The sequence below is a fragment of the Gossypium hirsutum genome, chromosome D13, assembly GCF_007990345.1.
Source record: "Gossypium hirsutum isolate 1008001.06 chromosome D13, Gossypium_hirsutum_v2.1, whole genome shotgun sequence".
Lineage (NCBI taxonomy): Eukaryota > Viridiplantae > Streptophyta > Magnoliopsida > Malvales > Malvaceae > Gossypium > Gossypium hirsutum.
In genome coordinates, this window is record NC_053449.1 from 20,467,454 (window position 1) to 20,611,632 (window position 144,179).

General features: G+C 33.3%; 1 protein-coding gene, 1 long non-coding RNA gene, 2 other non-coding genes and 3 pseudogenes across 4 annotated transcripts; 4 read left to right on the top strand and 3 right to left on the bottom strand.

The window, feature by feature from the left end:
* Positions 1 to 32,571: 32,571 nt before the first annotated feature.
* LOC121224941 (uncharacterized) lies at positions 32,572 to 33,433 on the bottom strand (annotated as a pseudogene).
* Positions 33,434 to 34,486: 1,053 nt separating this feature from the next.
* On the bottom strand, positions 34,487 to 35,794 carry LOC107919043 (uncharacterized; annotated as a pseudogene).
* Positions 35,795 to 68,340: 32,546 nt separating this feature from the next.
* Positions 68,341 to 79,253, top strand: LOC107918868 (choline/ethanolaminephosphotransferase 1-like; annotated as a pseudogene).
* Positions 79,254 to 80,916: 1,663 nt separating this feature from the next.
* TRNAF-GAA (transfer RNA phenylalanine (anticodon GAA)) lies at positions 80,917 to 80,989 on the top strand. The gene has a single exon. It is a non-coding gene; the product is annotated as a tRNA-Phe (tRNA).
* A 215-nt stretch (positions 80,990 to 81,204) lies between these two features.
* LOC107918807 (uncharacterized) lies at positions 81,205 to 83,573 on the top strand. The gene is made up of 2 exons (XR_001690248.2): positions 81,205 to 81,480; positions 83,070 to 83,573. It is a non-coding gene; the product is annotated as an uncharacterized lncRNA (long non-coding RNA).
* Positions 83,574 to 100,357: 16,784 nt separating this feature from the next.
* TRNAF-GAA (transfer RNA phenylalanine (anticodon GAA)) lies at positions 100,358 to 100,430 on the top strand. The gene has a single exon. It is a non-coding gene; the product is annotated as a tRNA-Phe (tRNA).
* Positions 100,431 to 135,096: 34,666 nt separating this feature from the next.
* Positions 135,097 to 136,904, bottom strand: LOC107920696 (long-chain-fatty-acid--[acyl-carrier-protein] ligase AEE15, chloroplastic). The gene is made up of 4 exons (XM_016850518.2): positions 136,697 to 136,904; positions 135,844 to 136,494; positions 135,475 to 135,593; positions 135,097 to 135,350 (listed from the first exon to the last, which is right to left on the bottom strand). The coding sequence occupies exons 2-4, from the start codon at positions 135,983 to 135,985 to the stop codon at positions 135,192 to 135,194; spliced, it is 420 nt and encodes a 139-aa protein (XP_016706007.1). The 5' UTR covers positions 135,986 to 136,494; positions 136,697 to 136,904; the 3' UTR covers positions 135,097 to 135,191.
* Positions 136,905 to 144,179: the final 7,275 nt, after the last annotated feature.

Consider the following 144,179-nt stretch of genomic DNA (forward strand, 5'->3'; position numbering starts at 1 on the left):
GCAATAGTTGTGAAATTAATAATTGGCAAGTTGTTGGTGAAGAAAACTAAGAGTGAAATGAGTTAACTACATATTCTAATTAAAATTAACTAAGTATGCAAGGTAATTTAAAATGTCAACACATAATGAAAAAGAAGCAAATACTAACACAAGTTTTAATCATAATAGCATGAAGTACTAGAATAATTACTTTCCCTTAAATTAGAATTATTAAAAACAATGCCAAAGAATGTTACGGTGATCCCGTGGCAAATTGGTGATTTACTAACCCAAAATCTACAAGCTTTAGACAGATCGTGAATGTTTAACCTTTTAGTTTCTTTTACGCATGTCTATGTATGATTAACTTTAAGGTAACATATTCAAACATCATACTTGGAGGTTATGCAAGGTAACAACATTTCTCGATATTATTACTAACCTGTATATTAAGAAATCAAGCGTGCACCATTCAAGTATTGTGTCCATTAATTATCATCTTTTCAAATCAACAAATTAATTCATAAACTTACCCATGTTATTTGTAACACCCTATACACAACCCAATCACCAAGTTTGGGTACCAAGAAACGTGAGTTAAAAAAGTTCTACCCGATTACTTATCGCCTTAGTATGTATTAGGTGGTACATCCATTACTACCATCAGCATTTACTTAATTCCAAAGATAACAACAACTTCAAGGTTTAAATCCTAATTATATTTTATCTTATACAAGTTTTCAATCCCTATAAACATCCTACTTCATTTAAATAAGAATAATTATTTATAATAACCTAAAACTTAATATATTAATACAATAAACTCAATTAATCCCCGAGGAATGGCCTTTAAGGACGCCCCTCTATATACATGAAATAGCTACCACACTCGTCACTTGAATCTAGTGGTGTCTGGCTTGATCCTTCCACTCGATCCCCGAGTCTTCAATTACCATGCATACAAGAAGTAAAATTTATAAGTTTGGAAGAAATTACTGAGACCTCCTATACATTGATATTCATAGAAGACTTCTTAAAATATGGGAAAAAGAGATTTTATGTGCAAATGCAAAACTACTTGAATTTCGTAGGAAAATTTGTAAATTTTACTGGTGCAGTCAATGCCTTGTTCTTTCTGAGTTAATTGTCGTTGGTCATAACCACTAGTCATAATTATGTTCTATCAAACAATACTTTCTTATGGGTTTTGACCATTTATCGTTATTTCGGACTTTCCTTATACTCTTCATGATATGTCTCATCACTGATGCCCATATTTGCCAACACAGATTGGTGACATCTATTGGCGTTTTATTCGAGACTTTGCCATAACTGTGAATCCCTTAATCTACACTAAAATCCATATGGATTTTTCGTACTATTTTGGCTAAAACATGTTTCTCAACCTAGCCTATGCTTGGTTCCTTTCCCGAATATGGTCCTTTTCTAATATCCTCTTTTTCGGACTTGGATATGATACTTGGTTGACTGAATCAACACTCATTTTTCTTGGCTAACTCGTACCCGCAATGTAACCCCAAAATACTCTTCACCTTAGTCTGATGCTTTAAGATTCTCCAATTAATAAATAGTTCCTAGCAGACTATCTCCAATTTAGGTATCCCTCGGTGATCTCCAACTTTGGTAGTTGACCGCCTATAAATGTGTTACCATTTATAGTATAAATACCACACCAAAAATATATTAAATTAAATCGGCGATGTCCGCAAGCGTACATGTCAAATTGTAATATAGTAAATTTTACAATGAAACATTGGTAAATATTTTGAGGATCGTACCCATGGGATTGTAGATTGGAGAAACTATTAATAAATTAATTACAGAAAATAATTAGTAATCTAGTCGAGTCACAAATTAGTAGTGTTAATCCAAATTAAACTATTAATTAAACTAATTAAATTATTAAACCTAAACTAACCTAAAGGACTTTCCTATTCTTAGTGTCGACAATGAGAGTCTCTAGCCTCTGATTGATTAAATCCCTAATTATACAATTAAATAATTAATTATCCTAAATTGAGTTCTTTATTACCTTTAGCTATGACTACCCTCTCGATTCATCTTCACTAAGGATTACCTCCCAAGTCACTCTTCCTAGGCATACGGATACCCTTTCGGTCTCACCGTTTGGCACAAGTTATACACAACAAGATACCCTTCTGGTCTCACCTGTCACAATATTCTATCAAGGCGTCACTCCCTAATATACTAAGTACACTTGAATAAACAATCAATTTTGGATAAATAATTACTTAACAAATAAATTAGTTTAGTAATCGGGACATGCAAGATATAAAATAAGCACAAGAAGTTATTCAATTATTCATAGAAATGCTAATTGATCAGAAAAATGAAAATATAAATAAAAGAATATGAGATAGGAGAAAGCTCATAAACATATTGAAGTGTAGTGCCTTAGCAATCTCTGCTCGCAATTGTCTTCACATCGAAATGGAAAAGTTTTGACTACACGAACATAAAAAGAAAATAAAATTGAATAGGAAAATTGTTTGCCGAAAACTACTTCCAGTTTCGGTGACCGTAAGGTTGCTTATATAAGCACCGACCTACTTAGTGACTGTCACACCCTGAAATTATGTCTAGAACTTTTGAGGGTAAATTAGAAATTTTGGCTTGAAATGGGTTCAAAAATTTTGAATTATGGTAACCCGAAATTATTTTCGACTATAGCTTTTTAAAAATCAAATCAATTTTTTAAAATAAGGTAGGAAAGAACTTCAATTTTGAAAAGAGAACTGTTTTGTAAAAAGGGTTAAATTAAGAGTAGTTTCAAAGAAAATAAACCAAGTTTTAAAGTCAAACCATTTCCCCCTTTTAAACTTACTTTTGACATGAATGAAAAAAAAAGAAAGACAGAAACCCCTTCATCTTTTTTCTTTGTTCCGTCCATTAGAGAAGAAAACCCAAAAATTTTATCCTTCATTTTTTTTGTGTCTATTACTTGAACCTCTTGTTTTCTATTATCCTTCAAGCGTAAAAAATCCTTTGAATTCAAAGAAAGACACCAACAACACCATTAAATCCATTGATTTTTCTTCAAGTGAATTTTTTCGTATTTTTAATCAAATGCTCGTTTTAGCTCAACCAAAGGTAATGTTTCATTTTCCTATTAGTTTTTAATGATATCTAGCCTTTTAGGTTGTGTTTTTATCAATTGAACTAAAAGTTTTGAATAAATGCCAAAATTTAGGTCATTAATGGTGAAATTCAAGATTTTGTATAAAATCAAAGTTTTTAATGAGTTTTCATGAAAAATGTTTATGTTTTGTCAAAATTTTGGAACCATGAATCTGTGTAGTTTTGTATAGTTTAAAGGTTGAGAATCAGTCAAAGGTGAAAATTTAGATGATTGGAATCCATTATAGGCAATGGGAATGAGTAAAGATTAAGATATTTGAAATTCAAGTTTTGCTAAGATGAAGGTTTCGATTACATGAAAATTTAGCTTAGGCTTGTGTTTTGATTGTTTGAAGTGAGTATTTGGCTAATTTTTTATTATGTTGTGTGATTTACCTTGTTGAAGCTTCAGAATCGTTAGGACCTTCAACAAGTAAAGATAAAGGCAAGGAAAAGCTAATTTAAACTTTCAACGATCAGGCAAAAACGTGAACAGTGAGTGTTTGGAATCGTTACTTGTAGACACGATTCATAATGTTAATTGGGAGCTTAGGAATAACCTAAACCCCTATCCTAAGTTCCGAGTGTAAGCTTTCCATTTCCCTTATTTTATTTTGGCAAATTATGTTATTATGTGAATAATTGTGGTTTGATTATTATGATATGATATTGTGATATGAGACATGTGTGATGACTATTGTGAATTGTGCTGTGTTGTGGGCATGATATCCATGCCAAATGGAAGTGATAATGATATGCTAATAATACAAATATGTAGCAAAAACGAGTAGATTTTTGGTAAGTATATATGTGTTGAATTGTTGAATGTGATATTATTATGATAGGTAATATGTGAGAATACTTGTATGTGATATATGATGTACTTATTTTAAGATGTGAGAATATTTGTATGTGATATATGATGTACTTATTTTAATATGTGAGAATACTTGTATGTGATATATGTGGTTGGTTATGTGATGGCTCAATAAGCATTATTGTGGCACTTAAAGTGCAATTAAATGTGAATCCAATAAGCATGCATTGTAAACAAGTTTGTAATGTAAATTGATGAATATAAAAAGAGATGATGTGCATTAAATTAGTAATTAAAAATGTGTAATTTTGGATATTTTGGCCTTGTGATCTCTTGAAACCGTTAGATATAGTTGGCATGCCATAGGATTGTGAGTACTCACCCTTGTGTTTTGTTATTTTGGGCATTAAGGCCCAGGACAACTTAGAGAGATAAGGGAATGTGAGCTAAGCTCCATTCACCAAGATATGTTGGTGTGTTGGAGAGTGTTAGCTATGTGCTACACTTTTGGGATATGTTCGACTCAAAGAGTCATTTGGTGTGTTGGAGATCCGTGTATCTAATGTATGGTGGTAGAGTCCACTTTTATGTTTCATAGCCTCAAATGCCAAATTATTGTTTAAATGTGATCTCATTTATTGTGATAATATGATGTGAGATGGATGCATAAACATGTAAATAATATGCTAAATGAGTTAATTTAAGTTTCATGAAAATGTTAGTATGTTCTTATGGTAAATTATGTATGTAATTGTGGTTTGGTTCGTTTTCATTTAACTTGTGAATGCATGTGAATATATAACCTTGACTTGTGAGTTATTAAAGCATGTATACGATGTTTAGTTTTGATGAATTATTGTAAAATGAACTATTTCTATACAATTTGAGTGTAGTTTTACATGAGAGTATATACTAGTTTTATGATTTAATGAAGAGTGAATATGTTATCGTGACTTGGTTAGAATATGGTTGTGAACGTGTTGTAGTATGCTCTTGTTTAACCTTTGATATTGTGTATACTTTGTGGTTATTTCAACATTCACTAAGCTTGTTTAAGCTCACCCACTCTTTTTAAACCTTTACAGACAGTTAGCGTTGTGGTGTGAGTAGTGCGAAAATTTCAAAGGGAGTGATCCAAGTAGATTTAAGATTTGAGTAGGTGATTTATAACTACTGTTTAAACTGTGGGAATAAGGCAATGTGGTAGATTCGTTGCATGAATATTGCCTTGATGTTTTGGATTATTACTTGGATTTGTTACTCATAGAATTTGTAGATGTTTGACATTGTTTTATTGGTATTGCTTAGCTTAAAATATTGATGATTTTTTGAGTTGTAATTTCGGATAATTTTGATGTTGAACTTTGAAGTTATGATGCATGTTGAATGGGTATAAGTGTGGTTGTGTTAAATGCCTTGTTTTGGTGTTATTTTTTTTTGTTTTGTGCAGAGGTATCGATATTCGGGTACTAGTATCGATACCATATCTCGAGTATCGATACTCGAGGTAATAATACTAATACTTTTTTATTTGTATCGATAGTTTGCTAGTTTTAAATTTTGCAAGAAAATAAAATACTTATTTAGTATCGATATTCTGAGTGTTAGCGATACCATCTATGAAAAATATTGATACCATTGATTGAGTATTGATACCTATGTGATCTTTTAGACATTTATGTTAAATGGGATTTAAGCATGCATTTAAGTTGTGTTAAGGTCGATTATTGTATGTTTAAGCGAATTCTAACTTCGTCTAGGGGAGATTAGACTTAAATCTCATATAGTTATTCGATTATGATGTTAATCACATGTCAATAAGATGTTTTATGCTTTGTTGATGATGAGACGGTGGTGTGCGTCTTATTACTTGGGCTCGACAACCGGGCTAGGTATAGGATGTTACAGTGACTACTCAATCCAAGATACACTTAGATATCCATGAATAAGATATTCTACTAAAAGTTAAGGTCCAAATAAGGAAATTTCCCAAGTCGTCCAAGGAATCAACCATATTTTGGCCTACCATCATCATGTCGTCGTGACATGGGAATGTTCCTCGTCACGATATCGGCACCAGGCCATTCTTCCCATTTCTTCATCGTATCATTGTGACGAGAGAAAGCTCCTTGTCATGACATCAAGTGCGTTCCTAGCCTTTGACAGCTTTGTTGGCTTATTAAGCTTTCTTATCTCACGGCCTGATCATCCTTCCTTGTACTCTTAGAGCTACATTGGTATCCTACACATTTAATTAGCTCATTCGTCACTTGTGAGGCCCGACTCGACTTTACGGGTCATCAAAATAACATAAAATGCATAAAAACTCTTATTTATTATCTTTTAGTTCCTACCCTACTAATGCTGAATATGCAATACTTAATTATAAAATGCTAAGAAAACAAGCTCGTTAAGTGCGAAAATGCCTAAAATAACTACTACATTTGACGTCAGGTCAATAGTCTTACATTGTCTTCCCCGTGCTATATAGCCCTGATGGACTTCCTATTCTTCTACTAGTTTTCAATGGACTTTCCACCCAAGGTACTCCTCAATGGGCTCCCTCATATGATAGATCCTATGGACTGTCCCGCTCTATATAGTCCTATCTGGACATATTTTTTCTCTATGGCTCTCTGGCAGAAGTTGCAAATTGGACCATTTGGGCAAAGTCTCGCCTTGAAGTGATCCTTGGCAAAATTATTCGTTTCTAACTGTTTCTTTACCCGCAAACCTTTAGGATTAGATTCTAATATTGGTTTTCTCGCCACACAATGGCAAACACATACTAGCTGATACTTAAATACCTTGGAGAAAAGTATCCCTTCCATTACATCTTCCACGTTAAAACTGATTATTCTAATTCTTCTTACTGTCTTAATTTGGCAGATTCTCTTCTTATCCCATTTCCTCACATCCTCATATGCACCACGATCATTCTATCATACTATATGCTGCGCAATTCATTTAGTGAATTTTCGTTCAATGTTCTAAAAACATTCCTAGTTTATTGTCTTGGAAGACATTTATCTATTGTCATAGCTGAGCTATGGTCTTACACCTTGTAACCCCATGTTTAATGTCCTGGCGGACTCTATTGGTTGCCACAGTCGAGCTATGTTCTTACACTTTGTAACCCCGTGTTTAATATCCTGGTAGACTTTATTGGTTGCCATAACCAAGCTATGGTCTTACATGTTGTACCTCATTTGAGATGTCACCCTAAAAGACCTTACCATCGTCATAGTGTCGCTACATAGAGTCAATAGACTGTAGTCACGGTGTTGCTCTAGTGAGCTAGTAAATACCATTTCATGATGCCTCTCAAACTCCCTTGGATCCCCATCAGTCCGCCGAGTCGTTTATTACACCAATTTTTCCTATCTTCAACTAAGCCATCATAGTAACTCCCTCTTTATTCCACATAAAATAAACATGCATATCACTCAAGTTCTTACACTTCTTTCTGTGTCATACAGTACGCCATTGATAACTTAGTCAAATCATATTCATATGATAATCAACATAGGTACTTATGTGCCATGATTCATACTCAGTATGTTCATTTTCCATGTCCATACACAGCAATAGATTTAGACAGACTCAAAACAACTCAAACACAGACCATTCAAATAGTGCAATATCAACAAACACTCAGGGCTAAGCATAGAAACTCACAAGAACTTCTTCATCCTTTTCAACTTAGCCTTTCCAAGTGCCAGAGCTTCCATCGTACTGGAAACTAAGGATGACAACCATATATCAGCTAAACTAAAGGCACTTTAACCTTAAAACCTGAAACCCTTTTATACTGAAACGTGTTAAGAAATCCTTACTGTAATTCATCCTTTAATTCCACGAGTATAGAAGGATAGAAAAACTTATCAGTTCCTTAAATTCTCTACTTCCAAACTTCAAATCTCATGACTACTGCTCCATGATGTGCTCTCCCAAATTTTCCTCTTCTTCGGAACAACCGAAGAAGACAAGTTAGAGGAGAAGAAATTTCCAAACAGAATTGAGAAAAATTCCTTTTTGTAGGAATATCCATTCTCACCCAAATTTATAACTCCTCTAACACGATCTTCATGGCTCAAATAGCCATCCATCGACAATCATTTTGCCTCCCAATATGGAACTAGCTAGTTCCATCTTAACCAAATCACTAATTGCCCAATAGTCACAAATTCTCCAAATTTTCCCAATAGAGCTCGCCAACTTCTATTTTTATTTAATTTTTCCCCGTCTCTTCTTTAAATTCAGGCCCTTAATGAGAACCGGGTGTGACCTTATTGATGCATTAGAAAGTGTGATCATGATAATACTTGAATGAGTAAACAACCAAATACACAAAACATATTCAGCAAAGCATTAATATCTAAAACTTAAGGAATGAGATTATTCTAGCATCAAAAAAATTAAGTCATAATAATTAAACTGAAAGCAAAGAAATAAGTTGCAATCATGTTCTCAACACATAACAAAGTAATAGACAAAAGTCAGGAAAATTGTAAAGTTGCTCCCAAGGTGCTTCACCGTGGCACTACTCTCGTTTTGCCTTCTCTCTTCTCATTTGCGTCACTCTGAACACTAATGCTCTCATTTTTTTTCTAATTTTCTACTCTTAACTCTGAGTATTGCTCTCTAACTTTTTGTGTTGTTTGGTGATACGTTTTCCCTCAAGCATATGACCCATATTATTACTAGTTTGAGCCCCTTTGAATCCTTCTATTTTTTACGTCTCCCCATTGATTTTCTTTCATTTAGGTGGATAGTTTCCTTCATTTGAAGGAAAGTTTACTTGATTTTCTTCATGGTTTTCACACCTGGTTTTTACAAAAAGTCTTAAATTTAAATGAAAGGTGGGAGTTAATTGAACAAAATGGTAAGATGGCAAGCTCTACTAGAAAACTTGGGAAATTTTTGTGACTGATTAGTGAATGGTTGAGTTCCAATCTTGGTTTGGTTAAGTTGTAACTGACTGGTTCCTTAGTGGGAGACAGAATGATTAGCGACGGATGGCTGTTTTGGACCATTGAGACAATGCAAATGGGAATATTTTTATGTAGGAAGGGATATTCCTGCAAAGGAATTCTTTTCAATTCTATTTACAATTTTCATCTCATCTCCATCATCTTCTTCATTTGCTCGGAAGAATAGGAAGTTAAGAAGAGCATTGCATGGAGCTGTGATCATGAGATTTGAATTCTAGAAGTAGAGAATTTTAAGAATTAGTAAGCCTTCCTATCTTTTTATATTAATGGTTTGAGAAAAAGGAGTAAGGACTTCTGAAACTGTCAAAAAAAATTTATAAGATAATTGAATTTTGGGTTTTAAAGTTAAACACTTTGGTTTGACTAGAATATGGGTTGTTGTGCTTAGTTGCTGCCCGGACAAATGAGGCACTGGCATTTGGGCAAGCTAAGTTAACGAGGATCAATGATTTAAGGTGAGTTTCTATACCCTACCTTTGGGTGATTGTTGAGGTTGTACTGCTTGTATAATCTGCATCTGTGGTTGTTCTATGTTTGTTTAAATTCATGGTCGTGTCTGAATTTGATGAATAAGTATGTTGTGAATGCATAACCCTATGTAAGTATGTGTACACTTGTAAGTATGATTACTAGATGTCAAATGGTTATGAATTGATGTATTGATAATTAGTGTATTGTATGTTATGGTATTAAGTACCTTGATTTGCATGAAATTCATGTTTATATTAAATGTGAAGTACGAAGGGAGTTACTTTGACGGGAGAGTGAATATAGGAAATTGGTGTAATGGAGGAATGGGTGGATTAAAAAGGGAATGCAAGGGATTTTGGCAGCATCATGGAATTGAATATCTACTAGTCCTCCAGGGCGACATCGTGACGACTGTTATCTAATGGTCCTTTGGGGTGACACTATGACGACGGTTATCTAATGGTTCTTTAGGGTGATATTGTGACAACAATTATCTACTGGTCTTATAGGGCGACATCGTGTAAACAATATATAGGTACTTCGAGGCAACACCTCGAAAGATGTTTAATGATTCTTGGAATCAAAAGTTCATAGTTAGTAATGGCATGATACAATGGCGAATAGGTACACCTTATGGTGAAATGGAGTCTGCTAGGATCGTAAATGAGGGAGCCTGCCAAGGCATGTAAAGGGAAATCATTGCACAATGCACACGGTGAGAAGTTTGACAGAAGATAATCGTAGCGCGTTTGGGAACGTGGGCAAGCGTGATATTAAGAGGATCTGCCAAAAGAAAAAGGTAAGACGAACATGCATAAGCGAATTAAACCCAGCGTATGTGAAAGGAATGGGTATTTTTCTTCAAAGCATTTAAGTATTCGCTATTATGAGTTCGCCAGTATTTGGCGAGTAAATCAACATTTGGGTGTGACAAAGCGAGACAATTAGGCATATTTTCATCTTATGAATCAATGAGTACAAAGGCTACCTAAAACAGAGAAGTTTTGGCAAGGGCCCTCTTATGGGGGGAGTTCGCAAGGATTATCTATTAGAAAAACGGGTTTGGAAAATGCAGCGGAAAATAATTTTAAGGAAAAAACAAAGTTTTAAATTTTTTTTCCCAAAACTAGAACTTGGTTGTGACTTCTGAAGTAATAAACACTTAATCAAAATTGTATCTGCTCGATTCGTCTAGGATGAACGCTTCAAACGAGTAATCTTCTCTGTTATCCTCAAGCTGACATTTGTCGAGTGTGAGCTCATTTTGAATCAGAAAATTTTCCACAAAATTACCAATGAGATAATTTCGTAATTTTTTTAAACTTTTGGGCCAAGTTGTAAATAAGAAAAATATTTCTAGAAATTTTTTAAAATAATTTCTTTAGAGAATTTTCTCTCTACAACTTTCTCTTAAATTCAAAATTGTAAAATAATGACCCATGACTCTCTTTACATAGGGAGAGTTTAGAAAGTTCAACTGTGATTAAACTTAATCAATTTAATATTAAATTAATATAATACTTATCAAGATAAATATTAGATTAAATTTAATATTAAATCTATTAAATTAATACAATATGTATCTAGAAGATAAATAGTAAATTTAATATTATATTAAGATAATTCAATTTAATATTTTAATATTAAATTAATAAAATACTATTAAGATAAGTATTCGATTTAATTTAATATTAAACCTATTAAACTAATATTATTTTTGGAATAGTTAATCTGAAATCAAATTATCCGGTAAAGTCCTAGTAAAAGTGTGATTCCTCCTCCACTAATCAATCGTTTAAGGACCACCGTAGACCACTAGAATGCCGCCATCGCTGCTGCTAGAAACGCTGTGTTTGGTGGTGCCATCACAAGTGCAACACCCTCACGACACCCCTAGCCAATTCAGCTGTTGCCGGTTCAATTCTAGCCAGTGATGATTTAATCGGTTTAGTTTACCCATCGGTTGGACCATCAGCCTAATTTAACATACCAAGCCAAATTCGACTAGTTTTTGGCTCTCGATCTCATTTTTGGGTTCTCCAAGCCAATTTTCGATCTCAGATCCAATTTTCAAGTTCAATTACTCATTGGGCCTATTTTCAAGTTTAATTTTCACATCAAATATCGATTCAATTAAATTATTTCCAAAGTCATAGAATTTTATTTTGATTCAAATGCAGTCCGATCGAGCTTTTGTTGAGCTAACAGAGGGACCAATCAGACATATACAATTAGGCTTGAGTAATTGCAATTATGTCCAAAAGCATCGTCCCGATAATTCGAAATTTACTTAATTATGGAGTCAATCCACAAGAAGTACCATGATTGAAAACTCATTATTGTATACTCTTTACGAAAGCAATTCATCCAGCTGTTTTGTCCAATGACCTCGTCATATGTGTGTTACTCTCATATGATACCCTTGATTTCTTTGAGTTAAACCTGTTCACTCAATAAAATCCTATTTTATCTCATTCTCATTGTTGTGTCTTCTTAATGATTAATATGATCACTATCAACAAATGACTGTGATAAATTGCTTGTTTGAGAACAAGTAACTTGTGGTAACATTCCATATTTATCAATCCACACAATGTCAATGAGAGGGTATTGTTAAATATTTAATAGACCTATGAATTCCATTGTTTCTAGTAAATTCATGTCATACACAATTCATGTACCCAACATACCAGCTATGGGCTCAATCATCTTTAGAGCATAAGCCTCCACTTATATCAAATCACATGAGTTACATATACATGGTTAATGGATAACTCAAGACTTAGGTAAATCACACCATAAACATCACAAGTGAATTAATTCACAGGCGAATTTGGAATTAATTCATCTTGGGTCCAATTCAATATATCATTTTTCCAATGAATACATCTATGTCTCTACCTATGGAGTCAACTGCTATGGTAGCCAAGACTAGTCATCTCCCCAATTGAAATTGTAGGCAACATAATAATCCTTCGAAGTATTTGAATCAGATGCTCAATTTGATTCTTTTACGGGATTACGAACTCGCTTAGATTATCTACTAAAGTAAGTTATCTTTCTCGCAATGTAAACGTTATTACAATGCTACTTATCGTCAATTTGAACTTAGACAATAAATGAGCTAATATTTTCTTGTCACATTTTCGCTATGTATGCAAAACATGAAAGACAGAATGTAACACCTTATATCGGCCGGTCGTCGAGTTCCAGTAACAGGACGCTACATCACCGTCTCATTATTAACACAGCATAAAACATCTCATTGACATGCAATTAACATCATTATTGAATAACTATATAAGTTTTAAGTCCAATCTCCCCTAGATAAAGTTAGAATTCACTTAAACATACAATATTCAACCTTAACACAAGTTAAAAGCCTGCTTAAAATCCATTTAACATAAATTTCTAAAAGATCACATAGGTATCGATACTCATTCGATGATATCGATGTTTCTCATAGATGGTATCGATACCGTTTAGAAAATCGGTACCATTTTAGAATTTTGTTTTCTTGCAAAAATTAAAACCAACAAACTATTGATACCAATCCAAAAGTATCAGTATTATTACCCTAAGTATCGATACTCGAGAAATGGTATCGATACCAAAATGAACTATTGACTTCCTTCACATTCGAAATATCATAGAGGTATCGATATTAAATACTCGATTATCGATACCTCTGCACAAAACAACAAAAATATCACAAAAATAGAGCATTTAACACAACCATACATATACCAACTCATCATGCATTTAAAACTCAAAATTTAGCATAAAAAATAACTGGAATTACAACTCAAGCATCATCAATAGTTTAAGCTAGGGAATACCAATAAATTAATGTCAAACGTCTATAAATTCTATGAGTAACAAATCTAAGTAATCATCCAAAACTTCTTGGAAATATTCATGCAACAAATATACTTAGATCACTCCCTTGGAAATTTCTGCACCACTTACACCGCAATGCTAATTGACTGCAAGATCAGTGAATGATCAAAATAACCAACAAATAGACATGCATTCACAGGTTAAATGAAAATGATCAAAGCTCAACTACAGACACAATTTATTATGAGAGCATACTAACATATTCATGTAGTATCAATCAACTCATTTAGATTATTATTCACATATTTATGCATACATAACATATCATAATATCACATTCTATAAAATCACAACTAAGCGATAATTTGACACTTGAGGCTATGGAACATAAAAGTTGGCTCTTATCACCATACATTGGATACACAGATCTCCAACACACCATTGACTCAATGAGTCAAACATATCCCAAAAGCATAGCACTCTCGAAGACACCAACATATCCCATTGAATGGAGTCAAGCTCACATTCCCTTATCCCTCCAAATCTGTCCCGGGCCTTAATGCCCCAAAAACACAACACAGGGTTCAGTACTCACAAATCCTATGACATGTCAACTATATCCAATGGTCTCAAAAATCACAAGGCCAAAATATTTGCAATTAATCACACATTTTACCTACCATTAGCATGTACAACATGCCCAAAATTAACACTTTCACAATAGCCATCACAAGCATATTCCACATGTTACAATATCACATCTTAATTCACAGTTCCACAAGCTCGAAAATCAGTCCAAAATTTGAGACAGTTTGAGTAAAAATATTATGACCAGACATAATTTAGGTGAGTTTGAGAAAATATTGAAGCTTATATCCTAGGTCATGCCGACACTAAGCATCGGCCTGACCTGAATGTGACTTGACTCAATTCATGAACATCTCAAAATTTAAAACAAATCATCAAATGAACCTTATCTTTAAAAAAACTATTTTTCAAATTCAATATTTTTTTCCACTAATATATTCTTTAATTGTTTTTATTGATGGCAAAAAATATTGAATCGAAAAAATAAATTTAAAAAAATAAAGTTTATAGGTTGAGACTTTCTTTAAATCGAGAAGTGTTCATGAGTTGAGTTGAGTCAGATTCAAGTCAAGCCTATGTACGATGTCAATATCATATATAGTTGTTCAATTCTAGCCTAACTCGAAATTAAAGCTTCAAATTTTACAAAAATTCACTCATATTTGTAAATTATTAAACCAAGTTCGTTTAGGTTTGTCCATTTTTTTTATTTTTAAGAATGATTAATTTTATTTAATATTAGTTAATTATATTTTACTACTATTATATTTTTTCTTCTATTAAATATCTAAACATAAATATTTTTATATTTAAATTATAATATAATATATTTAAATTTTATATGATATAAGCAAAAGGAAAAATAATACATTATAAACATGAAAATATGTTAGGTCAACTTCGGGTTTTGAATATAAAAACCAAACGGGCCTAATCTTTTTTGTTCAAATATATTTTTCGATCATGACATTTTTGCTCTATCCTCTCAAATTTTGACGAACCTTCGAATTTGGATTAATAAATCAATTCTTGAATAAGTATTTTTAAATGTAAATTTTTTAACCAAATAGATTTAACTCTTTCAGTATTAATCATATTTATTATGTAACTTATATATAAAAAGAATAAATATAAAAACTTAATTTATAAAAAATTAATTTTTTGGTTTAATATTTTAAATTTAATTGAAAAATTAATTTGTCAAAACTCAACTTATTGGTACGAGGCAATCTTCAACTACTTTGATTTTTATTTTGTATAAATTATAAAAAGTATTATGATTTATTTCATTTTCATTTCTAATTTAATATTAAAATTTGAATTCTTTTACCAATTAATATAAAATTTGGAAAATGAATTGACAAAAACAACATTTTTTATAAAACAAAAATACTTTACAACTAAAACAACGTGACATTCATTATTTAAAAAAGGAAAAAATAGAAAAGGGAAAACGTGGCATTATGTTATTTAAGGTGTAAGGATGGGGGCACTCATCGGGGGCAAGGGATTTAGGTTGAACATAAATAATCATTCCCATTTGTTCCTAAGCATGCTTGGAATCATAACTCACTGCCAAACTCCCATTCATTCCTCTTGATACAAACCTCTCCACCAATACATGTAACACCCCATACTCAGTCCAGTCATCGAACTCGAGCTATGGAACGTCAAATTAACCATCTAAATGACTCTTTGTTTAAATCCAACTTAAACTCAATCACACAATAAGTTAAAACATAAAGCATGTTTAGATTTAAGAAATCACAAGCTCGTGAACTCACATCGCTTGCTTCATGGTACGCAAAGCAGTAACATGTGAACCTACATCGCTTGCAAGAACTTAACTACTTTTTCCCTGAAAAACATGTGAACCCAATGTTTTGCAACACAATATACCTCACGGAACACAGCAGTTCAACTATCTGACATTGGGGTTCGCACCCTTGCTTAGCTCACACATTTTAAGTCTTTCATGGGGTAAGTTTACTTAAACAAGGTAGGTCTTCGCGAACGACCCTTATGCTTTTAGATTCTGTGAACATGTCTCGTAAGGTCTCACCTAATTTCATGTATCAAAAATTATTAATGGTTCACAAGTACCACTTTGCCAATTGTTAGGTTTCGTACTTTGCACAGTTCGATAACCTTGTCTCTTCACAACTACTTTGGAAAACTCTATATAAGTTAGTAAGTTTGACTCATTACATGTTTTGCTTATGTGAACATTCTGTTAAAGATTAAATACTTAAGCATGTATTTGTGAATTAATAAAACATTAAGCAAAGCTTTGAACTATATTCGTATACTTAAAAATTCAGGTGTGCATATATAGTTTCATCGGTTCGCAACAGATATTAAAAAAAATATAAAACAAAACTAAGACTTAGAGTAATCAGCAAAGTCTATAGATAGAACGAAATCACTAAACCCAAGCGGATTCCCACACTGCTTTTAAGTCCAGAGTTTATTTGTACCATCTTTTTTGTGTTTTCTGCTTCGCCTGGATCACTCGCTTCGACGTTACCTACCGTGAGATCTACTATGTGCAACGTTTAGAAAGGAGTGTGTGAGCTCTTGCGGACTCAATGAATATACAAGAAAGAAAACCACATAGCACATACAAAACATAAGGTAAACAAAAATTTTCACAAGGTTACTGCTCTTCGAATTGGGTTTGCATATTTACACAAAGCTTGGTTCGCAGTTATTCACTGTCAGTTATCTTAGAACAATAAAACATAAAATATTGGAAAACACAATCTTATTCACATGTTCTTTTCTATTGGATAAGAGAACCTCCTTATAACTTCTCACTTTGACTCGAAGAGTCTTAAAATTTCCTACAAGTGTAGCATTTAGCTAAGCACTCTCCAAACACACCAACATATCCCATTGAATGGAGCTTAGCTCGTTATTCCCTTATTCCTCCTAACATGTCCCAGGGCCTCTCCCCCAAAACACAAAAAATAAATGTGAGTACTCACAATCCTATGGCATGCCATTATATCCAACGGTTTCAGAATATTATAGTGTCAAAACATTTACTTAAACATAGAGTTCGCAAGCCATAAGGAGCTCGCAAAACCTTATATAAGGAGTCATTGTATCCAACGGTTTCAGAATATCATAATTTGCTCACAATATAGAGCTCGCATATCACTATTCATAAAAAGACACATATATAATTTTAGTCACAAAATAGGAATATAGAGAAGACTTACTCCCAAAACTTAGGATAAAACCCTAAGGTCCTGATTAACTTATGGTTCACACATACATATGGCGATCCCTGAACACTTACCAATTTGCTGAAAACTTTAAACAAGCTTCACTTTTTCCTTGTTTTTGCTTGTAGATGGTTCTATCAGGTTCGCAATTTTCACAAACATACACAAGTCACTAACAGACAAAGCATATTAAAATTCATACATAAACAAAAGCGAACCTAGGTTCGCACATACTAGTCTTTTGGCAAACCTAGTTTTCTTTGTTGCGAACTTTTCTTAATTATTTCTAAACATTAATAGAATAGATAAACAGAGTCTTACCTTAAATCCTAAGAGCTAAGTTCTAGGTTCTTATTTTTGTAGAAACTTGACAACAAGATTCGATGAAAGAATTTGAGAGAGTTTTTTCGTTCAAAAGATTACGTAATTTTCAATGAAAAGAGCTTAATTTATAAGCACTAGGTGTTGTGAAGAGGAAAATAAGTTGACTTCCTAATTTTGGTATAATTTCCCTTTTTCTACTCTTAATTTTAATCCTCGACCCAAACCATCGACTGTAGCTCACTAGGCCCTCTGGCAACTACAGCTCACAGGCCCACTGGTGACTACAACTCGCAAGTCCACTAACGACCACAACTCGCCAAGCCCAAACTTCTAAGCCCTATTTCGAGATGTTACAACTCCCCCCTCTTAAGGAATTTCATCCTCGAAATGACCTCTATTAGAACATATGAGGATACTGACGTCTCATTGCTTCTTCGATTTGCCAAGTGGCTTCACTAGTTTTGTGGTTTCGCCACAACACTTTGACTAAAGGTTTTCTTTTGTTCCGCAAGCCATTTTTCTAGCGAGCTATAACTTCAACTGGTTCCTCATCATAAGTTAAATTAGGTTACACCTTAATTTTATCTAGTATTATTACATGGGATAGGTCCGCACGGTATTTCATTAGCATAGACATATGGAAAACATCATGGATTCGCACAAGTTCTGGTGGCAACTTGAGTCAATAGGCCACTGGACCAATCCTTTCAACCACTTCATATGGACCGATAAATCTTGAACTTAATTTCAATTTTCTCTCAAACCTAACTACTTTTTCCATGGCGAGACCTTTAAATACACTTTCTCCCCTACTTAGTACTCCATATCTCAATGTTTTAAATTAGCGCAAGATTTTTTCTATCTGAAGCAGTCTTCAGTCGTTCACATATCATCCTTACCTTTTCCTCTATTTTGTGAACTAGTTCTAGTCCAACTACTCGTCTTTCATCCAATTCTGCCCAACACAAGGGGGTTTTACACTTTTTCTTTCATACAACGCCTTAAAGGGTGTCATTTGGATGCTTACTTGATAATAGTATTGTATGCGAACTCTGCTAAAGGTAGATAACGTTCCCAAATTCCTGTGAACTCTAACACACAACTTCGTAGCATGTCCTCAAGTACTTGTATCACCCTCTCCGATTGACCATATGTTTATGGATGATAATTAGTACTGAAGTTAAGTATCTCAAAGTGAATCAAGGATCTCAATCTGAGGTAATGGAGACTAGGATGCCATGGAGTCGCACTATCTCTACGATATACAATTTTTCCAGTTTTTGCAAAGTATAATTTGTACAAACTGATAAGAAATGTAAGCTCTTTGTAAGGCAATCCATAATCACCTATATCACATCTTTCTTTGTCGAAGTTAGAGGTAAGTTTGAAACAAAGTCCATGGTGATCCTTTCCCACATCCACTCTGTAATTTAGAGTGGTTGTAACAATCCCGAGGGAAATTGATGCTTTTCTTTCACCTTTTGACAGACTAAGCACTTTACCACAAAGGTTGTGACATCTCGCTTCAACCAAAGCCACCAATACAGCTCGCGGAGGTCATGGTACATCTTATTACTTCCTGGGTGCATTGCATAAAGGGTTTTTCTGTGCTTCAATAAGGATCGCATGTCTAAGTTCTTCGTCACAGGGTATGCAGAGTCTCGCTTGGAAACAAAGTATTATTTCTTTATTCAGTACGAAGTCTCCTTGAACCCTCTATTCTATTTGACGAACCCACAACGCCAAGTCCTTATCCATGACTTGCTTCTTCTTTATTTTTAGTGAGAGAGTTGATTTTATTTGCAATTCGGCTAGTAGTCCTCCATCACTCATCACACTAAGTCGTGCAAATAGAGCTCGCAGTTCACTCATCAATTTTTTACTTAAGGCATCCGCAACCATATTTTCCTTTCCAGGGTGATATTTTATCACACAGTCATAGTCCTTCAGCAGTTTTATCCACCTTCTCTATCGTAAGTTCAACTTTTTCCGCGTGAGAAGATAGTTGAGGCTCTTATAGTCTGTATAGATAGTACATCGCTTGTCATATAAGTAGTGTCACTAGATGTTGAGTGTGAACACTACTGCTGCTAACTCCAAATCATGACTTGGGTGGTTTTGCTCATGATGCTTTAGCTATCTCGAGGCATAAGCCACTACCCTTCCTTCTTGCATTAGCACGTAGCCAAATCACATGTGCGAGGCATCACTGTACACTACAAAGTCTTTCTTAGATTTTAGTTGAATTAGTACAGGTGCTTTAGTAGTATCGCTTTAAGTTTTTTAAAGCTTTTATGTCTTTCATCTGTCCATGCGAACTCCACACTCTTTTGGAGCAACTTCGTTAAAGGTGCTGCTATGGTGGCGAACCCTTCAATGAATCTACGATAATATCCTACTAACCCTAAAAAGCTTCGCACTTCAGTAACGTTCTTTGGCTGTCTCCACTCTAAAATTATCTCGATATTTTTTAGGTTTACACGAACTCCCTCCACCAAAACCTCATGACTCAAGAATGCTACCTCCCTTAGCAAAAATTCACACTTGCTAAGTTTCGCAAATAGTTGCTTCTCTTGCAGAATCTATAACACAGTTCACAAGTGAGCATCATGCTCTTCTTCAATTAACGATTACACCAGAATATCATCTATGAAAACCACCACACACTAATCCAAATACTCTTAGAACACTCGATTCATCAAGTCCATGAACGCAACAGGTGCATTAGTTAAATCGAAGGGCATGACCAGAAATTCATAATGTCCATACCTTGTTCTAAATGCTATCTTCAAAACATCTGACTCACTCTCCTAAAGTTGGTAATATCCTTATCGCAAATCTCTTTTTGAGAACACTGTGGCACCTCGCAGTTTGTCGAACAAGTCATCAATTCGTGGCAGTGGGTACTTATTTTTTATGCTAAATTTGTTTAACTGTCTATAGTCAATACACATCTTCAAGCTATCATCCTTCTTCTTCAATAATAGAACTGGCGATCTTCAATATGATACACTTGGTCTAATGTAACCTCTATCAAGTAACTCTTGTAGTTGTATATTCAGTTCTTCAAGCTCCCTTGGTGTCATGTGATAAGGTGTAATAGACAGTGGCGAACTACTATGGTATAATTCAATGTCGAACTCTACCTCACATTTTGGGGTTAAACTAGGTAGCTCGTCTAGAAATATGTCAGACAAATCCTCTACAGTACGAATATCGCGGACCCTTAACTATTTGTCCTACGAAACCATCACATAAGCTAGGTAAACTTCGTAGTCTTTACCTATCATCTTTTCTGCTCTAATTTTCAAGACCATGTTGGATAGAAATTGGGCTCTCTCTCCAACCACAACAATTTCCACCCCTTCACCACTTCGCAAAGTCACTATTTTTAGCTCAAAATATATCTTGGCTTTATGTTTAGTTATTCAGTCGATTCACAAGATTATGTTGAAACCATAAAAGGGTAATTCCATCAAATCAAAAAAGAAATGTCTTTGGACCATCAAGGGACACATACCGTGCACTCTATTTACCAGAACACTCTTACCAAATAAACTAATGACAGTTATACCCTTATCAATGATTCCTAATGGTATACCCAATTCACAGATCAGTTCACTCAAAACGTACGAGTGTGTAGAACCAGAGTCTGTAACACCCCTTACGCGAGACCGTTTTCGGAATCGAGCACGAAGCGTTACCTAACTTAACTTACTAATTCAGAGCATAAAAATTTGCTTTTAAAATTAATTCGCTCACGTTCAATCAATATGTCCTTAAAAAGGATCCTCAAGACCCTAAAACATGCAATGAAAACAGTTCGGGTCCAAACTAGGAACATTAAAAATTTTCCAAATACTTAAACAAATTAAAATAATTTATTTCACTGTTCACAATAAAATAGTCCAACTGCACAATAGTCACTAAATTAATTATAACTCGAGTTACAAAACTTAAAATTTAAATCCGTAAATTTTCTATAAAACTAGACTCACATAATTTCTTACAATAAAAATTTTAGAATTTTTGGTGTAGCCAATTAATACATTTCATTCATTAAATTTTTCCCTATTCCACTGCTTGACAGCTCTGACCTCTCTTCACTAAAAATTAATTATCTCTTTGTACAAAATTCAAATGATGTTCCCGTTTATTTCTATTGAAAATAGACTAATTAAGAAATTTAAACATGTAAATTAAAAACCATAATTATTGTTTTAAAATTTTTAGTGATTTTCCAAATTCAAAACAAGGGATTTCAGAAACCATTCTAATCCTATCACACTCAAATTCAAATATCTCACAATATAAAATTCCTTTGCTTGCACTGTTTCTTTCATATGAAATTAGACTCAATAAGATTTAATTCTATATCACATTCACCCTCTAATTCTATTTCTACTAATTTTGGTGATTTTTCAAAATCACTTTATTGCTGCTGTCCAAAAACTGTACCATTTCAAATTTTTACTCTTTTATTATTTCTTTGTATTAACTATCATTTAGGCATACATAACATCAAACATACTCCTAATTAGCCATTTCAATAGCTAATTGTTATTGAATATGTTCATGTCATTCTTTAGCCATAACATAATGACATACACACAAAATGACTAAGTCCCTATAGATGCCATAACTTAAAACGTTTGTCAATGAAAATACCCAATTGGTAAGTTGATAGTTGATAGTGTGAAGCGATCCCCCCACGACCTCCAACCCGAGCTTGTTTGATAAGACTCTAGAACAAAGGAAATGAAATAGGTAAGCTTATAAAGCTTAGTAAGTACATATGTAAAATAACAATCATTAGTAATGAATTTAAATTATTACTAAGCTTTCATGATTTGCATAAATAACACTAACTTCATACTTTCCCATATTACTAATCGTTAACCTTACCAAAAGCTCAGAATAAAAAAAAAACACCTTACTTAATAGCTTGCTTACGTACCTGCAACATATCATTTAACACATTAATACTCTTTCATAAAATAGGCATATTGCAAATCATGTCATAAAGCGTCATAAGTATAACTGAAAACTTATCACTACTTAATACTTGAATATACTCATTAAAATACTTTTAATATCATCAACTTATAACCTCAATATTATTAAGCCTTATGTACATACCTGTACTTTTTCCTCATGATCTTATCTTATCATCTCTCTGAATTATTCTTTGGATTACTCAAGTACCTTTCCTTTTGAAACTTACCATTGTCATGTCTTGACATTGTCTTACGTGGTATCATTGCCTTATGAACTCACCAATTTCATGCCTTGGAATGGTTTTACATGGGATGTTTCCTGTACTGCCAATGCCATATCCCAGATATGGTCTTACATGGGAGTTCTCATATCGATGCCTATGCCATGTCCAGACATGGTCTGACGGGGGACCTCTCATCTCAGTGCCAACGCCATGTCCCAAACATGGTCTTACATGGGACCTCTCATCTCGGTGCCAACGCCATGTCCCAGACATGGTCTTACATGTGACCTCTCATCATGGTGCCAACGCCATGTCCCAGACATGGTCTTACATGGGACCTCTAATCTCGATGCCAATGCCATGTCCCAGACATGGTCTAACATGGGACCTCTTATCTCGGTGCCAACGCTATGTCCCAGACATGGTCTTACATGGGACCTCTCATCTCGAGTTTACATGGATCAACCATGGTACTTTTTCGCCAATTCTTTCTTAATTGCCATGTTATAAACATGGACTTTTCCATCAATTCTTCCTTAATTGCCATGTTATAAACATGGAACTTGAGATATAAATTCCTTGACAAATCATAACTGAAACATACTTGCTCAAATTCTCAAGGTCAGTCACATAACTCAATAATAATAATAGCAACAATTGCATAATAATAAAATGCTACTCAACTTACATACTTACATTCTCAATCTCATCATATCCTCAATTTATCTTACTCTCATCAAATTATGTTATTTAATACTTTCTTGATCGTATACAAAGCCACATTACAACTATGGTCTTATATGTAAACTTATTTGAATTCTCATTTTTAATGTCAAATCATTATCGAACATTTCTCAACTATTATCATTATATTCAAAAATCAATACTAAAGCATTTATAACTAATATATCAATTTAGCATTCAAACATGCTTAATTAAATGCATATTAAACACATGAACTTACCTTGATACCAAAACGACCATTTGATCAACTTTCCCGATTTTTTATTTTTCTCCCATTCTAGGTCAAAATCTCATTTTCTAGGATCTAAAACATCATATTTCACTTATTTAATCAATTTACTAATCATTTCAGACCTAAAACATATTTTGACAAAATTTACATTTTTGCCCCTAAACTTTTGCATAATTACGATTTTTCCCATGGGCTCGGAAATTAAACTTTATTCCTTTTTCTTATGTTTTATGACATGCTGAACATTTTTCCCTTATATGGAAACATCAAATTCTTGCTCTAACATGCACTTATGAACAATAATAATTTTTACCGATTATGCCGTTTCACTCGTTTTCACTGAAAATTGCTTAGCAAAAATCGTTTAACATAATTCTAAGCTTCATGTTCTATCATGAAACATCAAAATACACACTTTTAATTTATGGGTAATTTTCCAAATATAAACCCTAGCTCGAATTAATGGTAGAATTAACTTAAGCGAGTTACCGGGATTCTAAAAATGTAAAGAACACGAAAAATGGGGCTAGAACGGACTTACTATGAAGCTTGGAAGATGAACAAACCTTAGCCATGGTGTTCCCTTGCTACATTCGACCATGGAGAAAAGAAATAAAGAAGATGATAGCTTATTTCATGTTATTTTGTCTTTATTCATGAACTAAGGCATTTTACCAAAATGCCCTTAAATACCTTACTTACTAACCATGCCTATTTTTGTCCATCAAACTTTAATGATCTAATTACTATTTAAGGACCTCTACCTTAAACCCCCATTTCAATTAAGTACTTTATGAACTAGAACACATATTTTGCAACTTTTGCAAATAAGCCCTAATAGACAAATTAAACATGCAATCTATAAAATTTCTTATCAGTAGTTTAACACATGCATCCAATCAATCGGTAAATCATGATAATTCATCGTAATAAACTTTTCTATCTCAAATTTGTTGTTTCGCAACCACTATTTCATTTAGGAATTATTTCGGGATGGTACAGAGTTAATTAAAGAAAATAATGGAATAGTTCATAGAGTGAAGGTACCTGTGATAACGTTAGCCATTCCCTAGTCCTGTGGTTCCTTAATAGATACACTCGTACAAGCCCTCCCGTATCGATTTGTGTGGAAACAGTGTGTCCTAGGGTTCGCTGCCTAACCTGTCTTGTATCACTGCCTCTACCTCGACCTCAACCGCGAACTCCTGCTCGCACTGGTGTGAGGGTTAAGTTCTGAGTTTGCTATTTCTCTAGTTGTTTTGGGCAGTCCCTTAACATGTGTTCTTTGAACCCACACTTGAAACATCCCTCAATTAATTTTAGGCATTCTCTAGGATGCTTGCGTTTGCAGTGTTCATAGAGCGACCAACTTGAAGATTTGTGCTAACCTCCTTTTTCAACCTAAGTGTTACCCTACTTCCACGGCTGTTCTGATTGGAAGTTGCGTTTTACATTTCTACCAAAGTTATACGATTCGCGATCCCTCTTGGATGTTCGTCCAGACTATCTAGACATTTGTTTCACAGGCCCCGTTATAGTTTGCAGAGCCACTATTCTAAATTCTTCGATAGCCTTCGCTTTATCCACCAACTCATCGAAGTTCATCGTGTCATGTGCTGCCAGATAGAGTTGGATGTCACGATGCAACCCACAGTAAAACCTTTCACAACGATCCCTCTCTAGGGAGACCATCTCAGCTGCGTATTGGCTTAGTCGCACAAAATCTGCCTCGTACTCAGCTATAGACATTTCGCCTTGCACCAGGTTAATAAATTCACACTTGTGAGCTTCCATGTATTGCTTGCCCATGAATTTCTTTTTAAACATTTCTAGCAAGAAGTTCCAAGTTAAGCAGTTCATAGCAATTCCCTGCTCTACATTTTTCCACTAGTAATAGGCTTTGACAGTGAGTAAGGTCACTATACATCCCATCTTTTCTTCCTCGGTACAGGCCATTTGCTCAAGGATCTTTTCAACACCCTCAATCCAATACTCTACCTTAGTAGGATTAGCTCCCCTAACACCACTAAATTCTTTGCCACCTAGTGTAACACCCCTAACCTGTATCCGTCGCCGGAACAGAGTTACGGAGCGTTACCAGACATTTTGGTACAAATGCAAACATTACATAATTATTTAACATTCACATCATGATTTAATCTTATCATCCCTTATTTAATATCCACTTAAATAACAACTTAAACATATTCTTCCTTAATCACAATATAACACACATATATTTATGCATAAAGTAACCAATGTCATCATTAACTTTGTTACAATTATTTTGGAAAATGACATACATGACATCCTAGGTACATGCCATTACCATAAGAAATGTTCATCACCATAATGAGTTCGGGATCACCTTTGGATGTTGATTCAACGATCTGACTTTAACTTAACCTGCGCACGGGAACAAACCATACGCCGAGTATAAACTCAGTGGTATTTCTATAATCCAAATTTTTAAAAATAAAACAATAAAATATGTATAATAAAATTTTAAGCATAATTGAACATTTAAAACCATACGATACTCAATTATCATCACTTGCTATATATAATAGTTTTCCACAATTTGTTCACATATCATTTAAACAATGGCACTATACATTCCACATTCATTTCATGAGTATATAACTCGTATATTCCATGTATTTACAACATAATTCACATTCTATTTTCAATTCACTATTGTTTTTCACATTCTATTTTCAATTCACTATCTCATATTCTTATTCTTATTCTTATTCTTAGCCCAAAGTAGATTTTATAGAACACACCGGATATACGGAATAAATACAGAGGTGCATTATTATGCACTAATGAACAGAGAGCACTGAAGTGCTAAACAGAGAGCACAGATGTGCTAAACAGAGAGCATTGACGTGCTAGTGATGCGGTCATTGAAAGCACCAAAAATATCCTATCCCTAATAAATAATGAAAAAGAATAGTAAAAGGGAAGTAGGGTCAAATCCTCAGGGACTGGATTTACACAATATCTTGTTCCGTGAAATCCCGGCAGAATTTTGCTCAAGAAAACCTGCGTTCCTGGAAAAAAATAAAAATAACAGAATTAAAGATTTGGATCTGGAAATGAAAAATAAAATAAAAACAGAATTATGAATATTGAATCGAAAATTTGAGAAATTAAAAATAGAGTTGAGAGAAAGGAAATTCTTATGAGAGATTCCAGCCTCCAGTTGTCTTGTTCCACCTTGGGTTCAATCTTCGGCTTTTAGATGATCCTTCCCAAACCGAATAAGCCAGTTATAGTGGAAGAGGACGCCTATGACCACCAGCTCCAAGGATTTAGACTTACGATTAGTGGAACCTGACTCTAGCCCACAATCGCTTATGTGGGATCGTCTTATGCTAGATCAACATTTCTCAATGGCGAATCCCACGCCATTTTGTCTCTTGGGCTTGCTAACCTCTGGCGCAGTAAGCTAACGAACCGACTGTGCAACCTTCCCAAAACATACAAAGCGGCCGCCTTTGCATACGTTGAAAAGCTTACTTCTTAAGGGACATGGATAGAAGCATCAGCCCCGTAGTGCAAAGAAACGATGAATACTCAGCGAGGAGGCTAAGTACGGACTCTAAGCCTCAAGAACTCTTTTTGGAGAATATCGACAACTTTCGGCTAGATGGGTTTAGTGGCTCATGGTTGTGGTAGAAAAGAAAATAAATAAAATAAAAATAGAGATTTTATTGAAAGAAAATATGAGAAGAACAAAAGCCTAAACTTTTGGGGAGAGAGTGTTTACAGAAAAAGATTCCTCTCTTTTGAGTCATTTCACCCCCTATTTATAGTGCTAGGGGAGATAGTCTAAACCTACTTAAATTCCTAAAATATAAATACATTTAATTGAAGATAAATAAAGATAAATAAAATAAAATCCTAAAATTAAATAATCCTTAATAATTATCTTAATATTAATTATCCTAATATAATTAAAATAGAGTCTGATAGAATAAAATCTCTTTTTTTTTTTGCATTTCAACCCTTGTGACCTCCATGCTTGCACTTTTGGCACCAACTTTTCCTTGTGTCGCACGTTGGCCCATTTTATCTCTAAATTCACGCTTTTGGCCCTTAATTTTGCTTTTACCTCAAATTTAGTCCCTATGAGATAAAAGATCATAAATAGTTCAAATCAGCAGGATCATACTCAGAATAAATACATAATTAATACATAAAAATACGTTATTCTAGAGTGTTATCAGCTAGTAATCAGAGAACACTGACGTGCTAATAATCAGAGAGCACTGATGTGCTAATAATCAGAGAGCGCTGATGTGCTAAGAATTAGAGAGTGCGCTAAAGTTTCTTAATGGCATGCCACTAATATCCCAGTAGTTCTAAATTCCGTCTACTTGGGCATTAAAACTGAATTTTATACATATAAAAAATAATTCAATTATCATATTTGCACAATTTCACATTTACACATATATATTCATAATATATATTCCAATTTAATTCAACCAATATAATTTCATCACATACCAAAATAATCCATTTCAATTGTAAAACACAATAATTCTCACCTCAATCACTTACCATAACATTTAATCAAAATACAACAATTAATAATTAGATTCGAATTATAGAAATACAAACTAGGAATTCCGAGCTATTCCTCATCAACTATATTTTTCCCCTTTTTAGTTAAGAATTCTGGTACAACGCTAGCTACGAAATTAAAACAATGAAAAATCATCAATACAACACCATTCAATCTCACATTAAATATTTTAATTTTTACTCAATATTTGCCTAAATTCCAATTTAGTCCCTGAATCGAGACTAACTTTTATTCTCAAAACTAATTTCATATTTTCATTCCATTCCCACTTTAAACTAATTTAATTCTCTAATTTCACCATAAATCTCTAATTTTTAAATTCTCTCAATTTAGTCCCTATTAATTCAAAACTTATGTTTTATTTTACAAAGCAACCCTTTACTAACTTCTAACTTGAAATTCAATCAATTTAACCCCTAATTCATCAATTAATTCAACATGAACAACATCTAAAAATTTACTAACTTTCAAAATTTCAACTTAAATAAAGTAGTATTTTGTTCTAGGATTCCAAAAACATCAAAATTAAGAGAAAATGGACTAAATTGACTTACCAATTTAAGCTTGAAGCTCAAAAATCCTATTTTTCCTTTTTCTTTTCTTTTTTCCCCTTTTCCTACTTTGTTTCGAAATGTTCTATGCTTCTCTATTCTTTTTCTATCTTTTATTTCTTTTATTTAATTAATAATAATATAATATATAAATATCTTTTACTTAATTAATAAGTATGTACATATATTAATTACAAATGTATACATATATTTATTACACATGTATTTATAATTACCACACACTTGTCACTTTTTACGATTTAATTATTATTTTAGTCCTTTCACCTTTTTCTATTTTATAATTAACTTTCACACTTAATTCAATTTAGTCCTAATACTCAATTAACTTTAATTTAACTAAATTCACTTAACTAAAATCCAATTGGTTATATAACTAATTCTATAAATAATTTAAATAATTATTTTACAAGTCTGTTTTACCAAAACGGAGACTCGATAATTCACTAATTCAAAAATATTTCTAAAATCACGCTTAACTGATCATTGTTAATTAATAAAATTTTCTAACTTTTTCATCGAATTTAGTGATCTCAAATCACTGTTCTGACACTACTGAAAATTGGGTTGTTACACCTAGAGCTCGCAGACACTCTAATGGCAATCCTCGATTCATTGGAGCAGTATTGGTACTAGTGACACGTTGGAAAGCCCCAATCATGGTTTGTACTAATGGTTCGACACTCTCATCCAGAAAATTTTCCTTGTGAGGTTGCACAGGTGACGTTGAAGTCCTGTCACCCTCTAGAAGGTCCACAGCTCTGTTAACACTGTTCGCGTTCTCATTTACTTTCCTACGAGGTATTTTACTAACTTTAAATGTACATAAGACACAGGTTTGAGCAATAAAAATAAGCATGTTCAATTATGCATCCTAAGCTTGACAAACACATTTACGAACTTAGTTCACCAAAACACATCTGCGAGCATAACTTGTACACCACACCTATAAGCACAGCTTGCCAAGTGTATCTGTTAGCACAACCACTAGTCCTGCAAAAGAAACAGCTGAACTAAGGCAATGCATTTTTCCAAATCATACCCCACCAGCAAACAATCATGTTTGTTTCTTTGAATAATTTACAAACCTTGCGAACCTAACAAATTAACCAACCTGACTCTAATACCACTAAATGTAACACCCCATTCCCAATCTAGTCATCGAACCTGAGCAATGGAACGCCAAATTAACCACGTAAATGACTTTTCATTTAAACCCAACCTATTCCCCAACACACCATAAGTTAAAACATAAAACATGTTTAGATTTAAGAAATCACAAGCCTGCGAACTCACATATCTTGCTTCATGGTACATAGAGCAGTAACATGCGAACCTACATCATTTGCAAGAACTTAACTACTGTTTCCCTGAAGACATAATCATTTGATGAAAGGAATTAAGAACATGCGAACCCAAAGTTTTGCAAAACAATATACCCCGCGGAACACAGTAGTTCAACTATCTGACATTGGGGTTCGCACCCTTGCTTAGCTCACACATTCTAAGTCTTTCACGGGGTAAGTTTCCTTCAAAAGGTTATGTCTTCGCGAATGACCCCTATGTGTTTAGATTCTACGAACACACCTCGTAGGGTTTATCCTAATTTCATGTATCATAATTATTAATGGTTCGTAAGTACCAGTTCACCAATTGTTAGGTTCCGCACTTTGCATAGTTCGATAACCTTATCACTTCGTAGTGACTTTGGCGAACTCAATATAAGTTAATCAGTTTGATTTATTACATGTTTTTTTATGGCAAACACTCTGTTAAAGATTAAATACTTAAGCATGTACTTGGGAATTAAGAAAACATTAAGCAAAGCTTTGAACTATATTCATATACTTAAAAATTCAGGTGCACATATACAGTTTCATCGGTTCGCAAGAGATATTAAATGAAAATATAAAACAAAAACTAAGACTTAGAGCAATCGGCAAAATCTACAGATATAAAGAAATCACTAAGCCCAAGCGGAGTCCCACATTGCCTATTAGTCCAGAGTTCGTTTGTACCACATTTTTTGTGTTTTTATGCTTCTCTTGGATCACTCGCTTCATCGCTACCTATTGTGTGGTCTAACTATCTACAATGTTTAGAAAGGAGTGTAGGAGCTCTTGCGAACTCAGTGAATATAGAGGAAAGAAAAACCACGTAGCAGGCACAAAACACAAGGTAAACAAAAATTTTAACAAGGTTATTACTCTGTGAACTGGGTTTGCCATATTCACGTGAAGCCTGGTTCGCAATTACTCACTGTTAGTTATCTTACAACAGTAAAACATTATATATCAGAAAACACAATCTTATTCAAACGTTCTTTTCTATTGGATAAGCGGATCTCCTTATAACTCCTCACTTTGACTCGAAGAGTCTTAACATGTCTCACAAGTAAAGCATAAAGCTAACACTCTCCAAACACACCAATATATCCCATTGAATAGGGCTCAACTTGACATTCCCTTATTCCCCCTAACCTATCCTAGAGCTTCTCGCCCAAAACACAAAACACAAAGGTGAGTACTTATAATCCAATGGCATGCCATTATATCCAATTGTTTCAAAATATTATAGTGTTAAAATATTTACTTAAACATAAAGCTCGCGGGTCATAAGAAGCTCACAAAACACTGTTCGTAATGCGTTCGCATATCACTATTCATAAAAAAACACATATATAATCACATTCAAAAAATATGAATATAGAGAAGACTTACTCTCATAACTTAGGATAAAACCCTAAGCTCTTGATTAACACTATGGTTCGCATATACATGTGGCGATCCCTGAACACTCACCAATTTGCTAAAAGCTTTAAACAAGATTCGTTTTTCCTTGTCTTTACTTCTGGATTGTTCTGCCAAGTTCACAATTTTCACAAACATACACAAGTCACTAACAGACAAAACACATTAAAACTCATACATAAACAAAGGGAACCTAGGTTCACACATGCTAGTCTTTTGGCGAACCTAGTTTCCTTTGTTGTGAACTTTTTCTTAATTATTTCTAAACATCAACAGAATAGAGAAACAGAATCTTACCTTAAATCCTAAGAGCTAAGTTTTGGGTTCTTGCTTTCATAAGAATATGACAACGAGATACTTGATGAAGGAATTTGAGAGAGTTTTGTCGTTCAAAAGAATATTGAATTTTCAATGAAAAGAGCTTAATTTATAGACACTAGGTGTTTTGATGTTCTTAGGATCCCCTAATCGCAGTAGAAGTAGGAAAGAGTCACGTGCATGAGTGGTGTTATAAAGAGGAAAATAAGTTAACTTCCGAATTTTAGTATAATTGCCCTTTGCCTACTCCTAATTTTAATCCTCGACCCAAACTATCGACCGTACCTCGCCAAGCCTAAACTTTTAGGCCCTATTTTAGGATGTTACAACACATACCACCCAAATCGATTCCACTCACCATTTGTTTTCTTTTTCTCAACCCTTTTAACCCCTTTTTTGCCTTTCCTTCCCACCACTCCACCTAAACCTTTCTTCTTCCCACTTCATTCTCTCAACAATGTCCAAATTTAGCCAAACACTCATTATTCCTTCCCCTCCTCCCTTGCGGAACCACATCACTCTATTGAGCGTTTCCTAATCATCTACCGAAATTGCCTCTGTTTTCCCATTAAGTCTAATCACTTCTCTTTCAACCATCATGTCAACCATAACTACATTGTCTCGTTATAGTTATTGTTATAGGTAAAAACTTGTTCCCATCTTTGCTCAAGTGTCATTTCGTAATACATTGATCTTTTGGTCTACCATCTTTGATGAAAATGAAAGGGCAGTACCATTTTCCAACAATAACAGATTCATAAATCTTGCAAGACAAGGGGAAATCAAATTGTAGGAGCCGGGCTCAGAGGGCATTGTCAAGCCCTAATGCTTCATCTAAGGTGGAACTACGAGGAGCTGAGATCAATGCTTGTCAACCATTTCTTCTTAAGAATTTTGAAGGTACCCCATCTGGGGCCATTAATTTGGCAACAAAGAAACCACCCCGCTTCTTTGGGCATATCTCAAATTGTTGATATATGTCATGGTGATCAGCTAGCTGTGGTTCAATGTCGGGAAAACACTGGCGGAAACAACAAGTGACAACATCTCCCTCTAATGAATTTCTAAATGTTTGACTGCACATCAAATCAAAAACCCAAACAAAAAAAGGAAATAAATTATATCACAAAAAATAAATAGAAACGCTTCTATCACTATTGTCACTTTTGACAATCAATGTCGTGGCTAAAGTTACATGCATATAAGTTATTAGTTTTCGTCACCTATATCGTTAAATAACAAAAATATATCTTCTGTGACATTTGGATAAACGCCACAAATAGTCAAATTTGTACACATACCCTTTATGACGTCCTTGAGCTTTCAAAGCGTAGTACCGATTGGAGGACAATGGCTGACCGAGAACGGGAATGAAAGCGACATATCGGCCTGCATCGTTTCCATATTGAAGCTCGATCTTCTTGTTTTGAGGGAAAGGCGAGCTGTCTAGCTGGTGGCTTTTGCATAATTCGAAACAACAAGTTGGCTCGGCTTCTTCGTCAAGGATTACCAGTATGCCGGAGTTGGGTCCCTAGGGAGGTGGCAACGAAAGTGATGAAGGAGACCGTTAATACATAGAAAAAGGCCTTGTTACATACATCTTTCGAGGTAACTGTGGGTTTGCGGCACTGATATAAACTTTGTTTTATTTGCTATTCGATATCTTTTTATGGAATCTGAATATATGTGATCTCATTCTTGATGATGATTATTTATAAGAGAGATGATACGTTGAATTCAACTAATTAAAATGTATGCTTTGGCATTTAGATAAGAGTCTGGACTTTGAAACATTCTTTTTGACCAACTGATGAGAGCAACACTTTTTCATTTAAAAGGATGATTAAAAGTCAAATGGCATGTTTTTCAATGATTATAATGAATTTTTATATGAAAAACAACAGAAATTTAACTTAGCCAAAACAAAATAAAAGGCAAATGGCGTATGGTATTCAACGGTAATGGGAACGAAATTGAATAATAACCCTCCAACAATCATTCCTGCCTCAAGGTGGATCAGACCGAATGGTAATACGGTGAAGATTAACTGTGATGCGTCATGGAATGAAGGCAGTAATATAGCTGGTATTGCTGTGCTCGCAAGAAACAACCTAGGGGAAGTTTTGGATAGCGAAAATGCTAGAGTATATGCTTCATCATCTCGTGTGGCGGAAGCCCTTGGTGTTCGACTCGATGCTTCTATCATTGCTAAACATCAATGGTTTGGGGCTTCTTTAAAATCTGATTCTTTTTTTCTATTAAATCGGGATGCAACTTCTGGAGGAGCAAAACTGTGGAGATGGATATTTTTAGTGTTGTTGAGTCCCTAATTTTTTCTTTTTGTTTCACTTCTAGAGCTTGTAACAAGGTGGCTGACTGGGTTGCAAAAAGAACTAGGTTATGTTCTTGCCCAGCTGATTGGGCGTTTGCTCCCCCCCTCCTCCCGTGGCCTTGCAAATATTGTAAGCATGATGCTATCCAGAATTAATGAATCCATATTTATCTTTCCACAAAAAAAAAAGTACCTATTTGTTCATTGCATGTTTAATAATAAGACAAATTATTTGATGAAATTTAAAAAAAAAACATTATTAGCATGAAGACTAAAATTATACTTCTCAAAACAAAAATAGAACTAAATACAAAAGAATAGTAAAAGAATCTTCTATAAAAATTCACCCTTTGCAAAAGGATAACATAAATAATCATTCCCATTTGTTTCTAACAAATTGAGTATGCTTGAAATCATATGTCAATGCTAAACTCCCATCCATTCTTCTCAATGCAAACCTCTCCACCAACACATACCACCCAAATCGATTCCACTCACCATTTTTCTCCACCCTTTTAACCCTTTCTTGCCTTTCTTTCCCACCACTCCACCCAAACCTTTCTTCTTCCCACTTCATTCTCTCAACAATGGACAAACTTAGCCCAATACCCAAACCTCCTTTGCGGAACCACATCACTCTGTCGACCGTTTCCTGATCGTCTACCGAAATCTCCGTTGTCCCGTTAACTTTAACCACTTCTTTTTCAACCGTCGTGTCAACAACAACTACATTGTCTTCGTTATAGTCATTGTTGTAGGCAAAAAGTTGTTCCCATCTTTGCTCAAGTGTCATTTCGTAATACATTGATCTAGTCATTTGATCTTTTGGTCTTCCATCTTTGATGAAAATGAAAGGGCAGTACCATTTCCCGACAACAACAGGTTCAGAATTCTTGCAGGACAAGGGGAAATCGAAGTGTGGGAGCCGAGCTCGGAGGGCACTGTCGAGCCCTGGTGCTTCACCCAAGGTGAAACAACGAGGAGTTGAGGTGAACGCCCGCCAACCTTTTCTTCCTAAGAATCCTGGAGGTACCCCATCTGGGGCTACGGATTTGGCAACAAAGCGACCACCCCAGTTCGTTGGGCGGATCTCAAATTGTTGATATATATCATGTTCATCGGCAGGCGGTGGTTCAATGTCGGGAAAACACCGGCAGAAACAGCAAGTGACTGCATCTTCCTCTTATGAATTTGTGAATGCTTCACTGCGCCCCCAAAACAAAGAATCCATCAGGAATCAATCTATGTATACGAACAAAATTGAGTTGAATTTGTGATGATACACATACCCTTTATGGCTTCCTCGAGGTTGTAAAGCGTAGTAGCGATTGGAGGACAATGGCTGACCGAGAACGGGAATGAAGGAGACGTCGTTACAATGAACGTGTCGATTTTCGCCTGAAGTTCCGGTTGTATATTGAAGCTCGATCTTCTTGTTTTGAGGGAAAGGCAAGTCATCTAACTCGTGGCTTTTGCACAATCCGAAACGACAAGTTGGCTCGGCTTCTTCGTCGAGGATTACCAGTATGCCGGAGTCGGGACCCTCGGGAGGTGGTAACGAAAGTGATGAAGGGAACTGTTTATACATAGAAAGAGGCCTGGTTACATACATCTCTCAAAGATTACTGTTTGTATTTGCGGGGACTTGTTGATCTGCTGCTAGGCAATCTGTTTGATGGATTGGGAATTTATAATGTACAAGAGATGTGACATTTTCAATTCAACAAAGCAGTGTTGACATTTGAATAGTTTGAAGTTTGAAGATTCGCTTTGACCAACAACTGGTCGGAGCAACTGACGTATATTAGTAGCTTAAGTGCCTTTAACATTTCGTGGAAGTTAAGGAACGTACTATGTTAATTTTATTCATGTATAACACAAATTCAAAAGCGTGTAAGTATGAAAAACAAAATATTAATAATCAATCAGGATTAGACATGTCATCATTAAAATAAAATATTTTTTATTCAAGTTCTTGCCAGAACGTTTCCAAAATAGGGTTTTTTTTATTAAGTTTGATATTTTTTTTATAGATTTAAGCTGCGATGGATAAAACTTTTAATGTATTTGAAAAAAAAATTAAAACTGAAATTTTTTTAATATATTTGATAACTCATATCAAATATTCAAATTATACTTAATACAATAGAAAATATTAACTTAATTTTTATTTTTCAAAAGTTATATTTAAAATAAATGTTAAACAAATGAGATTGAGTACTCTCATTATTGCAACAACAAATAAAATATAGGTTTGATCATGTTTAAATGTGTTTTCTCTCCAATTTAAAAGTTTGGGGTTATGATTAAAAGTAGTCACTCTATTAAAAAGATTTAATTTGTTATGAATATCTTATTAAGTGGATATCCATCAAGATCAGGATAAGTTTTGATGTACTTTGAATATTAATAGTTATTAGAAGTAGATTTCTACTTCATTTATACTTGTTAGTGATCGACCCGATTAAGCAACAAACAAGTAAAAATAACGGAAGAAATTGAGAAATTGAACACACAAATTTAACGTGGAAAAATCCCTCCAAAGAGGATAAAAAACCACAGGCAAATATAATTTCACTATAATGGCAAAAGAACAAAGAGTACAAAGCTGGAGATAAAAGCTAAACCCCAAAACCCGAAAAACAAAGAACCCTCAAAACGTAAATACAAAAATTCTCCAAAAGTGTTATGAGTTCTAATCTCTAATGGGTATATTTTCTAAGGTTGTAAAAGAGTCTATTTATAGGCCAAATTCATAGGTCAATTAATAATAAAATAATCTTGACTAATCAGAGTTTGATTTAAACAAATAAACAGAGTTTAACTAGAAGATTATTTCTCAAATTTGACTGAAATAGGAGTCATATTTAACAAATCTCCACCTTGACTCATATTTTCACAATGCCATCTTTGCTAAAGCCCGCCACGGGCCTATCTTGAACTATGTAGGAATTAACTGAGTCAAATATGTGCTTAGAAACTGGAAAACTTCTAACCTTCGACTTATACACTGTTAAATCAAAACTAACCCAGGTCTACTTTTCACGAACATAGTGCCCTAACTTTTCAAAACCTACATCCAAAAAAGAACCTCTCTTCAATGAAACAGTCATACATTTTTCCCTCCTATGACCAAGTTGCCTCCGCTCCAAACGAGTTGACTTCAACTCCGTAACGGGCGAAGGACGTTCGATTTCATCGGTCACTGTAAAACCTTTCAGAATATAAAGACCGTCGGTTTTTTACCTTTTAACAAAATGAGATGTGACACCCCTAAAGTGACCCTAGTCGGAAAGTGGTTTCGGGACCACTAAACCGAGTCATAAAGATAATTAACCGTCATAGTTGATGCTCATTATATGTACATATGCATGTGTGAAATTTCATATTTGAATTTTGTTAATAGTAAGTGAATTTTATCAAATAGGACTTATGTGAGAAAATTTTGAAATGTGATAGGTCAAAGCATAAAGATCTATTAGTGCGTGAAATAAAAAGGGGGGACTTGCATGTCAATTTCCCCCCTAATTAGTAGTGGCCGGCCATGACAAGTATGGTAGACCAAGTGTGATGGGCAAGAACATGTCATAAACATGTTAAGTTAGTGTTTCATGGGAAGTATGATAAAATAAGGAGCATGGGATACAAAATATATGCCTTTTATATTAATAAATTAAATGTTAAATGAATAAATAATATGAAATATGAACTTATATTAAAAGAAATGGGTGATAAAAACAAAGTTGGTTCATCTTTTTCTTCCTCCATTGCCGTACCTAAAGAAAGAAAAGAAGAAATTGAAGTTAAGGCATTGGTCACCTTTAAGTGGATTAAGGTATGTTAATGCTCTATCATTGAAAATCTTTGTATATTTGGAGTGGCCATCAAGTATAGAAGCTAGCTCATGGCAAATGCTTTTGTAAAGTTATGAAGATGACATTCGGTCATGGATGTTTGTATTTCTTTGATGTCGTTTTTGATGCTTTAGGGTATTGAGGGTTGATTATAGATGAGTTGAGCTTGGTAAAATTAAATGTTTGTGGCTAAATTGATTAATGACAATCGGCTATGTTGAAATGCTAAATTAGTGCTAAATTGTAAGTATTTAAATGAGTGTTAGCCGAAATTGAGCCTATGATATTAATTAGAATTTGTGAAATTTATGCATTTTGTGGTCCAAGTGTGATAAGAACCATACGGTTATGGCATGTAAGCATGAAGATTTGTGGATGATTTAGAATTGGCCTAAGTGTTTTAGTCATTAATATATATGTATATTGCCGAATGTATGCTTAAGGAATTGGTTAAGTACATTGTTGTTAAATGCTTGTTGTTTTTGTATAATTGTTGCCTAGCTACTAAATGAACTTAGGGTATTATGGATAAGTTTAAGAGTGGCATAATTGAAATGAAGTTTGCTTGGGCCAAATGTGAACCTAAGTTTTGAATTACAATTGATGCTTGTTAGTTAGTTGATGATGTCCTTTGATAGCCCTTTTGATATTCGGCCATTGTTAAGGAATTTTGAATTGGTTATAAATTTCTATGTTTTAATTAGCAAATTGAATTATTGAAGGTTGAGCTAATTATATATGTATACGTTTTATATGTACATTAATTTCTTAGTCTATGTTATTCGGCTATAATCGTCATGGTAGAATTTTTTTAATTTGTAAATTTGTTAATCATTAGCTCAAGAGCATCAAGGACAAAAGTCAGAAAAAGGGACGACAAAACTAAGCGAATAGCCGTAGAATTATAGTCGTCGACAACTTTTAAGGTAAGTTTCTAGCATATAAGTTTAGTTATAATGAAGAATGATATGGAAAACGGCATATATGATATTATGTTTTAAATATGTGAATGAGAACTTTACAGAGTAAATTGTATAAATCTGCAAGGGACAGCAGCAGTAGCGTTTTGGAAAAATTACCATAAATTATGGGAGTTGAGTTAAAGGCTGAATAAAATATGTAATTAAAGCTTAATGAGTCTAGTTTCTTATAAAAGAAACCGTGTAAGCAAAGGAATTTCCGATAATGAGATATTTAAAGTTGTGTGAGACGGTGTCAGAATGACTCCGAAATCCCCTGTTCTGTTTTTAGAAAATCAATATAAATTGTAAAAAAATGGTTATAAGATAAAATTTATATGCTTAGACTCCTTAATGAGTCTAGTTTCAAATGAAATCAAATACAACATATTTTGAATTCTGTAAAATGAGAAATTTGATTCGTAGTGAAGAGTGGTCAGATTAGTCAAACAGTGAAACAGGGGAAACTTTAAGAAAAATCTGGTATTGATTGGCCAAACCTAAAATTCTTGAAATTTTATGGATGGAATATATACGAGTCTATATTCAGGAAAAATTAACGGAAAGTGATTTAGAGTTTTGTAGCTCCAGTTATAAATAATTTAGTGACTATTGCTCAGGAAAAACAGCTTGTGCTGAATTTGAGATTATGTTGTGAACCTTGATAAACTTGTTTTAGTTGCTCATAAGCTATTGATTAAACCCATACTTGAATTCTAAATCGTGATATTGTAAGTTTATGAGTATTCGAATATGAAATGATAGTATGGCGTAATGGCTGATGTGATGAATGTGAACGTGTATATATGTGATAAGGCCTAATAGCCGATGTGATGAATGTGAAAGTGTATATATATGTGATAAGGCCTAATGGCCGATGTGATGAATGTGAAAGTGTATATATATGTGATAAGGCCTAATGGCCGATGTGATGAATGTGAAAGTGTATATATATGTGATAAGGCCTAATGGCCGATGTGATGAATGTGAAAGTGTATATATATGTGATAAGGCCTAATGGCCGATGTGATGAATGTGAAAGTGTATATATGTGATAAGGCCTAATGGCCGATGTGATGAATGTGAAAGTGTATATATATGTGATAAGGCCTAATGGCCGATGTGATGAATGTGAAAGTGTATATATATGTGATAAGGCCTAATGGCCGATGTGATGAATGTGAAAGTGTATATATGTGATAAGGCCTAATGGCCGATGTGATGAATGTGAAAGTGTATATATGTGACAGGGCCGAGTGGCCAACGTGATGGATGTGAAAGTGTATAAATGTGATAAGTCCCGAAGGGCATTTGTGTCAGTACTATATCCGGGTTAAAACCCCGCAGGCTTTATGCGAGAATATTATCACTGATTAATGTCCGTAAGCTTCGTGCTCGTACTATATCCGAGCTCTAAAGACCCGATGACTACGTGTGGGGATTTTGTCCGGGTAAGACTTCGTAATAAGAATTGCTTATAAATATATTCAATGCGAAAGGTTAAACAGGTATGTACTCCAAGTTTATATGTGAGCTTGATTTGCACTAAATCATAAGGTAGTTATGTGATGCATACGAGAGCAATCTATGAGACTATTCCTATGATTATGTGACATCGGATCAGTGTAAGAGGTTATGTGAAATCATACGATATATCTATGTCACATGAGCTCACTTTTATGTGAAAGTTTATCTGCCTATTGTATATGATGAGATGTGCATATTCGATAAAGGGATGGTATGCCTGAAGGAAGAGTGAAATAAAAATACGAACAACTATGTTATAATTTGATTGTTATCTGTTGACACTGCTTAAAACTTACTAAGCATTGTAATGCTTACTCCGTTTACTCTGTTTCCTCTGTTTTATAGATCTCATTGCGAAGCTACAGGCTCGGGGATCGTCAACAACTAGTCACACTATCACTATCCACTGTTTGGTACTGCTATGTTTTGGATTATCTTATGGCATGTATAAAATAGACCAGTGGCGGAAGAATATTTTGGTTAATGTATATAAGCCATGCGAAAATGGCATCTTTTGAATGTTTACTTAGAGAAGTTTAAATTTTATCCCTGGCCGTGCTTAGTACTTATCTAAATGAATGAGCTTTATTTCAAGAAAAAGTTCAAAATTTTACGGTTCTGACATGAGTTACAAGCCCGGTAATGCCCCTTACCTATTCCGGCGACGGTCACGGGATAGGGGTGTTACATGAGAGCTCCACGAGATACTTTAATATTGCTCGACTCAATTTTGATTCTGCATCCTTTCAGGTCTAAAATACTCAAAGAGATGAGATTCTTTCGTAAATCAGGTACATACCTGACATCTGAGAGTAGCCTAATCGTCCTATCGTGTATCCTAATTTTAACAGTACAAATACCAATTACCTTACTGGATGAATCGTTTCCTGTGCGCACAACTCCACCTTCAACCAAACTGTATGTAGAGAATCATTCTCTATTGGGACACATGTGGAAAGAACATCCCGAATCTGGGATCCACTCGGACGTAAGTTTGGAGTTATCACTCGTTGACACTATTAAGAAATCATCATCGCTTTCATCGGCTAAATTAGCACCAACTACATATTCCTCGTTACTCTCAATAGCTCTTTTATTTTGCAGATTATAATAATCTTCTTTGACATGACCTAACTTTTTACAATAGCAACACCTTTTGTCTCGCTTCTTTGAAGCTACCAAAACGGAAGCTTTTCTATCTGTCTTGCTATCTGAACCAAATTCATTGTTGAGTTTGTCTCTGCCATGAATCAAGGTCTCCCTGAAAGACTTGTTTGAAGGGGGTAAATAGCACAATAATAACATAGTCTGATCTTCATCATCAATCTAAACCTCAAGGTTCTTTAAACCATTTAAAAGAGTAATGAATTGACTGACATGACCTCTAAGAAGCTCATCTTCGTTCATGCAAAACGTAAATAGACGTTGTTTCAACACTAAACGGTTAGCCAAAGACTCAGTCGCATAAAGAGTTTCTAACCTTTTTCACAAGGCAGATGAGTTTTCTTCATCAATACCTCTTGTAACATCGTATTCGCGAGGCACAACTAGATTGCAGACAAGGCCTTTTAGAGCTCTTCCCATTCTGTTTGATTTAGATTTTCAAGCTTTTTCCCCGTAACAACCTTTTTCAGGCCGGTTTGAACTAGAATTATCATCATCCGAACTTGTCATAGATTAAAATTCGTGACACCATCGAACATCTCAATTTCAAACCTTATTGCTACCATCTTTGAACAGGCTGATCTATGAAAAATTAAACTAGCTCTGATACCACTTGTTGGTGATCGACCCGATTAAGCAACGAACAAGTAAAAATAGTGAAAGAAATTAAAAAATTTAACACACAAATTTTACGTGAAAAAAACCCTCCAAAGAGGATAAAAAATCACGGGCAAAGACAATTTTACTATAATGGCAAAAGAACAAAGAGTACAAAGATAGAGATAAAAGCTAAATCCCGAAACCCAAAAAATAAAGAACCCTCAAAATGTAAACACAAAAATTATCCAAAAGTGTTATGAATTCTAATCTCTAATGGGTGTATTTTCTAAAGTTGTAAAAGAGCCTATTTATAGGCTAAATTCATAGGTCAAATAAAAAAATAATAATCTTGACTAATCAGAGTTTGATTTAAACAAATAAACAAAGTTTAACTAGAAGATTATTTCTCAAATTTGACTGAAATAAGAGTCATACTTAACAATACTTCTTATGCTTATAAATAGAGATTTTGGAGAAGCTTTGTATATATTCCCATTGATTAGTAAAATACACTATCTCTTTGCTCTCTCATTCTCTTTGTTCTTTATTCTTTATATTTTAATTTTATAACACGTTATCAACACGATTCTTTTTTAATTGTTTTTTCTTCATGAGTCACAAAAATATCCCAAAATTTACTATTGTCGATTGCCTCCTAGAGTTGCTGCTATTTTAATTGAGGCAAGCGCACTATGGTAATCATTAAAGCCTTTAACCACTCAGCCAGGGTAATAACAATGATGTAAAAGATCTTCAGGTATATTTTAATATGATTAATTTATTATATCATGTTTATTATAATAAACTAATCATGATAAACATGAATAGATAGATTTTGATTTGAAATCCACACATGTTTGCAATGGTGATTATGAAATAAAGAAACTATTGGGACATTTATAAGTCTATCTTACTAAATCTGTTGCATTCCCCGAACTGAACGCAAGCATAAAAGAAAATATAAACCAATGTTATTTCAATATTTGACAGTAAAAAATTAGTTGAAAGCTCCATAAGAACTAATATATTAATATATTGTGATGGTTAATCCTTTGGTTTTAAAAGATATTTATAATGGATCTCATATTGAGATTGTGAATGAAGAAAAGATTATATTTCATATGAATCACTATTGCTATAAATATCTATTTTGAAAGGATAAAAAAGTGAGGATTGAGTTGTTGACTACTCTTGTTATTAAATTGAATTGACTGTGACTATCTTTGTGATCTTCTTTTGTCATCATCCCCATTAAGGGATTGAAAGCAAAATATTTGACTATGAAAGATTTACTAATGAGAAATAGAACATGGTAATTCTATCTCAAGTTCGTTATAGTTGGATGCACCTGAAGTTGCAAGTTTTTAAAATTGTGAGTATAACTTTACAGTATTCAAAATAAGTTCTCAATTAAAATTACGTGAAAAAATATTACTGATGAGAACCTTGCAAGAGAGAGCTTATTCAACTTTTCATGATTCAAATGTGCTCCTATGGTAGCAATATCATGAAAAAATTACTTATAATTGAATAAAAAATTTTAACCATGAAACCTAACCATTCCCTGAAAAGAATGTAGCAATATGTAATAAATTCAAAAAAATATAATCTTTGATGTGAATGTAGTAAATTGAACTATAATAATAGTCATGGGGATGGTCGTAATAAATTTTCTCACCACCAGAAGTGGAAAAATGAAGAAAGCAAGAAAAAACCAAGAATTCCCAAGAACTCTTTAAGAAGAGGGACAACTTATGTATGAAAAGTCATTGGTTATATACATGTTGTACACTTGAAAAATAAGATCAACTCTCAAAGTTTTCTATTAATACATTTTGATTGGATTCAAAATCTACTGCTGGAGTTTAATTTGCTTACTTCATAATAAAATCGTCAAGACTTGACACAGAAAAAAAGGTACAACATCTTTAAATATTAAATCAACTTGATATATGGTTTAAATATTTGAGATGGTCTTCTTTTTAAGTTTCCATTACATGTGTTACATATTGTTTTAAGCATCTCATTTGTTCATGAAAATGAATTTTAACTAATTGATTTATGTCGCTATAGTAGGTTTTATAATTAAATAATATATTTTATTAAAACATATCTAGCATGCAAATTTATGTTAATAAAGCAATGAATTTTATGGTTATTCAAATTTTTTTAGCTCAAAGAATTGTTAAAGGTAGTAGTTCATACATTTTATATTATTCCATATGTTAATTATTTAGAGAAATGACATGAGCAATTATAAATGAAAAGTTCTATGAGCTTGAATAGTTGAATTTTGAATTAAATTTCATGCATCTTTATGATAATAGTTATGAAAAAATTGCTAATTTTTCATTATGTTATATTTTTATGTGTGATGTTTATTGATGTATTTAATATAGGCTTGTTTCTATACATGACCTAGGCTTGTTCTCAATGAAAATTGATTGTTAAAAACTCATTAGCTAAAGTTGAGATTTAATGTCTTGCATTTCTGAAATGAATATGGGTCCATTCATTCACCATGTGGATGGTTTTGATATTATATGATTTTGATAGATGCATCTACAAAATAATCACATGTGTTATCAACTTGCAATCTGTCGTTTGCAAGATTGCTTGTTTAAATAATTAATTTTAGATCATGTAATTAAGACAATTCATCTTGCTAATACGGATGAGTTTATATCTCAATCTTTTATTGATTGAGTTTGAAAAACTTTTGTAAAAGTTTGTTATTTATGCGCATAATGGTTTAGAGAAATTATTGATTGAACGCCTCTGATTAATATCTAAATCATTACTTATGAGAACTAAACTTCCTATTTCAACATGAGATTATGTTGATTTACATGTTGTACGCATCAAGCTAATAAGTTATAAATACTCCCTACTACAATTTATTTTTGGTCAAGAGTTAAATATTTCTCATCTTTGAATTTTTGTATGTACGTATATGTTCCAATTGCTCCACTACAACAAAGATGAGTGAATACTCAAAGAAAGTTGAGAATATATATTAATTACGAGTCTCCTTGTATTATTATATTTATTATATTTTTAAATGTATTGGAGATTCAATTATGACATCATTGTTATTACTACTTTGATTTGATAGTTTTCCCGACATAGGGGAAGAGAAATAATAATTTGTAATGAGTTAGGGGGAGAGTAATTTGAACTAGAAGTTCAACAAGGATAACTTATTACAAGTTCCAAATATGAAAATTCTCTTAAAGGAAAATAATAAATCTAGATAGTTATACATTGAAGGCAAGTGCTCTAGAAGAGACCCAAGACATAACTAATAAGTAAAACTCCAGAAAAGATTCAGGTACCTGAAACTGAAGATTAAAATAGTGAAACTAAGATATCTCGATAAATTATGTCAATTTGAGAAAATGTCGAACCAATAATAAAAGTGGTTGACAATGGTTTTGCATGCAATATTATTGTTGAAATAATGAAATAAAAGGAGGATCTTGAATAAATCTATTGACAAATATAGATATGGAATAAATTGGTCAAAATAGAAAGACGGAACTCAAATACAATTAAATTCGTGGAGTTTTTGGACCAGTAGTCCAAATATTTAAAGGTATATAAGGCTAGTAAGGGTACAAATGAAGTAGTTTTGCAAAACAAAATAAAAATATGAAGTTTTTCGCTAATTCCTGTCATTAATTATGAAAAGATATAATATTCTTTTATGGTGGATGCAATAACCTTTAGATATATTATTAAACTGGTAGTTCATAAAAGATTTAACTTGCGTCTAATGGTTGTTGTTACAACCTTCTATGAATCACTATATAGTAAAGTTTATATTAAAATCCTTTAAGGATTTAAAATTCCAGAAGCATATTTAAATTATCAGGAAATTGTTCATTTATATGAATTGAAATAATTAAATATATGTGGTAAATTTGACTTAGTCAATAGTAGTTTAAAGAGGATTATAAAATGATTCAAAATACCTATTTGTATTTTTATAGAGGGATCATGATTAAAGTTCGTTATAATTATTGTTCAAACTCCTGAAGAGACCAAAATATATTTCCTCCAAAATTTTCCCACTCATGACTTTCAAAAGAATGTTGATATAAATGTTCAGCAAATACATTCAAATGGTCATTTTAAAAGCTAGTATTCAAGATTGAATACATAGAATATGAGATATTGTGTGATGTTTTCATGAGGGGGAGCAAATACGCGTTGTACTCTTTTTCCCTTAATCGAGGTTTTGTCCCATTGGGTTTTCCTGGTAAGGTTTTTAATGAGGCAGTATATTATGCGTATTATAGATATTTGTACTCTTTTTCCTTCACTAGGAATTTTTTCCCACAGAGTTTTTGTCTTAGTAAAGCTTTAACGAGACAAATTATCTACCAATGGACATCCAATAGGGAGTGTTATGAATATCTTATTAAGTGGATGTCTATGAAGATTAAGATAAGTTTTGATGTATTTTAAATTCTAATAGTTATTAGAAGTAGATCTCTACTTCATTTATACTTCCTATGCCTAAAAATAGAGACTTTGGAGAAGCTTTGTATATATTCTCATTGATCAATAAAATATGCTCTCTCTTTGCTCTCTCATTCTCTTTGTTCTTTATTCTCTGTCTTTTAATTGTATAACATAATTGATTTTTTCCCTTTTTATTATATTTGTTTATGCCTTCAAAAATATCAGTTAGTTTTAGCCTTGAATAGTTACTTTCAAAAAATGGGAAATTCATTAATTCATTCTATTAATGAGATCATACAATTCGAGTAAAAGAACAAGAAACAAACACTTGTTGTCGGCGGTGAACAACAAGCTCCATCAACATGACAAAAGGTTTCAGCTTCAGCATCAATAGAATATTACAGCACATTGACAATCAGCTTTGTCATGACTCAAGCACGGCATATCTAGAGTGATTACAAGTAACTATCACGATAAGAAAATCAGCCTCAGATGATCCAAAAGCAAAGGGAATGCAAATTCGGCAAAAGAACTAAGCATTCACCAAACTGGAGAAGACAGTGACAAATTCATCCCTAAAGTCACTTGCAAAACAATAATACATGCAAAAATAAGGCCAAAACAACTTATACGAGAGCAAGCAAAAAATACTCATTGTGAAGACTTATTAAGCAATGAAAAACAAAAAAAAAGCATATAAAACTCAAGACAGCACCGGTCCAAATCGACTCGTAAAATTATTTATTATCCTGAAACACTCTAAAATAAACATATTAAGAAAAATATGAAGAGCCACCCACTTTCCGAGAAAAATTGATGATGGTCGGTGGAGTTTTAGCGACGATAGGCACCGTCATTTGTTCATCACAACTTGTGAAGATAACAAAGATACCCACAAAATATATTTACAAACTAAAAAGAGAGAATGCATGTGGAGTGAACAGACGAGAAAAAAGAAAGAGAGGGTCGACAAGAGGAAGAAAAAGCGAGCAGTAGTCAACCCAGAGGCTAACACCATCACTAGGCAAAATAAGAAAGAAGAAGCAACTGACTTAGAGAAAAAAAAATAGGATTTTAAAAAATATATTGAAATCGACTTGAATAGTTACCTTATTCTATGACTTTGTTTGTTTTATATATTAATAACTAGAATTTTTTCATATGCGATGTATGGGTTGAGCGTATGTATTAATTAAATTATATTTAATAAATTTTTTTAACATTTCTTTAATAAAATGGATACAAAATTAAAACATAATAATATATAATTTTAATGTTAAAAATATAATAATTGATACTAGATTGAATTTAAAAATCATTTTTAAAATATAAATAGTATAATAGTAGATTGTGTGTTATTCTATTTTTATATATACTTTCTAACTTATTTTTAAACAGTTTTGAAATTCATTATGGTTTATTATGTACACTGTAAATTGAATTATTGAATATAAACAGATTAAAATAACTTATTATGAAAATATAACTTACACAACACCAATAAAAAAATATAAAAATTATAGAGGGATTTATGTTAGTCCACAAATGCTCCCTTGGCACATGTAAATTTTTAGAGTAAAAACTTACCAATCATAAAAATAACTTTGTAATATAATATATATATATATAAATTATTTATGTTGTATAAATTTGATCAGTTCAAATATTTTTATTATGTTTGAAAATATTTGGCTAAGTTTTAGTAAAAAATAAAATAAAAAATTAATTCAACTTTAATATTCACATAAAAATAGAACTTAAGTTTTACTATTAAGAAATGAGTTTATAATTTTTATTTTATTTTAGATCTTTTAATATTTTTATAATATAAACAACTCCAAGTTGAAATATACATGAAAAATATGTGCATTTTTTTTATGAATTTTACAATTTTTATAAATTATTAATAATTTTTTATTTTTAAAAATTTCATATTTTATTTTAAATTTTTTATAATTTCTAAATAAGTATTAATTATTTTTTATAGTTTTAAACTCATCTATTAGATAATCATTTTTTAAGGTTTATTCCAAATGTAATTTTTATTAATTATTTATAAATTAATTTATAATTTTCTTTAAATTTTCCTGATGTGGCATGTCATGTGTTATCCTTTTGTAGTTATCGTGAGTCATGTCTACATTATTAATAGCCAAATCATTCAACTAAGCATTTTTAATAAAACGGCGTACTTAATTTTTTTTAATCACTTTTTTTATAAAGACTTAATTGATTTTTTTTCAACTTTTACTAAAAGTCTTTTCAACCTTTAGACCGTAATATTTAAATTATTTCTAATAGATTTACCGATTATGAGTTACCTTAAACTACACTTAAAATATACAAAGACCATCTATTTTTAATAAAAATAAATAAAGCAATTATAATTGTCTTAAGCAACTCAGTCATATTTAATGAGCGAAAGTCAAAATGTTTTTGAAACTTTCTAATCTCACCATCTAATTTAATTCTCCTACCAAGTAGTTAAGTAAATAAATCTTGAAATTTATTCAAGTTGTCAACTATAGATGTCTCTTACTTGTAACTCAACACCAACGTTCTCTTAAACATGAACAATTTATTATCATTGGACTTTAAGGCGTACAAGTTTTTTAGTTTGTTCAATAATGTGCTCGCATGTGTCTCTTGATCAATTTGTGTCATTCAACATAATCATCTTAAGTGCTAATTTTCATGATTACCAAACACGAGATCCAAGCTTTAATACAAGTTTGTTGAGACAAAACTAAACCCGACGAAACACCACGGAAGCATAATTGATGCTCTTTCACTCCCACTAAATCAATTCGATAATTATGAGAACTCAATAACTCAATATATCAATAATCAAGACAAATCAACCACAATATCACAAGTAAAAATAATAAAATCGAAGCATACAATTTTTATGTAAAGAACCCTTAAAGCAAAAGGTAAAAATCACGAAACTTGAAAGCCCACCAAAAACTTATCTATAGCAAAAATCTTGCTACAATATCACAATCTAGGCCACAATAAAGATGATACAACTCAAACAAGGCTATCAACAAATAATTTCAAGCAAACTTTAAGAAGAAAGTTGAAAGTTAAATATCCAAACTAAAATACCTTAAACGAAAATTAGATTGTATATTTTAAAGATCTCTGAACCTACTAGCTATTGTAGGAAAAAAAACTCCAACAGACATCGGATCAATTTTCGACCGAAGAAAATACAAAAACTAATATGCTTTTAAAAGTATTGCCCTCTCTCCTTTTCTTTTCTTGTGATTCTTGTCGTCTCTTTCTATAAAAAAAACTGCAGCCCTCTTTTAATATAATAGGGCACGAAGGGCTTGTGGCCTTCCCACACATAGTTAGACACCCTTAGCTCATGCCCAACACAGTTGTACCAAAAAATAAATGAGATCACTTTAAAAGAATCAAAATGAAATCTCAACAATAAATCATAATTATGTCGATTTGATACTAAACCTCAAGTTATAATTTGTCGATTAGGTGTTTATTTATATATAAATAGTTTAAGTTTAAATCATTATTATAAACAAAATAAAACAACCCAAAATAAAAATCCAAAATAAAACAAAAACGTTACAGAGAAAAAAAACATAAAAGGCCCAAAATCGAGCCCAAGTCCAGCTAAAAAATAAAGGGTGCTCTAGGAACTTCCTAGTTTCAACCGAGAAAATCAAAAATCCCAACTCTTGAAAAGCACCAAATACTTGGAAAGCTAACTGGTGTAATGTTTTTCATCATTTCCGATATTTCCACAACCATTCCCTCCTAAGTCCCTTCCTCTCCCAAAACTACACAGCCACCCAGAGAAACTAAAAAAAGCAGACCTCTTTTGCCCCTCTCCATCACTTCTCTTGCAAACTTAGGGACACCATCTCATGAAAGCCACTGTTCTTATTTCATCAAACCCTTAGCATCCAGCAAGTGTGTGACTCTGATCACCGTTCTAGGGTAATATTTGAATATACAAGTATGAAACTGCTTACCCAAACACATCCCATCTCTGATTAAGGCCTCAATTTTTTATTTTTCCTCCCTCTCGTTTAACAAATTCTTTATGATAGAGAGTGCATCTCCTTCAATCTTCGTTTCCATTAATCCCATATCCATTCCCAATTGGATACTTTGAATGCATGCAACCGCTTCTGCCGCAAAGACTAAAGGTACGTTCTCGTTAATGACCACTTTCGAGCATAGTACTTGTCCCTCTAAGTTTTAAATCACAATCCCAGAGCATGATTTTTCCTCTCTCTCTTTTGTAGGCTGCATCAAAGTTAATTTTCACAAACAGGGTGTAACGCCCTTAATTCGTATCTGTCGCCGAATTAGGGTTTCAAAGCATTACTGTACAAACAAAATCTTAAACATACATTTCATACATCATTGAGAACATGTTAAAATACATACATTCACCTATGTATCGCCCCTTAATCGAGCCCTCGAGGCCTTGGAAACACCTTAGAAACAATTAGGGACCAATTGGAAACATTTGGAAAGTTCAAGAAAAAGTTAGAAAAAGTTGACTACAGGGATCACACAACCGTGTGGCCAGGTCATGTGCCTCACACGGCTGAGATACAAGCCCGTGTCTCAGGCCGTGTAACCTTTAAAATAAGGACACACGGCCGTATCCCAGCCCGTGTCCTCACCCGTGTAACTCTCTGAGTAGGGTCACACGGCCGTGTCACATGCCCGTGTAACTCTCGAAATAGCCCCACACGCCCGTGTGCTAGGTCGTGTGCTAAGTCGTGTAACTACCTAACTTGCATGCAATGGAACATACAGGGGACACACGGCCATGTCGCCAGGTCGTATGTCACACACAGCTGAGTCACAAGCGCATGTCTCAGGTCGTGTGGACATGAAGTTGCCCAAAATCAAGTCAATTCCAACACCAAATCATGCATATACCTCGAGGCCTTTTGTACACATAATCAAGACATCAAAACAAGACCAAAACTTACATGTAATGACCAGTTCAATAGCCCAAGATCAATCAACCTATATTCCATACAAGGCACCTCAAATACATTCATCCACAACTTACTTAAACATATATATTACAACATTTCAATCATTAACATCAAGCTCAATACATTTCCGAAACATGCCACATCTTAACCATAATCAAACCAACTTAATACTTACCATTTGAGCCATTCAAACATGCAACAGCTTAGCCACATTGACCTAAACTAGCAAGGCATCAAATGTACTAAACCAAATAGCTTAAACATACCAAAACTTCATCCAAACATTCAACTAAACATCATTATATGTCCACCTATACATGTCATTATAACATTTGTCAAGACATTAAAAAACTACAGATATTTATGCTGGATAGTGTAACTTGAGTGCCAATCCGATCGTCCAACCTTTTGAGTATCTACAAGAACAGTAAATAACACAAGTAAGCTCAATGAAGCTTAGTAAGTTCAACGTATTTAAAATAATAAATCTTACCAAATTAAGTATAACAATTCATCCACAATCTCAACCAATAAATCATAAATGCTCAATTTATTACTCAATATATATGGCAAATCCATCAAATTACTCAACAAGTTACCTTACCGAGATTTTTAACTCAATGAACAACTTATGGAAAAGAGTACATCGACAATCCAACCAAAGCACACCAAATGCTCATAAGAGCTAATCCATCCGGGACATGCCAATGCTCATAAGAGCTAATCCCTTCGAAACATACCAAAGTAGAGAGTATAACATGAGAGTTCCCAACAAATGCTAAACCCTAGTCCACTCGGGAAATAGTCTCCACAACAATCTCCACTCTAAACCCCCATAATACACCATATCTCAATTGTACTATATCTCGCATTCAATCTGATCCAAACATCAAAATTCAATAATTTTTCTCACATAACCTTTCATCAACAACAATTAAATATATCTTTTGTATCATATTAATTATTCAACAATTCATATAGATGTTAAATTTTAAACCGTACAAACTTACCTGGACAGAATTGTAGTAGTTGCAGAAGTTCAAGGACTATTTGGTAATTTTTTTCTTTTCCACGAGTACCTACCGGATCTTGATCTAAGATGTAAAATTCTTAAAGTTTCAACTTACATTTCACCTTCCAATTCACTTTACATTTTATACCCTTTTATTTTTTAAATTTACACGATTACCCTAAACTTTTACACCGAAAATCATCAAATTAATTGTTTTCTCAAGTCAAAATTATAGCCAAATATACTAGGACCTTATACAGTCCCTACCAAACATCAAATTCACTATCAAAGCCTAAAATTTTGATATTTTCACAATTTAATCCTAAAATCAAAATCTAACAAAAATCACTTCACAAAATCATTAAATAACACAATCAAAGCTTCAAATACACAACACAATCAAAAACAATCAAGGTTCATCAATGGAAACTTCTAAAATTTTAAACAGATCCAAAAACGAATGTACGGGCTAGCTGGACCTAGTTGCAACCATCTTAAAAACATAAAAATGACAAGAAATAGGATCGATTATACTCACATGCAAAGGAACAAAGCAAAATCGAAACCTTACTCCCTAGATTTGGTGTTTGATCGATTGAAGAAGAAGAAATGAAGTTAAAATGTTTTAATTTCTCATTAATTTGTTTTAATTTCCATTTAATTACAAAATTGCCATTGAAATTATATTATTTAATTCATTTCAACCATTATGTCGTCCCACCATGATAATTATAGCATAATATCTACTTAAGTCCTTCCTCAACTATTAGCTAAGCAATTTGATCACCTAATTGTAACAATTACTTACTTTTGAACATTTTACAAATTAGTCCTTTTTCTTCAATTAACTATCTAAACGTTAAAATTTCTTAATCAAATTTCAATATGACTCTAATGACTCTATAAATATCCTACAAATCATATTTATGAGTCAATATGATAGAAGTTTATGGTTTTGAAACCACTATCCCGTCACCATTGAAAATCGGGTTGTTATACAAAGGCTTCGACAGTTGCCAACTTTCCAACTCCATCATTCGAACAGGTAAAGGAATTTGTAACCTATCAATCTCTCGAACATAATTTCTTATTGAATCTGCTATAGTATTTCCAGATGTTTTCTGACCTTCATAAAGCCACTTATTGCTTTCTGTCCAAATAGTCCATACAGCACATGAAAACAATCTACACTAGGTAGTGGTCTTTTGTTCAAAGAACTAGGTAATCTTTTCCAGTATCTCCATATTTAATACCATTTCAAGCTAGGTCTAGCCTAAATGATACCATATATCTTTTGTCACAGGGCATTCCCATAGAATGTGGATATTGGTTTCAATTCCACCTGCACATCCCGGACAGAGACTTGAATTAGTAATTCTTTTATAGTGTAGATTACATAGGGTAGGTAGATAATTTTTTGAGATTCGCCAAATTGTAATTTTTAGCTTGGAGGAAAATTTAAGCCCCACAATTTTTTGTAAAAATTCTCATTTTCTGTCTGGTTGTGTAAATGAGTAGCCTCTATATCCTGTTGTAATAGAGCATTGTATACGCTTCGAACTGTAAATTCTCCAGAAGCCTCCCCTCTCCACACCCGGTAATTATCATGTTGGAATTTAGACAGTGGGATATTCAGGATCCTTCAAGCATCAATGTCACTGAAGGTATTCCTTATTAAATCCACTTTTCATTCCCTGCTAACATTATCAATCAGATCCGCTACCAAAAGAGTTTCCTAACATCGTTCAATGTGTTGGATTTTGTAGTATGCAGCTCCTGGTACCCACGATAAATCACGAACTAGAATTTTGGTTTCACTCCCTACTCTCCAACCTAACCCCTCTTGGAGCACTCATTTCACAGCCCAAATACTCTTCCAAGTATAGGAAGGTATATTCCCTAACCTTGCACTCTCAAAATTTGAATCCGGATAATACTTTGCTTTCAAAGTATGCACAATTAATGAATTAGGATAATTAATTAATCGTTAACCATGTTTAGCAAGTAACGAAAGATTAAATTTATCTAATCAGGGAAAACTCAAGCCCCCATTCTCCTTTAGCTCACAAAGCTATCTCTAAGCGCACCAATGAACCCCCCTCTTTTCATGGCTCTTTTACCACCAAAAGGATACGTAAATGTTCTCCATCTCAAAACATAATGATTTTGGCAATAAAAGACAATCTGTATAATATGTTGGAATAGCCTAGAGAACCGATTTTATGAAAATTTCTTTACCTCATTGCGATAGAAATTTAGTGCTCCAATTGGCAATTTTCTATTTCATACAATCTTTTAAACCTCGAAACGCCAACTTTTTCCCCGCCCAATCATATTAGGAAGACACATATATCTTTCTGGATTAAATAAGCTTCGAACATTCAACAATTGCGTAATTGGGCTCCTGATTTGATCAATTGTATTTGTGCTATAGAACATCATAGACTTCTCATAGTTAACACACTAACTTGAAGCCTCTTCATACTCTTGCAAAATCATTTTGAATGTTTGTGGCCCTTGATTTGAAGCCTCCCCAAACAATATACTATCATCCACAAAAAGTAAATGGGAAATCTAAAGGGCCCTTCTACTTACTCTAGCTCCCTTCACAATCCCTTCCCATTCAACTAAGCGCATTAAAGTCGATAACCCCTCAATACACACCAAAAAAAGATAGGGCTCAAAGGATTCCCTTATCTTAGCCTCCTTGTTGGCTTAAGTTTCTCACCTTCACACTCATTCACCATAATCGAATATGAGACTGAGCCAATGCAATGTACAAAATCTACCCATAAACTAGTAAAACTCATCTTTAATAACATTTGACGTAAAAAAGGCCCTTTAGCATGATCATACGCTTTACTCATATCCAATTTTAACGCCAAAAAACCTCTCCTTCGTGTTCTTTTTTGCTTGAACGTATGTAGGACTGCATATGCAAGTAGTACATTATTAGTTGTCAATCTGCCTGGGGAAAAGGCACTTTGAGCCTCATCTATACATCAATCTAAAACTTTTTTGAAGTGATTTGCTACCGTTTTAGAAATTATCTTATAAAGGACCAAGCATAAATTCGTGGGCTGAGCAGTTTTCAAAATGAGAACAATATTAGTAGCATTGCAAGATTCTAGAGACATACCTTCATTCAGAATACTCAGGTAAAAATCGCTCACATCCCATCCAATAATATGCCAAATTTGCTTATAGAAAATCGTCGAGAAACTGTCTCTACTCGCTGCCTTCGTTGGTTTCGTGCTTTTCACAACAGTAAAAATCTCCTCCTTCGTATAAGTTGCCGTTAACATCTGATTCATGTCCTCTATGATTTTTCGCTCCGCTCCGCTTTAAAAAGGATATGTTCCATATTTCTAATTACGAGCAATCGCATCCATATCCTCTTCTTCATGCTAGATCACGCCCAATTCATTCTTCAATCCTCTTATGCAATTAACGTGTCTTTTTTGAGACGTAAACCTGTGAAAAAACAGTGTGTTCTTGTCCCCCATTTTCAACCAGTTTGCTCGGGCCCTCTATTCCCAATATAATTCTTGTTTCTCTATCTCCCAATTTAACTGCAATTTAATATCAATAATTTCTGCAAGCGTTTCATAGTCTCTTTTAGCTTCAGTGAGTAATTCCAATCTATTGTTCAGTTTTTTTACTTCCTCGCCCCGTTTCCTTTTTATATTCCTCTCCCATTTCTATAAGGCTTTTTTGAGAGCATCCGATTTCAAGAAAATATCACCTGATTCAGGCTCCCACACCTTACAAATAATCTCTTTACACAAACCCTCCAAAACCCACCATGCTTCAAATTTGAACTTTTTATGCATTTTTCCATTTTCTCCCTAGTGCGTTCGAACTAGTAGTGGACAATGGTCCAAGAAAGAATGAGGTAAATTATCAATAGAAAAATGAAGGAATAAATTTAAACAATCTATATTCATCACTCATCTATCCAACTGTTCCCTGTTATTTGTTTCTAGTAAATTACCTCTTTCCCAATAGTACCAAGAGCCCGAAAAACCTCTATCAAATAATTGACAATCCTTGAGCACCTTGTGAAAGTTCTCCATGCGCCTTTCTTCCTTTGGGATTCATCCAACCTTCTCATGAGCATATAGAATCTCTTTAAAATCACCATTATTAGCCAAGGTACATCACAATTTTCCCTAAGGCACTGAAGTAGATTCTAGTTCTCTTCTCTATGTCTAATGATTGGGGCTCCATAAAAACCTGTAAATCTCCATTTCAAGATTCCATCTTCCTCTTGAATATTTGCATCAATATGATTTTTTGGAGAAACTCTGAATACTAACCAACACATTTCCATTCCACAAAATACTAAGACCTCCTTTAGAACCTTCCGCTTAAACATCAATCCCATTCTTGAATCCACATCTTCTTCGCACTTTCTCCATTCGCATCCCATCTAACTTCGTCTCCATTAAGAAGAAAGTTTGAGGATTAATAGAATTCAACATAAATCAAATCCTTCGAATAGCCCGTAAACTCCTCAATCTGTGGACATTCCATGATAAAAGCTTCATGGCTTCCGGTCTGCTTGCCCCTTGGCAATCGTCGATATTTGATTATAGTAAGCATTATTTTGCTAAACTAAAGCTCCAAATGAATCAATAAAATTAGAAACATTAGGAACCATTTCTTCAGTTCTTGGTCTTTTCTTCTCATCAACATTCACTAGTGGGTCATCTTTAACATCATGGTTCATATTAATTTGGTCCATTGAACTAGATGAACCACTTTGATTTGAAAAAATCAATATTATGATATCCTTCCAAATTAAACCCTGGAATCGGGTTGATATGATTTCCAAAAACATTCCTCTATTCACCCCTTTGATTACTTCCTGAATCATGCCGTGTCTAATTTCTTTCCTTAAGCACATCATCCCCTTCCTCACGAAGCCAAACACTACTTGTAGTAATGGCCCTTCGTATTACCACCTTCAAAGAAATCTCCATCCAAACTCCATGATTTCCCTTTTAAGATTCAATCTAGCAGGGCAATTATTATTGTGACCTAAACATCCACATAAGAAAGAAAACAGCGTAAGCTTTTCGTACCAAAAATTTGCATAAGTTAATTTTGATAAAGGAAGCATAATTTTATTCTTTCTTTTCAATGGTTTCTTGACATCTGTCTCTACACGAACTCTCAGATAACTCATTAGCCCTCTATTCAATTGCTTCGAGTCAAATTCCAGAAATCTACCCACAAATTTGTCTAATTGCTTAGCAACAGCTTTTGAGAAAAAACCTGGGGGTAAATCATCTTGAACCCAGAAAGCCGAATAAATTAACAGCACCAACTTCGGATCTTCATCGTTTTTCAACCTATGGATAATCAAAAGATATTTATTGAATGTCCAAGTACTTCCACTAACCACTCGATATACATCCAATTCATGGAAAAACTTGAATGGATATCGTCTTCCCTCAAGATCCATAATCTAAACACCCCTGAGAGGATGCCACAGATTTGCCATTGTGGTTTTCATTACAGTGAAATGAACCACACTCGATGTCAAAAAACATCCCACCAAGCAATATTAATACGTCGACTTTTGTAAAACCGGATTAATCGGTAACAGATTTGCCTCCTCCTCCTCTTCCCCATCATCTATATTGAGACCTTCCAACTCCTTTTCCATGGTGAGAAGCACTTTCAAGAGAACAAGTAGTAAAAACCTTTTTAAAAGCAACAATAAAAGAAACTTTTAACAAAGAAAAAAATAATGACAAAAGCGTGCTACAAAGAGCAGACCAAACGTGCTACAAAGAGCAGATGACTTAGTCTTTAATAAAATTAATATTAATATTTTGGTGATGCAATTTTTTTTGGTGTACGAGCTAAAGCAATTAAGTTACAGGAAAGGCAACTTATATGCCATTTGACACCCTACTATGACATGTGGATTTTGACTATATTAAGTAAATAATCAATGTAAAATTTGTACAACCTTTAATATAGCTTTGCCAATTTGCAGAATTTAAGCTGGGAATTACAAAATTATGTTCATAATTTTGATTGTACAGTTGCTGAATCTATATATAATTATTTTATAAAAAAAATCTCATAATACATGTTAATAATGATATTCAATTTATCCAAGAGATACTGATTTCCAAGGTATAATATTAAAATTTTGATATTAATAACAAAATATTTTATTGCCAAAATTGATTTTTACAGTTAGTTTATTTGTGGAAATATATTTTTCAACTCCATCAAAGTAAATGCATTAATATTTAATTTGAGAATCCTTGACCATAAGTCATGAAGCAACTATGGAAGAGTAATCCCAAAAAAAATTAATGTATAAGTTGATATTCAATATTATTAATTTAGAAAATTAAAATATGTTTTTGAAAGACTGAAATTAAGATGAAACCCTATATTTAAGCCTAAAATCAATATAAAAAAATTAGAATGAAAATGACTTTTCTTTTTTTTTTTCCCGTAAAAACCTAATATATAATCCTAAACGCCAAAAATATCAAAACAATTTATTAATATATTTGATTCTATATGCTAATTTTCTTTTCTTTTTTTTATTAATTTTTTATATGCCATCATATCAAAATTTGAAAAAGGTAAATTTTTAGTCACTTATATTTGAAATATTATGTTTTAGTCACTTATATTAACGTATTGTAACATTTTAGTTACTAAGCCGTTAATTGTTATTAACGGTGTACCAGTAAACTGACGTAGCATGTTAAATCATCATTTCAAACAAAAATTTTAAGTTAATTTATACAATTGGTCTCCATTTTTTTTTCATTTTGAGAAATTTAATTTTTTTTCTTTTATGTTCTTTTAACTTTCCTTTTTCTTTTTTTTTTCATTATCTTCTACTTCTTCATCTGTTTTTCTACCTTCTCCATCTCTTTTAATATAGTTTTTCTATGTTTTTCATTTGTTAAAACTAAAAGGGAAGAGAAAAAGGAAAATGAAGAAATAAAAAGAAAAAAATTAAATTGTTCAAAAAAATAAAAGTACAGGGGCTAGTTTTAATAAATGAAAAACATAAAAAAAAAACTAAGTTAAAAGAGATGGAGAAGGGAGGAAAACAAAGGGAGAAGCAGAATAGAATGGAAAATAAAGGGAAAAAAAAGAAATTTAAAAGAACATAAAAGAAAAAAAATTAAATTACTCAAAATGAAAAAAATATGGGGGCCAATTGTATAATTTAACCTAAAATTATACTAAAAATCTTTCCTTTGTTGGGAGGATTACTTTAGCTCAGACTGTTCTGATGTCTATTCCGAGCTATCTTATGCAATCGACTTTGGTTCCTAAGGGAATTTGTGACTCAATCGAAGAGATGGCAAGACAATTTATCTGGGGTGCTTCTAATGGTAAGCAAAAAATGGTATTAGTTGGGTGGGATAATATTTGTCAGTCAAGATCACATTGTAATGGCCTAAATTGAAGGTTATCGGAACAGTGGTTTCGTAACCACAAATATAATTTAAAGAGAAATTTATTTTAATATTTTTGCATGAATATTGATATGATAGGAAAATCGTATGAAAATATCAATAGAAAAATTTTACCGATTTAGTGGTTAGTTAGAAAAAGAAATTATTGAAGAAATTGGGTAAAAATAAGGTATCGAGACCTCAATCTCGTAAAAACAAGTCAGAAATATTTTTATAAACATTTATGAAGTGTTTGTAATATGGTATTAAAATTCCGTTAGAAAATTTCTACGTTTGGGTAGTTAATTAAGTGAAAAGGACTAAATTGAAAAGGGTATAAAAGTTACTAGAAGGATTAAATAGCTTAATTGGTAAATGAAGAGGGACATAAATTGCAAATAAGCCCAAAAGGAGATATTTTGGGCGGCATAAGCTGAGAAAAATTTTACTAACATAAATTGAAAAATCAGGAGAATTGGTGAAATAGGGGTAAAATGGGAAAATAACAAATTTTACTAACATAAAAATATGACCAAATTGGAATATCTAGAATTCTCTTCATATTTTCTTCATCATCATCAGCCAAAAACGTCCTAAGGGTTTATTCGAGCTGGTACTTCATAATTTTTGCACCAAGTGAGTTAATCCTTGCGTTTTTCTTGTAAATTTTGTGTTTCTACGACTTTTACAACTAGGTCCTATTACTAAATTCATTAGTTTTTTATTTCATGGATGAAATTGAAAGTCACTATGGTTGAGTGCTGTAATTTTATGATGAAATAGCATGAAATTTAAGCTTTAATTTGTTTATGAGATGATTTTATTAGGTAATTTCAATAGAAATTGATTTGTAGGACCTAATTGTGAAAAAGTTTGGAATTAAAGTCTAGTGCTAAAATTCTGGTTTCCAAAGGTTATAAAGTGGTTTAAAGTGATAGAATAAAGTTTTAATTGAGAAAAATCAGCTCAATTGAGAGGTTAATTGAGCAGGGATGAAATTATCATTTATTGAAAGATTAGGGGGAAAATGGTAATTAACATCATGCACTAAAACAGTTTTGGACAGTAGCAGTAGTCTAACTTTAAAAAATCACCAAAAATTGTAGATATCAAATTAGAGGATGAATAAAATATGAAATTAAATCTTATTGAGTCTAGTTTCTTATAAAAGAAACGGTGTAAGCAATGAAATTGTAAATCATGAGATATAATGGATTTTGTGAGACAAGGTCAGAATGAATTCGAGTTCCCCTGTTCTGACTTTGGAAAATCATAAAAAATTAGATAAAAATAATTAGGGGCTTAAATTTATATGTTTAAAATACTTAATAAGTCTATTTTCAAAAGAAATAAATTAGAACATCATTTGAATCTTGTACAAGGATATAATTAATTTTTAGCAAAGAAGAGTCGAAACTGTCAGACAGCAGAATAGAGATGACTTTAAAGAATAAACTGTACTTATTGGCTAAACCAAAAATTCTAAAAATTTTATGGTAAGAAGATATGTGAGTCTAGTTTTTGGTAAAATTATTGGATATTAATTTGGAGTTCCTTAGATCAAGATATAAATAATTTAGTGACTATGACTTAGTAAGACAGCTTTGAATGCATTATAAATAATAATGGAATTATAGAGAATGTTACATATGAACATGAAATGTATTAGATTAATGATTAAATTTATTTATCTAGATCCACAAAATTCAAATACGAAGCTAGATCGAGGAAAAAAAAAGTTCGGGATTAGTATATTTTTGTTTACAAACAAGTATCGAGGTAAGTTCGTGTAACTTGAATTATATTTTTAAATGCTTGAAATGTTTGTTATTGATGTGAACATGATTTGAATGTTCATTGTATGAAAATTGATGAAACATTGATATATTTGATAAAAATGGGAAGAAATCCCGGTTGAATAGAAGGAAAATTCGATGGATCTCTGAAAAGGAATTGACGGTAAAAAGGATCTATCCCAGATGGGTGATCCTATTCTGATATAGCCCTCCCGAAGAATATGTGGAAAACGGATTTAGCCCGGACGGGTAATCCGAATTAGGCTCTGAATTTAGCCTGGACTGGTAATTCAGATCCAAGCTCATTAGAGTAATTGTCATTGCAGGGGATTTAGCCTGGACTGGTAATCTCGCTGTAAGGATGAGGTTCACGGGAGTGTGCTCTCTAGAATGGAAATGTGCGTACATGAATATGAATTGACGGACCCAGATTTGTACACTAAAGTGTACCTCTGAAAATCCATCGAAATTCCGAGAAATTCAACGGGATAAATATGGAAAAATAATAAGGGAGTGGAAATCATGGTATTGATGAGCTCATCAATCATGGTATATATATTATTGATATATGAAAATTATTGAACTAACTTGAATGTTGAGTTTTTGCATGTTAAGGGAATAATGCATTGAATGGATGTATGAATGTTTATTGCATTGTATTGAAAATATTAGGTAAGTATAATTCTTGTTACATGAGCTTACTAAGCACAAAGTGCTTACCCTGTTTCTTTTTCCCCTGTTTTGTAGTGTTAAGAGCTCGGAGGTCGGATTCAGTCAGAACGCATCACACTATCAACCTCAAGATCTCGATATATAAAGAAACTTTATTTTGGAAATCAATGACATGTATAAGCTAATAAAGTAAATGTTAATGTGAAATGAATGTAAGGTTAGCCATTCGTATGGCTAACAAATTTTGGTTTTGGTATGTGATGAGGTTATATTATGAATATGTTAAATCTATCTTGAAAATATATTGAAATGGATTGGTTGTGTTGGATTGGTCTCGGTTTAAAATTGCAGGGAAGATTTGATATTTATAAAGGGGTTATATTGAGTTCAAAAAAAAACTTTGGGATTTTGTGAAAAATTTCTTATGGTTTCGATTTAATCCCGGTTTGGTTCCGATGTATGTTTTGGGCTTCAGAGGCCCATCCAAGGGACGTCATGACATGTTACGATAAATGAATATTATTTAACTCGTAATAACGAAAAATTTATTTGGTAAAATCTGGTAATGCCTCGTACTCTATTCCAATGACGAATACGGGTAGGAGGTATTACACACATGGTGGCCTTGGGATTAGGAGATTGGGAGACAAAAATAAAGTCTTTATGATGAAAATTGGATACAGCCTTGTCACTAAGATTGAAGCCCTATGGGTTAAAGTTTTTAAAGCTAAGTATGGTATTCAGGAAAGTATGTGAGATTGCATTCTGAGGAGTAAATGTTCCTTTATGTGGAAGGTTGTTGCGAAGGTTTGAACTTTATTGCATAATAATATGATTTGGTCTATTGGGGATGGGCGGTCTATCCGGTGTTGGGAAGATAACTGGGTTCCTGATGTGGGACCTCTTATTAAGTATATTTCGAGCCATATAAATATTTCTACTGAGTGGAAAGTTCACGAGATAGTTTTGAGGAATGGTGCATGGAATCTTAACCTCTTTCGGGTTTGGTTGCCAGAAGAGGTTGTCCAACGCATCATTAGTGTCCCTCTGCCCTTGGAGTTAGCAGGCCCAGACACTCTCTCTTGGTCTAGGACAACAAACGGTGTTTTCTAAATTAGAAGTGCTTATTAGATGCTTAAGGAGGATTCCTAGAATCCGAAGGATGGCATCTGGAATACAGTTTAGAAAATATCGGGCCCTTAACGAGTTAGGTAGTTCATTTGGTTACTCCTCAAACAGCAACTCTTAACAAATTCTGAAAGGGTTTAGAGGGGTATTATGTAGGATGAGTCTTGCCACCTTTGTGGTTATATTATTGAGGATATTTCATATGTCCTTAGAGATTGCTCCTATGTGAAGGAAATTTGGCATCAAGTCATCCCCCTAGTCATATTGTGTGCTTCTTTGCTGGTAATATATCAGATTGGCTGATTGTGAATTTGCAGGTCTGTACGGCCAATAACTTGAATGATTCAGATTGGGCTTGTTACTTTGGGATAATTTTGTGGCGCATTTGGAAAAATCGCAACTTTTATATCTTTCAAGGAAAAGCTATGAATCCGAAGGAAGTCATCAGAGTTTCGTATTGTTGGGCGAAACATTTCACTTCTATTCACAAAGAAGCTTTAAAGATTAATATGTAATAGAGTCCCATTCATCCAAAGTCAAGTATGTATGTTTACCTTAATACTAATGGTGTTGTTCACTCCGCTTTTGGTTTTTTTGTTACAGGTGGAGTAATTCATGATGAGAAGGGGACTTGGATTTTGGGATACAATCGGTTCTTGGGGAAATGCTCAGTTGCGGTTGCCGAGCTTTGGGGCATATTGGATGGCTTAGTTCTTCTACAGAAACAAGGTTATGATGAGGTCATTATACAATCAAACAATTTCAAGAATGTTATATCTATTAGTGACAAGAAGAATACGAGACAAAAGAACAATCTAATAAGGAGGATCTAACAAATTCTATCCTTTAAAGAAAAATGATTCTTGAGATATGTTCCTAAAGAGGCCAACCACATAACTGATACGTTAACAAAAATGGCTCTTTCAAGTGATGAAGTGTTGCATATGTTTGAGGAACCCTTGTTGGAGATTAAAGAGATCTTGAAACAAGAAAACACTCTTGATAACTCATTTATGAATAGCCCTATGTAATCTTCTATTTTATTTATCAAAAAAAAATTAACCTAAAATTTTTATTTGAAATGATGATTTAACCTACCACGTCAGCTTACTATTACACTGTTAACAGTAATTAACGGTTCAGTGAGTAAAATGTTACAACATGTTAACGTAAGTGACTAAAACGTAACATTTCAAACATAAGTGACTAAAATGTAATTTGAGGTAAACAAAAGTGACTATTTTAATAGTTTACCCATTTTGAAAATAATAAAAATCTTAGACAAAAAGAAGGAAGAAGACATAAAACCTTAAAAAAGCCAAAAAAAAAAAACTAGTGGTTAAGGGTTCGATTATTACTCTGGATATAAAGTAGCTTAATGAAGCTATAAAACGGGAAGTATTAATCATTGGACTTGTTCTAATAGATAATTTTAAAAACCCAAAAAAAATCATTAAAATTGAAAACCATTAAATCTAAATGTGCATTTATATTAATGCATTCCAAAAAATTTAAATGTGATTATAATAAATATATTACCAATTTCTTACAAAATACATTAGACATTATTACATATTGAATGATGATTATTTTGAGTAGCTTAAATGATGAAATTTATAGACATTATTACATTCTTAAGTAATTTTATTTTGAGCATTATTTTTTTTTTAAGAAAATCCAGATATGTAATTGTTGTTTGTTGATTTGCATCATAATATACTTTGTTTAATTTAATAATATTTATTTACAATTATCCATGCCTTGGTAATTATAGATATTAACTATTACTGTTGAAATTACATCTAAAACTATTTATTCATTTTTATTAAAATTTTCTACACATATGTATTTAAAAAATCATTTCAGAGAAAATTTTAATTTCAAAATGATTTATATTAAAAAAATAAAAATTTCCTATTATTATTGTTAATAGATTTTGATTAATATCTTGCATGGCAAAACATATGTTGACTTATGGTTTTATATTTAACAGTGCTTAAAATTTAAATACAAACACATATTTTGTCAATGTTTTATTTATAATAAGAATTAAAAAAACACAATTATATATTTAAATATAAATGTAATATTGTATTACGAATATGATTTGGAAAAAGCCTCTACAAAATTTCAAATACTTGGTACCCACTGCTTTTATCTATCATAATTGGAAATACTCTTGTCACCAGGGGAAAAATTTGGAATTTTGCATAATAAACATCATCACTATTTTTTTTTTTTAAATGGTGTTTTGCCTTTTACAATTACGGTAATAGTCTTTACTATTTAAATCTCTTCAACAATTCAAAAAACAAGACATTGTTACTAATATTAAAATTTTAAACCCTACTTACGCTCAATAGATTTATCAAATGTTGTAAATATTATAACTTAAAAACTTTTTAATTATGTACACTGGAAATTTTGTTTATCAAATAAAAATAACACTTGAATAATACATAAATGTTAAATCTCAATTATTAAGTTGATTGAGTCTTAGTTCGGTTGGTATGAGTATTGTTATCATGAGTTTGAGTATGTTGAAACGCAGTTTTGGATTTTGGTTTCCTCTTTATTACTCCAAATATTATTTGTTTATTTTGACACAAATCTGTTCATTTTATGACAATTGAATAAAATTGTCATCACAAACTGCTATATTAATATTTAAAAAGAATTTTGAAATAAGAAACTCACAATTGTTGAAATATGGTTAATGGGTTGGGATACTCATCCTCACGCAACCCATCAACTCCTCATCTTACCAGTTATAAATGGCATGGCAGCTTCCTGTTGTGGGATGTATGTTGAATTAGTTTTATCCTTGTTTTAACTCTTTTTTTTCGCTTTCTCTTTGTATAAAATTAAGCCATAGAATTAAATAAACAATTTATAATTGACTTTTTTTTAGAGATATAATTGACTTATTAAGTGTTAAATTTTTTGGAATAAAGTAACATTCAGTCCCGATAAAAAAATTTATCTTAGTCCCTAAAATTTTTTCTTATTAATTCTAAAATGTAGTAATTTTTCTCAATTTAATCGTTCAACTTGAATTCCATTAAGTGTGATGATACGAGACTTTGAAATTAAGTCATACTAATCTAAAGATTTTATAAAGTTTTTATATTTTTTAGATTTTATATAAAAAAAATTTTAGAAAAAGGCGATGATGTGACATAGTCTTAAAATGCACTTCATCACACTTAATGAAATTCAAGTTCATGGATCAAATTGGAAAAAACTTCCATGTTTCGAGACTAATGTGCACCAAAAAATGGTTTTAGGGATCAAGTTGAGAAAAAAATCCCAAATTCAAGGACTAAATATTGCTTTATTCCTTTTTCTCTCAATTATATTTCTTTTATGTATAGTGTACTAAAGAGTTAAAAATCAGAATGTCAAATTTTGCTATACAACTTGTGCTATACGTAAGTTGTGGATTTAGTTATTATACTTTAGTTTGATCATTTCTAGTCCCTATGCTTTCCTAATTTTGGAATTTCAATCTTGATTAAATGGTAACTGTTAAATTCATTAAGTTCTACTATTTCCAAAACTGTACGTGGTAAATATATTATCAAATATGTAATGTCATGTTAACCTTCCATTTTCACATATTGCTCACAAAAAAGTCAATTGATGAATTTAATAATTTTCACTTGCGTTAAGATTGAAATTTCAAAAAGTATAGGGACTAATAATGATCAAATTGGAGAAAATTAAATAAATCTACAATTTTACGCATAGTATAAGAATAATAGCAGAATTTTAGCGAAATGAATTTAATTATTATTATTTGGATCATGATTAAAATTTTAAAATTTGTAAAGTGAAGGGAATAAATTAACTAGTCCAAAAAATATAGAGAATAAAATTTACGCATAAAAAATGTTTGTAGGGTTGTTATTCATTTACTCAATCTTACCATTTTTTCATAATCTAATTAGTAATTTTTTTTATATAGGAATCATCAACAAAGCAAAAGAAACATACTGCATGCATTCGAATACGATTCCCGCTCCATTATCGCAGCTTTTATATTATATATTATTCCATCTAACATTAAAAAATGTTATCATTTCCCCTTTTGGGACGCTTTTATTTTATTAATTAATAAATATAAACCCCTTCACAAAATAATTTTAAAAACTTATATTGTTATCAATATAGAAAGACGTGAGCTTAAGTATATTAAAACGCATTATCTTACTATTTTTAGGTTAGAGATGAACTATAAAATTTTAATTATCGTGTAAAAAAGAGTAAATATTATAACCTCTAAAAAATTGAATCAAACTGAATTTCTCACTAATACAAAATAATGGTTATTTTAATATTATTTTCATTAATTTATATATAAATATTTATTTTCGATTTTCTTCAACTCTAATACAAATAAACTTTTATTTATAGGCATCCAATAAATAATAATAATAATAATAGACAATAAAATAAAATTCCCTTTGATTCGCTATTCTGTTTTTGACTTTTATTTTGGCCCCTTTCTCTCTGTTTTTTCCTTTTCATTTGAATTAATATAAATTATTAAAACTGTTTTTTTTTTCTTTTCTCTCTTCTTTACTGCTACGTTCGTTTGAAAGGCGGGAGAGAACCGAAAAGAAAAAGAAGTCCATTGCTTTATTTTGCCTTAATTGATCAGAAGCCACAATCTTTTAAGATTTAATTTTCTCGTTTGATCTCTGTTTCAAATAGGTATACAAAAAACTATCTTTTTTTTTAATACTTTTTCTTTCATTGTTCTGTTTTTATTGTTTCCCTTTTAAGTCGCAGCTCTCTATTTGTTTTTTAATGATTCTGTTCCTTACTTTTCAAACAGAATATGTTTATTTCATGATCGATAGTAACCCATCTTTTCATGCTCTTGTTTTTTTTCAAATGATTTCTTAAGGCTTGTTTTAGCAGAAATTTTAATCTTTTTGCAGTCCAAAAAATAACTACTTGTTAAAGATCAACTTGAAGGTTTGTTTAAAGTCATGTCATTGGAGTTTTTTCGATTGTTTCCCTTGATTTCCTTATTGGGTTTTTATGTTCCTATTGTTTTGAGTTATTTTCATTTACATCCAATTGTTTTCTTACAGAAATCAGATAAATTTTTGTATTCTTCATGTTTAGCAGGTCTTGGAAATTTTGTCAAAAAGGAAGAATGGGGTATATAGGGGCACATGGTATAGCAGCTTTGCATAGATACAAATACAGAGGTGTGGATCACTCTTAGCTTGCTAAATATGTATTGCAACCCTTTTGGAACCGCTTTGTTAACTTCTTCCCTCTTTGGATGCCGTAAGTTCTGCCATGATTTGAATACTCATATTTTGTCACATTTTTTTCCTTGCTATTTCCTTTAAAGAACTGATTCTATCTATACCTGTATGGACTACTTCATGCTTGTACATGCAGTCGGATTATAAGTTTTAATGACTATATTATGCTTGGATTTTAAACATTTGGCACCTTTAGTGATGTTTTTCTGGCACTAATAAATTTATGTTTGTTTATGTGCATGTTTCCGGCTTGGCATTTCCACCAGACCAAACATGGTATGTAATGCTTAAGTACTCTTAAATTGTGATTTTCATTTTTCACTGTACATGCAAGCTTGCAGGTACATGTACGTGTAACAGAGTGCATATTCATGTAGTACCTACCTTATTTTGTTACTAATTTGTTTATGCTTTTCTTCCTTAAGATAACACTTACAGGATTTATGTTCTTGGTTTTGTCTGCACTGCTCGGTTATGTGAGTGGGAATCTCTCTCTCTCTCTCTCTCTCTCTCTCTCTCTCTCTCTCTCTCCTTATTTTCTTCAATGTTATATTTATTTTTATTTCTGTCGCAAGTTAAACATTTTTCTGCAAGTTTTGATATTATACCGATTTTCTGCAAATTATATTTCATTAATCATTTTGGGAAAACACTGACGTTAATCTTTCGTTTCCAATTCATTTTTACCAATGAACATCTCATGTTCAGATCAAAGGAGATGAGAAGTGTGTTCTATATTCTGTACTTTCTAACCATTTCCTTACGTGTGGTTGGTTGAATGTTACTTGAACAGATTGATAAACTGGATTTCTTTACCAAATATGATAGCTTTTGTAATCATGATGTTTTTTTCATTGACATATAATGTATTAGTTAAAAAAAAAAGAGCTGAAAGGCTAGGTGACTTTAAACAATGAGAAAGGTATTTACATGACTTGAGTATGTTGGTCTAACCTTGAAGAACCAGAAATTCTGCATTGTAATTTGTATGTAAATGATTTAAACGATTGAAGGTATAGGTGTCACTTGAGTATGTTGATTTAACCTGCAAGAACCATAAATTCTCCTTCTTTTTCTCATGCATTTGCATTTTATTATAGAATAAATTTTGTTTCTTCATATGTCAGTTTCTGTATTAGATACACAATTAATGTTGCCTTGCTTGTCTGTTTAGTTTGTGTAGTTCTCAGGGATAACCATAAAGTTCAGGAAACATTTTGGTTATGTGTATGATTGTACCTTCGAAGGCTCGGGAGAATGGTACATGTTCTTTTGCTATTATCTTTCCATTCAGTTCTTTTATTTGTATTACTGTTTCAGGTTTATTCCCCTCGCTTGGATTCACCTGGATTCACCTCCACCAAGATGGGTTCATCTTGCACACGGGTTGCTTCTATTTTTGTATCAGGTTTATACCTCCACCTTATTCTTTCTTTATTTCCTTGGTGTGTTGGGGAAGGGGGATGAGCATGAATGTTTTCTCTCTGGCAGTGTATTCAAAGTATGGGATCTTTTTCACATATTAGTAATTGCCTGCTAGACTTTTGATGCTGTTGACGGGAAACAAGCCAGACGAACAAACTCCTCAAGTCCACTTGGAGAACTTTTTGACCATGGTAAGTTCACTTTATAATCTCTTCTTTCCATCCTCTGCTATTTTTATTAGAAAATTTTCTGATGGAGTAATTATTTTTGGTGGTCTTGAAATATTGCAGGGTGTGATGCACTTGCATGTGCGGTATGTATTTAACTTGTTTCATTACATAACAATGTCTAATAAAATTCCGCCATTATACAATATTGATTCTTTTTCAGTTCGAAACCATGGCTTTTGGGAGCACTGCCATGTGCGGAGGGGACAGTTTCTGGTTCTGGGTAATTTCATCTATACCATTTTATGGAGCTACATGGGAACAGTAAGTAATCAAAAGTGCAATTTAGTTTTGTATTTTGTATTCCTTCTAAGAAATCCTGCCATACACTTTGCAGTTCTTCAATTACTTGGTTTATTCTATAGAGGGTTTATAAATTTTGTTTTCAATCTCTTTTTATCAAACTTTATTCAATGTTAGATAATTTTTTGAAAGGATTTTGTGATAATTTCGTGATTTATATTTGAGGTATTCTAAATATTCTGTTTGATATGTATTCCTCTTGAATGTCTCCATCCTTTCTACATAAAATTTTAGAAGGGAGTTTCTAATGTGGTTTTTGTAGCATGCAGTGGAAGGTTCTTTTACCAATGCTGATACTTCTGTTGTGTCATTTTCTGTAGCTATTTCACCAATGCACTTATCCTTCCTGTTGTCAATGGGCCGACTGAGGGCGCTGATATATGGATTGCACTTTATGACAGCAATTGTTGGTATGTTTCTTCACTCGATGTTATGGGGGTGCCTTTGACAGTCTGTACTAAACCTTTATATTACTTGTGTTCCACGTATAAAAAATTTGAAACTTCTTTTGAATTCTTTTCTTCTATTATTATTGTTTTTCACGTTTTATAATTGCTTACCTTTTTCCCCTCAAGGTGCCCAGTGGTGGGCTCAGCCATTTCAGCAATCGATACCCTTCTTGAGTTGGATACCTTATGTTAATGGTAAGTTCTTTGTTTAAGAAAGGGTTAGCACCTTATATTGGATTTCTTGTTGCTTTTGCCATTTTTCTTTGACCATTTTATTACTTATTCACTTTTCTTTTTCCAGAACTTCCAACATATAAAGCTGCTGTGTATTTGTTGACACCAATTGCTATTTTACCTACAGTGGCTTGCAAGTAAGCGGTTATCTGCATCCTAAATGGTCAAATTTTACTTCAGCTTTCATGGCTGAAGCTTCTTATAATTTCTATTTGGCACTCTTGTAGTTTCACGCTAGTGCTTTGAATTACTTATTCTTTGACCTTTTGTGGAAAACTGTCCACTTTAGTAGTCCAATGTGAGAGCTGAAGCTTCTCATGCTTTCATTTTTGCCTTCTTGTTGGCTTGTAGCCTTATACTAGAGCTATGGATTATTAGGCTGAGTTAAATGATAATGCAGAGGCCAAGGTTTCTATGCATGAGACCACCTCGTTTTAGTCCATCCTGCATTTATTTTTTGTTCATAGTACTGCTGTCTTTTAGTGTCCGCATAAGCTTCTCTTATGTACTTGTATGGTTGCTATTGCAGTATAAGCAATGTCCATAAGGTCGTTAAGGCAAGAAAAGGAAGCATGTTACTGGCATTAGCAATGGTAATTCTGTAAATTCTGTGTTTCTTTCTTCCTTCCATGTATGCTTAAATGATTAATCGGTGTTTTTTGTTCTTCCTTGTCAGCTTTATCCTTTTGTTGTACTCATGGGAGGAGTGCTCATTTGGTAATTTGAGTTTGTCCTCTTTTCTTGTAACAACGTTCACCTTCTTTCTTTATTCTATTGTTGCATATTGGCCTTACATGGACTTTATTCCTGTTTTTTTTTGTTGTTGTTCTTGCCATGAAGGGATCATCTGTCGCCCTCTGATGTTATGGGAAATTATCCACATTTAGTTATACTGGGAACAGGACTTGCATTTGGGTTCCTTGTGGTAAGGTTTGCTTGTCTGTTGATGAGAATCTTCTAATACTTTTGAATTCCTAGTTTGTGAAAAAAAAAACAAATTGATATCCAGTGATTTAAATTCTTTAATGTGCCTTGTACTTTTCGTGACTGGAATCAGTATCTTTAAATGAAAATGGTTTTGACAGGGACGGATGATTTTGGCTCACCTGTGTGATGAACCCAAGGGACTGAAAACTAACATGTGCATGGTGTTAACATTATGATTAATGGCAGACAATTTTAATGGAAAACAATCCAAGTGGTGCAAGTTTAGCACCCTAAAGTTGACTTTGAAAAAGTGGCATGGGATAATTTTTTTTTGGTCCTTGAGATAATGGGCTATTTATTGTTTGGTCCTTAAACCTCAACTATAAATAGGCCTTCTCATTTCTCATTTCAATTCATCCCAACCAATCTTTCTCTTTTAGTTTTCTCTCTTCTCCCATTTGAGAATTCTTAAGGAATTCTATTTGTTTGTAATACTTTGGAGATAGTAAAGTTATCATCTGGTGTTAGTGTCCGAGGACGTAGGTATAATTTACCGAACCTCGTTAAATCTCTTGTGTTCTTTCTTGTCCTATTTTTCTTTCAATATTTGAGGGTATAATAGTAGTATTTAATTGTGCTATTAAATTACTCTAGAAGGGATATTCTGTCTAAGGAAAGACTTGGTATTTAAGAGATCCATGTGATCCACCTCTCTTCCCTGGTAATTGAACTTTGTGTGATTTTTTAGTACAATAATTTACACACTTCCGACCCTATTGGAACAACAAGTGGTATCAAGAGCCGAAGGTTAATCGTAGTATGCTTTGTGGTTGCAGTTTGAACTGATCTTCCACATCAGAAAAGATTTCCTTAGGTATATTGAAAGATTATGGAGAAAACGGTCGGTGTAGGAGCTTCAACATCGTCCATGTGGACAAGACCGACAATTGCAAATGCAAGACTAGCCGTGGAGATCTTTGATGGCACGGGCCATTTTGGTATGTGGCAAAGTGAGGTTCTAGATGCCCTTTTTCAGCAGGGTCTAGACATTGCCATTGATGAAGAGAAACCAGATGATGTACAGGAGAAAGATTGGAAGGCGATCAATCGGTTGGCATGTGGCACAATTCGATCATGCCTTTCTCGAGAGCAGAGGTATGCTTTTTCAAAGGAGACTTCTGCAAATAAGTTGTGGGTGGCACTTGAAGAAAAATTTTTGAAGAAAAACAGTCAAAATAAGCTCCACTTGAAGAAAAGACTGTTTCGCTTCACATACGTCTCAAGTACCACAATGAATGATCACATCACCAAATTTAATCAGTTAGTCACCGATTTGCTGAATATGGATGAGACATTCAAAGATGAAGATTTGGCTTTGATGCTGTTGGGGTCACTTCCTGAGGAGTTTGAGTTCCTAGAAACTACTTTACTTCATGGCAGGAGTGATATATCTCTGAGCGAAGTCTGTGCGGCCTTATACAGTTATGAACAGAGAAAGAAGGACAAACAGAAAAACTCAATCAGAGATACAGAAGTTTTAGTAGTCTGAGGTCGTTCATACACTCGGAAGAAAACTCAAAAGGGGAGATCAAAGTCAAAGTCCAGACTCGGGAAAGATGAATGTGCTTTTTGTCATGAGAAATGCCACTGGAAGAAAAATTGTCCAAAGCTGAAGAATAAGGGAAAAGCTGCTGTAGATGCTTGTGTTGCTAAGCATGATACTAGTGACTCTGAACTATCACTGGTTGCATCATCATCGTCGTTCCATTCAGATGAGTGGATATTGGATTCAGGTTGTACCTATCATATGTCCCCTAACCGGGAGTGGTTCTCTGATTTAGTAGAACTAAATGGAGGAGTTGTTTATATGGGCAATGACAATGCCTGTAAAACTGTTGGGATAGGTTCAATCCAATTAAAGAATAAAGATGGATCAACCAGAGTTCTGACTGATGTTCGGTACGTGCCTAGTTTGAAGAAAAATCTCATCTCATTGGGAGCCTTGGAATCCAATGGTTCAGTTGTTACTATGAGAGATGGGGTTTTGAAAGTGACATCTGGCGCACTTGTGATATTGAAGGGCATCAGGAAAAATAACGTGTATTACTACCAAGGTAGTACAGTTATTGGAGCAGTCGCTGCAGCTTCCGGCAACAAAGAATTGGACTCAATACAGTTGTGGCATATGAAGTTGGGACATGCTAGCGAAAAATCCTTGCAAATTCTGGCAAAGCAAGGATTGTTGAAAGGTGCAAAGGCTTGCAAATTAAAATTTTGCGAGCATTGTGTTCTGGGAAAGCAAAAGAGAGTGAAATTCGGTACTGCTATCCATAATACAAAAGGTATTTTGGAATATGTTCACTCAGATGTGTGGGGGCCTTCCAAGACACCTTCATTGGGAGGAAAACACTACTTTGTTACTTTTGTTGATGACTTTTCCAGAAGAGTTTGGGTGTATACCATGAGAACTAAGGATGAAGTGCTTAGAGTTTTTCTTAAATGGAAAACTACGATCGAAAACCAGACTGGCAAGAAAATCAAGCAGCTTAGGACGGACAATGGAGGGGAATATAAAAGTGATCCGTTCTTCGATGTGTGCCAAGAGTATGGTATTGTTCGACACTTCACAGTTAGGGATACACCACAGTAGAATGGATTGGCAGAGCGTATGAATCGAACATTGCTGGAGAAAGTTCGATGTATGTTGTCCAATGCTGGGTTGGGCAAGCAATTTTGGGCTGAGGCTGTGACATACGCTGGCCATCTTGTTAATCGTTTGCCATCATCTGCATTAGAAAGAAAAACTCCTATGGAGGTATGGTCTGGAAAACCGGCTACAGATTATGATTCCTTACATGTGTTTGGATCCACTACATATTACCATGTGAAGGAGTCAAAGTTAGATCCGAGGGCAAAGAAAGCTCTCTTTATGGGAATCACTTCTGGAGTGAAGGGATTTCGTCTTTGGTGCTTAAGCACAAAGAAAATGATCTATAGCAGAGATGTTACCTTTGATGAATCTGCCACATTGAAAAAGGTAGCAGATAAAGATATTCAGACGAGCAATACTCCACAGCAGGTGGAGTGTACTCCAAAACAGGTGGAGTTTGAGCAGATGGGGATTTGCCTAGTTAATAAGTCTAATTCTCCAGCCACAATGGAGGAATTAGAGGTTGAAGAGGTTCTGACCCAAGAACCACTAAGTACACCAGAACCAGTTGCAGTTGCAAGGCCACGGAGAGAAATTCGTAAACCTGCTCGATTTACTGATATGGTGGCCTACGCCCTTCCTGTTGTTGATGATATTCCTATCACTTATCAAGAAGCAATGCAGTCTCTCCGGAAGAACAATACTTGGGAGTTGGCGCAATTACCGAAAGGTAAAAGGGCAATCGGATGCAAGTGGATATTTGCAAAGAAAGATGGATCTTCTAGCAAGAAGGATATTCGCTACAAGGCAAGATTGGTAGCTAAAGGCTACGCTCAGAAGGAGGGAATTGACTACAATGATGTATTTTCCCCTGTTGTGAAGCATTCCTCCATTAGAATTTTGTTGGCCTTGGTAGCACAGTTGAATTTGGAGCTAGCTCAACTTGATGTTAAGACGGCTTTCTTGCATGGTGAGTTAGAAGATGAGATCTATATGACTCAGCCCGAAGGATACACAGATGCTGGTGGTAGAAATTGGGTTTGTAAGCTGAACAAATCGCTATATGGATTGAAGCAATCCCCGAGGCAGTGGTACAAGCGATTTGATAGCTTTATGAGAAGGCAGAAGTACACAAGAAGCAAATATGACAATTGTGTATATTTGCAGAAGCTGCATGACGGATCTTTCATTTATCTACTCTTGTATGTTGATGATATGTTAATTGCTTCGAAGAGCCAAAATGAGATAGATAAGCTGAAGGCTCAGTTGAATCAAGAGTTCGAGATGAAAGATCTAGGTGAGGCCAAGAAGATTCTCGGCATGGAGATAAGTAGAGATAGACCGAGAGGCAAGCTCTGTTTAAATCAGAAGCAATATCTGAAAAAGGTATTACAATGTTTTGGTGTAAATGAAAACACAAAACATGTAAGTATCCCACTTGCTTCTCATTTGAAACTTTGTGCTCAATTATCTCCGAAGACTGAAGATGAAAGAGAATATATGGCAAAAGTCCCATATGCTAATGCAGTTGGGAGTTTGATGTATGCGATGGTGTGTACGAGGCCTGACATTTCACAAGCTGTTGGAGTTGTGAGCAGGTATATGCATGATCCTGGAAAAGGACATTGGCAAGCTGTGAAATGGATTCTACGGTATCTTCGAAAAACCGTAGATGTTGGTTTAATTTTTGAACAGGATGAAGCACTTGGTCAGTTTGTAGTTGGATATGTTGATTCCGACTTTGCTGGTGATTTAGATAAACGTCGTTCAACTACGGGGTATCTGTTTACTCTTGCGAAAGCTCCAGTGAGTTGGAAGTCTACCTTACAGTCTACAGTAGCTGTGTCTACTACAGAGGCAGAATATATGGCAGTTACAGAAGCTGTTAAGGAGGCTATTTGGCTTAATGGATTGTTGAAAGACTTAGGAGTTGTTCAAAGTCATATAAGTTTATATTGTGACAGTCAGAGCGCTATTCATTTAGCGAAAAATCAAGTCTATCATTCAAGAACCAAGCATATCGACGTAAGATATCACTTTGTGCTGGAAGTCTTTGAAAAAGGAAAAATTCTACTTCAGAAGATTCCGACAGCAGATAATCCCGCAGATATGATGACCAAGGTGGTAACAACAATCAAGTTTAATCATTGTTTGAACTTTATTAACATCCTGAGAATTTGAGCACCTTTAGGTGTATGGCGCTCGAGAGCGCATTTGGAGGCACTACAAAAGATAGCTTTATCGAATTTGGGGAGTTGAAGGAAGTGTGTGAAGATGTGATTATCCTAATCAAATATTCAAGGTGGAGATTGTTAACATTATGATTAATGGCAAACAATTTTAATGGAAAACAATCCAAGTGGTGCAAGTTTAGCACCCTAAAGTTGACTTTGAAAAAGTGGCATGGGATAATTTTTTTTTGGTCCTTGAGATAATGGGCTATTTATTGTTTGGTCCTTAAACCTCAACTATAAATAGGCCTTCTCATTTCTCATTTCAATTCATCCCAACCAATCTTTCTCTCTTAGTTTTCTCTCTTCTCCCATTTGAGAATTCTTAAGGAATTCTATTTGTTTGTAATACTTTGGAGATAGTAAAGTTATCATCTGGTGTTAGTGCCCGAGGACGTAGGTATAATTTACCGAACCTCGTTAAATCTCTTGTGTTCTTTCTTGTCCTATTTTTCTTTCAATATTTGAGGGTATAATAGTAGTATTTAATTGTGCTATTAAATTACTATAGAAGGGATATTCTGTCTAAGGAAAGACTTGGTATTTAAGAGATCCATGTGATCCACCTCTCTTCCCTGGGAATTGAACTTTGTGTGATTTTTTAGTACAATAATTTACACGCTTCCGACCCTATTGGAACAACACATGGTAAGTAGCATTGTTATAAAAAAAATAGGAAAAATGAATGTTATTTTTATTTCATCTTTAACTACATTTTTTATGGACCTGATTACATGGTTACAAAATGGTTTACTGTTCTCTATATATTTGCAGTCACTCTTGTATCTTCCATTGGCAATTGCAAATGCTCTTACAGCAAGATTAAATGATGGGTAAGTGTGCTGGATTTCGATTTCTAACCACATAAATTGCAGTTCCAGTTTTAGCCGTTGTTTCTGAAGAACATGAATCTAATCTTATTTTTCTGCAGTGTTCCTTTAGTTGATGAGTTTTTGGTTCTTCTTGGTTACTGTGTATTTACAGGTACGACCACTGTCATTTTAGTTTGGAAGTAAACAAATATTGTACTCTTAAGCGGTTTTGTTCATACATCGATTTAATGTTGAACTGATTTTGGTATCGAGATTGAGATCTTTTCTTTTGATGTTTCTTTAACATATCGATTTGTATGCTGTAACATTTTTTTGCCTAACATTTCTCTCGTGTTTTTTGGTCAAATAGGATCCCTCTACTGTCACTTTTCCACATCAGTTATCCATGAAATCACGACAGCTTTGGGAATTTATTGCTTTAGGTGAGGAATACTTTACTGTCCATCATGGAATGTACTTTGCAGTGATCTAAATGGCCCTCATAAAATAAGGTTTTAAGGCTCGTAAAGTGTAGCAAACATTAGTCGCCTGCTCTCTGCACTTTCTTTTCTTCGGGTCCGTTTCTGCGAAAATTCAGTGTTCTAATCATAGTATTCCTTGCTTAAAATAACAGGATAACTCGGAAAGAAGCTTAAACATCGATGATGCTTATCTGGGGTAATATTATTCTTAACTGTGATTATAAGATCACGATTCGTTGCAGAGTTGAAGTTTCTGACACTTGTTTTTCACAAATGATGTGGTTCATACAGGTGCGGAATCGGAGCACTGGCATAGTGATTCAATATGTTAGCAAATTCATTGTGATGTATACATTGATGATTGATCTTTATATAAATCTAGTTCCAGTTCCAAACCATTGATATAAATGATTAGGGAAATTTTGTTATGTAAAACTCTTTTCATCTATGACTTGAATGTATGAATACAATTGAAGTTTTTGTATCATATACTGCAAAGAAAAAAGAGGGTGCTTGCATTTGCGTATAATGTAGCACCTCGATGGGAACCGTTGCCAAAAATTGTCTTTTTATCAAAATTGTCAATATCATATCAATTTTTATCATTAAATGACAAGTAATTTTTATTTCAACAACATTAAATGACAGTACTTATTTTTTAAAGAATCCTTCTGCTTTTATTGATTTTTTTTTAAAAGTTAGACTGTAATTTTACTTGACACGATTAAATAAAGTTAAAAGGTTAAAAAGTCTCCTAATAAAAAATGGAAAAAAAGTAATCGAGTTGTGAAAAAAGTACACTCAACCTCAAAAATATCAATTGACCCCTTCTATTAATGAAAATCATCAATTGATCGGTTTGACCGTTAACCATGCTGATGTGACTAACAAAAGTCACCATAAATTGCCACGTGTGATAGTATTTTTGATATGGCATGCCACATCGGTAAATAATAAAAAACTTTAAAAAATTAAAAAATAATAAAAATATACATAAATGATTTCCAAAGTCATTCTACTAAAAATTATAAAAATATAAAAAATTATTTAGAATATATGAAAATTTTTAAAGTCGTAAAAACTCAAAAAATTTATCATTTATTCTTAGTGTATACACAGTAATAAATTAAGACTATGTTAGTACTTAGAGATAAAAATATAAAATTTTGAAAGATCATAAATTAAAATTTTAGGCTAAAACAGAAAAAGTTCAAAAAAGTTATACAAAAGTAGGATTCCACGATGAATTGAAATATGGACAAAATATTTTATAATTATAAAAATTCAAATAATGTTTAATAAAATTAAGTTTTTTAAGTTTTTTCATATTTCAATTTCTTAGATAACTTTTACAACTTTTTAGTAATTATTAATATTTTTAATAATTTTTAAACTTTTTTATAGTTTTAAACTCATCTCAAATGAATCTAGACAAATAATTGTCTAAATTTAACTGAATCAGGAGAACATTTTGTCCAAGTGCATTCTAAATACAGTTTTTCATTAGGGTTTTTCTGTTTTCTTTTTCATTCTTTTGAATTTTCCCATACTTGATTTTTAATAATTTTCTAAGAATTATTAATATTTTTATAGTTTCTAAAAGAATTTAGTTTTGCATTCATCTAAAATGAACATGGACAATTAAGTGTCAATCATTTATCCAAATACATTCAACATACACATTATTATTTTTTTAAGATAATTTAAAATTTTTTAAACTATTTACTTTTATTTTTTTCTATGTGACACGTAACATCAATGTACTATCATATCACAGCTTCCGGTGACTTGCATCAACCACATTAATACGATTAATGATCAAATCAATCAATTGAAAGGTCAACTAATATTTTATTAAATTCACTCAAACTCAATTAACTCAATTTTTCATAAAAATTAAGATTGATTTTTTTCACCCAAAATTTTTTTATTCTTACCTTTTAGCCATGGTTATCATCAACAACTCACAGTCATTAATATATATATATATTTAACCGGTTCTTTTATATAATATAAATATATATTAATTTCTTTCGTTACCAAAATTAAATATATCAATTAAGATATATAAATATGTTATATAGGTTGAATAGAGATATTCTTGACAACTTGCGGGGATAGCTCAGTTGGGAGAGCGTCAGACTGAAGATCTGAAGGTCGCGTGTTCGATCCACGCTCACCGCAAAAATTGTTTTGTGTTCTTGGGATTGGGAATCCTCGAAATATGATAAAGAAACATTATTAATATGTTAAAATAAAAACATTCATTAATCTCTTTAGCTACATATATTATTGAGAAATGAAGTTCCAAATGATCAAATCTATAACTTTAAACTTGTTAAAAATTAATTTTAAATAATTAAACCTTAAAAAGAAAAGAAAAAACAACAAAATGGCGTCAACAGTGGACTGATAGTTGGTTCAAAGCTAGAAATGATTGAAGTAAATTTGGGTTTAAAATGGGTCCACTTTGCTGTTCATTCATGTTTTTTTATGTAAAACAAACCTTCAAGAGAATCTCTATTAAGTAGTAATATTCAGCAGACTCTCTGTAAATTTTTATAATTCCCCAACTTTCATACACGAATTCTTCCTTCTTTTTTAGTCCTGTAGGATTTGCTTCATCCCTTGATCATCTCATTTGCTTTGGCTAACCTCCAATTTCCTACTAATCAGTGAGTGTTTCCTTTTTCTTCTCGTAATCTTTAGCTGTCGTTTGCTTTGATCTCTGTTAATTGCTCGAGCACTTGGTATCTTGAAATTTTTGTTCAAAATTTACTGGATTTTTCTAGTACTTAAATCTTATTATCTCTTGATCTAATTGATTCATTTTCTCTTGATTAAGAATTTATGATCTCAGTGATAAAAAGTTATTTATTGCCTTCTTTCACTGGCTTCTATTTGAACTGAAATGAGTATTGGCAATGTATATTTCACTGGAGTATTGTTATGAATATTTGATATATTTATGTTATTTCTATACACAAATTTCTTTCTGCTGTGGAAGCGCTCTGCTTATTGTAAACTAAGGGGTTGAATTTACAATTGAGATGCAATGTCAAGCAGAACTAGTAATTCTGCAAGTTTGAAACTCATAGGATTTGCATTAATGCACTTAAGGCACTTTTAATGCTTTTGCTGCACTAGTTGAACTAAAAATGTATCCACCATTCTTGCTTTGACACCAATTTCAATTCTTGAGTGTCCATTCTTGAGTCTTAACAGAAAGTTTAATAAATACAGACATATATTTTACATGTGGGAAGGCTTAATTTTGGTCCACTTCTTATGTAATATTCGTATGCATGAGAGATCACAATGTGTAGATAACAATAACACAAGTTAAACTACAAACTTGTGTCTGTTTTTTGGGTTAGGAACACAGCTTTTGTCTATTGTTTGCTCTACCACTGAACTTTGTGGTTGTCAGCATCAGGAAAAATGAAAGTGCTGAACTTTGTGGTTGTCGGCATCAGGTGAGTGCTCATTTTGCCTATAGCGTGCCTTGTGCCTAGGGCAATATTGAGCTTTAGATGTTTTCTCATTTTCGAATGATGCATTATTCATCTCTTTAAGTTATTGCTTGCTCTTTATGGTAATGGGAACCAAACGGATCATAAAATTAATTATATTGCCTTTTTTATGCACCTGGGCAGATTGCATTGTATCTAAGTTTGCATTCCATGACAAATAACATCAAAATTTTCATAACAGTAGCCCTCTTGTTTTTACATTTCATGTGTAAGAGCTGTTAGTTTGGTTAATGAGTAGAAAATAAAAAGATTGCTTACATGTTCTTAATAGTGTTTATATTAGATTGCTAATTTGTTTGTACAAAAATGGAACTTTTATTGAAGAATCCATTATGTTCCATTAAAATGTCTCTCTAACGAGGGAGCGGATACCGTTCCCCTATGCTCCTTCCTTTATTACAATCCTAGCAAACCTTAACATTTGTGCACTGAAAACCCTTTGTCCTTTGGAGGTGAGAAAGGGATGTAGAAGAAATAAAAAAGAGATGGAAATTTTCGTTGATGGCTACATTCTTCGGTTTTGATGATTCCTTAATTATGCTTTTTTTTTCTAATGGCGAAGAGAATTCAAAAGTTTGGTGCTTTCGTTTAGTGAAGCAGGATTGGCTATCTGTTTTGTTTATGTTATTTCTAGTGAATACTTGCATAGTAATGATGAAACTTAGTCTTACAAAAATAGAATAATTACTTTTGCCTATTATAAAAAGTTTCATAGTGTTTTTGTATTACAGGTGTCTGACAGGATAGAGGAAAATGGGCGGGACTAGTGATGATAAAATTCCAATACATAAAATTCCAATTGATATGAACTTACTTCTTCGGGGGTTTTTGGATACCAAAGGAACAGGGTTCACAAAGGCATGAAAGAACATCTGGTAGTGGCATACCAGAATCATCACAGGGTCAAACTGAACAAACTAGCATGAGGAATCAATCTAATAGAGAACACACTGCTTTTGGCCTTCCAGCAGCAGTTTCCTTGGGCAATGCTTGATCTAGTAGTAGCTTTCAAAGAACATAGCTGATTGCATGCATATGGTTATGTATTTGTTGAATGCATACATATATACATATTTATGTTTGTAAATGTGTGCATTGGGATAAATTTTATAGGAGTTAGCTTTGTGTTACAATGTAGATTGGTTGGCTAAGGAATTGGTTATACTTGAGAGTGGCTGAAATTTGATAATGATGCTATTTGTGTTGTTTGTAAGACAACAAAAAAATTGCTTTTATGCTGAGCGTAATTTCATCATGAGATCACTACAATTGATTAACTATTAATTAGTAAATTTCGGAAGTAGTTTGCAATGCTTTTATATTTTAATAAATGAATATTATTATATATTTAATTTATTTATTTATTTATAAATAAATCATTGCAATATATGTAAAAATAATTTAAAATATAAAAATTTATTAATATATATTAATATATGTAAAAACAACTTTTTCGGAAAATATTTTCAGAAAATCTACCAAACAAAAGAAAATATTTTACACAGATTCAATCAAACACCAGAAAATATTTTCCAATAATTCATTTTACAGAAAAGTAAAACATTTTCTAGAAATCATTTTACGGAAAACATTTTACTGGCAATCAAACGGACCCTTAGGTTTAGAATTATTGGACTTCATTTAAACAAATTAAACATTATTTTATAGATTTTTGACATTATTTGGTAATGTTTCAAAACCCCTTTTATAAATATATTTTTTAAAAAGTTAATTTTCAAGTAAATAATATAATAATCAATAACCCTTAGTATTTTTAAGTTATTTTCTCTATTTTAAATTTTAAATATTTATTTTTCATTATAAAAAATAAATTAATTATAAATTAAATAAAAATAGAATATGGTTGTATTTGATAATTACAATTTTTAACTTATATTCTATAAACGGCCCAAATATTATAGTTCAGATCGGTTTTTGGTTTTTTTTTTGTTTTGCTTAGCTCAATGCATCACTTAAAAAGACTAGTATTTGTGATTATTTTATTTGGATAAATAATTTTTTTTAGAATAATTTAGGTTAATGTGCTTTCACGAGTCAAGAAAATAATTATAAAAGAAAAATAATAATATTAAAAATAAATAATATAAAAATACGCAATCTGAATATGATTAAATTTATAAAAATATATAAAATTTTAATAATATAAAATATAATAATATGTATTAGGATTAAATAAAAATTATATTTTAAAGTATAAAGGTTTTTTTAAAAAATTTTATAGTGGGGCCATATGTTTTAAGGGTGTATTTGGATAAAAGATATGAATGAAAAATTTTATTTATATCGACATTTTCAAATTTATAAAAATGATTTTTGTTGTTCAATTAAAAATAATGGAAAATTACAAAATTTGTGAGGAATTTCAACATGGTATTCGGGTAGTTCAATCACTTTTTTCAAATTTCACCTGAAGAGGTGTTATTTTTAAATTCTTCATGACTTTATTTCATTTAATGATATTCATATTGAATATTTTATATTATTTATTTTTAATATCATTATTTTTCGTTTATTATTTATAAAATTCTAATAAACTATTTTGTTCCTAAAATAATTATTTATACAAAAAATGCAATTCAAATTGATAGATTTTTTTTAATTAATGATATGTAAAATACTAAAATTTTCAAAGTCTCTAAAATTTTAAAATTCCACATCCAAATGTACTGTAGATGAAATAAGATTGTGACTATTTTCTAAAAAACAAACCATTTCTTTCGGTGGAATTTGAATAGGAACTTTGAGTTAATTAAATCTCCTTTTGAAGTTTATTAGGCATTTTAAATTCTTCATTATTTTTACCAAACAAGTTAATTCATTGAAAAAAAAAACCTTACTAGAAATGAAATTCCTCCATCAAATCTTTCGTCCAAACCCATTCTAAAAGTTTTCTAAAAAACAGAAAAAGACAATAATAAAATGAATACTGTTGAAACCATTTTTATTTTTGGAAGAAAAACAAAAATTAGTTGTCGATGAAATTTGGAGTCGTCACCAATCTTTTATTAAGGTGTGATTGGACCACCTAAAAACGACTTTGGTCTACGAGTTTTAAAAAAAATAGATTCGGGAATCAGTTACGTACGAGGAAGGATTAGCACTCCCGTAACGCCCAAAAATTGGTACCAAGTTGATTAATTAATGTCTTAATGTCGAGAGTTGAAAAATACGATCCTTAATTAAATTAAATTATTTATCAAGACGCCCTCATTTTGAAACAGAAAACATCACACCCAATACGTTAGGGCACAATATTTTATTTTTCCAAGACGAGTTGGTCCAAAAAACTCGTGTAATAAAATTTAAGAAAATATTTAATCGTTTAAAATTTATGAAGAAATCACAACCCAATACGTTAGGGCAGGATTTCTTAAAATCTTAAACATTGAATATTTCCTTTATTTTTAGAAAATCTTTATCTCGGGAAATCGACGCGTCACATCCAATACGTTAGGACACAACACATTGAATTCCCGATGACAAGTTTTTATTTTTATTTTATTAAAAAGCAATCCTCGATTTTTAGATTTCACGAAGAAAATCAGAACTCAATGCGTTAGGGCTCAATTTCCTTGAAAATCCTAAATACAAGTATTACCTATATTTTAAAAATTTTCTATTTTGAAAATCGAGTAAAAAGATGACGTGATGTTAAATTGAATGTATGCATGAATGTCACAATAACGAATACAACAATAAATACATCAATGGTGTAATAACATAGATAGTAAACAAACTAAATTAATACAAAAGCAAAAATAACTAGGGGTGTTCAGTCGGTTAACCGACCCGAAATTCTTGTAACCGAATTAACCGACCTCTCAAATTTTTTAACCGTTAACCGAACCGAATTTTTTTAAAAATAATTAACCGAACCGAATTTTTTTTCGGTTAATAAGGTCGGTTAACCGAAAAATATGTGTTATTCATTTTTGGTTAAAAATTACCCGAATTACCCGAATTACCCGACTTACCCGAATTACCCGACTTACCCGAATTACCCGAATTACCCGAAAATTACCCAAATTACCCGAATTACCCGAAAATTACCCGAAAATTACCCGAATTACCCGAATTAAATCACTACATAATTAAAAACATTACATAAATCTTTGAATCACTACATAATTAAAAATATTACATAAGTCTTTGAATCACTACATAATTAAAAATATTACACAAGTCTTGAATTAAAACATAATTGAAATGTATGTTTTTAACATTCTCCATTTATATCCATTTCATCTTTCCAAAATATATTCATTTCATCTCTCCAAAATATCTCCATTTGCATTAAACCTAAAAAAAACCATGAGCAAAAATTTAGCATATAATAGAAATATACGCATTTAAAAAACTCAAATAATATAAACAAACGAATAGATTATAAATCAACAAGAATAAGATAGTAGTAAGCATACCCTATAACTCACGAAAGCTCATGAATCTAGGGTAGGCTCTAATGCATTCCAAGAAATGTCTAAACATTGAATCAATTAAATAAGTAAGAGTGATATGGTAAAAAAATTGAAACTATTAAAATAAAACAATAAACATACCATTTTCAATCTTGTCAAGCTCTTGGATTTGTTCTTCAATCTTTTTTATGTCTTCTTGTGATGATGATCTTCGAATCCAATCTTGAGTACACACAAGAGCTTGTACAATTTTAGGAGTTAAAGAACTCCTATATTGATCAAGCACACGTCCTCCGGTGCTAAATGCAGACTCTGAAGCAACCGTAGAAACCGGTATAGCTAACACATCTCTGGCAATTTTTGAAAGAGTGGGAAATCTAGGGCTGTTCACTTTCCACCACAATAAAATATCAAAATCTTCAACAAATTCTTCATTAGCCTCAGCTAGATACTTATCCAACTAAGATGTTTTATCCTCACCACAAATTTCCAACTCACGCTTTTTATACAAAGCTTACATTCGCCTTTTCATTTTTTGTTGTGGTTCACCAATAGAAACATGTGTTGACACACTCGATTGGCTACAAGTACTATGGAGTGGAGGCTTATACTCATCAAACAATTCATACAAAGATTCCTTCAACTTTTGCATCATTTCACAAGCTTTTTCAGAACTAGACATTTCACTAAGTGCAAATTCAAGATACTTTAGTTTTTGTCTAGGATCTAAAACACAAGCAACAAACATAAGCAAATTCATCTTATCAATATCACCCCAATACTTATCATACTTCTCTTTCATCTTGATGGCCATAACATTGAAATCAATATTACTATTTAACTGAGCATCACGTAAAAGAATATCAATTTCGGAAAGCTCATCAAAAAATTATTGGACGTGACATATGAAGTGCCAGATATACGCAAAGTGACTTCATAAAAGTGTTCCAAGAAATCCCTCAAGTTTCTAACATTATCCCAATCATCCACACTAGGCCAACCCTCTCCCCTTTCAAGTTCAGCCCTAAAATTTGTATCTTGCTCCTCAAATCTCTCAAAAGCTCTCTCAAAGTTCTGAGCAGTGTCTAACATTAAGTAGGTCGAGTTCCACCTAGTACAAACATCAAGACACAACATCTTCTTGCACTCTATCTTTTCCACCACAACACACTCCTTAAACTTTTGTAATCTAGCTGGAGATTGTCTCACATATCTAACAGCCCCCCTAACACGTTCAACAGATTTATTCATTTCCTTTAAGCCTTCAACAACAATCAAATTCACAATGTGTGCCATGCATCTCATATGAAGATATTTACCATTTTGAACTAAACCCCCTCGAGGGTTAAATTTCTTTCTCAAATAACCAATAGCAACATCATTTGAACTTGCATTATCAACAGTAACAGTAAACAACTTATCAATCCCCCAATTCAACAAGCATTTCTCAATCACCATCCCAATGGACTCACCCTTATGACTAGAAATTGGACAAAAGTTTAAAATCTTTTTATTCAATTTCCAATCGTTATCAATAAAGTGAGCAGTGAGACACAAATAATTAACTCTTTGCAAAGATGTCCATGTATCAGTAGTTAAGCAAACTCTAGAACAAGAACTTCTCAGAAGTTGTTTTATCTTGACCCTTTCATCTAGATACAATTGATAAACATCCCTAGTCATAGTAGTTCGTGAAGGAATATGAAACCTAGGACATGCCACAAACATAAATTTCTTAAAACCTTCACTTTCAACAAACTTGAAAGGTAATTCATCAATCAAAATCATTTGTGCTAATCCTTTCCTACATGCTTCTTGATCAAATCTCCAAGTTGAAATATTCCCTTCCCCCCCTTCACTCCCTTTCTAGGTAAAACTAGTTGTCCTTGACTAGTGTCAACAACATTACTAGGATTTTTCTTACATGAACCAATATGATATTTCAATGACCCCGTACCATTTTTTTTCATATCACAACAAAATTCCTTTTCACAATAATTACATTTAGCCTTACTTACACCCTCACTATTAATAAACTTAGTGAAGTGAGACCAAACTTCTGACCTTTGAGGAGGGGCTTTTCTTTTCCCAGTAGTCCCCTTTGTTTGGATTGAAGCTCCAACTCCCGAATTTTCAGAATCTATCGAAGTAGGAGGTGTAACACTACCCTCAATAGATGTTGGTTCGGTTGACATTCTGCAAGATCAAGAGCAGCATATACAAGTTTAGTTTAACCCATTACAAAATTAAGGTTTAGATGAATAATTAAAGTATCAAACATATACAAGTTTAGTTAAGATATCAAAACACTAAAATTATTAAATTTATGTTATGGTTTCTAGATATATCATATATGTTGTTCGCATGTACCAAGTTAAGATCATGGTGCTGAAATTTCCATATTTTGCTTGTCGGTGATGTTCATTGATTGTTACTGCCTACTGCTACCAATGAAATTAGGTATTAGACCAAGTTTGGTATTTTCAACATTCAATTTATATTTTAATTAAACATGTCTTTGATCGAAATGAGAAAATTGATGAGTGAATGGTATGTTATGGTATTTTGAGTTTAATTTCTACCATACATTTATATTTTATATAAAACATAAAAAATAGAAATATTCTCAAAAAAATATTTTTTACACTAATTTAATCAAATTCTTTATATATAATTATCCTTCCATATATAAATATATACCATTAAGTTTAAAATTATTTAAGATATTAATTGGTAAAATATTAAAAAAATGCTATATTGTAGATCAAACAATTCTAATGCTTTTTGGCCTTCTGTTTTTCAATTTCTAAAAATGAATAGCATAGTCATAGATGTTGTCACTAAATCAAATAGAAATGACGTAAAGACTTTGAATTATTTAAATTCCAAATTGGTGGTTTTTTAATTAGATATTTTTTATAACAAAAATAATAATTATTAATTACGAAATAATATTAAAATCAGAATTAGACAATAGATAATGTCTATTTAACTGTATCTAGTCAACAACTATTAAAAGAATTTCATTAAAAACTCGAATAGCAATAGAAAAGCTTTTTATTAGTTCAATCGAAATACAAACAGCACAATTCGCCATGAAAAGAACAAGCTAAATTGAATGTTGGAAATGGGTAATGATGAAAATTATAATATTAGTAAAAATTTCCTATGGCCCTGATATTATAATGATGAAAAAAGGCCCAAGAAGAAATGGTCATGACTCTATTCATTATTCAATCCACCACAGAAAAACTGAAAAAGCAATTCTATATATTTCATTTCATTGCTCACTGCCTCACTCCCCATGATTTCAATTTTCATGTACGTTTACCATTTTTACTGTTTAGGGTTTTTTTTACATAGCTGCTTGTAAAATCTAATATATATATTAAAATTTCATATGTACAAAAGAAGACAGCAAGTCAGCAACCATGGATAGCATTGGTTAAGATGAAGCGAAGAGGTAAGAAGTTAGAAGAAAGCAAACCTGGTACTCGGCGACTTCGGCGACTTGGTGACTCGGCGACTCCCGATTCTACTATTGAGTGTTTGTTGGGTGTTGGGTGTTAAGAGTTAAGACTTAGACTGAGATTTAGGGCTATGGGTGTTGTTGGGACTGTGTTTGTGACAGTGTGAGTGTGAAAGTGAAATTTGTGAAATTTGTGAAATTAGGGAGGAGAGCTAGAGGTGTGTTGTGAATAGGGGTGTTGTTAGGGGTGTTTGCTCACTCTGCTACTGAGAAATGGACCAAACGGTAATGGTCTAATGGACAGCACACAGCAGGCCAAGTTCTACCCTTCTTGGGCTAGGGCCTATGGCTGTTGAATACTTACATTTGGGCTGTCCTATTCGGCCCAACTCCCTTAAACTGTAAATTCGGTTTACCCGAATTTGTTCGGTTAACCGACCCGTTTCGAACCGATTTAACCGTTAACCGAACAAATCAAAAAACCTTAACCGACCCCCGACCGAATTTTTTCGGTTAACCGACCGATTAACCGAACTCGGTCGGTTAACCGAAAAAATTCGGTTTTAACCGAATAATGCACAGCCCTAAAAATAACTATGACATATAAAATATCAAATAAATGAGCAAAATAAAAAAAATACATGAGTGTAAACATAAATAAATAGCGAGCAAAGAAAACAAAATAAATAAAGAATAGAAAGCATATAATATATACATTAAAATTATAAAGAATAGAGGCCTACATATGAATTTACATATAAATCTTTGGATTATAAAAAAATATATAATGTATTTATAAAAAAATAAGCATATACATATAAAATATGTGTTAAAAATATGAATAAGTATTTAGACATTTTTAGAAATAAAATAATATATATACGTATTTATTGATATAAAAGAATATTTTCTTAAAAACTAAATATATAAGTGTACATAAAAATATGTAAAAAATATTAAATAATTACAAGATAAAAATAAATATATGTGTATATATATGAATATAAAAAAACATTACTTATAAAAAAATAAATATGTATATAAAAACAACAAATATACATATATATATAAATAAAAAAATAATTACAGATAAAAAAATAAAAAATAATTACATTATTGAAGTTAATTAATTTTAAAAAATAATAAAATAAAAAAAACTAAATTGAACTGAATATGAAAAATTTGGGGTAAATCCGCGAATAAATAAAGCCCAAAGGACTAAATTGAACACGTGAATTACATAGAGGGGCTGGAAAGGAAATTTCTCCCTTCTCCTCTAAAACGGCGCCGTTCAAATTGGACCAAATAGTAATTTAAAATAAATTAAAAGGCTAAATTAAAAAATAAAAAAAAACTTAATTGGAAATATATTAAAAGGCGGAGGGGCTAAAAGTACAATTTTCCCCTCCGCATAAAAACACGCGGATCTTGGGTTCGGGTCGGATTGGATTCGGGCCGGCTCCAAGAACGACGCCGTTTTGGGCGTCAGGTGAGCTCTCCAAAACGGTACCGTTTAGTACCACTATTTAAACCAACTTTTCCCCAAAAAAACATTTGTAGCAGAAGGAAAATAAAAAAGCTTGATTCCTCTGCTAGGGTTTCGGCCTTAGCTCCTACATCACCGCGCCTCCGTCGCGATCCCACCGCAAACGGTGGTCGGAACCTCACCCTAAAGGGCTTTTTGGTTCCTTCTCACACGGATCTATAGGCTTCTCCAGGTATTTCCTTTTCTTTCCTTTTACTTTATTTTATTCGCTTTAAAAATAATAATAAATATAACAGCAGAAAAATAAATCAAAGTTACAAGTACTAACCTTAAATCGATTTGCTCTTCGTATTAGACTCTCGGGATTTTGTTGTGAATAATAGTTCTTTTTTTTTATTTTTGTTTTTCAAAAAAAATCCGATCCCCCTTTACAATGTTCTTAATGGCTTTTTTATAATAAAAATAACAACATAGAAAGTAAATCTGTTGGATTTGATTCTCAACCTTTGATTTTCTTTCCATTTTGTATAGAAAGTAAATCTGTTGGATTTGATTCTCAACCTTTGATTTTCTTTCCATTTTGTTTCTTTCCTTGTCGTGAAGGTGAAGATCGCGAGAAGATTCGGCCTGTGTGGAAGATTGGAGTTGCGGTGGCTGAAGCTTAGAAACCCTAGGGTTTTTCATCTGTTTTGGGCCATTGTAATTTGGGCCACTATTCTTGTATTTTGGGCTTGGGTTTTGGGCCCAGTTTATTGTAAAAGGATTATTTATTTGCTTCATGTAGGTCGGGTAAAAATTAGGCATTACAAGTGCTATAAGGAATTTTTTAACTTTTATTAGAATTTAAAAAATCTCATTCAATCAATATTAATTCAAATCTAATTCATTTAGATCAACAAACTTAAACTCATTTAACTTGGAGTCGAGTTGCTCCTAACCTAAATTGGCACATAACCTGAAACAATCAAAACTTCACAAAACCAATCTTTTTTTTTTGCAAAGTTGTCTATTAATAGACACTTCAGAGTTTCTGTAGCAACTCTCTCTTAAGTACTTCATTTTCTCATCCAAGGAATCATATTGGTCACGCGGACTCTTATCTTGAGAATCTGTGGATGAGGTTATCTTGAGGTTGGCATTGGCGATCATTTAGTGGTTGTTGGTTTCTCTGTCCTTGGAGGAAGGATTGGGAAATTTCCTCTTTTTAAAATGGATGGTTGGCTCTAGTAGAGTCTATACTAAATTTGAGCTCCTCAATGATTTACTTATTCCCACAATTTTTTTTTCTAACAAGCGTTGGCACTCCTATTGTTCTTAGTAGAGTTATTGCTACTCTGAAAGTTGGGTTCAAGGAGCCTCATTTTCTCTTACATCTTTGTAAACTATTAATAGCTGAGTTGGGGTTTTATGAGGTTTGCTCGTTAGGAGGGACATTAGTGTTGCCCTGGGAAGGTTAGGCATACCATTAAGGAAAAGGAGGAAATTGGCAATATAGTGGATAAGTATGGGTATCATGAGATAGCAAAGGAGGTACTTGATGAAGGTTGAGATTGGTGTTGGATATCTCGTTCTTGGTTAGGGTTGAATAGTAGTTGTTGAGTGACTTGAGACTGTTGAGTTTGCGTTTGGGTTTAAAGGAGTTTTGGGGTTTGGTTTGCAACATTTTCAAGGACATTAGTGGAAGAATGAGTCATGGTGGTTCGATCTATACTCACCTTACCCATTATTAATACAAGACTTCAGCAAGGAGGAGAAGGTGGTGGAGATGATCGTTCACCTATGATAGATAAAGAGCCAAAATTGAGAAGATTTAAGCAAAAGAGAAATGAGGATGAAATGGACAGGGATGCTAATGCTTAAGGTTTTCTTGGATGGAAAGAAGGAAAAGGTTTTTTGCTACTCGTGTTATGGGGTATTTATGAAAGGATTGCCCTTTGTTTGGCAGTGCCACATAGCCGAGAATATGGAGGGTAGGCCTATGCATGTAGCCAACCAGGTGGTAGGGTCAGTATAGGTCAGCCGTCATCATATGTGGTGTAGCACCTCTCACCTGTCTCCATCATCAAATTAGGGTTATGAGATGCTACAGTAAATAACAAAAATAGAAGCATGCTATTTCATTTCAAAACTTATTAAAAAATTCATTAATCATCAAACATTCATTTAAACATGTTATACATGCAAGACCGAGCTTAAATCGAGCTTACAAAAGCTTTAAAACAATTTAGAACTAAGAAGGGTCTCACTCGTATATGTCATCGGATTAGAGTTATGAGATACTACAGTAAATAAAAAACAAAATGATGTTATTTCAATTCATAACTTATTAAACCATTTATTAATCATCGAACATTCAGTTAAACATGTTATACTTGCAATACAAAGCTTAAATCGAGCTTACGAAATCTATAAAACAATTTAGAAGCAGCGCCTAATTTGAAAATTTTTAATAAAGTAAGGCAAAAATGCAAAATAGGGATCACACGGCCGTGTGGCTAGGCTGTGTAATAAGCTGAGGTCGTGTGAAGATGAACGACACAGTCGTGTCTTCAAATCGTGTGAAAGGTTGATGCCATGTAATGCAGGGTCACATGACCGTGTAACAAATTGTGACCGTGTGGACCTAATTATAAAGTTTTGCAAACATTCACACGGCCTTGTGGCTGGGTCGTGTGAGATACTGTAACACCCCTGAACCCGTCTCCATCGTTGGATGAAGGTTACGAAGTATTACGAGACATATTGAAACATTTAACATCATTAAAATATTTGTATATTAATTTAAATATCAATAACAAAAACTAAATATTATTCATATATTTATAGGCCTAAAATCGAGTTTACGGGGCCCTGAAAATAATTTAGAAATAACCAGGGACTAATTTGAATCAAAACAGAAAAACATGAAAAATTTTAAAAAAAAATGGAAACATGGGTCACACGGCCTTGTGAAAGAGACCAACTTGTGTGGCCTCAAACATGGTCATGTGGCTACCCCACACGCCCATGTGCTCAGACAATGTAACTAATTGTGACCGTGTGAAAAATCTTGCACCTAAAATTAATAAGGCACACAACCATGTGGCCAGGCCGTGTATGCACGGCCATGTGGCAGCCTGTGTCCCAGGCTGTGTACACCTTAAAAAGCTTCCAAAACGAGGCAAACTTTCATCCAGCACTTAGGTACCTAGCCAAATCAAAATCAATCATCTCCATACTTTAAAAACACATTCAAACAAGCCTAAAACATGCCAAAACATTTAACTTCAGTGCCTAATCAATGTGTCCTCATTGACACCACAATTCAATTATCAACCTCAATTCACATATCACACCAAACTAATTTGCATTCAAGTTCATAAGTTCATACATAAAACTCATGCCAAACTTACCATTTCTTCTTATTTATTCATACCATGATTTAAACACTTACTTAAGGTTTATATCAAATGATCAAAACAACTTATATGAACATATTCACACTAAGATTAAAGGCACATACACAAGCAAACTAATACCAAGCTTAAGCATCTTTTTTTTATCAATTTCATATATAACACATGGAATAAGTATTCAAAACATATACAAAACACACCTATTACGGGTCTTATAACCCAAAATAAATGTATCAAAATCTACCAAAATGTATCTGGATAGTGTGATCTTCAAGTTGATATCGCCCCACTCCACAAAAAGTTATCTACAAGGAACATGAAAAATGACACGAGTGAGCTTCAATAGAGCTTAGTAAGTTCAACGGTTGAAATAATAAAACTTACTGTATAAACATAACTATTTCATTAATAAGATTAACAAATAATAAATCTTGTCTATCACGGTCACTCAATAGGTGAGTTTATACACATACATATACAAGTTGCAAAATATATTCAATCACATGAGATCACTCAATACCAAGCTACGATATACATTCAAAAGACCATGTAAACACTTATAAGATTTAATAACTCATCATATAACCATTGGAAACCTGCTCGATGAACGGTGTAAATAGATTCGAATATGTGGTTAACCATCTGGAACACACCAGAACACTCAAACAAGCTAAACCAACTGAGAACACACTTGGGAGCCAAGTGCCTAGCCCTTAGGCTTTATATCCGCCCCCAATAACACACCAGAATCACTGTAAATATAACACGATAGTCCGCAACAAATGCTGAACTTTGGTATATTTAGTGGACAGTAACAAGTCAATAATCACCATCTTATCACAAACCAAAACCCATATTGCATGTAATAAAACCTATTAACATGCCAATTGTATCTTATCCTTTATTCATCCAAGCTCGATATATCATAGTATTAACAATATTTCAATCATTTACTTTCTCGACTCACATCAAATTATGACAATTCAATTGTATCTAAAATATCCAATAACAACAATACAATATCAATATAACATTTCAATTTATATTAAACTAAACCGTACGAACTTATCAAGGGTAAACTGTAGAGTTAGTAAAAGTTCAAGGACTAATCAACAACTTTCCCTTTTCCTCAATTATCAACTTGATCTTGATCTATAAAATAGTTTGTTTCAATTTATTAGCTTCAATTTCATATAATATTCAATTTAGTACATATTTCTTCCTATTTACCATTTTTCACAATTGCCCCAAACTTTTACACTTTAATCATCTTAATCCCTAATATTAAAACGAGCCTATTTTCACAATTACTTTATATACCCGATTTTTTTCCAAACATTCAACCCTATATAAACAACCCCTAAATTCTAAAAATTTTCAATAAAATCCTTTCCGATTTCACATTTTATCTATTTAATCCCTAAACTCAAAACTATACAAATTTACTTTACAAAATAATTTTATTTAACAACCAAGCTTAATAATCTATCATTTAACTTAAAAAAAAACACATCAAAATCATCAATGACATCTTCCAAAACATTTAACAATTTCACAAATTAACCCCCCGAGTTAACTAGATTAAGCTAAAACGGTCTCAAAAATATAAAATTCATGAAAAAGGGGTGAGAAATGAACTTACATGAAATAACAAAAATCAAAACCGAAGCTTCAAAAGCTTGAGAATGGTGGTTCGTGGAAACAGGGTAAAAGGAAAGAAGATGATACTTTTTTTGTTTATGTTTTACACTTTTATTCTTTTTATTTTAACATTATTTTAACTAAAATTTTATTACCAAATTTACCTAATGCCGTCCACCATGACAATTCATGGTATAATTGCCATTAAGATCCTCCCACTTAATTATTTAAACCTGTTAACTAATAATAATCAATACTGATTAACTTTTACAGTTTTTATAATTTAGTCATTTTTATTTAACTGATCTATCAAACATCAAAATTTCTTAACCAAATTTTAATATGACACTAATTACTTCATAAATATTAAATAATTAATATTTACGGGCCGACACGTCAGAATTATGGTTCCGAAACCACTATTTCCAACACCACTAGAAATCGGACTGTTACAGAGACTGAGACCGTGTCAAGCATCCTACACCTAATTCACTAGTGGCACACGGCTGTGTCAACCAACCGTGTGTGACACACGACCGTGTGGCAAACCATGTGACATCAAAATGACCATTTTTCAATTGATGCAATCCAAACCCTTACACATTACCAAAGCACAAGTTTAAGTACATTATATCTTGCCTAAATCACTTCATAAACTCAATCCAAAACATGATATATTACATCCTAATAGTACCTAACCAATATGTCATTTGGGCACCATTACAACCAAACCCAAAACATAAAACTCAATCATACATACAAGCATATATCATCGTTATGCATTATACCAACAATACTTTCCAAAGCTTACCTTTTAACAAGCCCAAAAACATGCTTTAACTCTTACCAAAATTGATCAAACATATATCTCAATCATATAATTACCTTGGTACATATTCAAAACTTACCATATCAATGAAACAACTTTATACCATAAATGCATATATCACAACTATCAACTAAGGGCTAGTTTAGTGTTGCTTTTGAAAAATGCTTTTAAAAAGTGCTGTGGAAAAGTGCTTTGAAAAGTACTTTTATAAAGTTTGGTTTAATATTTGAATGTTTAGCATTGTTGTCAAAAAGTGCTCTTGAGAAATAAAATATCCATTCTAGACATGGTATTATCAAGTAACAAATATGTATTTAAATAATGTTCAAACTAGTTAATATTATTATATTAGTAAGAATATACAAAATAATTTATTATAATTTGTTGTTAATATTTTAATATATGAAATATAAATTTTAAATATTTTAAGCAATAAATATTAATTATTTATAAAATTTAATTAGAATATATAATCTATATTTTAAATAATTAGATATTAATACATTTGTATTATTTAAATTAGATATTAACACATTTGTATTATTTAAAAAATTTATTTTTAATTAATGATTTTAAAAGGGGAAAGTACCATGTTGTTGAAGAGGCGAAAAAGTAATTAAACACAAAAAAGTGTTTTTGGTAGAGGAAAAACTAAAAAATTTAACTCTTCTTTTCAAAAGTACTTTTTAAAATTGAGAAATTTTAATCAAAAACAGCTTGTTTAGTAAAACTTTTCTTCCAAAAATACTTTTCAAGCCAAAAGTGTTTTTTTAAGAAATGCTAAACAAGGCCTAACACATATACCAATCATTTCATCCAGGTTTTATCATTTCCCAACCGTTTCATGATCCAAGGTCAAGCAAACTATCTCTAAACATGCTTTCATCATGACAAATGGGTAATGAAAAAAATAGTTTAGCTACCAACTTGAGAAAAATGATATAGTTTAGGTATTAATTTGTGGGTTAATTCCTTTAAGAATTATTAATGTTACTTATATCAAATTTAAAAGTTCTCCATAAAAAATGTAACTACACATAAAAAATTTATCTTTTTCAAAACATGACAAATGTACGAAACCTGTCAATGCATGTATCTCTTGAGATTTTTAAGGATGTTTTTGGATGAAAATTTTTTGTTGAGACAATTTATGAAGAGTGCCAAAGAGCAATGCTCACTGGTGTTTGGCATTGCTCAAATTCATAACTTACTTTATTTGTAGGCATGTTTGACCAAACTATCTTAGTTCTTTGCTTGAACCTTTTTGAAGATTTTGTTCAGATATAGGGAAACCGAACCACACAAACATATCGAGTATTTACTATTTTTCTACATTGTTCATGCTTAGTGCCTGAAACAATTGGCACCGCTCTTAAGCATTGCTTCTGCCTATGCTAAATTTACTTGCAATTATTTTTTCAACACTCTCAATTTTAAAATTTTGGATTGTTTCTAATATGCTAATATTTTAAAAGGCGCGACTAATGGTGAGTTTGATTTGGTCATGCCTTTTTTTACTTTTCCAAATCGTCCATGATAATCAGTTCGATTCTTGATTTTCTCATATTAATTTTAGGTTTAGAATTGTTGGACTTCATTTAGAGAAATTAAGCATTATTTTTTTATAGATTTTGGACATTATTTAGTAAAGTTCCAAAAATCTTTTTATAAATATTTCTAAAAAAATTAATTTTTCAAGTAAATAAATAATAATCAATGACCTTACATAATATTTTCTAAAAAAGCATTTTAAGTTATGTTCTCTATTTTAAAATTTAAATATTTATTTTTAATCCGGATCTGAGGATCGGATGGATGAGAAGCGTATATAAATATTGGAAATAATAATTTAAAAGGTTAAATTTGATTTGTTTTAAATTTAAATTTAAATTTTTGAAAACTTAAATTGTGAAAGCTAGAAAAATTCAGAGAAAAACTTTTGATCTCTGTATTGAGTGTTTGAAGTCCTGCCTTTATTACAAAGCTGATTCTTTTATAGAGGGCTCTTGCTTCTTTACAACATCTTTGTTTGGGGGATCTTATCCCTTACATCATTCTCAAAGCTACATAATTGCCACTTTTTGGTTACAAACTTTTTTCTTTCTACAGAGAATTTAACTTTTTTTCAGGGAATCTTCACTGTTCATGTCTGAAAATTTTACTATTTATCCCAGAGAATCTTCACTATTTGATTAAAAATAATGGAGAATTATAAAATTTGTGAGGAATTTCAACATGGTATTTGAGTAGTTCAATCCCTTTTTTCAAATTTCACCTCAAGAGGTGTTATTTTTAAGTTCTTCATAATTTTATTTCATTTAATGATATCTAAAATATTAACATTTTAAAAATCTCTAAAAGTTGAAAATTCAACATCCAAATGCACTCTAAATGAAATAAGATTATGACTATTTTCTAAAAGAACATTTTTTAGGTGGAATTTGAATAGGAACATTTCTTCATTATTTTACTTAAAAAATTAATTATTTTTTTAAAAAATATTTAAAAAACCTTAATAAAAATGAAATTCTTCCACCAAATCTTTCGTCCAAACATATTTTAATATATATTTAATCGGTTTTGTATATAATATAAATATATATTAATTTATTTCGTTACCAAATAAAACATATCAATTAAGATACCTTCAACAAATGTACGTCAATTAAGATATTTAAGGATGTTATAACACAACCGATTAATTAATTGGAAATTTGTCTACACATTATAAATACAGGTATTTTGGAAATGTGGTTGCTTGCGGGGATAGCTCAGTTGGGAGAGCGTCAGACTGAAGATCTGAAGGTCGCGTGTTCGATCCGCGCTCACCGCAAATTTTGTTATGTGTTCTTTCGGCTGAGCCAAGTTTAATGCTTTTAGGACTTCTTTTTGCTTTCCACCAAAATGGGCCCATTTTTTAAAACCCGCAGCATCAACTTTTTTCTCTGACATTTTTAATTCTCAAAAATATGATTAAGAAACATTAAAATTCGTGGACAAAATTAATATGTTAAGGTTTTTGTTTAAATAAAAACATTCTTTAATCTCTTTAGCTACATATAATAAAAAAAATGGACACAGGGACAGAATTAGGATAAAATATTAGGGACCAAATATAAATAATAAAATTCAACAAAATACAATAATATTTATTGTTAAAATAATTTCAAATAAATATACATAGAACACGATGCTATGAAAAGTCATCTATAATCTACTTGAAATGTCTTAGCATATAAAAAATTGAAATTATTGTTTGCAAATGCAACTAAAACTCGGCCCGAAAAATGGGCTTAAAATTTTACACAAGCCTCACCAGTATAAAAATTTTACAATTCAAGCCCGATCGGCCCATATTAATTTTTTATATAATTTTTTTAAAAATATAATACATAAAAATACTAAAAATATTAAAATAAATATTTCCCAAAAAAATTAAAAATAAATTAAAAAATATGTATACTTAAATAACACTAAGATATGTGCAACTTAACAAGCAAATGCCTCTAAAATAGTAATAAAATTAACAAAAAAAATAATAATTATACAATATCCAAACAATAATAACAAAATAGTAGCAACATAATAGTGAAATGGTAGCAAAATAGTGAAAAAAATAAGAAAATAACATCAAAACAGTAAAAAAAGCAAGAAAACAGTAAAAAAACTTTTTTTTCACATATTCGGGCAAAAAAAAATCTTATCTTAGGTCTGACCCGTTTTCTAAATGGGTTTTATTTTTTGCCCAAGTCTATTTTTTGGGCCTATATTTTTACCCAAACCTTCTCACTTTCGGGCGGACCTTTGAGCCGGGCTGGGTGACAGGGCCTAAGAATAGTTCTATTCATAAATAAAAAAACAAAGAGTAATTTTAAAAAGTATATTAAAATTAGAGGTGCTCATGGGCCGGGCGGCCCGGCCCGGCCCGACGGTTTGCCCGAAATATGGGAGGGTTTTGGTAAAAATATAGGCCCAAAATATGGGCTTGGGTAAACAAACAAGGCCCGATTAAAAAATGGGCCGGGCCTCGAGCACCACTTTTTTGGCCTGGGCCCGGCCCGACCCGAATATAATAAATATTTTATATTTTTAATTTTAAAATACTTTTTTTAAATTTTTTATATTTTAAAATTTTTTTAAAATACTTTTTTAATTTTTTTAATTTTAAAATATTTTTAAAATACTTTTTTAATTTTTGTTTTAATTTTTAAAATAAATTTTTGGTATTTATTTAAAAAACGGGCCGGGCCTGGGCAAAATTCTAGGCCCATATTTTGGGCCGGGCCGGCCCGGGCCTAGGACTCGGGCCAAAATTTTTTTGGGCCCAGCCCGGCCCATGAACACCTCTAATTAAAATCATAGATTATTGAGAAATGAAATTTCAAATCCCTTAAATCAATTTATAGAAATGATCAAATCTATTACTTTAAACTTGATAAAAATTAATTTCTTTTGTTTGAAACATATTTTAAATAATTTCTAGCTTTGAACCAATTATCAGTCCACTCTTTGCTTATGTTGTGCCTGTGCCGATGCCTATAGTTAAAAAGAAAGGAAAGACTCAAATACGCCAACTCATTAAATATAGTAAAACTAATTTCATTGTTTTTTTTACTTCGCAATAACTCGGGATTTAATCCCATAGAGATGATAAATTTGTCGCTTGTAAATTCAATGCAATGACTTACATTTCAATGACATCGAATCGGATCAATATCATGAATAACAATATCTAGGCTATCAAATAGATCTCTGACCATATGGTCTTAAGTTGAGTATAGTACTCAGCAACAGTCATATCCCCCTGACTAAGATTTGGGACTTCTTATTCAAGCTGGAATATCTTAATAGAATAGAGGGGCGCTCTCAGCTAGCCTCAAACTTTGGAACAACTGAATCCTCATGCCTCTCCTCATTCTTTATAAATGAAAAAGATAATTGCTTTGCTTTTTTATTCGCGCTTTGTAGTATTTAGAAGGGTCTAATTCTTTAGTATATGTTCTTATTTGATACATTGTAGTCAGTTACATTGGCGAATTAGGTGAAGGTGCGGAAAGAGAGGGATTCGAACCCTCGGTAAACAAGAGTCTACATAGCAGTTCCAATGCTACGCCTTGAACCACTCGGCTTATGTTTATGTGATAATATGCATGTGATTGCCTGTTTATGAATTTTGGAGTATGGAGGGAAATTGTTTACGGGATAGATGGTTGGGGAAATAAAATTTCTGTTAGATTTCTGATCGGCTGTAAACGTCACAGCAATAATGTGCAAGCATACACTGTCGATGCAAGTATAATAGACAAATGTAAGTCTATCGGATATCGATCACACATGGATGGTTGTCTTTTGTCTATTAATGTCGGTGAATAACTAGATAGAAATGAGGTAAATTGTGAGTATAGTTGTCGAAGCAATAACTCGAAAACAATAAGATAAAGTATGCTATGGATAAATTGGAGTCCCCAACATGAATCTTCAGCAGTATACTAAGTACACAGTATAAAAGATAAGTGATTGTCGACGCAATAAAATTAATGTATATCTTACCAAATGCCACTCTTTGGTTTAATCTGAGACTTAACCATGCACATTAACCTCACCATCCGATGATGGCAATAGGGCACTATTAAGAAAAGGTGGACTAAATTCATTTTATCCTTACTCAACTTCCGCTGAAAAGCTTATTAGCTCAAACTGTCATTGCACCTTCCAGTGTTAGTGACTGCAATAACACTTCCGTGTTTAGAACATGCAAACCCCCAAGATTAAACAACAAAAATAAGATTTAATAAGATAACATTTAATAAAGCATTCATTGTACTTCCATACAGTAGAAAACATAGAGTAATCACTAGCATTTTCAAGAAATGAGAAAGAATCGAATGGAGAATACTATTCTTAGGCTACCCGATTGAATCTATCCATTTCCCATTGTTCTACACTTAGATCTCTTCATCAGGAGTGGAGCTACATCAATCTTCATGTTGTCTCACCCAAGGGAGGCTCAAGCTACCATTGCCGTAAGTTTCAAGATAGGGTAAGAGAATGGTGGTCCACCAAAAATTCCTCATTCTTCTCACATTATCCTTTTATGTTTTCCTCAACAATACATATGTCATTCTCTCAGGATTCTTCTGTCCTTGTTTGTACAGGGTAGTTACATCGGACTGGACAGCTCACTTATGGTTGACTCTTATAATACAGTTTTCAACTGCGGTAACAATTCTGAATGCCATCTAGAATTAACTCATGCAGCGACATTACAGATATCTATCAACTGCAGCGACAATTCTGGACACAATTTGGAATTAACTCATGTAGTGACATTAGTGCAGAAATATAGCAAAATTAAATATAAAATAGGCTAGGATTCACTGAGTTATAAAATGCAATTTACTAAACTAAGCATGCTAAAATGTATGCCAAGGGTAACTAAATGGGAACAATTTAAACAATATGTAGAGAGAAAACATATGTTCTTTCTACTACAATCACACCCCCAAACTTGAAGTTTTACTTGTCCTCAAGTAAAATAGAAGCCAGCAAGGCAACAAAACATTACTAGGTAAGGAATATGAACATTCTAACGACTTGAATCATCTAAAATCCCAATGAATGAGTTACATTCAGATGAAAGAATATTGCATCGACAATACATAAACATGAATGAGTAAGATTGCACTTTTATCAAAGCCAGCATCATGCTTCAAATCCTAAATTCCATCTACCAATACAACATTTATTTTACAATACTAAGTATTTATAAATATGAATGAGTTTTTTTACGGAATAAGGGATATCGTTGTATTATTGTACCCTTGTTCTTGAGAAGTAACGATAGGGTGCAACAAACCCCCAAGAGTACGTAATTGCGCCGACACATACTCATGCAATGACGACTTTTGGCCAGATTCATTTTTCTAACGCTTGTATTGGAGTGTTCCCTTTTAAACATTCCTCAATACACCCATTTTGGAGTGTCACTTATTTATAACTATATATATAAGTAGCTGTAGAAGGCAGTTTCATTCAAGATTCAAGGAATACTACTAGTCATTTATTACTAATACAGCCTAAATCATTCATCAAAGTATTAAAGATACAACATTCAGTCAAATTGATCCAACTCATTCATTGACAATTCACATGATCCAAGAATTAAGCATCGAATGTAACAAAAAAATTTTGAACAATTGTGCATTAACCTTGCATGCTTCAAAAAAAATAAATTTGAAATGTGGGAATATTCCCTATTCTATATAAATTCCCCCAAACTTAAAGATTGCAGTGTCCCCAATACATTGACAGGAATATATAATGACAATGAAAATGCAATGACAATGTATACTTATCAAAATAAAACCTACAGCTATAGGCAATGCATGAATACTATAACTAAAGCTTAAAACAAACTAACTCAGTTATCCGTAATCGTTGATGTGGCTGCATGATGCTTTCTTTCTCCTTTTTTTCTCTTCCTTCTTTTGTTTTTTATCATTAGAGAGCTTCATTTTCTTTTCGTTGGGCTTTACGCAGCTTTCAGATTGCTCCTCAGTTCCTGGCTCAGCCCCGACATCATCGGCTGTTGTTTGTGTAGGAGAAGCCACTTTGAGTGGTCCAGTGTAGACCACTATTGCCCATGAATTACATTGCCCCTCATTGGTGACCCCAACAACTTCCACCGGTCTCACTCTAGTTTGCTCCAAATGATCAAGATTTGCACCCACAGATCCGGGTGCGGTGACAACCTTCTCAACAAAATTTTCCTCTGCTTTTTACTTTCTCATTTTTAGCAACTTTTTCTTCTTTAGCAACAACTTTTGCTTCGACAAAAACTTCGTCTTCGGTAGCAACAATTTCTTTCTCAAGAATAGTGTCCTCTTGATAAGCAAAAATACCATCCCCGAACAAGCTATCAATCTTGCGCAGACATTCCTCAATGTCCCTAAATTCTTCATCTTTGTTATTATCGGAGACTTACACGATGGGAAAAGATGCCACCGATCGGTCTCGGTCTTCAAAGTCGTCAATCATAGATGAATGCTCATAGTTTCTAATGATTAGTGGAAACATTGGGAAGTCTGGTATTGGAGATGGGCTCAATTGGCTTAATGTGGCAACAATGGAATTGTTCCAAGCTTTAGTATAAGCATAAAATAGATTCTGAGAGTTCTCCATGTCCTCAATTGTAGCGACAAGTTTTATTTGCCTATTGTTGATGGAAGTAACCATTTTCTCAACATCTTTCATCTTGCGCCATAAGGATGTCTCTGTATGCAGGGTTGTTCCTTTACTGTCGGCTTTGGCTTTGCCCTTCTTTGTCTTGCAGGTTCCTGCCTTTTTTAGTTTCTATACCACGAGTCATCCTCTCGACAGAAGCTTCATTAATTGGACCCTTATTCTCCATGATTTCTTTATCTTCCCAAGGCACAATACCTTTCTGTCGACATAGTGACATTACCAATGATGGGAAAACCAAAATACCGGTCTGCTAAGTGGCACATTTAGTAATTTCTCGATGGATAATTGTGCCTACATCAAATTTTCTACCCTTGATAATGAAATGTATCAGACACATTCTGTCAAGGTTGACGATGGTGCTGTGGGTAGACAGCAGTAGTCTGCAGTTAACAAAGTGAAACCATATTTTGTTGTGCAATGTTAAAAAATGGCGATGCATTGTAAAATTCTTTGGATGCAACCCTGTCCACTGTGTTCCTTCAATACACAAATCCTGTACGAGCAGGTCCCTTTTCTCATCCGTCACTTTCACAAAGAAATTGGAGTGTTCATCGACATCGACAGTAATGTTATACAGCTCATTGATTGTGTTGGCATCCTATGGGAGTAGACCTTCACAAACAAAAATAAACTCTAAATCTTGGTCATAGAGGTTGGCATTGAATTCACGTACCAGGTAAGGGGAATAGCTTCCAAGGTGTACGCAGAAATTTCCCCATTTCAGTTTAGAAATGGTTCGGCGAATTTGTTTTCCCAACTCCTGTTGTTGCGATAGGGAAATGCCTTGTTCGGGGTGAAAATTTTGGCGCAATATATTATCTTGAAATCATTCCCTTGCCACTTTATTCAAAAAAATTACTGGTTCCTTTTTCTGCATTGGCCTAGGGGGTTCTGACTCGTGAACTGCGGTGCCGGAAGACGTATGTTCTTCAGTAAGTCTGTTGGCTTTCTTGGTCAAAACTTTTGTTCTTGCCATCTTATGTGGAGGAAAGATGATTTTAAGTGGAAAATATGGGATCTTGAGTGAGGAAAAATAATAAAAATGGTTGATTGGATATTTTGTAGTCGGCAGAATGGTGTAGATTTTATAGGGGTGAAAGAGGAATATGTAGAGTCGTGATGTTTTGTGGAGAGGTACAAAACTAGCGGGAAGAGTAGTGTCTATTAAGAATTGTGCCTGCTCAAACGGATCAAACGGCTGGGTTGGTTTTGATCCAACGGTGAAGATTAAAGTTCCTTAATTCTGATTAATAGTAACACAATGGTACAGAATGTGTTGACAACCAATTCTTGTTGTGTCGACATTGGTACCTTATTAGTCTACAAAAAGGGGAAAAAACAAGCTTTACAAAACAAGAATAAAATAAGATGAAATCTCGAAATAATAAATTTAAAATTTAAGATGTTTGGACCAAATTAATGGTCTCTGCCTGCTCTTGATTTTTATTTCCAAAATAGTGTTTCATCTCTGTCCATTGACTTTGAACTAGTGTCCATTACATAAATCTCGAATTGTGACTGCACCATGGGGAAAAACGTCGACAACTTCGAACAGACCAACGTGAACGCAATTTACCTAGGTGCAATTTAAGTTAAGAGTTGAACAATAAAACCTGTTGTCCTGAGGTAAATTGTCGCTGCAAAATAATCTTTTCATGCCATTGTTTTGTCTTTTTCTTATAAATCGCGTCATTTTCATAAGCATTTTTTCGAATCTCCTCTAGTTCGATGATGTCTAATAGCCTTTTCTTTACAACAACGTCATAGTCCATGTTCACTTGTTTAATTGCCCACATCACTTTGTGTTCCAATTCAACTGGTAAGTGACATAATTTCCCAAAAACCAATTGATATGGCAACATCCCCGAAGAAGTCTTGTATGCTGTCCGTAAAGCCCATAGAGCGTCATCCAATCAGGAAGACTAATCTTTTCTCGAAGGGTTCACAACCATTTAAAGAATGTTCTGAATTTGACGATTTGAAATTTCAGCTTGTCCATTGGTTTGTGGCTGATAAGTAGTGGGCATTCTATGATTGACTCCATATCTCTTTAATGCGGATGTCACTTGGTTGTTATGGAAATGTATACCTTGATCAGTAATCAAGGCCTTTGGTGTGCTGAAACGGGTGAGTATATGCTTGTGAAAAAATTTGAGCACTGTCCTTGCATCATCCTTTGGGACATCAATAGCCTCTACCCACTTCGAAACATAGTTTCCAAATGAACTTGGAAATGGTCCCATAAAATCCATCCCCCAAATATCGAATAAGTCAACTTCCATAATTGGTTGTTGCAACATTTCATTATGTCGAGAAATAGAATCGATGCGCTAACATTTATCGCATTGATTCACAAATTATAAGCATCCTTGAACAATGATGGCCAATAGAATCCTGATTGTAGAACCTTAACAGTAGTTCTCATACCACCGAAATGGCCCCCATAAGGAGCATCATGACAGTGCTTGAAGATTAAAAGCATCTCTTCTTCTGAAATACAACGCCAAATGATGTTGTCATTGCATACTTTGAATAAATACGGCTTGTTCCAATGGTACTTCACTACATCACGAACAAATCTTTCTTTTTTATGGCCCTTGATACTCAATTGGAGCTTACCACACACCAAGTAATTAACCAAATCTGCATACCAAAGAGTTACATCGATAGTGAATAACATCTCATTTGGGAATGCACCGATAATTTGAAGTATTTTCTCGTCTTCACTGCCAACTTCCAATATGGACAAATGATCAGCAACTTGATTTTCTGACCCATTGTAGTCTGTTATCTCAATGTCAAATTCTTTCAATAATAAAATCCATCGTATCAGTCTTGGTTTGGCATCTATTTTCACAAAGAGATATCGCAACACTGAATGGTCAGTGAATACCGTAACTTTTGCGCTGACAAGATAACAACGAAACTTGTCGAAAGCGAAGACGACGACTAGCAATTCTTTCTCTGTGGTGGTATAATTGAATTGAGTTTCTGTAAGAGTTCTACTAGCATAATAGATGGCGTGAAAAATTTTTCCTTTGTGTTTTCCTAGCATTGCACCCACGGCGAAGTCACTTGCATCGCACATAACTTCAAAAGGCTGAGACTAATTGGGTGCAATGACAATTGAGGCATTAACCAGCTGCTTCTTTAACTGAATAAAGGCATCCAGACATGCCTCAACGAAGAGAAAATTTCAATTCTGTTCCAGCAATGAGCACAATGGTTTTACAATCTTTGAAAAATCCCTAATAAACCATCAGTAAAATCTTGCATGTTCAAGAAAGCTACGAATACCTTTTACATTTGCCGATGAGGGTAATTTGTCAATGATTTCCACCTTAGCTTTATCTACTTGAATACCCTGATTAGAGATGCGATAGTCTAACACAATGCCTTCAGTTGCCATAAAATGACATATTTCCCAATTCAAGACAAGATGAGTGTTCTCAGCCACTTGCTATCAAAAATTGGGTAAATAATTTCCACATCAGCCATTTTATGATTTCTTTCATGACCACTTCCTTCATCTTCTCATTTAACCTTCTTTACGATTCAATTGACTGCTGGCTTTCATCTTCTATCTTGATTTTGTGCATGCAAAAAGGATTAATACCTTGAATATCTGCAATACTCTAGGCAATAGCTTGTTTGTGCTTCTTGAAAATGTAAGTCAATTTCTTTTCTTGTGTTGCATCCAGTGTTGCGGAGACAAAAACTAGAAGAGTATTGTGATCACCCAAGAAAATACATTTAAGATGATGAGGTAGTGGTTTCAATTCCAGATTGGGACCTTCTACAATTGATGGTTTGAAAATTGGAATGGTTCTGTTGGTTAGGTCTAAGAATTCAATTTGCCATCTATGCTTGACTTTAACAGTATGAGCGTCAATTGTGATATCACAATTGTCTATGGATTTAGCCTCAGATGTCACTGCAATTTCTTCAGCAATGATTGTGCTTTGGTTGTTGAATTCTTCCTCAATCAAATCATCGAGCACATTGATAGTATGGCACTCTGCTTTATCTTTGTGATGAACAGACTCAAAAACACTGAAGGTAACTTGCTCATCATTCAGTCGCATGGTGAGTTCTCCTTTATAAACATCAATGAGTGTAACATCCCAAAATAGGGCCTAAACAAAACAGTGGTTGTGAAACCATGAACCCGAGATAGAAAAGTTCATTATGATTAATGTTTATGATTTACCGATTGATTGGATGCATGTGTTAGAATACCGATAAGAAATTTCAGCGATTGCATGTCTGAATTGCATATTAGGGTTTATTTGCAAAAGTGGGTAAATATGAGCTTTAGATGATAAAGGATTTAATAAAAGTGCATAATTGAAGTAGAGGTCTTTAAATGGTAATTAAACCATTAGATTTTCATGGACAAAAATGGGCATGCATAGATAAAAATAACTAAAGTTTTAATGAAGGGCATTTTAGTCATTTGGTAATAAAAAGAATAAAAAGGGAAAAAGATGGCAAAATGTGCTCATCTTCTTCCATAAGGGCCAAAACTTCAAGGAACTCCATAGCTAAGGTTTCTTCACTTTCTCAAGCTCATAGTAAGTGCATCCAAGCCCTGTTTTTATTTTTTTTTTACGTTTTTAGAGTCATCGTAGCTCGGTTTAGCTTATTCTACCATTAATTCATGTTAGGGTTAATATTTGAAAAAAATGCCTATAGGTGAAATGTGTTTATTTTGATGTTTTATGGTAGAATATGAAGCTTGAAATTATGTTAAACAACTTTTGCTAGGCGATTTTAAGTGAAAACGAGTAAAACGACATAATCGATAAAAATACCTAATGTTCATAAGTAAATGTTAGAGTGAGAATTTGATGTTGCCATAGAAGGGAAAGATGTTCAGAATGTCATAAAACATAAGAATAAAGGATGAAGTTTAATTTCCGAGCTTTAGGACAAAAGTGTAAATTTAGAAAAGTTTAGGGGAAAATCATAATTTTGCCAAAGTTCGAGTCAAGGACTGTTTTGATGAATATGAGTTTTAAATAAGCTAAATTTGCTACTATAGATCAAGAGGAACGAAATCCAGAGTTAGACCGGGGAAAGAAAAAGGTTGAGGACTAAGTTGCTAGATTTGATCGTATTTTGTACCAAGGTAAGTTTACGGTAAATAAATGCAATATTTCAATAATTATTATTAATGTTGTTATTTTCCAGAAATTATGTACATATTTCATGAAATTATTTAATGTTGACTCAAGTATGAGATGATAGAGAATCAGTGTTAAAAAGTCTCATTAAAACATTAGGAATGTATCGAATACAAATGTCATGACATTAGGGGGATGAGATCCCATGTAAGACCATGTCTGGGACATGGAATTGGCATTATTAAGGTTATGAGAACTCTCATGTAAGACCATATCTGGGATATGGCATTTGCAGTAAAAGAAACATCCCATGTAAGACCATGTCTGGGACATGGCTTTGGCATGTTATTATCAGACAAGAGTCCCGAGTATCCTTAGTATTCCAAATGGTTCAACGGGCTAATAAATAGACTATGTTACATGAAATTTTAGGTAAAAGCATAATAAATAGATTCAGGTTAGTTATAAGGGTTAAGAATATCTCAGTTATCAATTGAGAAAAAGAAATTTAAGCAAGGGAGGAGTAAGTTATATTCATGAGTTATTTAAGTACGCGAGCAAGTAATCAAGTAAGAGAGTAAGTAAAGAAGAAGCAAATACCATGATACTTGATGATAATTTATGAGTATAATTATTTATGATAAATGTTGTTATTTATTTGCTTGTAAACTTACTAAGCTTTATGTTTAGTCCCTTTATTTTCCTTCTTTTTATAGTATCGCCAAGCCAATTCAGGGATTGTAAAGACATTGGAGATCGTTTCACACTATCAATAGATTATCTCGGTATTTTGTGATTCGAAATGTTTTAAGTTATGACATGTATAGGGACTTAGTCATTTTGTGTGTGTCCTTATGATATGGCTAATGAATAGCATGTAAGTACTTGATAATGTTTAGCTATTGAAATGGCTATTTAAGAACATGTTTTGGTGTTATGTATGCCTAAATGAAAGTTAATGCAAAGAAATTATAAAAGAGTAAAAATTTGCAATGTAACAGTTTCTGGACAGCAGTATTGAAGTGATTTTGAAAAATCACCCAGGATAGTAGAAATCGAATTAGAGAGCGAATGAGATATAGAATTAAAGCTTATTGAGTCTATTTTCACATGAAAGAAACAGTGTAGGCAAAGAAATTTTATATTTTGTAATATTTGAATTTTAGTGAGACAGAAAATCATTAAAAATTGTACAGAAAGAATTATGAGTCATAATTTATATTTCTAGATTCCTTAGTGAGTCTATTTTCAATAGAAACAAGCGGAAGCACTATATAAAGCTCGTACAATGAGATAATTGATTTCTAGTGAATAGATGTCAGAACCGTCAGACAATGAAACAAGGGAGACTTTAACAAATAAATTGTACTGTTTGGCTAATCCAAAAATTCTAGAAATTTTATGATAAGAATATATATGAGTCTAGTTTCAGGAAAAATTTACGGATCTAAATTTTAAGTTTTGTAACTCGAGTTATAATTAAATTAGTGACTGTTACGCAAGTGGATTATTTTATTGTGACTAGTGAAATAAAATTATTTTGATTTGTTTAAGTATTCGAAAATTTTTTAATGTTCCCAGTTTTGACCCGAATCATTTCTGTTGCATGTTTTAGGGTCTCCCCTTTTTAGGGACATATTAATTGAACGTGAGCGAATTAATTTTTAAAAGCAAATTTTTATACTCCGATCTAGTAAGTTAGGTTAAGTAACGCCGCGTACTCGACTCCGGCAACGATCTCGGGTAAGGGGTGTTACAATGAGAGTTCGAATGGTGGATAAAAATGGTCGTCCCAAGATTATGGGAACCTCCTTGTTTGCTTCGCAGTCAAGTATGAAAAGATCAGCTGGAAAAACAAATTTATCCACACGAATTAAAACATATTTGATTTTCCCTTCAGGTTGATCTAAAGATCGATCTGCCTGTAACACCCCTTACCAGTGTTCCTTGCAGGAACAGAGTATGAGGTATTACTAGAACTCAAACACTTATAATTTTTTTTATAAAAATTTCGACAGTATTTCTGTTTATTTTTACATAAAACCCCTGCAAATTTTCAAAGACAATTTCAAACAACTTCAATATTTCCAACCAATTATAGTTATATGCTCAGACATAATTTATCCATTAATAAACACCAACATATTAAACCGAAAAATACTGAATATATACATATTTATACCACATTACATAAAGTCATCTATACATGTCATGTTTCCAAAGTATTAATTGCAAAATACCCAAAAAGTTGGTGATAGTGTGGATGATTATCTGACGTCGTCCAAGTTCCGAGCTGATTGATGTCACTATAATCAAGGAAAAATAAAAACAAGTAAGCATATAGCTTAGTAAGTAAACATATGACAAATAAATAAATTCCTCACATGATTACATAGTAACATAATTTTAATCACACATAAATTTCATTGTTTGTTCAATTTCCAGCAAGCTATTTTTCTGCGTCATGGTCACTAATTTATTTTTATCTGAAGCTACAGAGATCCAAATTAAGTTCTGTAAATTTTTTCTGAAACTTGATTCATATACCTTTCCACCATAAATTTTTAAGAATTTTTGGTTTGTCCAATTAGTACAGTTTATTCTCTAAATATTCCCCTGTTTCACTGCTTGACAGTTCTGACCTCTCCTTACTAAAATTTACTTAACTCCCTGTACAGAATTCAAAAAAAGTTCTTGTTTCTTTCTCTTAAAAATAGACTCATTAGTTAATTCAAGAATGTAAATTTCAAGCCATAATTAGTTTTTTAAAATTTTTTGTGATTTTTAAAAGTTGGAATAGGGGATCTCGAAATCAATTTAACCCTGTCTCAATAAAATTAAAATATCCTAAATATAAAAATATTTTGCTGCCCCTTTTTCTTCCATATGAAAATAGACTCATTGATCTTAAATTTCATATATTACTCAACTTCTAATTCATTTTCCACCATTTATAGTGATTTTTCAAATTTGCCCCACTGTTGTTGTTCAAAACAGTTTTGTATTTAAATTTGCTCTTTTGTACTTTTGATATTTCCTCCCATCTTACATATGGGTTGATAAGGTTTCAAACCCAAACATTTCTCACATAATCTTGTCCACCATATATATATTCACCTTTGAACACTCGGAATGTTATCCCGTTGAACACTCGGAATGTTATCCGTTATCGGTGGATTCAGCACTTAGCAACCACCAGTGATTCGGGGAATCAGCACTTAGCAACCCCTTTCACATTCAATGATATGGTGGAATCAGCACTTAGCAACCACCAATGAATCGGGGAATCAGCACTTAGCAACCCCTTTCACATTTAAGATACGGCGGGATCAGCACTTAGCAACTGCTAATGAATCGGGGAATTAGCACTTAGCAACCCCTTGGGGGAATCAGCACTTAGCAACCCCCTTCACATTTAAAATACGGTGGAATCAGCACTTAGCAACCACCAATGAATCGGGGAATCAGCACTTAGCAACCCCTTGGGGGAATCAGCACTTAGCAACCCCCTTTATATTCAATGTACTCCGGCCTATTCCAAGTGTTCAACCGAAAACCGTGTTTTTCAACACTTTACCACCTTTCCCAACTTAACCACAATTTTAGTATCTATACCAAGTATTTATTTTATGTTCAATTAAGTCTCAACATATAATGAATAATATCAAAATAATGCATTAATTCACATGTTTACTTACCTCGGTGCAAAATATCGTAATTTTGCAATTTACTCCACTATCTTCTCTTTTCCCCGTTTGAGGTAGTCTTCTCGTCTTTCTTGATCTATAATAGCAAATTTAACTTATTTAATGTTCACATTTAATAAAATAGTCCTCCACCCAACTTTTTGGAAAATTACAATTTTGCCCCCAAACTTTTGCATATTTACACTTTTGTCCCTAAGCTCGAAAATTAAACTTCATCTCTTATTCTTATGTTTTATGACATGCTGAACATTTTTCCCTTCTATGACAACATCAAATTCCCACTCTAACACATACTTTTGAACATTAATTATTTTTATCGATTATGTCTATTTACTCGTTTTCGCTTAAAACCGCTTAGCAAAAGTTGTTTAACATAATTTCTAGCTTCATATTCTACCACAAAACAGCAAAATAAACACATTTCACCTATGGGTATTTTTCCAAATATGAACCCTAACATGAATTAATGGTAGAATAAGCTAAATCGAGTTACGAGGATTTCAAAAATGCGAAGAACATTAAAAACGGGGCTAGGATGAGCACATTTTGCCATAAAGAAGATGAGCACATTTTTGCCATCTTTTTCCCTTTTTAATTCTTTTTATTACTAAATGACTAAAATGCCCCCATTTTAAAAAAAATCTATTCCACCAATTTCTTATGTCTATTTTTGTCCATCAATTAACTAATGGTCTAATTACCATATAAGGACCACCAATTTATAATTTCATAACAATTAGACACTTCTAACATGTAGAACTCAACTTTTGCACTTTTTTCAATTTAGTCCTTTTGACTAAATTGAGTGCCCAAACGTCGAAATTTTCGAACGAAATTTGTACGAAATTTTTCCGTGAAATTGTAGATCATAAAAATATAATAATAATAATATTTTCCCTCGTCAAATTTGTGGTCCCAAAACTACTGTTCCGACTAGGCCTAGAATCGGGTTGTTACAATTCTCCCCCTTAGGGATTTTCGTCCCCGAAAATCTTACCGAAAAAGTGGTTTGTGTATTGTTTCCTCATAACTTCCTCCGGTTCCCACGTAGCCTCTTCCATTCCATGTTTTTTCCACAACACTTTCACTAAGGCTACACTTTTATTTCTTAACTGTTTGACCTCTCAAGCCAGAATCTTTATCGGTTCCTCCTCATGAGTCATATCCGGTCGAACTTCAATTTCTGTAGGAGAAACTATATGTGAAGGATCAGAACGATAGCGTCGTAACATCGATACATGAAATACATTATGTATTCTTTCCAACTCTGCCGGCAAAGCTAACCGATAAGCTATAGGTCCAATTCTTTCAATAACTTCATACGGTCCAATAAAGCGTGGACTCAATTTGCCTTTACGACCAAATCTCAAAATCTTCTTCCATGGAGATACTTTCAAGATCACTCTATCGCCCACTTGAAATTCAATCTCTTTCCTCTTTAAATCTGCATATGACTTTTGTCGATCTGAAGCAACCTTTAAACAGTCACGGATTACTTTTACTTTTTCTTCAGTTTCTTTCACCAAGTCAACTCCATGAATCCGATTCTCATCGAGCCAGTCCAATATAAAGGAGTTCTGCACTTACGCTCATATAATGCTTCATACGGTGCCATTTGTATACTTGACTGATAGCTATTGTTGTAAGCAAATTCAACCAATGGTAGATATTGCTCCCAACTACCTTCAAATTCTAAAATACAACACCGGAGCATGTCTTCAAGAACTTGAATCACTCTTTCTAATTGCTCGTCAGTTTGCGGATGGAACGTAGTACTAAAGTTCAATTTTGTACCCAAAGCTTCCTGCAACTTTATCCAAAACCTCGATGTGAACCTCGGATCTCTATCCGATATAATAGACTTAGGCACCCCATGTAGTCTCACTATTTCAGCAACATATAACTCCGCCAACCTGTCAAGCGAGTAATCAATGCGTACCGAAATGAAATGGGCTGACTTTGTCAGTCTATCAACAATTACCCAAATAGCATCCTTCTTTTTTGGAGTCAAAGGCAATCCTGTCACAAAATCCATCGTGATGCTATCCCACTTCCACTCTGAAATCATTACCGGCTGAAGTAAACCCGATGGTACTTGATGCTCAGCTTTCACTTGTTGACAAATTAAACACTTTGATACAAATTCTGAGATATCATTTTTCATGCCCAACCACCAATACAATTTCTTTAAATCATTATACATTTTCACACTACTTAGATGAATTGTCAAATCACCACTATGTGCCTCACATAAAATGGTCCGAATCAACTCATCATTTCTCAGTACACATACCCTATCTCGAAAAATTAGACAATCATCTGATCTAATTCAAAAATCTGAATCAGCACCTACTTCACACTGAGCTCTCCTGGCTTGCAATTCACTGTCATTCTTTTGTGCTTCCCGAATTTGCTGAAGGAATAATGGTCTAGCCCTCAATTCAGCCAAAATTGAACCATCATTAGATAAAATTAATCTCGTACTCATTGCTCTCAAAGCAAATAAAGATTTTCTGCTCAAGACATCAACAACAACATTAGCTTTTCCAGGATGATAATCAATCACTAGCTCATAATCTTTTATTAGCTCGAGCCATCTTCGTTGTCTCAAATTCAAGTATTTTTGATTCATTAAATACTTCAAACTCTTATGATCAGTGAAGATTTGACATTTCTCACCATACAGATAATGACGCCAAATTTTTAAAGCAAAAACAATGGCAGCCAATTCTAAATCATGCGTCGGATAATTCTTCTCGTGCGGTTTCAGCTGTCTCGAAGCATAAGCTATTACTTTGCCCTCTTGCATTAACACACACCCAAGTCCATTCAATGATACATCACTGTAAATTATAAACTCCTTCCCTGACTCAAGTTGTACCAACATTGGTACCTCAGTCAATAAAACCTTCAATTTCTCGAAACTTTGTTGACATTTATCGGTCCATTCAAACTTGACATTCTTTTGCAATAACTTAGTCATAGGAGAGGCAATCATCGAGAATCCCTTGATGAACCGTCTGTAATATACGGCTAAGCCCAGAAAGCTTCTAACCTCAGTCACATTCTTTGGTGGCTCCCAATCAACAATTGCTGAAATTTTTCTTGGATCAACCCAAATACCTTCACTTGAAACTATATGCCCCAAGAATCCAACCTCACAAAGCCAAAATTCACTTTTGCTAAATTTAGCATATAATTTCTTCTCTATCAGAATCTGCAACATAGTTCTCAAATATTCGGCGTGCTCGGATTCATCCTGAGAATAAATTAAAATATCATCTATGAACACCACCATAAACTTATCTAGATATGGCCGAAAAATTTGGTTCATTAAATCCATAAAAATAGCCGGAGCATTAGTCAACCCAAAAGGCATTACCAGAAATTCATAATGGCCATACCTCGTTCTGAAAGCGGTCTTTCGCACATCGGACTCCCTAACTCTTAACTGATAGTAACCCGACCTCAGATCAATCTTTGAAAACACTGTTGCTCCTTTTAGTTGGTCGAACAAATTATCAATTCTCGGTAAAGGGTACTTGTTCTTTATAGTCACTTTGTTGAGCTGACAATAGTCAATACAAAGTCTCATAAAGCCATCTTTCTTTTTCACAAATAATACAGGAGCACCCCAAGGAGAAAAACTTGGTCTCACAAATCCTTTATCTGTCAAATCTTGTAATTGAGCTTTTAATTCTTTCAACTCAGTCGGAGCCATCCGATACGGTGCAATAGAAATTGGTGCAGTACCAGGTAACAAATCAATAACAAACTCAACTTCTCTAATCGGAGGTAACCCAGGAAATTCCTCTGGAAATACGTCCGGAAATTCACAAACTATCGGCACTGATTCAAGCTTCGACCCAGTTATATCAGTATTCAACACATAAGCAAGATAATCTTCACATCCTTTTCTCAAGTATTTCTGAGCAGACATATGTGAAATCACCATAGATAATTTATTCGACTCCTCTGCTTCAACCCAGAGAATTTCACCATTTTCACATTTCAATTCCAGGATTTTCTGTCTACAATTTACCTTGGCATCATTCAATATCAACCAATCCATCCCCAGAATAACATCAAACTCATTAAATGGTAACAACATCAAATTAGCCAGGAAACAATGACCGTGAATCATCAGAGGACAATTCTTACAAACCTTATCGACTAAGACATATTTGCCTAAAGGATTTGATACTTTAACCACAAATTCAGTATTTTCAACAGGCAAATTCTTACTAGATACTAAATTCACACATACATATGAATGAGTAGACTCAAGGTCAATCAAAGCAACAACATCAATATCATGAAGAGAAAATGTACCAGTAATTACGTCAGGAGATGATGCATCCTCACGAGCACGTATGGCATAAGTTCTGGCAGGCGCTCTAGTTTCTGATCTCCTAACTATATCTTTCGCCACACTTTTACCGCTGACTTTGCTCTCAACATTCCTCGGTGGTTTACCTCTACTAACAATATCACCCGATCTAGCTCTCTACAATCTTTCTTCCTCTATTCTCTCAGGGCAATCTTTTATATAATGTTCTTGAGAACCACACCTGAAACAGGCTCGTCTAAATCCCCAACACTCTCCAACATGTCGGCTGCCACACTGTTGACACTCAGGTCTAGTATTCCTCATATTTCCCACACTTGCCATCGAGGTAGTTTGAGTTTTAGCTTCGGGGTATGATTTCCCTCGATCTCTACGTGAATACCCAACTGAACCAATTGATCGCGGATCCATCCCTTTAAGCTTCTTTGGTTGAGATTGAAATGTCCTGCTCATTGACATTTTTCTTACATCTCGAGCTTCAATCTTTGCTCTTCTCTTTTCTTTACCCAGTTCTTCAGCTTTACAGGCTAGGTCAACCAGTACTACAAATTCTTTCAACTCTAAAACCCCAACATATAATCTGATATCTTCATTTAACCCCTCTTCGAATCTTTTACACATAATGGCCTCCGTAGGTACACATTCCTAGGCATATTTGCTGAGCCTAATAAACTCCATTTCATACTCTGCCACAAACATTTGGCCTTGCTTCAACTCAAGAAACTCCTTGCGTTTCTAATCAATAAATCGATGACTTATATATTTCTTTCTAAATTCCTCCTGGAAGAAGTCCCAAGTAACTCTTTCTTTTGGAACCACCGATACTAATGTTTTCCACCAACGGTATGCTGAATCCTTCAATAAAGACACAGTACATTTCAAACATTCCTCAAGAGTACAAGATAGTTCATCAAATACCCGAATAGAGTTTTCAAGCCAAAACTCTGCTTTTTCTGGATCATCATCAACATTAGCCCTGAAATCTTCATCCCCATGCTTTTGGATTTTGTCAACGAGAGGTTTACTTGATCTTACCAAATCAACACTTTGTGGAGCTACGGGGACCGGTTGAGGAATAGGAGGGGGTGGAGGAGGTTGAACATTCGGATTTGCACGAACAAAGTTTGTATACCAATTACTCATCATTCGAAGGAAGGCTTCCCGAGCCTCATCCTGACTATGCGTCTCATGTCTACTTTCTTCATGCGCGGTCCCTTGTGTGGGAGTCGGCGTGTTACTATTAACATCATCTGCTACACTTCGGTCAGGATCTATTTACTATATAAAACAAAATTTTAAATTGTTAGAAATCATCACACTATCATAATATATTTATGACATGTATAGATTGACTTCCACGCATATTTTATTAGTCCGAGAACCGACTAAACCGTAGCTCTGATACCAATAAAATGTAACACCCCTTACCATTGTTCCTTGCAAGAACAGAGTATGAGGTATTACTAGAACTCAAACACTTATAATTTTTTTTATAAAAATTTCGACAGTATTTCTGCTTATTTTTACATAAAACCCCCTGCAAATTTTCAAAGACAATTTCAAACAACTTCAATATTTCCAACCAATTACAGTTATATGTTCAGACATATGTTATCAATTAATAAACACCAACATATTAAACCGAAAAATACTGAATATATACATATTTATACCACATTACATAAAGTCATCTATACATGTCATGTTTCCAAAGTATTAATTGCAAAATACCCAAAAAGCTGATGATAGTGTGGATGATTATCTGACGTCGTCTAAGTTCCGAGCTGATTGATGTCACTATAATCAAGGGAAAATAAAAACGAGTAAGCATAGAGCTTATTAAGTAAACATATGACAAATAAACAAATTCCTCACATGATTACATAGTAACATAATTTTAATCACACATAAATTTCATTGTTTGTTCAATTTCCAGCAAGCTGTTTTTCTGCGTCATGGTCACTAACTTCTTTTTATCTGGAGCTACAAGGCTCCAAATTAAGTTTTGTAAATTTTACCTGAAACTAGATTCATATCAATTTCGACAATAAAATTTTCATAATTTTTGGTTTGGCCAATTAGTACAGTTTATTCTCTAAATATTCCCCTGTTTCACTACTCGATAGTTCTGACCTCTCCTTACTAAAATTTACTTAACTCCCAGTACAAAATTCAAACAATGTTCTCATTTCTTTATATTAAAAATAGACTCATTAGTTAATTTAAGCATGTAAATTTCAAGCCATAATTATTTTTTTACAATTTTTGGTGATTTTTAAAAGTTGGAATAGGGGATTTCAAAATCAATTTAACCCTGTCTCAATAAAATTAAAATATCCCCAAACATAAAAATCTTTTGCTTCACCTTTTTCTTCCATATGAAAATAGACTCATTGATCTTAAATTTCATATATTACTCAACTTCTAATTCATTTGCCACCATTTATAGTGATTTTTCAAATTAGCCCCACTGTTGTTGTTCAAAACAGTTTTGTATTTAAATTTGCTCTTTTGTACTTTTGATATTTCCTCCCACCTTACATATGGGTTGATAAAGTTTCAAACCCAAACATTTCTCAAATAATCTTGTCCACCATATATATATTCACCTTTCAAATTTTCCTATTGAACACTCGGAATGTTATCCGTTATCGGTGGATTTAGCACTTAGCAACCACCAGTGATTCGGGGAATCAGCACTTAGCAACCCCTTTCACATTATGGTGGAATCAGCACTTAGCAACCACCAATGAATCGGGGAATCAGCACTTAGCAACCCCTTTCACATTTACGATACGGTGGGATCAGCACTTAGCAACCACCAATGAATCGGGGAATCAGCACTTAGCAACCCCTTGGGGGAATCAGCACTTAGCAACCCCCTTCACATTTAAAATACGGTGGAATCAGCACTTAGCAACCACCAATGAATCGGGGAATCAACACTTAGCAACCCCTTGGGGGAATCAGCACTTAGCAACCCCCTTTATATTCAATGTACTCCGGCCTATTCCGAGTGTTCAACCGAAAACCGTGTTTTTCAACACTTTACCACCTTTTCCAACTTAACCACAATTTTAGTATCTATACCAAGTATTTATTTTATGTTCAATTAAGTCTCAACATATAATGAATAATATCAAAATAATGCATTAATTCACATGTTTACTTACCTCGGTGCAAAATATCGTAATTTTGCAATTTACTCAACTATCTTCTCTTTTCCCCATTTGAGGTAGTCTTCTCGTCTTTCTTGATCTATAATAGCAAATTTAACTCATTTAATATTCACATTTAATAAAATAGTCCTCCACCCAACTTTTTGAAAAATTAAAATTTTGCCCCCAAACTTTTGCATATTTACACTTTTGTTCCTAAGCTCGAAAATTATTTTTACCGATTATGTCTATTTACTCGTTTTCACTTAAAATCGCCTAGCAAAAGTTGTTTAACATAATTTCTAGCTTCATATTCTACCACAAAATAGAAAAATAAACACATTTCACCTATGAGTATTTTTCCAAATATGAACCCTAACATGAATTAATGGTAGAATAAGCTAAACTGAGTTACGAGGATTTCAAAAATGCGAAGAACATCAAAAACGGGGCTAGGATGCACTTACTATTGAGATTGGAAGCTTAAAAACCCTAACTATGGCTTTCCTCTTGCTGATTTCGTTCACCATAAAGAAGATGAGCACATTTTGCCATCTTTTTCCCTTTTTAATTCTTTTTATTACTAAATGTCTAAAATGCCCCCATTTTAAAAAAAATCTATTTCACCCATTTCTTATGTCTATTTTTGTTCATCAATTAACTAATGGTCTAATTACCATATAAGGACCACCAATTTATAATTTCATAACAATTAGACACTTCTAACATGTAGAAGTTAACTTTTGCACTTTTTACAATTTAGTCCTTTTGACTAAATTGAGTGCCCAAACGTCGAAATTTTCGAACGAAATTTTTGCAAAATTTTTCTGTGAAATTGTAGATCATAAAAATATAATAATAATATTTTCCCTCATCGAATTTGTGGTCCCGAAACCACTGTTCCGACTAGGCCTAGAATTTGTCTATTACACTGCAGTTGCAATGTCACTGCAGTGGGTTTCTTATGACCAATTCTCAACTTTCTAGAAGTAGATAGTGGCATGAGGTTGATGCTAACTCCCAAATCGTATAAATTTTTGCCCAAATATTGATTGCCAATCGAACATGGAATGGTGAAACTGCCAGGATGTTTGCATTTAGGGGGTAACTTGTTTGTCAAGATAGCACTACAGCTTTTTGTGAGTGCAATAGTTTCAACATCAATGAGTTTTTCCTTCTTGGACAAGAGGTCTTTCATAAATTTCCTAAAACTCGAAATTTTTACCAGAGCGTACACTAATGGAATGTTGATCTTCAGTTGTTTCAGTGTATCCAGAAACTGCTGATGCTGTTTATGATTTTCATTCCTCTTGAATCTTTGTGGAAAAGGTACAGGTGGAAGGACATCCGGTTGCGGCGATACCTTTGGTTGCATCCACAATTTTGGGGGTCGAATATAATTCATGTGAGCAACAGTTGGTGGTACTTCTTTGTCTAGTACATCAACAAGCTCTTCAGAATCAACCTTTCCATCAGGGTTTATGTCACCAATATCTGGGGATGCTACATTAGAATCGGTAACCGACTCACCAGTTTGTTTACCACTCCTAAGAATGATAGCTTTACAGTGTTCTTTCCCCCTCGGGCTGGGGTTTTCGGTGTCACTCGGTAATGAGCCTTATGGCTGAGTATTCAGATTTGAAGCAAGCTGTCCCAATTGTACCTCAAATGCTCGAATGAAAGATGAATTTCTTTGAATAATAGCTTCTATGCGAGTAATATGCTATCTCATTAATGCCTCAAGAGCCGTTAATGGGTCAAAAGTACAAGTGTGTGTGTATATTATTATTGTCGCTGTCCTTGGATATTCTGATTCATTGTTGAAGAATGTTGTGGTTGCATCTGATTTTGAAGTGATTGTGTCGGCCCTTGTTGTTGATACCATTGAGGATGTGGATTGTAGTTCTGTCGTTTTTTAGTATAATTCCCTTGTTATGGATTATAATTGCCCTGAGTAGATGCATTCCCATATCTGAATGTCACAGCATTTTGTCCAACATTCTGAGTTCCCCAAAACTGTTGGTTGTTTGCAGAGTTGTTGGAAAAGTTGCCATAAGAATTGTTTCTAATATTACTGACAAATCAGACATTTTCTGCATCGGACAATCTTCATAACTATGGTAGTCACCAAAAAATTTTGCAACAAAAGGTAGGAATATCCAATTGTTGAGCAACCTGTATAGGTGCAACGTCACTCGTCCCTTGCATATTTTTAATCATGTTTGTTAGCAAAGAGACTTAGGCACTTAGTGCGGATATTCCATCCAATTCAATAACTCCTAGAGTAGTATTTGCGTGTGCAGGTCTAGAGATGGGATATTGGTAATCATTTTGAGAAATTCTCTCAAGAATTCTCACAGCATTATTGTAAGTACAATCCAGTAGCAGTCCATTGGCTGATGCGTCAACAAGATTCCTTGTATGTGAATTCAAACCATTATAAAAAAATCTCAATTTTTGTTTCTAGTTGAATGTTGTGAATAGGACAATGTCGAAGCAAAAAATTATAACGTTCTCATGTGGTGTGAAGATTCTCATCCTTCAGCTGATGGTAAGCAATAATATCGTTTTGAAGACTAGCATTCATTGTCGGTGGGTTAAATCACAACACAAACTACGTGGCAAGAGCATTCCAATAAGTGATTGATTTAGTAGGTAGCCCAAGAAACCAAGTATAAGCTCTCCCTTGTAAGGAATAGGGAAATAATTGCATCCTCAAGGCATCATCAGGAACACCTTTTTGACTAAAGGAAGCACAAATCAATAAAAATGATTTAAGATGTTCTTTCACATCTTCATGTGACAGTCCAGCATATTGGTCATTGGAGTTCAGCATTTGAAACATCATTGGCTTGAGTTCAAAGTTGCCAGCTTAAATTGCTGGTCTATCAACTCCTAGTTGCAGATCATCCAGAATAAGTACTACACAATCTCGTATGGTTCTATTGTGGATGTGAGCATTTTTTGGCATAAATGGGTTATGAACGTTTTGCTGTTGTATTAGGGTATGGATACATTGTCCCCTGGTAAATCCATATTTCTTTATTCTCGAATTCTTCTCCGAATAGTTCTTTCAATTTCTAGATCAAAGTCGGTAAGAAAATCCAAATTTCTTCGGGTCATAAAACATCTAAGATGAAATTGAAAAATAACAACCAAGACAAAACAAGTTCACGAATACTAAATATTATATAAGAAAAACAAAAAGACACACAAGAAAAAAAATAAACATCAAACAAACGTCATTCTCGACAACGGCGCCAAAAACTTGATCGGCTATAAATGTCACAGCAATAATGTACAAGCATACACTGTTGATGCAAGTATAATAGACATATGTGAGTCTGTTGGATATCAATCCCACAGGGATGGTTGTCTTTTGTCTATTAATGTCGATGAAATAACTAGATAGAAACGTGGTAAATTGTTAGTATAGCTGTCGAAGCAATAACTCAAAAATAATGAGATAAAGTATGCTATGGATAAACTGGGATCCCCAACATGAATCTTCAGCAGTATACTAAGTACTCACACGGTATAAAGATAAGTGATTGTCGACGTAATAAAATTAATGTATATCTTACCAAATGCCACTCTTTGGTTTAATCTGAGACTTAACCATGCACATTAACCTCACCTTCCAATGATGGAAATAGGGCATTATTAAGAATAAGAGGACTAAATTCTTTTAGTCCTTACTCAACTTCCGTTAAAAAGCTTATTAGCTCAAACTGTCACTGCACCTTTCAATGTTAATGACTGCAATAACACTTTCATGTTTAGAACATTCAAACCCCCAGGATTAAACAAAAGAAATAAGATTTAATAAGATAACATTTAACAAATCATTCATTGTACTTCCATATAGTAGAAAACATAGAGTAATCACCAGGGTTTTCAAGAAATGAGAAAGAATTGGATGGAGAATACTATTCTTAGGCTACTCGATTGAATCTATCCATTTCCCCTTATTCTACACTCAGATCTCCTCGTCAGGAGTGGATCGGCATCAGTCTTCATGTTGGGTCACCCAAGGGAGGCTCAAGCTGCCATAGCCACAAGCTTCAAAATAGGGTAAGAGAATGGTGGTCCACCAAAAATTCCTCCTCCCTTTCATTCTTCTCACGTTATCCTTTTATGTTTTCCTCAACAATACATGTGTCATTCTCTTATGATTCTTCTGTCCTTTTTCGTATAGGGTAGTTACATTGGACTGGATAGCTCACTCATGGTTGGCTCTTATCAAACAGCTGTCAACTACGGCAACAATTCTGAATGCCATCTGGAATTAACTCATGCAGCGACATTATAGATATCTGTCAACTGCGACAACAATTCATGTAGCAACATTAGTGCAGAAAGATAGAAAAATTAAAGATAAAATAAGCTCGGATTCACTGAGTTATAAAATGTAATTTACTAAACTGAACACGCTAAAATGTATACTAAGGGTAACTAAATGGGAACAATTTAAACAATAAGTAGGGAGAAAACATATGTTCTTTCTACTACAATCAATTTTGCAATTCGGTTTTGCTAGGTGTAAACCATGATGTGAAAAGCTCTAGGCCTTACGAATGAGAAACTACAATGTTCAAACATCAAGGTTAAAAGTGGTGGAATGGAAGAATGGGCGAATGGATAGGAAAATGAAATTTCTGTTAGATTTTGCAATCTGGTGTTGTTGGTTGCAAATCGTGATATGCAGAGCTCTAAGCCTTGCGGAGGGGACACTGCGGTGTTTAAGCATCAAGGTTATATGTGAGGCAGAATGTTATCGATTAGCTCGCTAGAGCGATTTCGTGACAACTGTAACACCCAATACCCGGTTCAGTCACCTAACTCGAGTTATAAGGCATTACAACATTAATCTTTGGACATTTTTCATGATTTCAATCAAATTCAATCGAATAATTTATATTCAATCATTTCCATGTTTTTTATTTAATCAATTTTGGACTTAATTCAAGCTTACTAAACATTTAAAACAAATCAGAATCAATGTTGGGTTAAATTGAAACTTCTATGAAAATTAGAGTAAAATGTGTAAACAGGGGTCACACGACCGTGTGACAGAGCTTAGGCTATGTGGCCAAAGCATGTACAATTCGTGTCTCTAGATTGTGTGCAATTCGAAATAGGGCCACACAGTCGTGTTGCCATACCGTGTGCAATTCCAAATAGGGTCATACGGCCGTGTTGTAGACCGTGTGCAATTCAAAATAGGATCACATGATCGTGTCGCAAACTGTGTAACAATCTGTGACCGTGTGGGAAAAACCTACACGGAAATTAAAGAATCACACGGTCGTGTGTGCCCAAAATTTCCTTTAAAATGAAGTTAATTCACATTTAAAAGCTTGGGTTCTAAGCAATACAACCACCAACAATCAAAACCTATCCAAAATGTGCCTAAAAGAGTAAAAAAAATATCAATTCACACTCAACCTTGTACCTAACCAATATGCCCTCTTTGAAACCACAATTCAAATATAACATCAATCATACAACCCAAGACATAATCAACTTGTTAATATTATTCAAACATTCAACCAAATCCCAAATACCTTATGTCAAAATCATCCATTCATATCAAGTTTCCAAAAGCTAATATAACCAAACCAAAGTTTCATAAGTTACTAAAATACAATTAATACTTCACAACAATTTATCAAAAGAGGCATCTATAGAATTCTACCAATTGAAGTTACCAAGAATCCATACACATATTTACATCTCAATTGGCCAAAACATCATCAAGATACCCATTAACTTTTTAACATATCAAAGTCATATTTACGTGCCACTTATAATCGGACCAAAACGAACAAAAAGACTATCGAAGTGATGACAAATAGTGTGATCTCCAAAACTGATCCAATCGACGATGTAAATTCGACAATCTACAAGAATAAACCAAAAGAAGTAAGCTTATATAAAGCTTAGTAAGTTCATATAATCAAACATATCATACCTTTCAATTTAATTATAAATTAGATATAAACATGAAACTAACTATTTCTTTACTGAACTCCATCACCGGTACATAGTACTTGATAAACAATTGTCAAAGAATGTCGTAGAGACTTTTAGCTATGTTCTTAGTCGTATTTACAACGATTTTGATGCGTCTTTCAGCCATGGTCTTACCCACTTCCGTCATGATGCCATAGCATTTTTCGACTATGGTCTTACTTGTTTTCATCAAGTTGCCATAACGTCTTTCAACTATGGCCTTACTTGTTTCTGTCATATTTATTATAGTATATATATACGTAAAAACATGTTAGTAAATAAATTCACAATAATAAGAAGATTATAATAAACCTAATACAAACTTACCAATACAAGATAGCTGACGACACGTGACGAGAATTACTCGACAAATTTTCCTTTTCCCCGTTTATCAACAGACTGATCCATTTCTTGATCTAAACATAATAGTTTAATTCAATTAACCAAATTAAAGATCTTAAAATAATCAAATTTATAAAATTGACCCTTTAATGACATGTTACACATTTACCTTAAACGTTCACCTCTTATTCAATTTAATCCCTAAAACCAAAATTCTCACAATTATTACGAATTAGCCCAAAAATCCTTATGCTGAATTCTATATGGTCCTTAAACAGTCCACTTTTATCACTTATCACAAGAATTACATGATATTTTACAATTTTAACAACTTAGTCTCTAAACTTTAAAATCAACTAAAATCACTTTACAAAATAATCCTATTTAACTATCAAGCTTAATAATCTATCATAAAAATTCAAGAACATCACAAATTCATCCATGGTAAATTTCTAAACATTTAACAGCTAGATTAAACTACAACGATCTCAAAAACATAAAAATTACTAAAAGGGGGTGACAAATACATACCATGCACATGAAAAAGAACTTGGCCGAAAGCTTTCCAAGTTATCTATGGAGTTTTCAGTTTCAAAATTTGTTTATGTTATTTATTCATTAATTACTAAATTACCCTTTAAATCAACTTATAAAAGAACCAAAATGTATGCATGAAACCATCCAACTAAAATTTTTGGCATATTTTCCACATAAATCCATCTAATCTTGTCATTTTTCCTATTTAGCACCTTTTGTTAAATAGTAATTAACTTTTGCAAATTTTACAATTTAACCCTTATTCCTTAATTAACTATCTAAACGTTAAAATTATCTAACCAAATTTTAATACGACATTTTAATAACCTTATAAATATTAAATAAATAATAAAATACTGACTCACTGGTTGAAATTTTAGCCTCAAAACCACCAATTTTGATACCATTGAAAAACGGGCTATTACAACGACGGTCTATTGACTTTATGAAGTGACATTACAACGATGGTAAGGTCCTTCGGGGCGATATTTGAAAGAGGTTTAATATGTAAGATCATAACTTCGCTATGTTAACCAGTATAGTCCGTTAGGACAGTAAACACGTGAAAGTCTGCTAGGACATTAAACATGGGGATTACAGGTGTAAGACCATAACTCAACTATGGCAACCAATAGAGTCCTTCAGGACATTAGACATGAGGATTACAGGTGTAAGATCATAGCTCGACTATGGAAACCAATAGAGTCTGCCAGGACATTAAACATGAGGCATGATAAGTAAGACCATAGCTCGACTATAGCAGCATATGGAGTCAATTGGGACAATAAATGTGGGTAGTCCGCCAGGATGATAATCATGGGATAGTCTGTCAGGTCAATAAAAATGGGTTAGTCCGCTAAGACATCATTGAAAATTCTTCCAAAGCGATAAATAAGAAAGCCGATAGGGCGTAAAGTGATGACCCATCTAGAATCACAAGAACCACAAGAAAGTGCTTAAGAAACTTTGTATGTTATAGGAAGACTTTGGAAGGTTAACGAAAGACTTACTCCTAATGTAAGGCTTCGATGAAATCGTAGTTTTACGAGGAGGACTGATTGTATGTTCCTCAGACAATCAAGTGTGTAAAACGGGGTTAGTTGGAACCTAAAGATGGAAAGAGGTACTAATAGGGATTATCAAAGTGACAGTTATGTCTGTCAAGACTATTTCTCTTTGAGGGGAAACTATAGTGGGTAGACACGCTAGAAGGGTTAGTTTCGTAAGGAACCATCATACAAGAGAAATCATAAACTCGAATAGTCGTTCGGTAATAGTTCGTTGGATTTTGTAGGCCCAAACGGTCCACTACAAATAGACATGTTACATCTTAAAAAGAAGATATCACAAATTGGGTAAATTACGAAACAGTAACCCAAACAACTTTTCAACCCAAGTGTAAGGTGAAATGAGATATATAGTCTGTCAAAGAGGCGTGGGTCCTCATTAGTTAACCTGACTGATGAGATGTTGGCAAATCCTTCAGGACTATAGTAAGAAAAATGAATCCGCTAAAATCTAGTCAGATTTAGAATGTCCGCCAAGGAAGACATATCCAAATGGTCATTAAGGTGGCGGTTTAAGCTAACAACCTTATAAGTACAGAGTGGAAAAAAAATCCATACTGGTGACCGTCTATCAAATTTGGTAATTAATGACTAAACATAAAATTTACAAGTAGATGGGTATCTAGAACATGGGATGTATGAATGAAGGAATGCATGTAAAGAAAGGACAAAGTCCAGAGTTATGGCAAGACATATAAGAAACCACAAAAACTAGGTGAATGGTGATAGGATTGACTAGGGGAAGGTCGATTAACGATCTATCTACCAATAGATAAGTTTGGAAAATAAATCAGAGACTGTCATTCCAGACTAGGAGAAATCGTCCTAAAATGATCAGGGAGTTAAATATGTTTAGTTTCTTTTTATTTACTACCCTTGCATAACATGGTCTATTTTTGAGTAATGTAGTAAAAAAAACTCACTAACTTCGTTTAAAATCACTATAAAAGATGAAAGGGTTGGTAGCATAAAGAGATATCTAAAAAGGGGTTCTGGGGTAGTCAGTTGCGCCGCCTAATCGATACTTCTCTCAAGCCACCTCGAAAGTAAAAGTAAGATAAGGTAATCAGATTCTCTTGGATTGTTGCCACCCTATCATATTTGGTGAATATGCTTTTGTAAGTTAAAATTCCTTACCCTACCTATGCCACATGCTTAATTTTACTTCGCAAATAGGAAGATAGAGGGAAAGAGGGTTTATCTTTCAAATACTGGTGTCGAAAGTATAAGGGAATAACACCCAATAATGTAATTATATGAGAAAAATAAGAATAGGAATAGGAAAGGTGAGGGCTATTAAGTAAACTAGACAAGCAAAAGGTTTGTGGAATTATGAACTTCCCTCTCAATGTTCTGGTTATTTATAACCAAAAGAATGTATGAGAAGTTGTGAAAAATTTAAGAGTGGTAAAGGAACCATTCAAGTCCACCAGTGCATAAAGGAAACTTGTTGGCATCGAAATAAGAAAGGTCCTTTAGTATTCTTGAGGCAGGGATATAAGCCAATTGTTACCATTAATGTGTAACCATTAGGTAAGTAGAGTAAGTTCCAAGTCAGTCAAACGACAATTATTTTGTAAATGGCTGATAAGTCACCATTATCATTAAAATAAAACTTTAGAATTAGGGTGGTAACTCTGGTACCTCGTCAAGGTAGTAGCAAAAATATTCAATAGGCGAGCTTAGTCGCCTTGTGACATAAAGGAAGTAACCCACTAGATGGGTGGAGTTAGCGCATGAAAAAAGTAAGAATTACGAAATTATCCACTAGAATTGAAATCAAGAAGATGTCAGTCAAGCAATGTTTGCCTAGAGCATCTGTCATGTCGATATCCACAAATTATAAAGGGCAGGTATAAAGCAAATGTACGATTGGATAAGTCATGTCGATGGTTCTAGTAAGAATGAAAAGTGATTACTGCCGTAAACCATATGAGGGAAGAGAAAGGGAATATTTCCTTTAAGTCTTCCTTTGAGGCTTATCGTGAAAAGAAATTTCGATGACAAATTTTGTAAGTTGACGATTTTTAATTAAAAATCAGGAAAATTTGGTGGCTGATTTGGACATAGTTAAGTTTCAATTTTGGTTCAATTGGATGAGAACAAACTAGTTCTTAAGTGGGAGACAAAATAATTGCCAATGGATGGTTTTGATATGGTTGACGACCGTGCGTAAAGGTCTATAAATAGCTAAGAAGTGAATTCTCGGGGTGAATTATTCTCAATTCCGCTTTATTTTCTTCTCCTATTCATCTTCTTCTTTAATTGCTCCAAAGAAAAGATAATTACGAAAAGCTCTGTATGGAGCGATAATCATGAGGTTTGAGTCAAAAAAGTGAGTTGATAAGGTTCTGAGCCTTTTGATGTTCGTTAATTTAAGAAATGATGTTAAAAATTTCAGAACCTTTGAAGGGTTCTGCATGTTTCTGGTAATTGAATTGCTAAGACATGCAATGGCCACAATATTGTAGCAATAGTTTTAGACCATAAATAGTCGAACATGGATAAAATATGTGAAGGTTCATCTAGATTTCTTGTTAGGCATAGTCCATATTGATCAAATAAAAATAAAAGGGAAAAACTAAGTTGAAACAACTGACTAACAAATATTAGAATTCATCTAGTTTGATAGTTTGGAGCGAAAAAGACAGTCAGAAGACTATATGAGTGTACCAACACTCAGTACATGTGACATCAAAAGCATGGGCAAATAGATTATAGATATGTTACTTGGACTCAAGTTGGTGTGAGTAGAGGCCCGCATCTTATATGGGTATATTTGACTTCTTTTTTGGGTAAGTTTTTCACTATATTAACCTAACTCTTCATTTTGCCTAAATAACTACTGCATCTGTACTACTGTGTTTGAACTACTGTGTCTGAATTCATCTCCAACACATGCTCGAACAAGGGCATCGAGATATGGTCCTCCAAGAGTCCTCCAAATACATGCAATTCTAGTAAAAAAAACTAAAAATACTCAAGTCAGATGCCTATGTCCAACACTTACACCTAAGTCCAAGTAACATAACCTTTTCATGTATTTGGAGAGCCATATGCTATACCCATGTTCGGGAATGTGTTAAACACGGATACTTCAAGAAAAATAAAAATTAAAGCAACACAAGATTATAGTTTTTAATTTGCATTATTCAATTTGATCGATTCCACAGGCTGCTAGACTAGTCACCATATTCTGCAGAAAGTGTTATCAACATGACCCTATTGTCAAACAAATTCCCTGATAAGTAGAACCATGTTTAACCTTGAATGTACATTTAATAGAATTTTAACAATTTATACAAAGGCACAATTGCTTAAACGTAGTCTTAGTTGAACTTTAGGCATTATATCCATAAAAGAAATATGGGTATCAGGTTAAATTGGCATTTAATACCAATTTATCTCAAATTTTAGGGCATTAAAGAATGAATTTAATCCATGGGAGAGTGCATAAGAACATAAAGCATTAACGAGGAATCCACAGAATTCAACTTTAGTTTCACAAAAATTGTCATCACCTCATAAATTCTCTTCAACTCCGTGTATGCCAAGCTGATCCCTATGAATGAAAATACTATTAATTTAATAGCACTGGGGCTTGAAAATATCTGCTTTTGAATTGCACTGCAAGTTAATCCAAAAATATTTTAAAAGCAACATTTAGAGTCAAATAGTTTTCCTACACAATAAGTTTAACAAAAGATCGGTCATACCAATATAATTAGCATTTAATTTGGATAATTTAAACATGAAGATCAATCCAAAATACAGAATGAGAGGGAACATTTACCACAAAAGAAAATTATTTTGATTCATCGGAGTAAGTAAATTCTTTAATCAACTAATCATATGCATGGCTCAACCATCTATAATTAATCTAAAATTACAAACGTGTAATTCTCGTATCTAAAAAATGAACATCAATACTAGGGGTGTAATTCTCGTATCTAAAAAATGAACATCAATACTAGGGGTAAAAACCAGATACATGTGACCGTAAGTCACTTGGATTCGGCTACAAGTAAAACTCAAATCAATTCAGTCATTGTCAAGTTGAACTCAAGCTTGATAGCCTTACTTGGATTTGGCAAAGAGAAGAAAAAAAAACCTCAAATCAGTCATCATCAAGTTGAGCTCAAGCTTGAGCTATCAAGTGAGTTGAACTTCAATACCCAAATTTTCAACTCGAGCTATTTGTGAGCCTAATCAAACCTTTTATTTTTAGTTAATATTGAAAATTTTCAATTTGAACTCAAGCTTGAGCACAAATAAGTAAGTTTGAACATGAGCATGGGAATCAAGCTCATTTCTTACTAGGTAAACAAGCCAAATCAAGTGAACTTGAGCAGTTCAACCTTTATCTTGAATTCAACTCAAGTTTTTGAAAAATGAAACTCAATCGAACTCAAGCAAAGCTTTAATCTTCAAAGTTCAAGTGGAGCTCAAGATCGAGCTTCTAAAAACTTCAGCTCGACACGACACATTTGCACCCCTATTCAAGATCCCACTCTTGTGGAAACAATATTTCATGAACCCTTCCCACAACATCATCAATGATCCTACCAATTAAAACCATCTACCTCACCTACCTCACATTTTTCTCTCCATGTTAGCTTTTTTTCACGAGTGGTTACTTGGAATTTTTTATCTGACTATACAAATTCCATAGAACAATTATACCACAATATAGTTCATAATATTCATTAGGAATGCAACATGACCGAAAACTAATGGAACACATAAAATTACATGACATATGGATGCAATGCAACATAAACAATTAACTTTTTTTTTCTTTTTGTTTATTAAAGAGAACTCAATTGCCTGCACAAACAAATATAATAGTAATATATAGTTGTTGCAAAGATAAACATTCCAACGAAGCTAATTAATTAAGGTCATCGATGTCCCAAGTAAATGACATACCTATAGAGTATTTCATACAATAAAGGTACTGAAATCATGTAATTTGGCTTATAATTTCTCAAATCATCCTACAAAACAAAATAAAAATATACATAATCAACATATTTAAATCAGTAATAAACTAACAATTGAGCATGGTACCCGTGAACATGGTACCAGAACCCCCAAATTTTCTATCTGGAAAATATTCACAATCCCGCTTATATGTGTGCCAAGTAGGAAGCATACTTAGAAATCTATCCCCCGCTTTAGCAGGTCCAAGAATCCCCAAATTTTCTATCTGGAAAATGAAACACGCAACAAACAATATTACACAATAGATTAAGTTAAGCAAGACATTACTTCACACTATTCTTCTGAAGCTCTTGAAAACTAAAATACTTAAATCAATATTAAGAAGTTACCTGGTGCAATAAGTTTGTAAGTGAAAGCATAACGCCTTTTGGGTTACCAGTGGTTCCACTCATATATACAATGGTAGCAATATCATCTGAGCCAATCAGTTCATTTCTGTACCCTTTTCCTGAAATCAAATTTATCCAACTGCTATAATTCTATCAAGGAAATGGGAACTCGTAGTAACACCATATGATTTAGACAAGTTGTACGAGGTGCATGGTTAAATAAAAAGCAACATGCAAACAACCACTCTGGTATCATGATGTATGAAGAGGCTATTTAGGACTCAATGAAATTTCAGAAAAATAAAATGTAGAGTCAAAGCAATGACAAAAAGAGAATTTGATTCTGCAAGAAAATGTAGTCAAACTTACTAGCATCAAGAGAATCAATAAGTGTAGCACGATTTTCTCTTCTTAACTTCACCATATCCTTATAACTGAATATAGGTACACTGAGTGTTTCATTGTTGGCCAGGCGTGCTTTCTCCCCCCAAAGTAGAACAATAAATTTCATCCTTGCATTGGAACAAAATTTGCCAGCAAGACGATAACAAACATCTTGCACTACCCATTTTGTTTATCACCATGCTCTACAATTACTACTAATAGAGCTTCATAGCATATGACAGGTTTCAATGACCCCACCAAGTAAACAATCATCGTGGTTCATTGGTTTCTCCAAAAACATAGTTCCCATTTCAATGGAAATCAACAATTGACCCAACATAACAAGTGAAAGTGAGAAACTTTGATTAATTCAAACCCAATAGGCAATTAAAATTAAAAAGAAAAGAGATTGGGATAAGAACATTACCGCGCAATACGATGAAGGGAATAGCGTGTCTATTTGGGATAAGAATCAATGTAATGGAGAATATGAATAATAAAGTAGTTGACTGTAAAAGAGAGGCCATTGCTGGTAAAATCTTGCAGAACCAGAGTTTCTTTCTTTCCCAAAGCATCCAACAAGAACAACCACACCGACATCCATAGATTTGAAAAGACGAACCGAAACAGTATTTCCTAAGGATGAAAACCCAAAATAACCCACTGAAATACATCTAAAGAAGCATAGATCTGAGAACTACAACACAGATGTAAAGGCCAAAATAAACTTGTTCTAATGCTGAAAACCAAAAACCCACAAAAATACAAGTAGAGAAGCATTGATCTGCAACTAAAAACGACATGAAAAGGCAAATACAATTGAAGTAAAGATCCATACCTGAAATGACTCTCCGATGAAGCAAGTGATTTCAATATCACAAAAAATAAATAGAAATGACTGAGAAAACTTAGGCTTTATCTCTCTAACGAAAACTATATTCCTACTATAGCGTGTTTATGTGTTTTTTCTTAAGCCTCTGATTAAACTAAAACTAAAAAGGAAAGAGAAAGAACTTGAAAACAGAGCGAGTGAGAGAAAGAGAAATAAATAGGGTCTGTCGAAACTATTTTTTTATTTTTGGAAAAAAATAAAAATTAATTGTTAATAAAAATTTAGAGTCGCCACCAATCTTTTATTAAGGTATGATTAAATTACTTAAAAAATGACTTTAGTCTACGAGTTTCAGAAAAACAGATTCGGGAGTTAGTTACTTACGATGAATGATTAGCACCCTCGTAACGCCTAAAAATTGGTACCAAATTGATAAATTAATGTCTTAAAGTCGAGAGTTAAAAAAATGCGATCCTTAATTAAATTAAATTAATTATTAAGACTCACTCATTTTGAAAAAGAAAACATCACACCCAATGTATTAGGGCACGATATTTTATTTCTTCAAGATGAGTTTGTCCAAAAGGCTTGTGTGATAAAATTTTAAAAGAAATATTCAATTGTTTCCGATTTATGACGAAACCGCGGGCCAATATGTTAGGGCACAATTTTTCAACATCCCAAACATCGAATATTTCCTTTATTAATATATACATATATTTTTTTTAAAAAAATCTTTATCTCGAGAAATCAATACGTCACATCCAATGCGTTAGGACACAACATATGAAATTCCCAACAACAAGATTTTTTTCATTTTATTTTTTATCAAAGAGCAATTCTCGATTGTTGGATTTAACGGAGAAAATTGGAACCCAATACGTTAGGGCTTAATTTTCTTGAAAATCCTAAATACGAGTATTATCTCTATTTTGAAAATTTTCTATTTTTAAACTTGAGTAAAAAAATTGTAATGTTATATTGGATGTATGTATAAATGTCGAAATAACAAATAATAAATACAACAACGATATAGAAATAACATAAATAGTAAATAAACGAAATTAAAAACAATGACATACGAAATATCTAATAAATGAACAAAAATAAATAATAATAATAAAACATCCTTTAGAAGATAAATGAAAATACAAATAAATAAACGAGTGAAAGAAATAAACAAAATTATAAAAAAAATAGATATAAAGTGTGTATATAATATGTATATTGAAATTGTGAAGAATAAAAATGGCATGCACATGGATTTACATATAAAATCTAAAATTATAAAATTTATATAACAAAATATATAATGTATTTATTAAAAAACATAAATATATGTATATATATAAAATAAAAAAATATGTGTTAAAAAAATGAGTAAGTATTTAATCATTTAAAAAAAACATAAATATATACATATCTATATATAAATATAAAAAATATTCATTTAAAAAAACAGGGGAAAATATTCATTAAAAACATGTACATATAAAAAAGGATATATATATAGATTTAAAAAAAATTATTACATAAAAAATATTAATTAATTTTTAAAAAAATATATAAAAAAGACTAAATTGAACTATATAAAAAAATCTGGGATAAATCCGCAAATAAGTAAAGATAAAAGGACTAAATTGAACGCGCGAATTACATAGAAGGGCTGGAAGGGAAATTTTCCCTTCTCCTCTAAAACGGTGTCGTTCAAGTAGGGTTAAATTGAAATTCAAAATAAATTAAAGGGCGAATTAAAAAATAAAAAAAAACCTAATTGGAAATATATTAAAAGGCGGAGGGGCCAAAAGCGCAATTTGCCCCTTCGCATAAAAACACGTGGATCCTGGGTCCGGGTCAGGTCGACACGCGGATCCCACCTCTTTTAAACGGTGTCGTTTTCAGTAGGCTATATAAGCCAAAATTTAGTTAAAAAAATTTTCATTTTCATTCTGTTTTAAAAGAACAAAAAAAAACCTTCAAAACAGCTCTCTTCCCCCAAGCTCGTCTGGCCTAGGTCCGGCACCGGCCAATCGTCAGCCACTGCACTGGCCGCCAGACTCCGGCGACGGCACCGCTATCTATGGTGGCCGAAAAGGGGTAAAATCTCCTATTTGGTCCCCTCAACGTCTCTAAGCCCAGATCTAGACCCGAAACTCACAAAACACTACTGCAAGGGCCTCAAATATCCGAGAAACCTTTCGGTTTCCGACCGTTCACGGCAGTTCTGGGCACCACATAGGTCGTTTCCTTCTTTTCTTATTTTTATTTATAATGGTTCACAAAAAAAAATCTAAAAAAATAGTAGTTCGAAAAGATATCAACCTTTGATATTCGATTGCTTATTTTGCTCTCTGCGTTTTTGAATTTCTCTGCCTTTTTGTTGTAAAAATAACTATTTTTTATTTGATTTTCTGATCGGGGTTTTTATTACAGTATATTAATGGCCTTTTTATAGCCATGATAATAATAAAAATAAAGAAACAAATCATACTCAATATCTTCTTGATCTATGATCTTTGATTTTATTTCCTTTTGTGTTTATTTCTTGCAGGTGAAGGCGTGGAGATCTGGCTCGTGCGAGGCTCAGCTTGCGGCGTTGGTTCACCCTTGAAACCCTAGGGTTTCTGACTGCTTTTTGGGCCAGTGGATTTGGGCCACTGCTCTTCTATTTTGGGTCTTGTATTCTGGGCCAATTTGTTTTGTTCTGGACTTTGTTTATGCCGGGTAAAAATTTGGTATTACAGCTGCCCCTCTTTGCTCGTTATCGTGTAACGGGAACGGAGCAAAGACCTTAAAAATGCCTAATTTTGTTCGGTCATGCTGGACTTTGGTATTCTTTTTCTTCAAGTAGCCTCATTCTTTCCTACTGCATCTTATAGGAACTAGTGCTTCAATCTACTCCACTGCAATGCCAGGGAGATAGGATTTGTACGTTGTAGTTTCTCAAGAGAACAAAATTTGCTATCTTTAATCTGCTCCACTGCAACTTCAGGGAGATCAGACTTATAGTTTCAACTTGATCTGCTGCAACTTAGAAATGAGTTTGACGCGATCTGCTTTACTGTAATTTTAGAGAGATAAGATCCATCACTCTAATCCACTCCACTAAAACTTTAGGGATGTAGGATTTGTTTATTCAGTCTGCCCCACTACAATTTCAGGGGGATAAGACTTACTTTCTTGGTCTGCTCCACTGCAACTTTAGGAAGATAAGACCTGATATGATCTGCTCTCTGCAACTTCAGAGAGATAAGATCAGTGGTTTTAATCCGCTCCACTACAACTTCAAGGAGATAGGATTATTGGCTTTAATCTGCTTCACTGCAACTTCAAGGAGATAAGATTCGCCATCTTCAGTCTGTCTCACTACAACTTTAGAAGGATAAGACCTGCTTACTTAGTCTGCTCCACTGCAACTTCAGGGAGATAAGACTAGATGTGATCTGCTCTCTACAACTTTAGAGAGATAAGATCTGTTATTTTAATCCGATCCGCTGTAACCTTAGGGAGATAGGATTATTGGCTTTAATCTGCTCCACTGTAACCTTAGGGAGATAAGATTTGCCGTCTTCAATCTGCTCCACTACTGCTCATGGAGATAAGGCTGTGGTCTTTTGATCTGCTTCATCGTCAGTACAGGAAGGTAAGATCTGCTATCTTTAACCTGCTCCGCTGCCACTGAAGGAGGCAAGGCTAGTGTCTTCGATCTACTCCACTACTGCTTAGGGAGATAAGATCTGTAATTTTCAACCTACTCCACTGTTGCTCAAGGAGATAAGGCTGGGGACTTCGATCTGCTCCACTATTGCTTAGGGAGTTAAGATCTGTAATTTTCAACCTACTCCATTGCTGCTCAGGGAGATAAGGCTGGGGACTTCGATATGCTCCACTACTGCTTAGGGAGATAAGATCTGTAATTTTCAACCTACTCCACTGCTACTCAGGGAGATAAGGCTGGGGACTTCGATCTGCTCCATTACTGCTTAGGGAGATAAGATCTGTAATTTTCAACCTATTCCACTGCTGCTCAGGGAGATAAGGCTGGGGACTTCGATATGCTCCACTACTGCTTAGGGAGATAAGATCTATGATTTTTAATCCGCTCCACTGCAAATTCAAAGAGATAGGATTACGGTTTCACTAATCTGTTCTCTGGGAAACATGACCTGTAAAAATCCATTTTATGAATTTAATTATGCCTAGCGATTAGGATGTTTCGATCAAAATGAATTCAATGCTCCTAACTAGACATGTATAAATGACATTTGAATGAATGAAGAATGTCATTTTTCGAGAATGATCCCTCATTATTACTCAAGTTATCATTTCTCAAAGTTTATTAAGGTTTTATTGCTGACGTGCCACAAGGCCTTTTGCTCGATTGACGTCTCCAAAAAAACTTAGTCTAATTGCCCCACTGTAACCTTCAAAGTTTAATCCACTGAGATGCAAAATTTGTACCATCATTCTCCCACGGTAACCCAAGGGTAGAAATATATGGCTTTCATTCAATCCTCTCCTATCACAATTCAAGGATACATGATCTAAATCTCTCTGGTCCTTTACACCATTCCCAGGGTATCGTACCAAAGGCTCATGCACAAATGAAAGCTTTCTTCTTCGAGGAAACCTCTTCTTATTGTCTGGTGATCATTGCTTGCTTGTTTATTTAAGATTTTTCATCAACCTGACATCTTGCCATTTTGTTCAATCAATATTTTTGACAACAAAATCTAAAGAGAAAGTCTTAGTTTAGATTTTCCTTCTTTAAACATTTCAACTTTTAAGCTTGGTGTGTTCTAAACAATAGTCCTGCTTTAGGTTACTAAATTATTTAGAAATTCCCAGAGTAATATGCAAAACTCCTTTTGTGAAAGTTTATTAGTCCATCAATCATTATTCTAATATGACATGCTTGCACAAAGATCAAAAAAAATACTGGCTAAGAGATGGATTAATTCAGGGCTTAACTCGAATGATAGAAAAGGAATTTATTGATAGCAAGTGTCTTGAAAAGAAAAAGTATTCAAGAACAGCAAAGAATGAAGTATTACAAGAACAAACAAATTCGGTACAAGTAATATGAAGACTAGGTGCATTGGATATCGCAGCTTGAACTTCCACGTACAAACTAAGGACCATTTTGAATTTAACATGTGTTTAGAAGATCTACATTACTTTGTCGATGCCCTCAAGATGTCGCATATCCTTTTCCTGTTAGGTATAGCAAGATTATCATATGCCCTAATCTGATCAATGTTTGAGCCGCCTTTTTTGAGTTTTCAACTCAAATCTCCTTTGGTCTCAAGGCGCCCTTTTCGGGTTTTCACCTTGGCCTCTCCTTATCTTTTTTTTTGGATTCAAAGCGCCCTTTGCGGGATTTCACTTTGATTCCTCCTTTTCAAGTGAAATATCTCTTGACTGAATCAGAATTTATAGGATTCGGTAAATTTTTACCATCTATTTCAATCAAAATCAAAGCACCTCCAGAAAAAGCCTTTTTTACAACATAAGGTCCTTCCCAGTTTGGCATCCATTTCCCTCTGAAATCCTTTTATAAAGGGAGGATTTTTTTCAACACCAAGTCCCCTTCATGAAATTCTCTAGGACGAACCTTTTTGTTATAAGCTTGTATCATTTGTTTCTGGTACATTTAACCATGACGAATAGCTTTTAGTCTTTTTTCTTCTATCAAGTTCAACTGATCATACCGAGATTGGATCCATTCGGCCTCATCCAAATTTAGTTCAGCCAATACCCGGAGAGAAGGAATTTCAACCTCAATGGGTAAAACTACCTCCATTCCATAAACCAGAGAAAAATGTGTTGCCCCAATAGAAGTCCTGATAGATGTTCGGTAAGCAAGAAGAGCGAACGATAACTTCTCATACCAATCTTTGTAAGTTTCAGCCATTTTCGCCACAATTTTCTTGATATTTTTGTTGGCCGCCTCCGCTGCACCATTCATTTTTAGTTGGTATGACGATGAATTATGGTGTCTAATATTTAACTGACTGCAGACTTCCGCTATTGTGCTGTTATTCAGATTCAGCACATTGTCAGATATGATTCTTTCAGGCATTCTATATCGATATATGATCTCTTTCTTCAAAAACTTACTGACTATTGACTTTGTGACATTAGCATATGAGGCTGCTTCTACCCACTTAGTGAAATAGTCAATAACCACAAAAATGAAACGATGTCCATTAGAAGCCTTCGGTGATATTGGTCCAATGACGTCCATACCCCACATGGAGAAAGGCCAAGGAGAAGTCACAACATGAAGATGTGAAAGAGACGCATGCATTTTATCCCCATAAATTTAGCATTTATGGCATTTCTTGGTATGATTGATGCAATCTTTTTCCATGGTGGACTAGTAATATCTGAATCTCATGATCTGTCTAGCCATGGTGAATCCGTTGGCATGCGTTCCACAAACACCCTCATGGACTTCTTCTAAAATTTCCTTAGCTTCTACAGCATCCATACATCTCAATAGTACTCGATCCTTTCCCCTTTTGTATGAGATCTCTCTATCTAGAACATAGTCAATAGCTAGTCTCCTTAATGTCCTTTTATCATTCTCCGTTACCTAATCAGGATATTCGCGATTCTTCACATATAGCAATATATCTTGGTACCAGGGACGATTATCATTCTCCATTTCTTCAATACTGTAGCAGTGGGCCGGGATCTCATAAATACTAATTTGAATGGGCTTCATGTCCTCTAACTAATTCACTTTAATCATAGAGGCCAAAGTAGCAAAAGCATCATCCATCTGATTTTCTTCTCGTGGGAGATAATAAAAGGTAATGTTGTCAAACTCGGTAATCAATTCCAAAACCAATTTTTGATAACAGATTAACTTGGGGTCTCTCGTTTCACATTCCCCTTTTAGTTGGTATATTACCAGTGCTAAGTCTCCATATACTTCTACTGTCTTAATTTTTCGTTCTATGGCTGCTCGAATACCCATGATGCAAGCTTCATACTCAGTCATGTTATTAGTGCAATCGAAGTCCAATTTACTGGTGAAAGATGATAATCTCCATTTGGAGATACCAGGACTGCCCCAATCCCATTGCCTAACGCATTCGAAGCTCCATCAAAGTTTAATCTCCAAAAATGATTTTCTTGGGGATCCTCTTCAACATTCGCCACACACATCAAGTCTTCAGTCGGGAAATCAAAATCCAGAGGTTCATAATCTTCTAACGCTCTGCTAGCCAAGAAATCTGCCATCGTACTCCCTTTGATGGCCTTCTGGCTTACATATACTATATCAAACTCGGAGAGCAAGATTTTTCATCTAGCCATTCTCCCATTCAACGCCGTTGACTCCATCATATACTTTAAAGGGTCTAATTTTGAAATTAGCCAAGTCGTATGATAGAGTAAGTATTGCCTCAACCTCTTTGTCACCCAAATCAAGGCACAACATAATTTTTCGATAGACAAAAATCTCATTTCACAATCAGTA

Excerpts from the sequence above, each read along its gene's own strand:
- LOC107920696 (XM_016850518.2), bottom strand. The coding sequence starts at position 135,985 with ATGAAATTTATTGTTCTACTTTGGGGGGAGAAAGCACGCCTGGCCAAC. Across the intron at positions 135,594-135,843 it reads TATTGATTCTCTTGATGCTA|GAAAAGGGTACAGAAATGAA; the intron begins GTAAGTTTGACT and ends ATTTGATTTCAG. Across the intron at positions 135,351-135,474 it reads TTACAAACTTATTGCACCAG|ATAGAAAATTTGGGGATTCT; the intron begins GTAACTTCTTAA and ends TTCATTTTCCAG.